This window comes from Fringilla coelebs, assembly GCF_963513975.1.
Source record: "Fringilla coelebs genome assembly, chromosome: Z".
Taxonomy (NCBI): Eukaryota; Metazoa; Chordata; class Aves; order Passeriformes; family Fringillidae; genus Fringilla; species Fringilla coelebs.
This window is the reverse complement of record NC_140031.1, coordinates 23,083,667-23,227,845: the sequence shown is the minus strand read 5'-3', so window position 1 is coordinate 23,227,845 and position 144,179 is coordinate 23,083,667. Positions and strand designations below refer to the sequence as shown.

Sequence of the window (144,179 nt, the reverse complement as noted above, 5' to 3'; positions counted from 1 at the left end):
TCAAAATTAAGACTTTTGTTTTGATATTATTGCAGTTTTTTGTGAGACTCAAAATACATCTCAAAAGTTACCAATGTAACAAACAATCACATTATTATAAATATTAAACATCATAAAAACTGCAACACATACAATTTGCTTTTATAATATTTTCCAGACAGTACACATGTTTAAAAATTTAACTATTCACATATTTAAACAGCTATCTGTCTTGTGCTGAAATAAACCAATATGTAGGTGGTGAATCTTCCAGCTGAGCTGCACGAAAACATTAGTACACAGAAAAATAAGTGAAAGGGAGCCAAAACATCTCCCCTCCACAAGCAGAAGCTCATTTAAGCATATGAAAAAACAAAGTCATTAGGGAAACTAGTTTATCTTCTGTTTCTGAAAGGATATAATAAATAACAGACAAAACTACAGTGTGGGCCATGTTCAGGAAATCTGTGAGGTCTCTTGGACCACACACTCCCTCCAGAAAGTCACACATATTAGTCATGAAGCAACTCACCCACCCAGGGTAATGCTCAGATCACTTACATATGGCTGGAAGAGGAGAGAGAGACATTCACCAAATGGTTACCAGCACCAAGAAATACCATCAGTGCTCGACTCAATGCCAGCTATCCCACTGGCATTTGAGGATGCAGAAATAGCTACAGGCTCTTCACAGGCTTGAACTCTCCAATAATCCAATGCAAACAGGAAAAACAAAGTCTTCTGTTGACTACTTCATTTTCTTTTTAAAACTTCAAGATGCAAAAGGCCTCAGAACTACAAAGGTCTCTGAGCCACAGTCAGCAACCACAAAAGTGAGTATGGATGAAATTGTGCCAACCTACAAAGCAAAGGAAACCTACCTGCAAAGGAAAAGGAAAACCAACTACTTCCTGATCATGTTAAATTACAGAAGAAGAAATATGAAATTTTTCATTCAACAGCTGCTTCTCCTTCAGCTGGCTGACAGGTTAGGTATGTCAGCCCTTTCCAAAAAACAAATGCACCCTATCTTCAAAATAAGATAGGTCACATAGAAGACATTCAAAAACTTGGCTCTCAACAGATCCATAATCCAGGTGGCAGGACCAACAACTGAATCATTGATTCCACGGTGAAGGCATGTGAACTTCAAAGAAAAAAGGCAGGGAAAAAAAAACAGAAAAAGAAATCAAGCTTCCGCAGCCTAGACAGTTTCATGCTAACTCTAGCCATATATGGTTTTCTGCTTTAAATCTTTACCTCAGTCAAATGAAAACACACACACACACAAATAAAAAGAACTAAAATAAATTATACATGTAGAAATTAAGATTCAAAGCTTAAAATCAGCCTCTACCCACTAAGGACAATGCTGAGCGGCAATGTTCATTCCCCTCTTGGTTCATAGACAAAGACTATACTACATTATTAAACCATTTAAGGCATGCACATGTTAAAACAACAGAAAAACACAATTCGAACTAGTTAAATCCAGCGCTGTGAGGACATGTAACTCATCCAGGATCAACTAATTAATTTAGTTGTATGCAAAACAAGAACAGTGGCATACAGCAGAGACACTATCAAGTTGCTATTTGTAAGCAGCAAACAGAAGAGGCTGGTGGACCTATTTATTGCTCCTTAAGCAGGACACCAGCTTCACCACAAGACCAGCACAATGACTATCTCCATCATCAGGTAATGAGATAAATGCAAATTAAGAGATGCACTCTTCACTTCTCTCAAGCAAAATCAAGATGCCTGTGGCTATCCAAAGACAGAATGCTCCCTGTCCTGAGCAAGGAAGCTCAAAAAGAGGGGCCCCTTGCACTGTCACTTGGACCTTCTGCCTTCTCCTCTCTTTATGACTCCTGTGCCCCATGTACAGGACTCTTCAAGACATCTCTGTATATTAAGCCCTATTAAATGCTTATTTTTTCCTATTTAATGGAATGTGGTTTTTGTTATTCTTACCAATTACAGTTCCTTAAGAATAAACAAATGTTTGACCATACCTGCTTCCTCTTTAAATAAGAAGATACATAGTGATGTTCCAAACTTCTGAGGCTATGCAGAAAACCACAGGAAACAAACTTAAAAACAAGCCTCTGCTTTCTAAAAAAGAAACTTTGTATTTCTGAGAATTTGACTGAGGAAGGACACATAATGGCCTAAGTCAGCCCACAAAAACTAAGTAGCAGACAATTGTGTTTCCCCCCAAACTGCAAACCACTTCCCCATACACTAGGGCAGTAAGTGCTTATTCCTCAGCTATCAGACCAACTTCCTCCTATGAGTTGTAACAGCTGAAGTCTTTGGAGAGAATGCGGAGTATATTTCACTTTTGCAAAGATGGCTACACATAAACTGCTCTCTTCAGCTGATAAATAATGCCTCAGGCCAGACAGATACAAGTCTGATGTACTATTACAACTAGATTTGAATTAACTAGAGCTGCTAAATAGCATTTCACATTATCAGATAGAGAAGGACACAACAGAGCAATGATCATTTTTTGTTCAGTCCTTCTGGTAAAGGAAGGCACATTGTAAAGAGAGAGATCTGTTTTTGTTTAGATATTATTGGTTTGTTTGACTCAAATAAGAACTTTTCATCCTCACTGGAAGAAAAAAAAAATTACTCAGTCAATATCTGAGGTCAATGAACAATTCATCATGATAGCTACCTAGATACAATGTAATTTTTTGTTCTTCTTTTTTCCAGCATAACTGGAGAGCAAAAGGCTAAATGGATAAAAACCATTACAAAGATTTTTTTGTTTGTTTGTTTACTGTTTTCACAGATCACATTTACAGTGTGAGCCTCTCCGATACATTCCCTGAATCCCTGGCAAAGAACCTTGCACTATTCTTCAGCTAAAAGACAGTTAGATATCTAAACAGTAGCATCATGTTACCTGGCACACTTTTAAGTATAATCAGTTAAAGACGTAAGTATAATCAGTTAAAGCTGAATCTCTCTCTGTCCATACAGGAGAGGTGTTTTAGTCCAACAGAAGAACTGCAAAACTTTACTGCCTAAACAGAATAGTTTCTTTTATCAGTTCCAAAATACCCAGCTGTGACGCTGTTGACTGTGACTAACTGAATTTGGCATAGTTTTAATAATCCTTCAGAGAAGAGGATTCTATTTGCTATAGGCAAACACATCATCAGTTCAAATATTTGCAAGTATCAAATGATGATATTTGAACAAAAGAATCCTTCTAGGGTTTCCTACAGTCTATTCTTAAAGTAGTCAGAAAAGAACTTTCTTGTACTAACATTAATTGATGTTCACTCGGTGTGTAGAGATCAAAGTAGTTACTATATACAAATTTCCCAACAATAACAGAAGAGCACTCACAGTTATTTACAACAAACTTCAACTACAAAAACCAAAATGTTGCTTTTCCCTTCCCACCTCCAAAGCCACACACTTCAAATAAAGCCCACTCTGGTATGTGAAGTAAAGTGTATGCAGTAAAAGCATGATCAATTTACTCCAACAGCAGATGGAGTTACAGACTACAGAGGCTCAGGGAGGTACTTCCTAATACCTGCATGATCCTTGCCTCTTCAACTTAGACTCCATTCCAGTAGCACAGGATAAATCTAGAAAATCAACCACCAGTAACACAGAACAGCCTAATACCCGGCATAAAACACCCTCACTTCCACTATGATCACTGAACAGGCTTTCCACCTCCTGGCAAAATTGCTTTTCCTCATGCCCCAAACCACTGAGAGGAGGAACATAAAATTGTTTATTTGATATTACAAGAATAAAGGAAATGTATATGAGGTAAAACAGGAAGCAGCCTACAGACAGTGTCTGGAGGGAAAACACTATTAATGTAACCCCCACACTCACTTTAGAAAACCCAGCCAAAATGTGTTAAACATATTAATACATGACAGAAAAGTAAAGAAGACGTGCATATGGCTGTGTCTTCATTGATGCCAGATTACCATTTGGTACATTACCATTTTGTATGACCACTACATACACTTGCAATACAAATTTATGCCCAAGCAAGCACAGGCACAAGCACATTTCTGTCAAGCTTGCCCGAGTGCAGGATGCTGTATTCAAGCAGACTTCACATCAGCTGAAAAAGTACAAACAATATCTGTTTAGGTATTGTCAGAGTCACAGAGAGATGAGCAACATCTGACAGAGCAGAAAACCTACTAGTGTAAGGTTAACATTTAAACTGGGGATGAAAATTTATATTTACATGAGACATTTGCTTCGTGTGGTTATGGGTTTTGATTAGCTTACAAGTGCCTTAAAGATGTAGCATTGAATCAACAATCTAAATCAAGCCAATAAATCAGTGTCTGTAGGATAAAGAGCAACAAAGCATCCTCCTCCCTTGATACTCCTCTGTCCTCATCAGAGACCTAAAGGCTTTCAGTCTTTTCTCTAACTCTGCAAGGAATCTCATGTAGCGTGTGTTCATGTAAGCGGTTAAAATGTATCTACAGTAGAAGGGAGATGGGCAAGAACCCAAAAAACTTTCATATTAAATACAATTTCACACACACGTAGGAGAAAATAATTCAGAAAAGCCAAGTTAAGATTACAGACATAGCTGCTTAGATTGCCTAAATGAGACAATATGTATTATCTCATCTGGCAGTTTAGCATGACTGAAATGAAACATAATTTGCAGTTGACGCCAACTGGCAGGAGACAAATGTTCATGGTAATCTTTGTGTTTTATTAAGAAAGTTCTTCTGTCTTAAATTACACGGAAAATGGATTGGAGGCTTTTGCTCTAAAAAGTACAAGGGTTGCAGATGCTACTCTGAGCTGTTAACTCATAGAAAAATGTGTCTTGAGTTTTTACAATTTAAAAGGACAAATCTAAAATCATGCCAGGTCAAATCGTCTACCCAGTACCTCTGTCTCCAAGCACAGCCAAAAGCAGATGTCTGGGGAAGAGCATGAGAATAGTGTAATCGTTTAGTCATACTTTCCCCAAATACGCTTGTCTCCAATAATTTGCAGCTCAGGGACTTCCAAAGCCAGAGGTCATGCTTATGTATTTAATAATCCCTTACAGACTCTTTTTTCCATTAGTTTTGTCCAGTTTCACTTCAAGCTGGTATAAATTTTCAGTATCCACAACATCCTGTGGAGTTACACAACTTAATATATGTGCATGACAAAATTCCTCTTTTTGCTATTCCAAACTCAACACCTGCTAGTTTCATTTTCATGCTCATTAGTTCTTGTACTGGGAGAGAAAATGAACAACTTATCCCTAAGCCCCTCACCATGCCATTAATGTTTTTATAAAAGTATCATCACATCCCAGTTGTCTCTTCTCACCAATTTAACTGCTGAAGAGAGTCACAGTGCTGAAAAAAAGATCCTCATCACGTCAGTAAGTAAGAAGAGGATCCCATTCTGTTTCATTCTACATCATTAGAGCCAGAAGACAAATATATTTTTAACTGGACAAACAAAATAGATGTGAAGTAATGAAAGGTAACCCAAAGAAAAGCAACAAAAATAACTGGTATACAAAACTCAGCACCTGTGAGGTGAAAAAAGCAGGCTATTATAGTTAAAAAACCACAACACAAAATAATTACTTGCTTTGTCCTAGACAAATGTAGAATGAGCAACTGTAGTATTAAATTACTACCGGAAAGGAATTAATTGGATAACACACAAAGAAAATTTTAACTTGTCATGATGATGTAAGGGAGACCACTGAGTTCCTTAGAACAAGTCACAGATGACAGATACAGATGATCCTAATCTGAGGCAGAAGAATGGGGTAGATGATGCCATAAGGTCTCTTCTAGTCCTATCTTTGTACGATCTTCTTGGGATGTCAAGGGGAATCTCTTCCTCTCAATGATTTAACAACAACAAAATAAAAAAGCAGGGGGGTGGAAGGTTAAAGGGAGCTACAGGGTTGGCTACTCTGGTAAAGAAGAAGTTACAAATAAATTATTTATTGTTCACAAATAAATTATTTATTGAGACCCTTTCCTTGCCCAACTCCAAGGAGCCTGTGGAAAGAATGAGGGACCAACAGCCAAGAGCTGGAGACGTTTTGCTAAAAATGGGGACTTTTATTCTCTGACCTTGCCTGGACATTCTTTAAATCTGGTTGGGAAGCACAGGCATACTATGCAGAGTACAGTGCACAAGAGTACGTGAGACACCCCCAATGCACTCTTAAGGATTGTTTACCTACTGTGCAATGCATGCAGTGAACAACAGAAAAACAAGGTAAACTGTTGATACAGGCTAGTCAAAGACCAAAAAATTAAACTATTCCTAAAGCTCTGTTTTAGACAGGACTTTCACTCTTTAACGTTAACGTATACCACTCTCGCAGTAACCAAGCTCAAGGAAGGCTGGATATTTCCATACTCCAAATTCAGCTGCGATAAAAGGCAAGCTCTAATTCAAGCTGCCAGGGCTGTCATGGAATGTGGTCTGGGCCACTTAGATGTAAAGATTGGTTGAAGGTAATTGCACTGATTTTATGCAGTCATGATCATGACTAATGATTGAATAAACATGTATACGCAACACAAACCTCATCCACATTCCTGCAAACTGGATACCTCTGTTAAATGATCTACCATCTCAGCAGCACAATCAGCTGGGCAGTCTGCAGAATATCTTATATGCCAGCTGTCATGTACTATGTCTATTAGTACCTTTAAAAGCCCCAAAACAGAAAAATGAGACAACTGTTAACTCCTTAAAGGGAAACCATACCAGATAAAAAGCCGGAGAAAAATCAATGCACAGACACAGAGAGTGAGAGAGTGATGAGATGTAAGAATGCATGAAACTTTTACTATTGTGCCATATTCTTCCCATGACTTATGTTGAACTTAAAATGATTTTCTAAGAGCACAGAAACATACCCACAAATATGACTGAATACAAAATTAAAATATATGCTACTATTTCCAACATGCAAAATAGAAGAATACATTACAATATTAAAACTAGAACTTACATTTAAAATTTTCTTGTAAACTTTAATTTACTCAGACCTGCCTGTGCAGAATGACATTCAGGTTTTATTAGGTGGCTATTCTGAAATAGAGTTACAATTGCCAAAATTTTCATGATGACCATGAATACCTACTGCCTTATTTTCTGAAAAAAGTTTCATAGAAGGCTGTAAGAACTAGAGTATTTGCACAAGATATTCTCCAGTACTTTTATTTCAAGCATATTTATATTTCAAGCATATTTCAGTATGTATTATTCAGCAGTACCAAACAGTTGTGCAGAAAGATGCTGCCATTCTTTGCACAAAGGAACTCTGTCAAGGTACTCTGTACAAATATTGCTTTAGTATTTATGACTGTCACTTACAGAGTGCAGTATCCCTCATGAGGACAGGAAAGAGAATCAGAAAAGGGAAAATTATAGAACTCATGACACTTTAATAGGTATAGCAAAAGCCATGCACTTAAGCAAAGCAAAATAGGGGATTGAACTAATGCTTCACATGGGCAGGCCAGTGCTCATCAATCACCAGTAGAGCTCCATCACAGGTAAAAGTGACTTGGGAAGACAAACGTCATCACTGCAATCCCTGTCTTCTTCCCCTAGCTTTATCCCTGAGCATAATGCTGGTTTCACACCATAGGACTTGGAGGGAAACTTCCCTGGAGCCAGCTGTGGTCAGGTATCACGGCTGCATCTCCTTCCAACTTCTTGTTCACCCCAGTCTATTTGCTATCAGAGCACGAGAAGCTGAAAAGTCCTTGACTTGGTGTGACTACAGCTCAGCAACAACAAAAACATCACTGTGCTATCAACATCAGCCTCATGCTAAACCAAAAACATAGGACTGTATCTGCTATTACGAAGGAAAATAACTAAGCTGAAACCTGAACATGAGTAAACTCCTAATATCTGATAGAATATGTACTCTTATCTGAAGCACCTTCTCTTCTGCAGGTACTTTAACAGCAGGAACAGTAACTATATGTAGAACACTGTATATACATATATGACTTATTAAACTTTAAATAAAAAACCTCACCTCTTTATATGAAAGTATTTTTGACACAGCCTTCCCTCCACACACTTACTGCTTGCAGATGATGTATCAAAGTAATAAATACATGCTAAGAGACAAAACAAGAGTACATAACCATTAAAGACAAATGTATCTACCAACACATAATACTGGTGTATAATCACCACCACACACTTCAGTGATGAGGTCAGGTTTAGACAAATGAAAGTTCAATGAAAAGTCTGAAAAAATTGTTTACAATGACCCCAGACAAAAGCCTTGCAAGCTGCAATTCACTGACCTATGTAAACTGATTTGGCTTTCAGATAATCTCCCAGTGAATACTATTGCAAAATCTATAAACACAGATGGCACCAACTGGCACCCTATCTGCAATCTCAGCAGAAGATCAAATAAATACAGAGACTGAATTTATCTTCCCACATCACAGGTAATTCTTTCCAAACAGGTTTAAGGGATTATCACTGAAAGCTGAACCAAGAAAGTTCTGTCACGGCTAACCAAAGTCTCAACCACCCTGAGAAGTCACTTTAATAAAGTAATGCAACATTCAATTCAGACCAGGCTCTGGTTATAATTGCTACAATCACGATATTGACCATTTCTATTAGCAGTAAACTCACAGGATTTTCTCCCAAAGTTTTTCCTTACAGAAAAACTTACTCGGGATCAAAAGGAATGAAAAGGCTGACAAGCTACAGTCAAACTTTAAGGTAAAGTATCAGTTGTACTATTAAGGCATAGTATATTATTTTATCTACAAAACTTACTGCTATTGATCTGGAACAGAATGACTGCATTGATACTTATTGCTGAATTTTAGAAATTATGTACTATAAAGGCATACTATATAACGTATGCAATGCCAGGCATCAGTAAGCATGAAGATCACTTAGTCAACTCTAAAGCTACTACTGTGTGTATAATTAAAATCCAAAACATATTTATTAGTAAGATGTAAGATACCACACAGAACACGAGTCCAAAAATACTTCACCATCTTTAATATGATATTAAGTATTAAGACAAAGAAGTCTGAAATACAGCAGTGGCACCAATGACAAAGAAGACTGTACAGCTGCTTCAGCAATATTGCTTCATTGATTGTTTCTCAGCACTAGAAGCTTTTAAAGTTTTAAAAATCAGCTAAAATAAGCCTTCCTTGCATGTCTGGGTTCATTATAGTACTCTCAGCGGCTGCAACACAAAATTATGCTTTCTTCAAGACATTTTTTGCTCTTTTTATAGTATTTCATTCTCATGGTTCATAATTTAGTTCCTGTGTTTTCACCATGGGCTTCAGAAAAACCCTTAAAGAAACCCCAACCAAGAACACCCAAACCAAAATATATAAGAAATATTTTAAGGAACAAATTGCTATAGCATTCCTCTCTTGCATCAATGTCTCAAATATTCTGGATTCTCCTCTGAAGAAGCCACATCTAACTTAACTATAGAGCTCCAAGCTGAAAAAGAGAGTATGATTATGAGAACCAGAAGACAACGAGAACTGGAGAAATTAATCTTTAGCAAAAGACCATGCTTTTTTTTGTTTTTTTTTTTGTTTGATTTTTGAAAATTACATTAGTGAATCAGATACTGGAACCTATAGATTATGTGAACAGCACAACAGTCCCTAAATATCTTTTGCTGTGATTTATTTATACTCAGTTATGGATACATACTGTAAGTGTTCAACCACTACATATATTACCACAGTTCAGAATTTCAAATACATTCCAAATTCATTCAATAGAACGGGTGCATTTGCAGTCAGCTGTTTGCCGTGGAGAAAATTTATAATTTAATTAATTTTCCACTGTGCATTTAGCTTTCTTTGGAATTGCCTACCACAAAAATGTCTTTTAGGAAAATACTTCTAGGAAAATTGATTACTCTCTGATTAACTGATGTTGAAATACTTATTCATGGGTTAATGTCTCACCTGCTAGAGTTGTAAAGAGAAACAAAGGCAAATTAGAAAGAAATTAAGACCTCAGATCTGCATTTTTTTTCCACAATGCATCACCTTCTGTCAGCAGCAAAAGCACCTTTTACTCACAAGACAGTAAAACAGTACTCGTTTAGACATCTTTCACAGTACCTGGCCACATCTCCTGAGCAATTTTAAAAGGCAAGGAATAACAATACTATTTTTTTAAACTGGGCTTTACAAATGCCTTACATTCAGCTTTATTCCAATTCATCCATATGCAGGACAGTGATTTTGGAAGAATGTATCCTGTTAGGTCCACTTTCCCAGGGCAAATTTTAGGCACTACAGCTCAGGAGAATCCTGTAAATTTTCAAGAAAGCTAAAAAGCCAGAAGGGAAAGCTGAAGAGCCAGAAGGGAAAAGTCTTTGGTATTATTTTAACAGACTTGTCAGCTACAATCGCATCAGCAATTGTCTTTGCATCAAAGAAGGGCTCTGAGAATCAGTAACATCTTCCAGCAACTTGCCACCTCTTTCCTTGTTCCTAAATGAGTTCAAAATGCTGACACCCCAGAATTATTTAACTCTTGAGAGGGAAGGGAAGCACTGAAAACGCAGAAGAAAGCAGGACAAAGGAAGACACATAAAGCCCTTATTCACAGGGAAGGAATGAGGACATAAAACAGTTTCTCTCATTGCCACCAACAGTTAGAAGCTGAGCATTGCTCTCCTCTCCACAAGCTGGATGGTGTGAAGGGTCAGCCAACAAGAGGAGCTCTGTGTGTCTGTGCCTGGGCATGAACACATGAACATACATGTGTAGGAGGTGAGGACAGTTAGGGACAGTGAGGCAGCCATCCTCACCCTCCCATTTCAAGCTTTAACAAACAGCTCTGAGGCAAACAGCAGCTTCACCAGGAACTACTTCCATGTGGAGAGGTTCTTTCCTTTTCGTCTTGTAACAAGCTAGGTTTAAGATGCTGAGGGTAAAATTCCTAGAAACTGTTTTCTTGCTTGATTTTTTTTTCCTTCTGATTTGCAGAAATCTTACATTAGCCAGCAGCTGCCATCCTGTGTTCAACACGTCCCCTGCGTTGCAACCACCACTTCTCTTTTAGTGGGGAGCCCTCCAATGGGTACTCAATGTCTAACAGAGTAGAATCTTCTGGAAACACAAATTTTGATGAATAATAATTCTGTTCTCCAACAAACTCAGGAAAAAAATGAATCTCCCTTTTCATGTAATTATTATTGAAACAGCAATGTCTACACCATATGCAAAATAAAACACCAGGTTTCTTTCTTGGTTGCCAACTAAACAGTCACCTGCAGCACAGTCAGATTCTGCTGATGCAACAACACATAGCAGTTAATAAGTCATTGTCCTACAGAACACCACAAGCAATCTTCACAGCTACAAGCTGGAACACGAAAAAGGATCATGGCAATTATTGGCTTCCTTTCAGTCTTTGCCAGCCATACTTCTGATCCTAACTTACCAGCCCAGCACAACCACGACTGTCTTAGAAGATGTGGAGGAACGATGCTTTGATTAAATAAGTAATAAAAATAACTGTAACATTCTTACACAGCAATGCTGTGTCCATTCCCAGGGATTTACAGTCGTAAAAGAAAATGACACACTACTACTACTTGCCTGACGTGTGGGTACATCATCATGCAAACATTTCCCAGAATGCTTAATGAAAACAGACGATTAACTAAAAAAAAGATAAAGTGGGCAATTTCCTCCATGCTGATTAAACCCACTGCATGACTCAGAGGGAGAAATCCTGTGAAGAAAGCAGTGATGTGATTAAAGCTGGAGTGGCTGCAACTAGCATATGGAATGAAAAACTGAGCAACAGTCCCATGAAACCGTGTCTGAGATAAAACCCTCTCACTAACAACTATCTTAACAGTCTGCCTATACACTGAACTAACAATGCACGAACATGGATAGAATATTCAAGAAGATCCCAGAGATTAATTTGGCTTATATTTTTGTAGTATGATTCAGAAAAATAAAAAGTAATGTCACTGACATTTCCCAGTTAGCCACTCTTTGTGCACAGCATAAATTTTCAGTCTCTATGAATTACTATATGGAGCATAAGGTTTCTGTGACCAAAGCAAACCCATTGAAATCAACAGGGTATGAGCTTGAGCAGAACCCACTGCAGGATTGGGACCAAGGAGACATCTTCATTAAGGGATCAATAATGGTGCCTAAAAATGTTTCCCTAAGAAAGCCAAACCTTGTTATTAACATATATAATATTTTCTTCTGGATGAGATCAGCTGGAGCTCTGTAATTGTGCTCATTTATTCCTACTAATACATCTCTCATTAGGAATCGCACATTTGCAGCGATTCATCTGCTTAGTTCTGGCTTGGTGTAAACTTACTATGATGGTGCAACGCTGCTGCTCTGCCACCAGGTACTGGCAGTGTGTGCACTTGTCTGGACACGGCACTGCCAGCCCATGCTGTTTTACTTGATGTTGCTCCAGCGCACCCACAACTTCTGAATTATGGGATCCAATCTCACCGGTGTGTTACTGAGTGCCTTTGGAGTGAAACCCAAACTACCAAAAAAAGTGCACCGGTAACCTGTGTCACCTACTTCCTGCCTTTCCCTGAAGAGCCCTAAAAACTAGAATACACACACACACATCCGTCCCTCAAAAACTGGTCCCAGAAACACAACGGGTATGAAGAACTCGTCAGCGATGTGAAGGCACCCAGGTGAGCTTTGAACCGTCGCTCCCAGAGGCACCTCACGGAAAGTCAAGACGCTCCCGTGCCCCAGGGGAGAGGCTGCAGGTGCCCGGGCAAGGGGCGGTCAGGGGCGGCCCGCCTCCCGCTATCCTGCTGCCAGTCCCGCACGAAGCCGACCGGGGCCCCCCGACGGGCGGTGCCCCCCCGGCCCCGCCCCGCTCCTTACGGCGCGGAGGGAGCGCGGCCGCCCCGCGGTGCCGGACGTGTGCGCGGAGCGCGGCCAGGCGCCGCGGAGCCCCTCCCGCTGGCCGGAGAGAGCCGCGTCCCGCCGGGAGCGGCTGCTCGGCAGGACCGCCGCGCGGGAGGGAGGGGAGTGGGGAAGGAGGGAGCGAGGGAAGGAGGCAGCCTGGCGGCCGCGGGCGCCGCGCCGGGTCGCGCCCTGGGTCCCCGCCGCGCTCCCTGCGGGGAAGGCGCCCGGGTGCCGTCCCGCTCCGCCGCTAGCCCGGTGGTCGCCGAGCGGCTCTGGCCGGCGCCTCAGCCCCGTCCCTGCCGCCACCTCCGCACTGTGCCCCGTCCCGCCGCGGCTGTTCCCCGGCCTGTCCCTAAGGCTACAGCCCTGGCCCAGGAGAAGCAGCAGCCCGGCCGCCGCTCGTACAATGAATGGAAGAGCAGCCAGCGGTCCCGGTCCTCCCTCCCGTCCTCCCAACCCCGCACAACTTCAGCGGTGCCGCTGCCTCACCGCTGCCGGGCAGAGACGAGTCCTCCGCGCTGGGGCTCCGCTCTCGCCGCCGCCTCCGGCCCGCGCCCCGCCGGGCTCACCCTCCTCCGCTCCCGCCGCGACCATGCACCGAGGGAGGAGGAACGGGATCCCGGCGAGGGCCGACCCGGCCGCCCCCAGCCGGAGGGAGGGAGCCGCGGCGAGGGGCGGGGAGGGACGGGACGCGGGCGCCCTGCCCTGCCCAGGACCGGCCCCCTCAGACTGACGTCCCCCGCTCCCACACCGCCGGCCGCGGGGAAGCGCCCAGAGCGGGGCCGGGCGGGAGCTGGGCCGGGGCGTGGAGGCACCGCGGCCATGGGCGGGCTGGCGTGCCCCGGTCGCTATCACAGCCGGGGAGCGGAGCTCTGGAAATAGCCCAGATAACCGCTGGGTTTGAATAACCAAGGGTCCAAGGGTTCTCTATCTGCCCTGTCCGACACACAGGCTGAGAACGGACCGGGCAGCACGACTGGCAGTGTCAGGCCCGGTATTGCCTATTGCACATCGCATCACTGTCTGCCCCACCGGACCTAGCCATAGCGGATGCACTGATTGGAAAGCAGGAGTGGTAAACAGCAATTCCTCCTATCCAAAAATTCCTCTTGGTATAGACCTTCAGAAATACAATTTATATTGCAAGAGAATCTCTAAAAAGTCTACAATGCTTCTGTTTTCAAACTTCACCCCCCCCCCCGAACAAATAATTACCCACTGATATTCCTTTAAAATCATATTTAACACTCTTCCAGTTCCAAAGCAACACTCTGATGATCCAGGCTTTTTCCAGAACTTTGTAATTTTTAAAGGATCTTGAGATCTAATTCCAAGCATATACGTGTCTACAAGCAGTGACACTCATTTAAAGCATCTGCAGAGAAAATTAAGGTTTAGGCTTGGACATGTCTCTGCATGCCTCTGCTATCCCACACTGTTGCACCCTTGTGTAATATGCTGCTCGTTGTAAGTGGATGACAGGTGTCTAACTTCATACAGCTCATCTCAGTGTCAGCCTCACTTGCTGGATTGGAACTGGCTGTTGCAACAGATAAAACCAGCTGCTAAGATGGTCAATAATATAAATCACTTTGGGTATCTCAGAGACATAAATGAAGTGCTACACCAGTGCAAAACTTGATTTGCTGCAGCTAAAGCTCTCCTTCTGGGAAAAAGTAAGGAGGTCTCTTTTCAGTGCTATTGAAACAGTATCTTTCACAAACACTGCATTTACTTGAAGCTATGGCTTTTGACCAAATTATCCTTTTACGGCCATGATACAGAGCAATCAGTGCAGGCTGATCCTGTTGACTGCTTGGGACTCCAAAGTCTTCAATTCTGCAAGAGCACATTCCATCTGATTGGACTCAGTTGCTGGATCTGTGCTTTTTTAATTAGTGTCTGCTGCTCAGAAAACCAAAAGCCAGGAAATGTTCTCCCAGGTACATAGGTTGAGGAAGAAAAACCAAATACAAAACTCTAAGAATTATGTTCCTATGGCAAAACCAAGAAAAACATATGCAACTCTCTACACTTAATGAAAACAGAGCATACACTTTCCTATCTGATTATTGTCCAAACTTCTGTCCTTAGACTACTTTTCCTCTTTCTGGACAAGTAATCAAATGAAACATTCTAAAAAAAGTTTTATTAGAGACATTTTTGAATGTTCCCATTAGAGAGTCTGAAAATTCATTTTCTACAAAATAAGGGTGTCTTTGTAAAGCTGAACTTTCTGTGACCTTTGAGAGCAGCTACTTTAACATACAATAGGAGACAACTCAATAGGTCTGTCCAAAAATAAACATCTCTTTAAAGAATATTTTAACCCTAGAGACTTCACACAAGTAGTGTACTGACAACATTATTCAATAACACAAAGTTAACGTATTAGTCATATTTGTTTTCAGAAAGCTATGAGGCCTTTTGCATTCCAGTTTTGGAGTGCACTTTGAGCTAATACCCACAATACATAGGTCTGCTACTTTTGGATCAGTTTTTTCTGAAATATATACATGCTCCCTGCTGTTTCAAAAAGACAGAACCATGATACTACAACAACAATGCGAAACTAAAAAGCATAAAGTCTGTATTGCAAATACACACATAGCAAACATCAAAAAATGCTAACTTTTTAAAAGATATATCTATTAACTCTTAAAAAGAGAAAGTTAAATGCTAATTGATTTAATAAAGCTTAGCTAGAATGAAGGGAAAGAATTATTAAAGCATTCCTACTATCTTCATATATGAAGTCAGCTTTTAAACACAGACACCCACACATGTCCAAATCACAGTTAAGTCTCACAGCAATTAACAGACTGGATATAAAGAGTGATGTTGCGATGGTTGCTACAGTAGTGGATCCAGTGGCAGCAACAGCTTTTTCTTCCTCCTCCATTAATTGTTTAAAAACTGTTTGCTATTTAAAAATACACAATAGGGACAATTACACACTGCTGCTATCAGTAAATATTAAGGCGCAGGCTTAACCACTGGACAAAGTAATTAATAATGGGAAAGATGACACCTGATAATAAGCAAATGATAACACATGGAACACTGTTAAAGTGTTTAAGAAACTTGCTACTGACTTACATCACTGCAGGTAACACAAATGGCAACCATGTCTTAGAACATCTGGTCTAACAGATAGTCTGACCCCATTGGATCGTGTCTGGTCCACAGCACATATTGTTACTTTTTAGTATACTACCTGGGTGCTAAAAAGAAGTGTGGCAAGCTCAGTGCATCAGGTCGTGGGGCTGAACAAGTCTGTGACTTAGAAAAACAGCCACGAGCAGGCAGTTTTCACAAGGAGGTAGGAAGCAGCACAGTGAAATCCCCTGATGTAGTCTGAAGGCCAAGGATTGTGACCCTGGCAGATCTAAGCATAGCATAAAATTCTCTTAATTTGAATACGTCTTTATTTGGAATTGGTGTGAGGAACTTGGTATTTCCTTCTATCTAAGTAGTGGGATTTTAATGCTAACTGATTACTCTATTGTCTTTGATGTGCAGCTCTAAACATTTTGATTTAGCTTATCTTAAGCCCAACTGCACAAACAAATAACTCATCACCAGAACTTAGCGCATAGGACTTATCCAAACAGGAAACAGAGACGTCAAACAAGCACACTTTGGATTAAGTAATATATGAGATGAAAAAGATGATATAATGTTTTTTACTCTTGCTCACAGATCTTTCCAAGTATTAACTTCATAAGCATTAGTTTGTTTAGTCAGTTTTCCTCCCTAAATATTGGTTTACTCATAACCCCAGATACTAATAAGCGATCTCATTTTGCTTGATCGATTTAAAATCTCCATGGACTGTTAGAATGAAGGATTATTTTACCCTGAAATTTCCTGAAGTTCACCTGAACAAATACAGCCTTGGATGTGTCCCAGAAAACACTCTCTGAAGGTTGTAAGAATAGAATATAGACAGGGCAGACAAAACAGGATAGCAGAAAGTACAACCAAAGAGACTACGACATCCAAATAACTAGCAAATAACATACAGGTTGGAAAGAAGAACAGACACTATTTGGCTCAAAGTTATGTTCTCACTTAGCCTGTGAAATAGTCACTGGAAACTATTAAAATATTGGATTAGATACAAAAATTTCTATACAGAGCCTACAAAAAGCTAAGAATGAACAAAGTGAGTATAATGTGTGCATACTGGAATTAGTAGTTAGGCTAAAGAGCAAATGAATCTCAACTTTTTAAGCTTCACATATATTCATACTAGATTTGTTCCCTCATTGCACTTACTCTTCTGTTACTCTTTGTTGTTTATATTTTGGTCTTATTTTTTAAGTGGCTGTTGTTCCAAAATCTTCTCACTGTGGAGGAATGGAATAAATTTTAATATTCTGTTCAAATGAATGATCTGACTACAGAAACACACAGGGAAGATTTTTTTTGGAGTAAAATAATGTTAAAGAAAATGCTGCATTTGGAACTTGTACCATGAACTCCAAGGAAAATAGAAAAAGAGGAGTTAATAGGCAGAAGATGGGAAATATATAAAAGGGAGGATTCAGCTCTGGAAGAGTGAGGAAATTGAGTTGAGACATGGGTGTTATTTTATTGTGGGTTTTTTGTTCTTCTACACAAAAGAAAAGTAAGATATAAAACATCAGCTGAAATAAATCTTCAAGAGAATGTGCCTTTCTCAAGTAACACTAGTTTTTTTTTTGCAGCTTCAGAAATTTCAGTTTTTGCAAGCACTTAGCTTGCAAAAACTAACTAAAACATTTAATTTTTCAGTAGTTCATTGCTATAGTGTCAACCAGTATATGGTGTTACAGAAAAGAATCCTCTCTACTGTATAGCTGTACTCTACTGTATAGCTGTATAGTGACAGTAGGGATCAGAAAAAAAAAAAAAGACATTTGAAAAATGGGAAAACCCGTCTGTTCATACTGGAGACTTCAGGAGCAAACAAGAAAAGAGAAGAGGCTGCAGTTAAGCTAAAAAGGCCATTCAAAATGATCACTTTAGGTTGTAGATAATGAAAAAGGTGCAAGAGCATCCACAGTGGATAACAGCAATACTATATTGAATGTATAGATTTCAGAGGAAAAGAATTTTTTAGCTCAGATCAAAAAAAAAAAAGTTAATGTGAGAACTGTAGTCATAGATAAAGAAAAATTACTACCTCGAAGTTGCTATGTACAGAATCAATGAGCAGTATTTAGACTCACTGGCATGTGATGACCTAGGGAAAGATCAGTGCTGAGAAGCAGAAAACATGGAGATGTCTGCAGAGAGAAAGGAAATAGGAAAAAGGTTTGGAAGGAAAGACTGGAACCAGTCTTAAATCATACTGAATCTGAACTTATTACTTCATTCCAATATATCCAGAGACATATCTTGTGATTTTCTTCTCTACAGGAGAAAGAAGTTGAGGGTGACTCAGGAAAGCTAGTCTAGTAACCTATTTAGATATGAAGAATAAGTGAAAGGGATGAAGGACAGGGCTGTTTAAGCCTCCGTGGGAAAGCGATGAAGAAAACACTCTTCCAGACATACAGACCAATGCAAGGCAGCAGCAGGCATTCATCAAAATAAAAACAAATTGAAAAAATAAGGCCAGTTAAAACAGTGTCTCACAGTCTGAGACCTTTAAAAAGAAAGAAACATGAGAAGAGACAAAGGCCTGTGGTGGGTGTCTGAGATATCTGTTGACCCTGGCTGAGTATTCTGGGGTCTCACATTCCATCTCTGCACCAAGCTTGGTGTTTTGGGGACATTAATTGTTAAACTAATTTGAGAGTCTGCCAATATGGCACAATAGAAGAATCTACCACTGTATTTTAAGAAGGCTTTAATTGAAGGCAGACACTCAGACTCTCTGAAGGGATCCAGATTTATCACTTTGCCTAATCTCTATTTTTGAAACACATATTATTGTAACTAGTATGTAAAAAAAATCTTTCTAGCCAAATAAATGCTGCCTGACACAACAGTGGTAACAGCTGTTTTATCTCCTTCCCCATAATTTGGCACTGCAGGATGGAGAATATTTTAAAGTGCACTTTGATGCAGTAATTAATGGGAATTTAAATTATCAGTATCCTTTCAACTGAAAAAACCAAGACATCCATTAGGTATAAATAATTAAAGAGGTTGGGTTTTAAATAAGATAGTCAATTATTGAAATTCCCACATTAATAACCAGCTATGCTAATCTGTTTCTCTTCTAATGTCCTCAGGAATGCTGAAAGAAATCGTACACATTCAAATGACCGAGAAGGATACTATGCCTAAAACATCTGAAATTACTCTATCAACTCATATATCCAGTTAAAAAAAAGCAACTCTGATGTCTTCTTCAACTACTAGCTTATTCATCCACAAATGAGGCATTTTCTAGGACTTTTTCCAAAATATCCTACAGTTCTACTGGATATGTTAAAAATTATAAAAGGAAATAGGCTAGTGCTATTTCTAGGAATTATATATCTCAAAAGTTCATTCATCAGTGCAAACATCATTAGAGATAAATCTCAAAGATTGTAACATCGCCAAGTTTTTCAAAGCAATTTAACACTTGAAAAAATTGCTTAAGAACTGGGAAGATTCACCCAAACTATCCAAAGAAATTCATATTCATATGTTTCTCCATATTCCCAGTTCTATAGTAACTGCTTGAAACGTTTTTCAGAATTAAAATTGGCATTTCTAGGAATTTTGACTTAAGAATAATTCAGACATGATTACGCTTAAGTTTCCTAGGCACCACAGCATGTCAGTGAGAACCAGAGCAGCACAAATGAGAGCAGTTACAGACACCCACTACTCCTGCTGGCAGTATGTGCTGGTTTTGAGCTAATTTCTACACATTCCCCACATTCAAGGATAGGAAGTGGATTCCTAACATATTTTATGGTTATCTGGATGCTCAGGATTTTACACACTGATCACGGCATTGCCAAGATCCAAAAGAAGGAACAAACAATGATGCAGATTGGTTTTTTTGTTGGATTCCCCTTTGTTTTGGTCTGGTTTGGTTTTTGTTGGATTCCCCTTTGCTTTGTTTATCCTGTAGACTATCGCATTTCCACACCTTACACTCTGGTAAAACTGTCCTTACAGAAGATATAATTATGCCCTCCAGCCCAGGAGTGTGAATTAGTAGTTTATCCTCGTCATCTTGTCAGCTATCTGTAATATCTGTAATCTTTTAGGATGTTTTTGAAATCCCTCTTTTGTCTCATGTGGCTCTAGTTTCACTGTTTTCCTTTCCTGCTCCTATCACAAATGTATTGAAGCTCTTCCTACTTCTAATACTGATATTATGAAATGATCACATCCATCTCCAAAATAGCTTAAATGAGATTTCCAGGCAGTGTAAAAGAAGGATAGAATTCTCAGGGTAAACCATGCTGTCTTGAATCACACTTTCAACCTTGATCATTGTTTCTCCCTGAGAAGCCTTTACTTTCTGTTTTCAGGCTTATTGATTGTAAAGCAAAATTGGAAATGCAGTGTAGGACTTTTGCCAGCACTATATATTTTGGTTTATCCAGAACTCTGAAAATAAATTTAAAACAAAAACAAAATACAAAAGGAATTGTATGTTTAAATTCAAGCTTCCTGAGAAGTAACTCTTTTACCATCTGCCTGGACCTTGCCACAAGCTATTCCAATACACTCACACTCAAAATTAATATGGCCCCTAACCTTTGGAGGGCATATTGTACAGCAATATCTTTCATTAGCATAATGTATTTAATTTTTTTCCAGAAGGTAGTTAGCATATCATATATAATTTAAAAAGAAAAAATAATAGCATTAAGCCAATTTTAGCTATAGAATACCTGAAATACCCATCAAATATGAATTTTAAATTATAATCTAACAAGTCATACATACTCACTCCAAAAAAAACCTCCGACATTATTAACACATCCCGTGGGACTACATCATGTTTATGTGGATGGCCTCACAAAAGCACTAATCTGACATGTGACAGATTAAAGAGATTCAGATTCCTAAGAAGCCTGGGGCCACACAACTTCATGTCTCTTCCAGAGAACAAAAGATATGCACATACATGCTGACAATAATTTGGGGATGATCATTTAATGTGGAGGATCACATACAGCCTACATAACCTGGGGAAACCCAAATCTTGCTAAAAGAAAATATTTGTGAATTGGAAAAATGGTTTTTAAGGTTGAAGCATGTATTTTTGATATGGCCTGCATACTAACTGACACCATTAGGCTTTTCTTTGTCAATCACTAATAACAATTATGTACTAACAATTACAATGTAGCAATTTCCTTGTAACTGGGCAAACTACGGCATATTATAAGGTTAACTTCCTCAGCACAAGGCCATGTGTTCTGAATTTCAGCAGAAAAAAAATGGAACATGTACAAAGGGGTTTAACCACAATTCTTAAAAAACTCCAACAGTTTTGAAATCAGATTTCATTGTTCATTGCGGCACATAACACTTAATTAAAGTGACCCTTAATATTAGATGCTTTCAAAGAATATATACACTGAATAAATGATGAAGAAGGAGGAACTACTCTCTTAAAACTAGCAAACAAACTTGCTGATTTTACCCTACTTTGAAGAAAACATATAACCTCAGAACTTTTTCAGAACTCAAAAAGGAATCTATTAAGAAAACCCAAATTTGTGTCAGCACACTAAAAATTGCTCCAGTATCTGAAGCTCTTAGTGACACTGTAATGAAATCTTTTTTTGGATAAGACTGTTTAGCCAAACAAACGCAATAAATGCTTTCTTTTTACATAACCCACTGAACTGTCTTCAGAAAGATCATAGTTCTGCATGAAGCTTCTTTGAAAACATTGTGCCTTTTCATTATAAAATGGATTTCTGTAAAGTAATACTCTGACTTTGTATTTCAGCTTAATAACAGCTTATATGAATAATTAAGCCACAAAAAGTTCATCTAGTGCTTTGGCTTTAAACTCCATGTAATTGAGCTCACAAGGTTGCATCAGTAAAGACTTGTGTTCACCAGAACACTGGCTAAAAGAAAACCTTAAAAATAAATTTAATTTTAACTGCTTTCAGCAGTGAAAACCCTGCTGAAGGATTTATGGTATTCTCCTGTAGGAAGAATTTTCTTTCTCCAATTATTCACTGAAACTTGAATCAATCACTTTGTTTGATATGGTATCTCTATATCAACTTTTAAAAAAATGTGAAAATCATGCTCAATATAAATACAGGAGACTTATTTAGGACCTTTTGCTAAAAAGGCTTTTGCTAGAGGTTGAGGATTCTGGACAACAGGCTGCTGAATTTCTTTAGGGATCCAGCCCTTTGCTAAAACACATATTTCTCACTAGTCTTAGCTTTCCTTTAAATTAAAGACCATAATTTTCGTAACAACTCCTTTCACCTTATTGCTCATTTACCCTTTAGGTGCATATCTGCATGTTACCATGAGAGATTTGCTGGGATCTCTAACTCAGGATTCTACTGGTCACATCATAAAAACTCTGAATTTGAAACACTATCTTCAAATAGGCTGATGGGCCTCATGGAAAATTACACCTATTTTTCACAGCTCTTAAAATCCTCTACACTGCAAACACTCCTAAAGTCATCTACACTGCAAATCCACATCTCGCTATAGGGTGTGTAAATTTCTCCTCTATGCCATTGGTTTGTGTACGTTCAGTGATAACCCTGTCTGGCCTTGTGTCTCTGCAAAATAATCAAATAATCTTATTCTCTGCTAATGGTCAGTTCTGACTGCAGCATAAAACTTGTTTCCACAGTATCTATCCTTGTTAAAGAGAGATACCTTGGATCACACACTTAGAAACACAACAACAGCCTTTTATTTCTCAAAGATTCTCTCACACCTAATCATCTTTAACTATGTTGTGTGTAAGTAGGAAAATTTAAATTGCATTTTTATGTTTTTGTCTCTGAAATAATTAAATTATCTGTTTAAGAAGTGATGAATGATCTATATTAAAACACAAATGAAAATAATTAGCTGGAGATAACATTATGAAACATTACAGCGATTAGTCCTAGGAATTCATGCTTTCCATATTTAAACAGATAAGATGGAATCAAAACAATAGCTTGGAAACAAACAATACTGATATTGCAAGGACATTGCAATTATTGAGAATAAGCAGGAAAAAGAAGTAAGAGCTGAGAATTAAAATACCTCAACTGATTAAAAGTAAACATTGTTAATTATGATAATTATAGGGCTACTTAAGAGAAAAGGAAAGAGAAAGGAAGAAATTAATTATGGAGAAAAAATAAGGCACATATTGACCAAGAGTATTACATAGCTATTAGTGCATGCCTTTCTTGCAATTGTAAAATATCCATAAAGAGGTAGTGAATAAAGAAAATTCCAATCTCCAAAGCTGAAATAATAGGAATTGCTATTTCAGTGTATAAGATCTTACTGAGCTATTGCCTACACCTTAAAACTTGGTATCATATCCAAATTCAATAATTATACTGTATGTCAACAGTAGTTCACAAAATAGTTCTAAATAGACAAAATATACATGGTGGCCCCCATGCAAAAAGAAGGCAAATAAGGCTCTCTAACTATCCCACAAAAACCTTTAAAAGATGGGGGTTTGCTAGTTGAATACTTTTTAACAAAATTACAAATTTCAACTAAGAAAGATCTCTCTTAAGATTCTTTTTTCCTAGCCTTTTCTTATGCGGTATTCAGGGGACAGTTGCACAAGAAATTGGCGGGTACATTTGCGAAGTCACTGAATGACAAGTAAGCACAGGTCATATTTTAACATCAAAATTAATTCAGCTGATGATCTTTCCTGGGAGTCACATTTCATTACGAATTGTTGCAATAATTGGAGCACTTGGAGAAAATCCTAAAGGAGAAAATTGTAAAGTATAATTTAGTAAACTAAGGAGAATTACACCTCTTTCTTTTGACGAAGTGATCCATCAGGTTGTGTCGGGGAATTCTCAGTATGTCCAGGACACAGTGCACAGTCATTTCTAGTGCTGCAGGAAGACAGTCAAGGCACAAGGTCATTAAGAAATGGTTCCATTAAGCAGTTTCTGACCAACTTCTGACATTGAAAATTAGGATTGAAGTCACTGTTAATATGCAGAGTATATATTCTGGGCTTGAAACAGCAAACAAAAAAACCCCAGCCTTGTATGGCAGGGTGCCCATGGTTTCCAAGTCACGTAACAGCAGCAAAATTAATTAAACCCAAAGTTGAGGGCATATCAGGAGCTTTTATGTGCATCCTCTACTTACCGTGTGTATGCCAGTCTTCTGGATTCACACTTTTGGAACAGTCACTGTTTCTAACAAGTTGAGATTCTTGTGGTTTTGGCTATCTGATTTCAATCAAAACGTGACTCAGAGCCAAATCTTCGTATTTTTTAAAGTGTTTGTAGGCCAAGTGGTCTTCAGGAAGCACAGACAGAGTACATGCAGTGAAAACAAATAAGGAGCACCTTTTTATTTCTCATCTGTCATATTAATTAAAGAATGATAGTGGCCCTGATCCTCTATTAGTCCTATTTAAACATAGTAAGTGAATCACTCTCTCTTTAAAAAATAACCAAAGAGGAAACACTGTTTCATTCTTCATAGTCTGGTCTTAAAAAATAAAATCAGTGCATAAATTTTTTGCAAGTCATGGGTCTATTAGATAATTTAAATGACAGGTATCTTACTTTTCTTATGTAAATACAAAGGAAGAAGAAAAGTGGACTAACTCACAAGAATAAAAATCAGGTGGTTTTACCACTATACTTGGGGAAACCATATTTATTAGCAGAGAAGTGGACGGTCTGTACCAGAATTTGAACAACTTGAGGCACAGATCCAGATTCAGAAAAACTGAATAAATATAAGGAGGCTACACATTTAGGCAGGTAGTGAATCACCTGAAATGTCCTTAGCCCCAGAAATTATTTTTCAGTGGAATTATTGTGCATTTAGAACCTGTAAAAGAAAAACAAACGTAATAAAGCGTTCAGGTAAAATAACTTGCAAATAACTGATTACATAAATCCAAGACCTGGGTTAACATGGTTGTACAGTAAGTTGTACTACATTCAGCATCTCTATATTGCTTTATTTTTCTCATAATGTTCAAACTAATAAACTTCAACTATAACATTAAAATTCAGTGTCACTGATCATAATTCATCATGCTAGCAACTTTAACCGTGTAATCAGGATTTTCTGTTGTTTTTTCCCCTGATTACACTCTCTCTTTGTTTAAATACAGCAGGCATGTCTCTAACATCTTCCAGAACTGCACTAAGAAACTCCATACCAGAGACAGCAAAGAATGCATAAAAGAATGACCCTTAGCCTCATAAGTCAATGGAGAAAGTTGGTATCACCCTCAGCAACAGCACACTCTCTCAACTCATCTGAAGTTGCCAATATCATCACATTTACGTTAAGATGCAATTATGGCTGAAAGATTCCCACAGTCCTGCCAGATTCCTCCAGGATATTAGCACTTGTCTGATTGCAGTACACAACAAAGACATTGTTAAATAATCAGTGCATCAATCAGGAGGAATTTGGAGACTTTGAAGTCTAAAAAAACTAAAACACCAGTGTGGAAAAGAGAAGCTACAACAGTTAGGTGCAGTTGTATTTGTCAGGTTTAATTAAATGACACACTCTTGGATAAGAGTTGTATTCTTAATTTGTTAGCAACATATGTAGAAATAAATTTCTTTTTAAAAGAAATATATTATCATATATTATTGATATTTGAAAGTACTTCAGCTTTATGTGATCTTTTCCCGCAAGGAAGAACTAGCAAAATAGAATGGAACATTAATCACCATTAACCAAGAGTCTCAGGTTTCTAATTAAGGGAGTGCAGAGCCTGAGACTGCACTTCCTCAACACTGTTGCCAGTGTTCCTTCCTCCCAGCAGCTAATTTCAAAAGGGTGTGCAGAAAGTTTGAGGTGTTGGATCTATGAAGAACAGGGTGTAGTAAATGTAGTAAATGCATTCTCTTCTAAATCATTCTCTGCTTTGCAGGCAATGCATAAACTTCAGATGTACACAATTCACTGAACGTGACAATGAAAAATACCCATATCATATCCTAGGAGCACAAAATCATTGTGCTGGAATTTACTGTTGCAACCTCCTTACAGTAAACATATGGAAATGTACAGGCTCTTATTTTTCTAATTTACATTTATAGTTTCTGTCACTGTTTGGGTACAGATCCAAGCTAAAAGTCATATACCAGAAGTGTCAGCTATAGGTAGGTACTCAAAGTGTAGAATTCACCAAAACCTTGCTATTATTTACCCAGAAATTTGTACTAGCTGCAGGAGTGGACTCCTCAGAATTTCTTCTGAAAGTCCAGAAAATATCATAGTTTTAAAAAATGTTCCAAAAATACTTATCTTTGTAAAAGGATCTTTAACAGGCACAGAAGTGACTAAGGAGGTTCAGTATATGTAGATAAAGTGCAGCACATATATTGAAAGCACAGAGAAGAGCAAACAGAGATTTCCTAACTGCTGTCCTTACTGCATTTGTTCCTGCTACAAACAAGTCTTACGGAAGTTTACATAGTTCCAACTGAGATTGCAGTTTGTATCATGCTTGAAAATAATCTGATTTTTCCAAATAGCACTGAGGTCTTCCAATGAAGTCAGAGGGCATGCTGACACCAGTATGAACTTGAACAAATCCTTAATGAGAACAAGCAGCCAAAGCAACTAGATAATTTTCCTAGTCCAGAGACTTTGCAATTACTATTGTAAAAGTACGTATCCATTACAGAAAGATAAATAAACAGAGATGATAGCAGCAAGTAAAACTGCGTGTCAAGACATTTGTTCTCTCAAGTGTCTTACAACCATATTCTACAACTGATACAGTCATGGTCATTGGATGAGCAGGCTTATGTGCCATTAGGACAGAAGTGTGCTTGAAAAGACATACCGTCCTTACAGAAAAATTGTGTTTTAAAATTGTACAGCTGCCCTTAACCATAACTGTACCATCGGCAGAGAAATAACGAGCCTGTCGGAAAGAAATTACAGACTGACTAGAATTGAGTTACTCACTCTGAGCATGAAAAGATCCAATTGTTACCACTGCATACATATGCAGAAGCATGTCACCACCACATGCTTGCTGGAGACTAGATATTAAAAAATAGAAAAAGGGACTAATATCTTTCTAATCACTGCATTCTTATTGGTATAAACTAGCATAGCTCTGTTGGGTACAGTCAAGCTCTATCAGCTTCCCAATATGAAGATTTTGGCTCTTCTACGACTTTTTATTCCTCATGAGTTTGGAACAATAGGGCTGAAATCAGGGAAATGCAAAAACATGAATTCTCAGTGAAACGTGCATAACTAGACAATGTGATGAGAGCAGGAACTGACAAGAGAAAGACCAGGTCATGAAGTTTTCAGTTTGTACATGCCAACAAATCATTAAATGTGCGTGAGGATTTACAAATGCTACATGATCTGAAAATCTGTTCTGCCTTTAAGTTTTTGGTTTACTGCCTTTGAGAGGAGAGGAATGAAGAGTGTCAGATTACAAAGTGGAATTCCTACTGCTGACCAGAAAACATTGGATTTCCTTGTTCGAACCCTAAGGGACAGAACAGTAGCCACTGTTATGGCTTTTTGGAAGTCAATTCCTAAGCAGTAATGTAAACTTAAATATGGGCCCATTTCAAAAACACAGAAATCTCCCAGATTTACTGGGCTCTGTCTCTGTGGGCTTTACTATGGGTCTACCAAAAGCAAATTCTGTCTTAAACATATTTCTTTATGGGGTTTATAGCTGTAATTTATTCTTTCTTTAAAAGTTTTCATTCCAGGTTTTTGAGCATAAGGATGAGAAAATGGAGATCATAACTTTTTCAATGCAGTAAATTTTATTAATGACAGCTCCTAAGGTCTGTCCTGCAGGTCTGTTTAGAGACTGAAGTTCAACGAGTAAATGTATGTTTGCTAACTTTCTTTGGAGTCATATCTAGATAACATTTTTTTTAAGGATAAACACACAGTGAAAGAAACCAAAACAACATTAAGCAAGAATAGAATGTTTGCAATATGCATATATTTAAAAAAACTAGTTATTAGCTGAGAGAGTAACTCAGTTGAATTAGAGTTATTAGCTGAGAGAGTAACTTTTTCCTCTTCCAGAAGTGATATAGAGTAATGGTTGCCATCTATCATATTTTCAGATTAATGTTCAAAATAAGCTGTGATTCCACTACAAATATAACTCAATCAGTGAGCAATAATCAAAGAGTTGTCCCTGAACTAAAACAATAATTCCAGTTTATATGATAAACAGGAGCATTTAATTCTGCTCTACAGCTTGACTGGACCAGTTCATAAAACAAACTGGGCCATGACTGCACTCAGGCTGAGTGACCAACGCCCCAAACAAAGCTTTTCCAAGCAGAGCCCAATCCGTATTTCTCACAATACCCTGTCCTCTCCACCTTTTCACATGGGCAACTAAGACACATGGATGTAACTTAATCACTAATTAATTCTGAATCTTCTGATGGCAGCTCTGGGGCAAAGACTTTACATGAGCACTGTATTCCCTTGAAGCTATGGCCTTGAGTGGGATTATTTCCCTTTGATAATACAGAGAGATCTATGCAGTAATCAGGTCCTAAGACAGGAGTAGAAGAAAATGGTGCTACAGGAGCACTGCAGTTGTGTGTGCATTTGGGGCTGACAGTTATGGACCTAAGCAATGCCAGATCTCTGATATATCTAGAATTTTGATGATAATCAGTGTATTATAGTCACTTATTACCTGGTTAATATTTAGGATAAACCAAGAGTTCCTAAATCCTTTCTTGTATTCTCATGCATCAGCAGTACATTTATGACAAGCACAATGAAAATAAACTATAGATAAAACCAACATTTGCATTTAGAAAGAGGCCATTACTTTATTTGAACATGTCATCAAATAAATCTCATTAAATAATATTAAGTAAAAGGATGGATAGTGGCTGTTGTTAAAAAGTCTGCTTTTGCTTGCACCTTATGATGCTTACACTGCTATAGGTTCTGAAATGAATTCTTGTTAAAAAGTGTTGTGATAGCAGGGTCTGAGCATTCCCACTGCTTCTGAAAAAAACAGATACTAAGTAATTTAATATTGGTATTTAGAACCACAGACTCAAAATATAAAATTTAGAAATACAATAAACTTAGGCAACGTAGGAGCTTGCTTTGTTTGGATTTGGGGTTTGGATTAGGTCGACACATTTAATGCATATTTTGTCACAAGTTAAATCTGAAATGCATAATCCACTGCATAATACAAAAATCCTTAATGATATTTGTGGGTTAATAATTATACTTGCCTCTTAACATCACACTCAGTCTTTAATGCCAGGAAGATGGATTCTTCCAATTGCATTTAATGCTATAAATAGAATAAACATTTGCATAGAAACTCTTATTTTTGTAAGAGAATTCTCTCCATTTTAGAGTATTGGAACAATAATTTTTAAAAATTCCTTTAAAAGTTTCTTTTCATATGCCATGGCCTTTTCTTTATCCAAAAGAAAATACAGAAAAAGCTGAATTCTAAGAAGGTCTTAATGTAAAGCAATGTACATTAGGTTCTTGGGTACTATGGGCAGAAATAATTACCAAAAAATCCTGTTGTTAAAAAGAAATTATAACTCAAAGGAATTTCAAACATCTTATACCTGCTGCCTCTAAGAGACAATCTCTCAATCATTCACATTCCTAAATGTTTCTTCACAGTGGGCTACTTTCTAGGGCAAACATAAACAGATATGCAATTGTTCTACTCTATTCCCTCCTACATTTTTCAAAATCCAGCTGGGATATTTTCATAAGTCTCTTTTGATATTATAAATATTTTTTACTCAAAGGCTATGCCATTTCAGCTGTTCTGGATTTTTTTTTTTTTAATGCTGAATTTATGGCAAAAGAAAACTGTCAGTAAATTCCTATCCAGGCTTCTCCACTATTTAGTTTTGGAGCTTTAGTTAGTAGCAGAGTGATGGTAATGTATATGTTGCTCTTATCCAATTGTTTAATATACCATGACCATGCTCTCTTCATTATAGAGTAAAGTCAAAACAGAACTGAAAAGGCAAGAGAATGACTTTGTTTCTACAACATGTCACTGCTGGGGCTGTGGGGTATGACTAGACCAGACTAATAGCCACTTTGGGATTATTTCAGACAGTGCTTTTTCCATCAAGTATGACTTGTAAAACAACATATTTGAAAACAAAGCAAAAAGGACAAGAATTAAAGTGAAAATTCAGTACATCTATAGAGGCCACCTACAGGGCAGCAGTGCTTTCATGGCTCTTGTGCTGGCAGTTGCAATGTTCACAGCCTTTCAAAAAAGGCTCCTCTTACCACATACACAAGGGAAAAGGGGAAAAAATTATGATCCTCCAGGAATTGACTATTTTCCTGGATAACTGCACACGGATGAGCAACATCAAGAAAACAATTTGGAATCACAGAATTGCCCAGACTATAATCTATAGCTAAAAAAACTCCAAACTATTTTTTAACTGTAAGTTAAATACTGTTAAGCTGGAACTGAGAGTATGTTTGCTAGAAGTCCACACTCTGACTCAATGCTCTCAGCATTCATCTTTTCATCGGCCAGACAGACTCATTAAAGCTTTTTCCCAGAGAAGCAGGATAAATGTGAAGGGTAAACTTAAGGGCTCAGATGTCCTTGAATAAGCCATTTCAGAGTTTTCTATCCAATAAAAATCAATGACTCCTAGTTCATGAGTGTGCTTGGACAATGTACACAATCAAGAAAGACTTCAACATCCCTGGTTAATAGGGCCATCGAGTGATGTCTCTGGCAGATTTGCAGGTCCCATGAAATTATTTGGGCAGGCTACAGATGTCCTGATCAAAGTTTTCCATTCATTACCATGGGCTCTCTGCCCAAAATTTCTCAATAAGCATTGCTGAACACCAAACACAGCTTACTTTGTTTGTACGTGTATTCACTGTGTTCTGACTCCTTGTTTGCTTGAAGAAATAGCAAGAATGCATAGCTGAAAAGAAAGACAGGGCTTTTTTATTTTTATCACTGTCCTGAATGTCAAAATCTGGCAGCCCAGAACTGTGGCTTTGGTGCAGTACCTTGTTGTGGCTTTTGAAGATTTGTCCAAATAAACACTGCATTCCTTAGATCCAAATCTAGCTATTCGGACTATACTTTTTTTTCTAACTATAGTCCTGCAGACAAAATATAACTGCCTTTATTGCTATTGAGTTTAGCCAGGATTAGGGGATCGACATCCGGTAACTGCTTCGGTGATGGCAGCTGGTAGTCACTTTGAAACTTGGCAGCAGATACATCACCAACCTTTCCAGTATCTCTGCACCCCACCCCGCAAAAACAACACTCTCAGGAGGGAACACTAACAGAAGAAGAAGTACTGCATCATCCTCCTTGCCTCTGCTAACCACGGTATGCAATTATCACAAGGGCCATCACTGATCCCGTCCATGATTGGATGTCTGACTGACTCTGACTGCTCTGTCCAAAAAAAGTTTTTACTGTTCCTTGCAGCAGTTCTGCCCAATCTAGATGAGCTCATACGTGAATTACAATGCACTGGAAGGAGATGGGAGAGCACTGGACTCAGAAGCAGCAGCTTGGGACCCCAGGGAGTTCTTTACACCATATGTTCAACCAGGATCTTCCCACATAATAACCCAGCTTGAAACAAAATTGAGTCTACTGCCTGCAGCTGACAAAGACAGTAAGCTGAAAGAGTTAAAACATTCAGCTGGAAACCCGCTGGCAAAAATATTGCTTAACCTCCTCAAACTTAGAATTGGCAGGGTTTTTTTTCGCCTTCTCTTACCAAAAGCACTACTTCCCCATTACAAACCTCAGCTTATTTATAGTTGAGAGACATGAAACCTATGGGTCTACTTGGGGTGGGGCTGCAAAGGGACTGCCAAGGGCTGGCTGGAGAAATGGTCCTCCGACCCCTCCATCATGCTAAGGTTAATGCTATGAGAGAGACACAGCCTTGGGGTCTAGCTGGAGCAGGGTCTGTGGTGGGCTGCCAAAGGAGCAGGTAGGCAGGAAATTCTCCCTTAATAACTGCTGCATCTTGGAAATGGTTTGGTGTTCCTACATTTAGGACAGCCCTAACCTATGGTTAGATTCTGGACCCCCTGCTAGTGCTTGACATTATATGTTTTTCATTTGTCAAGTAATCATTCGTTTTGACTTAAAGTGGTTTGTGATGCAGTTGCCTCTTTGTCATTTGGGTGTCTCTGGCCCCAGGGTAACAAGCATGGCTACACATATGGACTGCATGTCCTTGTGTGCCAAACTCCAGCACACGTGGATAGGGAGCCCTATCAGTGGCTCTATCACCATCAGCCCTTCCATCCAGACCTGTCTGCAATAGTGTGGCACAAGTTTAACAGTATTCTCTGTGTAACTTCATGCTCATTTACTGCTTCTTAAGGAAAGCATGGAACAGTTTTGGGTATATTGCTAGTCATCTTTCTACCATTAAACCACTCTGTCAGAAAGTACGATGAGAGGCCAACAAGGACTGGTAGTGGAGTCTCAAATCCACATAGACCTCAAGTGTTTAAACTCTGGGTTCTTCAGTTCAGAGATTCCAAAGAGGATTAAACTCAGATCTTTATCCAAGACCCATTTATCAACCTTAGGAAAGCTGGGCAAATTATTTTCAGGTTGAATATATGGCCTTTGACTCAAGGAAAGATCCAGATCTTCTGTTTTGTTTATAAGATCATCCACTCCTTGACTGTGTACATCTTTTTTACAAGTAAGCAATGCAAAATGAGTAGCCGGTGTCAGCATTCTCCCTAAACTTGGTTACTTTTCTGAAGCTTAAATCATTTCTAAAGCATAGACTTTCGAATTCATAATGCTCAGATGTTTGCTAGATTAAGAATGAATCTTAAATTGGAAAGGGATGAATTGAAGTTTTATTTAGAGTTCAAAATACTTGCATTTTTGAATGTTACTCAAGTAACCACAAAACATATAAAGAATTCTCTATTTTCCAATTCGAAACAACTTAACAGTATACAACTCTTTGCAGATGCCAATCTAAATGTGTCAGCCAGATGTTTTTTTTCTGTAACACAGTTCAATTCAAATGTTTTATGAAGGACCACCCATGGAAAATAATTAGACAATTTAAAAAAATAAAAATTAGGTCTACTGTAGCTGAGAAAACAACGAATCTTTGCATTTTAAACCATAACGAGAGGAAACAGAGGGTGAATCGAATACCTGTGTGAGACAATGATATGTCACAGTCGCTTCCTAGTAAATGAAATATAGAAATTAGAAAATCAGCAAGACATTAAAATGCAGACTGCAGGACACAGAGAAAAAAAACACATAAAAGCTCTGCTTATCTTTGAAATTAAAATTACAAATTTTTAAATCTTTTCCAACTTCAGCCAAGAAGCTGAAATTGATGTGAGTCAAGGACATTAATTATTGAGCTTTTACAATTTAGGTGATTGGTTTTTTTCTTTTCCATGAAACTAGCTATCAGCATAAAAAACCCAGTTGAAAGTATCACTAACAGGAGTTTCCACTTCTGTGGGTAAGAGAACATCTTTCTTTATGTAATACAAGTGCTGAATGCTGAAGGTCAGATAGGAATGTTGACCAGAAATTTCCCCCATCCCCAAGTCCAGTCCCTTGTTATTGTCGCAACCACATCTTGTAACGCCTACTGTAAATTAAAATGTTATATGTGATATTGACTGAGAACAGTTAGCTTTCTAATCTTACATGTCTGCATTTGTACATAGGACACTAAATAAATATGCTCTATGAAAAAAGAGTGAGGATAACATAAATACTTTGGATCTACTTTTTCTTACTTACATGGGAATGGCTGTCAACGTCGCCATTTGCATTTCATTGCACAAATAAACTGTACCAAAATATTCTGGATGAATAAGAATTAATGGAACTTCTGTTCTTTGGATGATTTATCTCAAAAAAACGTTTGTCATCATGTATCGTGATGACTCATACAAAAATAGTAAATCTAAAGGTCACAAAAGGTAATTTAACACCTCTCTTTCAGAATCTCATACTTGAAACCACATTACTAACTGTATGCTACAATTAGAATACAGAACTTACAGTTGCACTAAACAGGTAAGTTATAAACTAACATAAATCATTGTATCAGTATAAAATAAACTGACTGCGACAGTTAGAAAAGGGAACTGTAATAAAAGTTTTTTGGAGCTACTGAAGGAAGATGCAAGCTTTGTCAATGTGATGCAATAGCTTATAAAAAGGTTTGGTGCTTACATTTTCCCTCCCTTGATGTGGTCAGCAAATAACAGAGCCTAAGCCTCAGTTATCATAAAGGATCTTCAAAAGCTCAAAAGTGAAAGGCTGCTGTACTCTGAAGCCAAGATTGTCATGGTCCGATTTGATCTCTCTAATTTACAGGACAACATGGTCTGTAAATTATTTTATGAACTCATTAGGAAAGGAAAGAAACACACACATCAAACAAAGGCTCAATCTCCTTCAGACAAATGAGACTAACATGGGAATTCACTAATTAATTCCTTAATACATGAGGTTTTTAACTCACAAGTTGTCTAAGTCATAACTTACAAGATATAAGCAAAATACTCCCAGAGCTGCTGATGAGAATGCTCATCCTTTCTCCTGTGCCACAGCGCAGGCCTCCCATGTATCCCATCAGGAAGCATGAAAACCTCAGCAGATTGGCTGATGCTGGATATGCTTCAGAGGCATTTTTGGGCAAGCTGTCATGTTTACGACTTCCAGCTTTGAAGTTTGGTCTAGATGATTCCCATAAGTTAGTGGATTCTGAAGGAACTGACAATCAGTAGGAAGGATTATGTCTGTAGCAGGCAAGTAATGTCTTCGTAATGACCTGAGCCCCTCCTGTAGGCTTCCTGCTCTCTCTTGGATCTCACAGTGCTGGTCCCAACATCATCAGGCCTTTGTATGAGCTGTGTGTTAGCCAAAACCTGAGCAGGAACCAAGTGAACAGCCACGTGACAGAAAGAAAAGCCTAAACGCCTTTCATGAAATGGAAGGAGATATGATCAGGTACCAGTTTGGAGACTGCTTCCACAGAACGTATAATGGTTTTAATTTAACATTTTAAATATATTAGTTCATATGAAAGTTGCTAACTGTAGTATAGTAGGAGCTTCTGCCAAAGTAGGTAAGTTTTACCAATGAAAATATAAATTACCTGGAGGCAGGTAAACAATCAGATGATTCTCCCAGTGTCTAGATAAGCTGTGGAAATGCATGTCTGCGTTAATACCAACAGCTCAGAAAGTATTTGTAAGGCTGGGCACTATGCCCAAGGGCCCCAGTGGAAAGGTTGGTGCAACCTAATGGAAGAGAAACTAGTCTTTGAGGCACTGAGTGATTGTTTAGAACAATCTGAGGAACAATCTGAAGAGTTTGCCCAGTCATATCCTGCTGCAACCATTTGCTTTCAGCCACTGATGGATGAATGGAGAAGGAAATTGAAAGTTGGTCTGAAACAGAATTCCATAGGAATATATCCAATTAAACCACAGAGAAAATATATTGCCTATTATTTGAGAATTACTTTTTCTGAATCTACATTTCTTTTTTTCTTGTCTTCAAGGCTGAAGATAGTGAATGAAACAGAATAGGAAAAAATTCTGATATAAAGGAGCAGAAGTGACTAAGGAGTGAGAGAAACATAAAGCTCTTTGGGAGAAAGAGCTGAAGAGATTTCTGGAGAGAGATTCACTTCCACTCATAGAAAAAACATCAAAGATAGAAAAGATAAGCATTCAAGATTAGATTTAAGACAGTGTAGTAGGGAATCAGCTGGATTAGAAAGCATATGCATTTTCAGTATTCTTGCTTCATCTTTTTTTCAAACTTTATCTTTTATTTTTTTTAATGCACAGATTTTGTCAAGCCTTTCTCTTTGTTAATCTGTTTGCTAACAATTAGCATACGTCTCCCAAGAGAAAACTGGGAAGTTCTGCAAAATTTTAGTGCAATTTATGAGTTGGTTCTGGAGCCAGGAAAAGGCAATTAGATTCCTGCTTTCTGGAGATGATGACGGATTGAGCTCTGCATCCTGAGAACTTAGCCAAGGACACTGAGAAAACAGTACCAGAACTCAGGGTCTGAGACACTAATAGAGAGCTGGCAGGTTATCTTGCATCAATTTGATGACTAACTGAAAAATGTTGCTTGGCTTGGTTTTTTCATGGCTCAGAGCCCACTTCAGGATGAAAACAGACTCCACTGTGGTAATAAAGACAGGGTACTTACCAGGCAGATAATGAAAGTAAGGTTTTGTTCATCACAGAATCGTTGAGCAATTCTTGGAGAAAGGGGCCTTTGGAGGTCACTGGTTGCTCCTCACCACTTCTACTAAACCAGGTCAACTTCAAATTTGATCCAGCTTCAGGGATAGAATTGTTCAGAATCTTCTCCAACCAAAGACTGACGATGCCCAAGATTAGGGTTGCCACAATCCCCATGTTTAATTAAACTCAGAGTGTGATTTTTTTTCCTTTCCTTATATTGCATTGGAACTCCACACGTTCCCCGTGTGCTTTTCATCTTTGTGCATCTCTGAGAAGAGTTCTGCTTCCTGTTCTCTATGCTCTCCCATTAGGTAGCTGAAGATGGCAACTTCCCTTCTTCTCACCACCATAAACTAACCCATTTCTTTATCCTTCCCTATGATCATATTCATAGTTCTCCACTGAACTAACTCCAACTGGCCATTACTTTCCCTGAATAGGGAAGCCCAGAATGTGACGCTATGATCTAGCATTGATAGAAGATAATTAAGATGTCCCCTAGCTGCTGGCTACCTTCTCACTTACATGGAACAACAATGGGTTGGTTTTCTTCACCTAGAGAGAAAATGGCAACTCTTGTCCTAATTATTGTCTAGAAGGATGCCTAGATGTCTTCCCATGAAAATGCTTTCCATCTGGTCATGGCCGTACTCCTGAATGCAGCTGTTCCAACCCAACTGGAGGACTCTGCAATTGTTGAAATCCATGAAATCTTTAGTCACCCATTTTTTCAGCCTGTCAAGATCCTTCTACCTGACAGCTCTGCACTCCAGCTCATCATCACTCTCTACTCTGGTTTGATACATTAACAGTGAACAAGAAATAGAGATTTTGTTGTATTTATGAGGTTTTCTTTTTTTTATTCTTCCCTTTTCTGGATGGAAGTACACGTTAAAGGCAAAAAAAATTATGCCAATACAGATTTATAATAGCTTTCAATAGAATTTGTATTCTGGAAAACATGAAACCAGAATTCAGTATACTTCACAAACTGATTAATTTTGCTGCCATGATTCCTTACAAGGAATTCCTTTCAATTTCTTTCAAGGAAGGAGGCAATGTTTATCTTCTGCACTAGAAGTATATTCCAGACAAAGAACATTAAAAAAAAAACCAAAAAACCTACTAACATTTCACATATAGTTGTTGGGAATGAGGGAGTGGGAAAAGACTGAAATAAGATTCCCGACGATCAAGAATAAGAAATACTGAATATTTAAAAGAAAAAGCTCACAGCTCATTAAACCAGACTCTGCTACAGAGGTTTTTTGCAGAGTGCAAAGCTGTGTGCACTATGCCCAAGGACCCCAAACCCCAGTGGCTGCTGGATCACAGGCAGGATCCTCATCAGGGTAGAACACAGGCACTGAACGTTTGTGATAATACTGAAGGCGTGAGAGCAGTTTTTCCACTACATGAGGGTGTTTTTCAGACACATCATTTTTCTCTTCAGGGTCATGAACAATATCAAACAGCCAGAGTCTCTTTACTGGTGGATCAGACGACTGAATCTGTGACTCATTGTACAAAGACGGTGGAGGGAACCAATGACTGCAGCCTACAGGAACAGCAACAGACCAAGGGTCAGTTCTGAGATACAGAGCAGCAGTCTGGAGACACAGTTTTGCTATAACTGATGAATTCTTGACAAGCCCCTGCGCAGCAACTGATGCTGCAGACCTCAACTGTAGCCCTGCACCAGAACCTCTCAAGTGCAGGGCTACCTAAATACAAGTCTCATTTATGCAAAAAACCACTGAGATTCAAAATTCCATGTAGCTTTATTTCATATCAATTAATTAATTTTATACCCCCTCTTCTTGGATTCTACGATCCTTATGGATCCCTTCCAACTTGAGATATTCTGTAACAGTTTTTTCCCAGCATTTCAGTAAGTTGCAGACAAAATATTTGGAAAATGAAAAAAATACATAGTTTGGATTTTAGAAGTGCTCATTTTAGATCTTTGCAAGTGGTCAAAAACCTAAGAAGTTAGCAGAATTACTAAAAAAAATTAAAACATTTGAAACCAAATTAAACTGTCTTTGTGGTGGGTGGGAGATAGGATACACTGTACAAAAAGGAGTTATTTTGTTACCTGGATATCCAGTCAGTAACTTCCATTTTCCATGTCTTATTGCTGCGTGTATGGATATATTGAAAATTGTATCATCCCACGGAGAAGCATTGCTCTGTAGTAAAGATGTCCTCTTATCAATGCCAAGACCTTAATTAAACAACAAACTGAGTTAGGTACATTGCATATTCATGAGGTAATTTTTAGAACTCGGATGGAAGACAAAGCAGTATCACCCATTTATTTTTCCCTACTGGATAGAGAAGTTGTTGTATACATATGCAAAGATCTGTGCTATGACTCAATGGATGTATTTAACTCTACCAGTGGAATGGTAAGTAAAATGTCACAGCTGAGTCCAGATAACTGGATTAATTTTGTACACAGATATTCTATGTGTATCTCATTTACCTGTATTAAGAATGCTCATAATTGGAATTGCTAAATTTGGTCATACAAGTGCCTGTATCTTTTTACAGGTAGGAATATAGGCTTGAAAGCTCTCCTGAAGTCAATGCTACTGCTGTTAATTCTCTTAGGTCATTTCAGGAAACAAGTGCCAGGTTCTGACCACAACAGAGAGCTGTCCCTTTGGGCTGAGCTGGCTTTGTTCACAAAAATCCACATTTGGTCAGCAAGCTTCTTCTTTGGCATATCTTCATACTGTCTGTGGAGGAGCTGTGTATGATGTGGCCCCATATTCTGATACTATTGAAAACTGAAATGTCAATATGCACGCATTTCCTCTCAAAAGGAAACCTGAAGCTCCTTATAGGAGGGAGCTCAGGAAAAATAATTAAGATGCATTGACCAGGGATGATTAGGAGACCCCTTTGCTATTGAAACCAACAGGGAAGAAGCAAGTCAGACGGACAGCCAAGGAGCATCCTAACCAACTTCCATGTCAGCCTTCATAAATAAAATAGGCATTCAAGACATAACATCTAGAAGGTTTATATTAACTGTATCAGCTGATAACAGTTCACTAATGACTACCAGAAGGCAACTTTAATCAGACTAGAAGACACATTAGGAGATGGAGAGAAATCAATGTTGGTTTTGTAGCTTCTTTCCAAAGAGATGGTTTTCAATCAGTTTAGGGAATCTGAAGGACTCAGCTGACAGATTTTTGGATGAGAATCCATGAGATGTACAATGATCATGTAAGAGCCAATAGGAAGCAGAACGAGGTATTTCTAAAAAGAGTAAATTCTGCAGAACACAGTGGGGCAAATACACATCTAATGGAAAGAAGAACAGAAATTTGGGAAAGGAAATGCTACACACAATTTCTCCATTTTTTATGAAGGACTTGCAGAGTTTCTATTTTCTTACTGGACTTTACACTTTATTTTCTTTAATAAACAGATTTGTGCATACCCAAGTTCCCCCTCTACATCAGACTTCTATAATGTTCCCAGATTATAAGGATTTAGGATAAGGAGTAAGTATATAAAAGGGGCTACTTTTTGGAGTATGCATACACAGACTGGGGAGGACTCAGCTCATCTTACATCAAGAAGCACTAAAGCTGATCTAAAAAAGAAAATAAACCTCAAACCCCTATGAAAACAAGGAAAACTTCATAAGTAACCCCAGCAGAATATCTTCTGGAAGATAAATCCTCACACAGCCATGTGATGTCCATAGAAAATATTAAACAGTTTAAAGATTAATTCTGCTTACTTTTCAACATCACTGTGTTATGTGTTTTTCTGTCATTTGCTTTGCTACTCCTCCTTGACTACTCCTCTTTGCAATTTACCTTCTTAAGCATAATAAAAGACATTCGCAGGTCAAAAAAGAGAATCATGCTTTTTAAAGCTTACATCTCAAAACTACAATTCCAAGGTCTAAAGAGAAAATTATGTGAACCTGCATTTCTGATTTTAAAGTTTAGCATGAAGAATATGGTTCTGCTTGCTGAGCTACACACAGCATATGTGGAACTACAACATTACACAAGATAAACTATTTAAAACACTTCAAATAAATGGTATGAAAGATTGCATTTTTAGATATACTTTGCAAATTATCCTTAGAATGCCATATATGAGACTCAAAATAAGATTGAAGGAGATAAAATAGTTTTTAAACACTCTGATTTGGTCCAGGTAACAAAACCATGCTTGTGAATTAAAAAAAATGCTTTTACCAAAGAATGAAGTTGAAGTTATTTGGTGAAATACTGTCTTTCAGCAAAATTTCTTAAAGAAAAATGGATAAATTCCCTGATGTTGAGCTGTTACTAACAGAACTCTGTCAGTACTGTTATTCACCCACTGCAAGCACTTGCTTTGTGCCAAAGAAATATACTGTTTATTATTCAGGGAAGTGCACTGCTTTCCAGACAGTACAAGTCAACTTTCATCAGACACATTGGTCATAGAACAGAGACTGATGCTTGTTCAAATGCTCTCTACAAGGATTCTGACAGGACTGTCAGTTTATTACATTACATAACCACCAGATACAGAAGTATTATAAATTTTGCTTCATATGAATTCTTTTCTTCCTATTCTATGACTTGCAGCTTAAACTCAGATATTCTTCCTGCTGCATTTACCCATCTTTCTCCTTCTCTCCTTTTACAGGGATCCCTTATCTGATTTTGCAGACTGAAAAAGTCATATTGGTTTTGTTTCCTTTTCAAGACAAAATGATCACTCCCATAGCATCTAAGCTATGGGAGTGATCATTTTTTGTACATTTGTTCTATATTGTGGGGGAGTTTTTATTTCTTTTTTTTCATTATAGCTGACAGTAACAACAGCCATGTGGACTATTCAGCAGTCAAAGGAAAGATGCCTTTTATTAAGCTCTGTAATCAAGTCAGTCTTCATACTCTCCTTACAGATTTACATATTGAAAAATGTGATGCTTTTGCTTGTATAGAGGCTAAACATTTTACTTTTTTAGCCTTGGATTAGTGTATCAGTGGCTAATGAAATAAGCCTTTGTTCTTACCTTGAAAGAAAGTCCCACAGCCTTTCCCATTAATTTTATTATTGTCAAACAGAAGCCAGTGTTTCCTGAAGCTCAATTTTGGAGCCTCACCAGTAGCTTTATTTCTTTTTTAAGTAGTCTCTCGGGAAATGATAAAACTTGTATTAGTTAAGAAAGCAGTGACCTTTCATTCAGATATTTATTTTCAAATATTTAATGCTAAAATGAATTTTTCTAATAATTTAGAGTTTTGGTTGAATGTCTAGGCACCAATTAATATTCAAATAGCTCTATAGAAAAAAATATATATCTCTATAGAAAAAAGCCAGGTCTCTCAGCTGACATAGCCCTTGGCAGATGACTTTGGAGTTTATAGCACAGTTCCAGAAATCCTTTGTATTGACAGTCTTAAAAATGGTTTCAGGATCAGATTTTTAAAGGAGTTGGCCAACTCTCACTACCCACAAAAGTAAATACTTTAGAATTCTGGCCCTTTGCCCCTTACAGAAATTTCAGCTTAGTTCTTTTACTTTGGTTATCATACATTTTTTCTATACACACTATATTTCAAATTAGGGTGCAAAATCCTATGTAATTTTCAATAGCTAATCTGCAACATGTTCAGAAAGCATCAGTGAAAATGTGGGCTACATTTGCAAAAATAATTGCCATTTTTGAATATCCCATAGCATTCTCTTCAGGCAGAATGTTGGAAAATTTACTACTGGATAAGTACATAAGTAAGATCCTGACTGTTGGCCAGAGAATATCCAGGACTTTTTAGGAAAAGTGAACAATCTTTCAGCGCACTAAGTCTTGCTAATGCACAAATATAAGAACAACAAAAGGGGAAGTAATGAATATGGTGGGGAAAAGCCAACACTCCACATACACAACAGCATGTGCCCAGAACTAGCTACTGCTATTTAGGGAAATGTTTGCAATGCTTTAATGAACAAGCATGCTCCAGAGGCTGTCCAGAAAAGCAATCCCAATACTAAAACTGGCAACAAACAGGACACTATGCCACCACTGAGATCCTTCTTGTGCCTCACATGGTGTACTGTGCAGTTTTGATTCCCATGTTATGAAACAGACACAGAAAAGCCATGCAAGATACAAAACCCTGAGACAAGGAAGACTAAAGCTATGGAACAACTTCCATGTGAAGAATGACTAAATAAATAGGACTCTCTATCCTCAAAAATGGACAACTGACAAGAGAAAGGACAGAGGTCTAAGAAATAGCGTGGCCAGGGGAACCTGAGTAAGGAAAAACAAGTCTTTCCCAATAAGTGCATTGAATAAATTAAGATGTCATGTATTGAAAATAAATGATAGTATATATTCCCTTATTACAAACCAAACTCAGGTGTGGAATTCCTTCGCATGGAATGGTGTGGGTGCCAAAAGTTAATGCAGGTTGACTAACAAAAGGATTCATAAAGTGGAAAAAAAATCCCTCAAGAATTATTATATCCAAAATCACAGCCTAAAGATTAAGAGCAGGCTGTGGGGGCCACACAAGAGAGGTGTATTTATGTGCTTGCCCTCGTGCTACACAACCGCTACTCTCAGAACAATAAACTGGACAGATTTTTGGTGTGGTCTTACACAAGATGTGTTACCAAATTGCTTTCAGTTCAGGAGATGCAAATAAAAAATTAACAAAAGAAAGTGCTATATCAAAGTACATTTATACAACTTTTATTATATTAATCCCTGTATGCACTGAACTGAAAGAAACAAAAACTGAGAATCATAGCACCATAGCATATCTCAGGTAGTAAAGGATTCATGTGGATCATAGACTCCAACTCTCTTCTCCTCACAGGACTACCCCAAACTAAACCATATCACCAAGAGAGTTGTGCAGATGCTCCATGAGCTCTGACAGGCATGGAGCTGTGACACTCCCTGGGGAGCCTGTTCCAGTGAAGAGCCTTTCTGTAATGCCCAGTGTGAGCTTCTCCTGATGCAGTTTCATTCCATCTGCTCGTGCCCTGTCAGCAGTCACAGAGAGGGGATCAGCTCCAGCCCCTCGGCTTTCCCCCTTGAGGAAGTTGTAGGCTGCCCTGAGGTCACCCCTCAGCCTTCTCCCAGCTGAACAAACCAAGTGACCTCAGCCACTCATCCCAAGTCTTGCCCTTGAAGTCTTCCACCACATTGGTTGCCCTCCTCCCTATGTATACATGATTCAGATTCAGGTTTAACTACGATTTCACAAATCCACGAACACCATAAGTAATTTCTAGCACATCCTCTAGTTTACTTAGTGCTATTCTTTAAAGGAACTGTAGAATAAAGGAATGGTAATATTAATTTCTACTAGCCATGACTTCAATGCACAGATCAGTGTGTGCAGACAGGTCAGTTATTTCCTTAGGGCTGTTTTTTCACTTGAACCAGAACATAAATCAAGAGGACAGTAATTGAAATAATGGATTCTCATTGAAATCAGAATCTGACATCTACATTATTTCCTGCTTTATTCATACCATTTTAAACTTTAGAAAAGCCCCCACAACTTACAGAAATGTTACAAGATTACAGGTTTTGCCATGCTGAAGTGTGTCCCAAAACATAGTTACTAACAGAAGATTCAACATAAAACAGAAAAGATTAACCAAAACTTCTTACTTGACCCAGCAATCTGTTCATTCACTTCACTTCCCAAGCATAGGGAAGATCATAAAAAATGCTGCAATGTGCTTAGCCCTGTTTTATTCCTCTGCACCTTTCATAAAAGCTCTCTGACCTCATTCAGTATCCCATGTGTACTCCTGATTTAAAACATCATTTATTTTAGGAGGGTAGGTCTTCCAGAAAAAAATCTGTCTTCCTACATATTTTTGCATACACTTACAGCAGCCTTCTGCTTAATCCATTAGTTCATCTATCCAACTGGCCAATGATTTCTGGAGGTGGAAAATAGGAAGCAAAATTTTTTCACATTTCTACCCTTCTGATCAATGTACTCTTGAGAATCAATCATCTGTTTCTTGGCTCATACAATCCTAGTTACCTACCAGAAACTTATCTAAAATTAAAAAATACTAATTTATCTGACTACCATAAAAACCACAAAAATGTCTGAAAATCCATTTATTTTCTCTACAATTCAAAACCTTTTAAATTCTTCTTCTTCTACTGCTGCAAACCAAAACAGCTTCATGATCCTTTCATGCCTGCAATGCTACATGGTAATAGAAGAAAAGAAGGGTTGATCCAGTTATACTGCATTTTACAGCTTTAGATGCCTATCAGAAGCTCTCATCTTCCTGTGTGGAAACTATAAATCCACTTTGTTTATCTATTTAAGTCTTACGATGTTTTCAACAGTTCCACTGATAATCTCTAAAATATTTAATATTCAATCAAGAGCAAATAATAGGCAAAAGGTTTCCTAATGCAACCAAAAATAGCACAGACAACAGCAAAAATCCACTGCCACACTTGGTAGGAAGGCTGGAAAATTCAGATCTGTAATCTTCTTTGCAAATATTTCCTATGATTCACTTCAATCCTTTGCTTTTTACTTTGCAAAGCAAATAGTCCAAGTACAATGTAACTGTTATTTGTAAAATGGTTAAGGATAGTCCACACCCACATTGAGCAAATTCACAAGTTAAAAGAAAATAAAAGGTACAATCTGACCTGCTTTTTAAAGAAAGGCTTGCTCTTTAAGTTAATCTAAAAGACAAATTTTTGGAAACATTTTATTAAATATAATTAGTTTCATAAGAGTATACTCATTTAAACATTGATATCTCATTTTTAACTGTCAGCAGGAAGAAGATAGATTAAATAAAGTGTAAATCTTCAGCTGTGATTTAAAAGAAGGACTATACATGTTTTATATCAATATTCATGGTATTTTGCAGATCTAATAAAAATAGATCAATTACTCTTCTCATTCCTCTAGCTTTCCTTCTTTCATCCACTGAGACCAGCTCAAGCATTCATCCACTGAGACCAGCTCAAGAAACTTAAAAGTATGGCAACATAAATAGACAGTACATCTAAAAATAAAACATACTCCCTTCAGTGTATGATTAAGATGATGAAAATGACTGACGTGGAGAACAAGTTTTCTTGGCTGGTATGAGATCAAAGAGTACACAGTTCTCTCTAACGTGCCACTTAGCAAGGTCCTGACCACAAAACTTTAAGTGCCCAAAATGCTTGAAGCATGCTGTATTTCTGTACACTGTGGTCTACAACACAAGCATGTGGGGAAGCAATGTTGGGTACTGAGGAACAATTTTGGAGAAAGACAAAGGAACGTTAATTTATTATTTATTTGTGAGCCAGAGCCCTGACCAAAGAGTAATCTGAACAGCTAAGCGAATATCAGAGCAGCCATGCCTACAATTTTCCAATATCCTACACAGTAACAAAAACATTCTTTTATAAGCAGCTCCATATAATTAGTGTCCTTTAAGGAAAGCAGAAGCAAATGAAGCTTCCACTGTTATTACCATTATTTCTTTATCTGCAAAAGAAGGATGTTAGAAGTTATCTACCTTTCTCAGTGTACTTCCCAAAGGAAAAATGAAAAATATCAGCATTCTCTGTAGTTAAACTTTTATTTCTGATAACATGATGTAGCAGCAGTATGACAAGGAAAATATAACCACAAAAAGCTCCAAGCTTAATTGCAACCTGCTTGACAGAAAAGACTGAAAAATCTGTATTAAGAAAAGGCACCAAATCCAGTGTGAATTAAGATTTTAGTTGGCTCACACTCTTTGCACTCTAAATAAAAAACATATCTGAACAAATACTAAACAGGTGCTACTGCTTTGCAGGTGTAAAGCACATTAAAGAGCATTCAGCTCCAGTACGAATATCACCATCATTTCCTGTGAAACAAGTGTATGGACATATTACACTGGATGTCTCAAACCTTGCAGTTTGTAGGGTATACTGCACAAAGAGATTCCCTAGATATTTTCTTATTACTAAAATTTTTCTCTGTACTTCTCAAGACATGTATTTCAGTATAAATTTTGTCTGGCTGTGCAACATCCCTTAGAACATTTTTGCTTACTCCACTCTAGTACTTAAATAAGAGATAACAGGATACATATAGAGCAAGTTTACTTCTCATACCACATGACCATGTAGGTCAAGAAACTAAACAACAACAGAAGAAAAGAGAAAGATTCTCACGTGGATAGAAAAGCACATAAAAAAATAAAGAAACAAAACTAGTTTCAATTTCACACTGGAGAGGGACCAATGGTCCTAAAGGAATTTGTGCTGGGACCTGTACCATTGAACATATTCCAAATGACCTGGAAAAGCGAATGAACAGTGAGACAACAGTTTGTGAAGGATAATAAGTTATCTGAAGCTGGCTGAGAAGGATGACAGAAGGCCTGTATGAGGCTGGGTAGTAGGCATCATTATAGTCAGTGATATTTAATAAAGACGCAAGTAAAATTATGCACGTGTGAAAAAATAATCTGAAATTCACTTAAACGTACAAAATGATGGCCTTTGTGACCCTCATAACCAAGAGCGAAACCCTGGAATCACAACAGATCGAGCTCACGCTTTTTTAGAATATGTCAGCTTTGTACAAAAAGAGAACTGAGTGAAAGGAATTATTAGAAAAGGACTTGTTAACAAAGCAAAAAGCCCCCTGCAACTGGAAAACTGTAGCTTTGCTCTTCCCATCTCAAAAACAAGACTGAGAAAGTCCAGAAACCAGTTGCAAGGTTAGCTGGTATGCAGTCCCTTGTAAATAAAACACATCTGCTAGATGCGCATACTACTTAATTAAATTTGCATTTTCTATGGAACACCAAGGACCAGGTTGTTTCTGCTCCCTCCCATCCTGTGTAACATCGGCCAAATGCAATCATATAATCAAAACTTTATTGTTTTAAATGACAGGGGATATATCATTTAAATATGCAGGCCAAATACTTTGAGCACTTTAAACTTACTACACAGTAAGTAGTAAGTTACTCATTAAGTATTCTGAGTGAAATCCCATGATCTACGTAGTTTTTAGGTTTTTCAGGATAACTTCAGCCTCTACCTGGCCTAACTAGATATCACCTACAATGCAGAGCAGCACTACTGCACTTCATTCCGTGCAGCCACAGAGAAGAAAACTCAAATATGCTGAAACTCTGAGTGACACATAAATTCTTTACTTAGGAAATTCATTGTCTGCTATGGCTAGAAATGGCCATGTTTCAATGGGACGACGCTATGTTTTCTGAACAAAATGGATTGGTGTTTTATTTTTTGAACCACACCAGAGATGTTTCACAGATAATCTCCATGTTATTCTATCACTTCTTAAAATCTTTTAATCACATCTCAGGTATCAGAACAGCTAGGACAACTCTCTGAGCTGCCAGTCCCTTGACATCCTTTACCCAGGTTATAAAGGTGACAAAAGAGATTGCATTTTATCAGTAAGCACAATTGTCACTCAGACAGCAATGCAACCAAGTCCTGCTTGTATTCAGACACTCTTGGGGGGATCACTGCAAGCGCTGATGTTTTCAGACTTATCTCTGCTAGCAGAGGCTGAAGGAACACACACAGAGCTACAGGTGTGACAAGAAGCTCCCATCACGGGTTTCTGTCACACACAGTCCCAGAGCAAGACTGCACCACACAGCAGACAAGAAGAAACTACTGAACTACAGAAACTAGTGCTTGCTGTGAGGCAGCTTTAGGGAATGAAGTAGCACTTATGCATATGTTAAAAAAAAGATATGGTAAATAATTTAAAATAATTCAATCTTGTGCATACTGGCTATTGACTCTCTGAAGATTCTCACTCAACAGACAGGCTTTCAAAAGGTAAGGCTTTCACCTGGCAATGGTAAGTCTCAAGGCAAGAAATTGGATGTTCAAATTCTGCTGAGAGTATACTCTAAGACATTAAAAAAAGTTTCCTTGTTTTGTAAAAATGTTTTTATTAGAGAGAAGTGAACAACTCCATATATGTTGCAGAGTAGAATTCTGCTTAATAGTTGAACCAAACCATGCAGACTATTTCCACTAGGACTTAAAACCAACAAGCAGTAACGAGTATTATTTCCATAGCAAGGTAATGTATATGCCTCTCTGCCTCTTGTGATCTGATTAGTAGGCTATAAAAACCACAGAGGAGATCCCCAGACAGAAGTCTGGGACTGGCAAACCAAAACCCACTTACATATGAAACCCAAACAGAAAGAGACTATTTTCTAGTATTTTCATTATCATCTTTAAAATCAAAATACTATTTAATAATCCAGTAAATTCCTATTGTATCCACCATCTCGTATGTATTGCCAGAAAAATGGTAATTGAATAATTCTCCTACTGCTTCCATTAAAATAAAAGCTTCTGTTCTTAGCTAAGTTATCTGATGCTACTATCAATATTTAAAATTTTTATTTTCATGTTGCCCAGTAAAGAGAAAAAAGAAAACCCAAGCAGTTAAAAATATCACACATGATTACTTTCCTAACAATAGACAATGCAAAACCCTTATAATCATCTTGCCCCATTTCTGTGCTACAATAGCAGAAGTGTAGGTAAAAAAAAAAATAATCAAGAACTTCCTTAAATATTATCAAATTCCAGATAAAAATTACCCTCATGACAGCAGTCTTCAGCCTCCTAGAAATCTCACCAGCGCATACACTCAAATCCTGTGTGATTGGCAGGCTTCCCGTGCTTCACTAATGCTCAACTGTGGAACAGCGGGAAGTCAGTCAGAGCTTCAAAAAATCTACCCTGAAACAAATGGGAACTTTTCCATTAATTCCACTGGGCTCTGGTTCAGACTGGTTAAGCATCAGCAGTAACAAACAAGGAATTTACACCCTACCAACTCCTCTTAATCAAATAAATGAAGCTAAATTCCCCTTTATCCATACAGTTCAGTAGACACAAAGTGTTTTCCACAAAACAGTCATATGAAAGGCTTTTTGTCCTAAATTTTTTTTGTTGTAAATTTGCATTTACAACAATCACTTCTGGCAACAACACATAAGCTTTAATCAACTACTCAAATAAAAGTGATTTTGAAATCAAAACAGAAGTGCCAATACATGATTTACCAATTCTTCAAAGAAAGAGTTTAAGAAAATAAGAACACACAATGCCATAAATTATAGCAAAAACTGAGCATTACGGATGAGCAGATGAAAATGAATTCCAGAGTCATTTTCCCTGCTCCAAAACCCATGTCACCATGCTCTGAAGTTCTAGAAAATGAAAACAGTGTTTACTTAAACACATTTCCCTGAAGCAGTGAAACAGCAGAATGAAGGCAGACTCCAGGTAACAGGTAACCAAACAATTGGTCCTTTAACATGGAGCCACATACAGGAACACAAAGTCAAGAAATGAACTATAACTTCACTGCAGTAAAACTAAGGAAGCCACCCAGTAACTCTTCTTTGTGGTTAGCACTGCTTTCCACAACCACATCTTCTGAACTTTCCTCCAACAGCATTTTTCCAACTGCCCAATAGTTTCCTCCCTGAGGAAATTCCCAGGCCACACCAAAAGCACTAACCAACTGAGTTATTCTCTTTGTTACAAACAGTTTTGAACAGTGACCTCCCATCTTCCAGGAGAGATTTCTCCACAGCTCTGTGGAAGTCTGTACTTACATTTCACATCATGTGATAAATACAAACATTATTAATGACAACACAGAAAATAATGACAGCATGTCCAGATGGGTTTGGGTTACTTTGATTTCCATTAACACCAAATTTGTACATAAAACTTTCAATTTATATAAGAAAGTAAGGAAAGTTAGTGGGTACACAATTTGTAATAGATTCTCAACATTCTGCTATCCTGTAAGTCTTACTTCAATAATATACACGTTCTTGAAGCATTCAAGCAGCAAAATATTCTGTAGGCACAGTATGGCTTTCATTTGCAAGTGATCTGGCCTACAGTTTGATTTGTAGACAGTCTACAAATACATTAAATCCCAGGTCACTACATTACACCATAAAAACCCGAATGGTACATCAAAAAAAAAAAAAAAAAAAAAAAATCCAGATTTCCTTTGGTACTTCCCAGTTTTTAAGTACCTGGATCTGGAGAAAACAGAAAAGGTTCCAGGAAAGTTTTATGAGGGAACATAAGAACAGAGAAATAGCTTTCAGAATACACCATTTCTAGTGAAGGCCACTTCAGCAATTAAAAAATGGTACCATCTACATCGTTCATCTGCACACAGAATAAAAGTAGTCTGGATCTACAGACTGTGTCAGTGGATTTTCATTCTGTTTTAATTTCTTTGCTTTATGTTTTTGATTAAGCACCAACATGCTTTACATGAACACAAGACTTTTTTTTTTCCCTTCTAAATTTCAGGAAATAATATATTGAACATGATTGAAGTTTTTTATTATATACCCTAGACCACAGTGGTTACAATATCTAGAGAAGTGCAAGTACTACATTTTTCATTTCCACTTATGAATATTAAATCAAGTCTCTTACATACCCTGAAAATCTGGACTGTCTCTAATGTAGTAATATAATTTATTACTAAATTCCCTAAAATCCTAAACCACCCAGATGAATCAACTTCTCACCTGCAAGATAAGATTATATTTTCAAAGAAAATTTTATTGAGAAGTAAAAAAGCTAAAGGACAAAGGTTACAGTTAATATTTTTACAGTTGGAAGATAAACTTGGACTTCATATATCTTTCATTTATAAACATAAGGTTTTTTAAAATGCTAAATTTGTTTGTTAACAGCATGAAAACACACGGCTGCTCTCCAAAAATTTATAACTCTCCATTTATAACTTTCTCTCCCCTATACTACAGAAGCAGAAAAAGTCCTCATTACAAGTAGAAAAGAATTCCCCAAGCAAAATTCTTCCTTGACCATAACAGAAAACTTTGCACTGTGTTTCACGTGGATGAACTATAAATTTGTTGGTGCTATACTGCAAGTTTAGTTTTAGCATTTTATAAAAGGGAAACTTCATCACAAGAATTTCCTTTTGCTAGACTTGATTCTGTGGAGAGGCCTGTCAGTTAGTTTTCATCAAGAAATGCACAAGACAAAGCAAACTCCAGAAGGATTCTTAAGAATTTCTCCCTATTGCTTTGGCAAAGAGCATACTGTTATCTTAGCATGAATACAATTCATATTCCTTCAGCAACTGATTCAGCTTGGCTGAATTTGGCTCCCCTCCAGCAGACAGCTCAGTCAACTGAAGTATAATCAGCTCTGGTTGAAAATGCCAGTCTCATTATGACCCGTTTGATACTCTGCAAATTATCCTAAGGCCTTTATTGATAACTGCTGAACTTCAGCAAATCTCAATCAATGAACTCAAAAATGAAATTAGAGTGACTTTTCACAAAAATGCAGCAATTGTTTTTAATTTCATGATTATAATGGATAACGTTACAAGTGTATAGACTGTTCTTTCTTAGGATATATTCTTTCATAAGATATATGATTTGAACCAACTTCATTGTATTGTCTCTGAATTAACTCTTACCTACACAAGTAAAATCTTGGGAAGAGATGGAGAAATGGGAAGAGATGGAGAAATGGGCAGGAAAAAAATGTTATGGATATTTATCTTAACATTCAATAAAGCCAAAATTTAGAACTTACTGAATTTAGAACTTACTGTATTTTCAAAAAATACATATAATTTAGATTCTTCATAATCATAGCGGAAAAGTTAAATATCAAAGCCCCAGCAGGTAATTTAGACTGTTTTAAAGAAAGTATATATAAGAGGATCTTGTTTGGGAACAGAATGTTTTTGATTAGACACAGCTTGTTGTACATTAACAAACCTTTAATCATTATATTCATTAGTGCTTCTTAGACTTTTGCCTTCTGACGAAGCTTCCAAGACAAAAAATCTCATGGAAATCAAAGCTTGAAATTACAAGGTAGCTTTGAATAGCACTGTTAAATTAAGTAACATTTTCCCTCTTCACTATAAAACACAAACACTATCAACATGAGAGTGGAACAAGTTCTTCACAACTATTTCTAGGCCTGCTGCAGTTAGGTGGTTTAGGTGATTGTCTCTACTACAGAAAATTCTCCTCACCAGAAAGAACATCTTGCACATATTTTGAAAAGGCTTGAAGTCACATGAGGCACCTTTTTCCATCTACACCTCTACGTCTTCACCCAGATAAAATCAATTCATTTTTGCTTTTTTGCTCATTCTTCTAAAGCCAACAATTTTTCCTTCATGTTAGTAGTGAATAAAATACTTATTCTACAGTGTTGCCTGAAAGATAGCTCATAGAAAGTGATTTTTCTATTTCAATTATAGAAATAGAACTTTTATACTGGCTTATCCCTTTTATAAGGTGCATTTCTGAAGCTACACAAGTGTTTGTAGCTCTGATGCCTTAATTAAAGTGAAAATTCATGAAAATGTGCCAGAAGGAAGAACAATCTTGGTACAGCCACTTTGAAGTGCAGATGGCTCTGTGAGCTTACAAGACCTTTGTATATATGTTCTTTGTACTGATTCCTCTTTTTTTGAACCATGATGTGTAGAGCAATTATTTCAGCTCAACAAGGAAACTCTGGAAATGTCAAGGGCTCTTCCAGCCTACACTGTGACAATGAATTAACAAAGAAATAAAGGGCTTTGCCACTTCATCGAGGAAAGACATTTTGTGACCTTTCACTGCTTTATGGAAATAATGAGTTTTCTACAAAACTCTGAGTCTTTCCCTTCTTTTTATAAAATAAAAACATTTGAGGAATAGCCTTGACCTTAACCTTGGGAGAACGAACAGAATACTGATCTTAAAAAGAGGATGAGCCCTGAGACATTGTAACTTCCTGACATCATGTTGACAAGGTGTAGATCTGTGCTGCACACAAACTTAAACAGTGAAGCTCACCTATCTTAATTCACTTAGTTAAACGCTATGAAGATCTAAATCTAGTATTATTACTTCTAATGTCAGTTTTATCATAGCAACATTTGATTCCAAAGGAAAGATTTATACTAGAATATCATATTCAGTCTCTTACCTTTCAAAATACATATTCTACTTAATTTCAACAAGAGTAGACATGTGAAGCATTCACCTTCTCTTTTAGAACATATTATTTCTTTTAAAAAATAGCACACCACACAAACAATTGAGTTAAAACCAGAATCATCAAGGGCAGCAAAATATCCCAGTGCACATCACCTAGGTGAAACACTTATTCAGTTACTACATTCTTAGACAACCACAGAATAAAAAATTGAAGTTATTCTAAATAAGAACAGACTTCATATTACAGCCTACAATGTCAAACATCACAAAAAGAGAGACAGTAAAATGAAATGCTAAACTTCCATTTCCTAAGGGAAAATAAGGGAAAAAAAAATCAAAATCTTACTTTTTCTAGGAAACAAATTTTTACTGATTGTACAGAACTTACAAATTATTGAAGATATGTCCTGTCGTGATGGCCTTATATGTGAAACACCCAAACCCCATCTGCATCGCTGTAAGGATGCTGTGTTGAAGGTAAAGAGAGCTGAACAGCAAATCTAACAACCTGTGCTCTGTTAAAATTTTTTAGGTTTATGGCTCAGAGATATTTAATTTGAAAAATATAATCTACCATTTATGTCAAGACTTGCATAAAACCATAAAATGCTAGTATTATGTTCAAATAATTATAGAATACAATGAAGCATAAAAAAGCAGCATAGAGGGATTTCTGGATTCCTGTCCTGATACTTGCACTACACACCTAATCAAGTAACATTTCTAAATTCTAAAAGGTATTATCTACATCCCAGAGGAAACATGGGGATTAGTATTTATGATGCTCACCAAACATGCAATCCTCTAGTACTAAATACTGCAGGGATGGAGAGTTCATGCTGAGATGCAGATGGGCGAAGAGCCAAGGCAATGCAGAACCACAGCCCAAACCTCCTGACAGCAAGAGCTACACCCCAGAAACTCACATAGCTGAGAGTTAAAAGAAAAACACCACTTATCTCTGATGTGAATGGCAGCAGAAGTAGCTGGAACAGCAGCCTCCCATTAAGGAGTGGAGCTGAGCTCTGCCCAAAATTGCCAGGTCAGCACAACACACACTGCATGAAGTGGCTGAGCGATCCAGGGTCCTTTGTTGGCAACTCCTGCCTCACAAACTTCCAGGGGGTCATTGCAATTTATGATTTTCTTCAAATGGGAAGATGACAGAGTCCAGATGGTCAGCATGCACATGTATAATTTTGCAGAAAAATGGTAATTTGGACAAGCAAAGAACATATCTGTGATTTTGTCCATTCTTGACCATTCTCCCAGCTGTCACTATAGAAGCTCAGTCAGCTAACTATACAGGTCAATTTTCTGCAGAGTTTTGACTCAAAAGTAGATTCTGGATCTTGAGCCTGTCACAGACATGGAGTGTATTTATCCCATTCAACATCCACCCAGCACACTCATTCATGCATCTTCTGCTGCTACTGATTAACTCCATTATGACAATTTTTTCCCCACTTTCTTTTTTTTCCCTTTTTGTTAAATAATTCTAAACAAGCTAGATCATCAGTAATAGAACTGGAGAAGAAGTAATTTCTATCCTACAAACTCTCAGGAATAATCTTTTACCTAGGCAAAAAAAGTAATAAATGGGACATAGAGGACCCTGGAGTGTCTACTCTTTAATTAAGATGAATAATTTTGGTATATGTATGGATATAATATATAATGCTACAGGCATTATAATGCAATTTTAATGTCCACAAATGACATATCAGTCCCAGAAGAGAAAAGATTTCTCTGTTGTAATATATTATATGTTCATTCTGCATATAGCAGATCTAGCCCTTTATAGGCAATCATTTATTTTGGCAATTAATAGTGCAATAAATGAGGTAATGCCTTCTTTCAAATGTCAAGGAGAGCAATGTAAAAACAGATTAATTTTGCTCTGGGCAAATAAAGGTTTGGAGGAAAATCACAAAATGTTTTTACAAGTTCTCTGTCTTGGATGTCTCCCTCTGAATAGATATGTCTTCTAAATAAATTGACTACAATTAGTAATCCACACTGTTATTATGCCTTTGAAGTTTTAGTTTATGGTAAAGTCTGGAATTTTAAATGAAGGTAAAAGTTTTTTGAGCCTAATCCAGTGCCACCCAAAACATATTTATTTTGAATACATCTTTCTAATTTAAATAAATCAGAGTTCTTTTTGAAGAGAAAGTGATGCTACACATGTAGTCTACAAGATTTTGTGAAAGTCACCAAATTTATGAATAAATTTAGCAAGTCAAATTAAAGCTAATACAGTGTGTACTGACATATTCTGATTAACAACTCTGAATTAAAGGGTACATTTCCTTTCAGCATGTCATTTAGTTTTGACTCTCAAAATAAAATTGCCTTCTGTGGGATATAAAGTTTCAATGCTGCTTCAAGACAGGCCATCTAGCAATGACTGTGGTCAGAAAAAAGTTTGGTTTAGCAGTTAGGGGAATTGAGACTTAAAACCAGTTGGGTTTTAATTTAGCTGAATCACCAAAACTTGATGAAATGCCATAAGGCTGTTTAAAAGACAGGAGATCTTTCACAATGGAGGGCCTGATGTCATCCGCACGGCTGCCAAACCATCAACAACTTGGCTATCTTTTTATTTTTAAGGAAAAATTCACAAAAATGGGACAAAACAATTTTGTTTCTTTTCTCTTCAAATGCATGTAAATCCGTTTTTTTTACTGATGCAATTATAAAGTTACTTTATACATTTTATTTGTGCTTTCTTAACCTATACATTACAGAGAAAATTATACTCTCAATATAATTTCAGGTTTCTGTTTTTAATTTTCTTATTTTACTACTGAATCCTTAAAGGTAACAGAAAATGTGGATGTTCTAAACCCAAATCTGAAAGACAGTAGATTTTTCACAGCAAATTTACATAACTGTAAACTCTCTAATAAACCACAAGCCTACACTGAGATCAAGCAATTGAGACGTATGTTCATCGCTTCTGAAAACAACCAGGAAGACAAAAGCAATGGCTTTTAGCAGGGAGGGAGAGGAGCAATCACCTCTGAGGTGTGTGGGTCCAGCTCCATCTGCAGAGCTCACCAGACTGGTTTAGCACAGCAAGGCTCAGCCAGAAGATGTGGTTTCCCCTCTTCCCCATGGGGTTCTTGTTCCAGAAGCAGCCAGACAGTACTAGGAGGGCTGCCTCCCCCTCTGCCTCCCCTCTTCCAGCCACACACCCTCCTTGCCCCCGCCCTGAGTTGCCACTGGCATCCATCCGCCCCTCCAATGCGCAGATTCAACCCACAGGACAGAGGAAAACCAGGCTAACGAGTTGGATCAGTTCACAGAGGTATCCAAGAAGTGCCAAAATGAATGTGAAATAAGCACCAAGAGAGCATGTGGCTGGGAAAGGGGAGGGAAGAAGGTAAAGCTCACCCCCAGCAGAAACCTGTTGGATCACTTAATCATGTATCGTGAAACAGAAACCTCAGGGTTTAATATCAGAGGCAAAGGAATCAGTCTCACACGTCCCTCTAAACTCCTTCTAGTCCCAGTCTTTGTGCCAAAATGAGCGTTTGGCTATCCAGCATAAATCCAGAGGGGGGGAAAAACAATTATTAAAATTTGAACCAGTATCTGACCTGGTTCATAGCCCAGCTCTGTGAGCAGTTTTGGTGATGCATGAGAAAGGGGAGCAGTGGTGAGGCACTGTGGGAGGCAGAATATCCTCTGTGGCAGCAGCAGCAGCCTACTCCATGAAACTACTGCCTCTGCCTGAGGTTCCCAGCATGGTCAGAAGTGATCTTAGCAAGTGAGTCCTGTGACCAGACCCTCCATCTGCTACCAACCACACACTGATCCCCTGCTCTCCATCACACAGCTACAGGGCAGGTTGATTCAGCTCACTGATGTGGTAGAAACCTTTCCTCCTCTTTTGACTGGCTACCCAAAACAATCTGAAAGCTCATCTAGCAGAAAAATAATCTTGCTACCATGTGATTTCTATGTCTAACACAAGTGAAGGAAGAAGGATAGAGGGAAGGGAGAGGACAGGCAGGCCACCTTGGCAATAGCTCACCACCAGACTAGCTTTGCAACCCCCAAAGACCTCAACCCACCCCTCTCTTCATCCTAGTTTTGGAGATCCCACCCTAGTTTTTCATTCTACTGTATGCTCTTACACGAGTATAATAGTTGCAGGTCTGCACTACAAACCAGATCAGTTTGTTAAGAGAAAAACTTGCTTTTAACTCCAACCATTCCACTGGGCTGCCACAAGTCAGAGAGAGGCTACAGGCAAGGTCTGTGGCCTGGGAGAGGAATGCCTTTTTTAGCACTAAAGATGAAAAAAAATGAAGTTTAAAACTGTCCATGTGTGTCAGACCACAGGAAAGGTTTATATTTGCATGAAGAAAGTCTGCCTTCTGAGAAAGATGATCTACTTGAAGTAGTCAGTGAAATAAGACCTAAGTATTTTTTTGTAAAATGGAACTGCAGGCAAACTATTTTACAGTGTTTTTCCTCTTGTGCTCCTTACTATTAACAATAGGAGATGTGCAGTACTTGATACAAGACTACTGCAGAGCTACAGTGTTTGCCACTGGGCATCAGGTCCTGAAAAAAGGTAAGCAGATGCTGATCAGCAGATTCCTCAGATCTGCTGGAGTAATCCTGGCTGATGTTCAGAGATCAGAAACCAGCGCTCAGCCTGAGAAACTGAAAAGTTATACGCTGTTACCCCACAAATGGTAAATAAACACAGCCCAAGGTCAGTGCTAACAGACCACAGCAGCAGAGAGGCTGCTAGCTCTGCAATCAAGACACCATGTCTTACTACTTCAACTTAACACTCTGTTAGAATACTTGGCTGTAGCAGTTGACTTGTCACTAAACTAATTAACGTCTTTTGCACAAATTCTTCCCTGAAGGAGTGCTTATTTTGGTGTAAAAAATCTGAACAGAACAAACCTCAATTTTCCTGTTTCAGTTAAAAAACCCTATTAATTACATAAAGCATCACATCCTTCATGCTTTTATATATATATATATATATATATATATATATATATATATATATAAATATAAAAATTATAAATAAAATCAGTTTTTCTGAGAGAGATGAAGATAAATGCATCTATTAAATAAACATACATTATGGTGAAAGAATGTATACATTACAGACAAAACCACTCAAGAGTTCAGGAACACTGAACCTGCCCTGAGTGCAGGTAAAATAGTAACTTAATGCTCTACATGTGCCCAACTACAAAAGTACTGTCTTCTCGCCTGATTAACCACAACCTGAAAACTCCTTTTTTAGTTACATTTAACAGAATCTTGATATTTAATTGCTTATTTGCTGTTTTACAGTACTCTGCAAACTCAAAAGATTTGGCTAATCTTCCAGTAATTATTTCACTTCCTAATTCAAATTTTTATAAAAAAGAAAGTTTTTATAAAAAAGAAAGTACTTCAGCTGACATCAGACGATTCAGGTGATGTGATTTTTCAAAGCAGGCTAGGACAAGGGCAAAATATGCATAAAGAGGGTAAAAGGTTATACAGGAGTTTAGAAAGAACCCAGCAAAACCTGCAAGCGTGTTTTAGCACCATGGGTAAAAGAGTACTCAAACGTCAAAACAGTCAGGACACAATAAACAGTCAAGGACAGAGCAAGACTCCAGAGTGACACAGTTAATCATCTTGGTGACAACAAGAGTGCATGAAGAATTTAAGATGCTTTAAAAAAAAGGAAACCAGCAAAACATGAAGAGAACACGCTGAAAATCTGAAAGTGCTTGTATATTCCAAGTTTTGTGTCTCACTAATCTATCCATAATAGAGACACTAGCATAATTTTTCTAGATAATAATTCTAAACTTATTATTCAGTTTCAATTAAAAAAAACAGACAGTAGGTAAAAATCAGCTGACTTACATACATATCCAATTACTCCTAATAACTGAGGCTGCTAAATATAAATTTTAATCCTTATATGATGAAGCATAATTTCACTAGGAAACACAAAGTAATTTGCTGAAAGAATAGGCCTTTGCTGAGAAGAGACAGGGAAACTCTATATGGTGCATAAGAACGTGTTGGTGAAGAGTTCAGTTTTTGTTTTTAATTACTGCAGTTTTGAAAGGCACATAAAAACATTGTAAATTTACAGGCATGCATATAACTTCCTCTGTTTGTGATTCCTAAAAACCGCAAGACCTGCACCCAGTACAGCTTCTGACTCCCAGTGCCACTTCTTGCCCACATTTCAAGCAATGCACACAACTAAAGACAGGATACGTGTAGCAAACACTGAACGATCATCAGAGCACAGCATCATGGAAGCAGTTTGGAGCCGCATTTGCTAAGAGCTCAGGTTCCTGAAAACCTCCATTGCTCGTCCCCCTTCTGCTTACTCCAGGAATTTGTCTATTCAAACAACTCAATCACAGGCCATTCCCACAAGTAAAATACAGTCTCTGAATTAGGCCTGAGAATACTTCATCAGGGCATAACACTGTACAGGAATGCTATGACTGACTAAGCAAATTTTGAAGGGAAATTGGAGTAGCTACACCTTTATTCAAGCAGTATGTGGGAACTATCTGCAGGCAGTGCTGCCCAGTCAGCATTAGATAGGCACAATGTTGTTCCTTCTCAGAAAAGAGTCACAGCACCAGATGTGCACTGCGAAAGGCCATCTTACCATCTTACCCATTTCCATCCAGTCATTGCAGCACAACGTGCATTTCTCTTGCAGGCAACAGATCACTGTCTCCATTTCTTTTTCTCTGCCTGGATTTACTTCTTTATATAATGAAGTACAGAAATGCTATAAAAACACTGGAAGGGACCTGTTCCAATGTTCTGTATGAAAAAAATGTTCTGCCTGAAAAGCTTGTAGTCCTTAGCAAACTAGTAATGTTGAATCATAAAACAGATGGTGCTTAAAAAGAGCTATAGAATTAGCAAAGTTCAGCTCCAATTCATGTGATTGTGGCATTAAGGATCCAACCCACATGATTATGGAACAAAAGCAATCACACAGCTTGGAACTTCTCAGCTCCTCACAAACTCAAGCTTTCCATTTGCAAGGTCATATTACACACTTGTATCAAGATGTATTAGGGCGAGCAGTTCATTTGGAAAACCCTGTAGAGAGGGTTTGGAAAGGATTGTTGGCAGTGTGCCTCCCTGTGCACCTCAGGCACACAGCTGCTCCTCAACATTTCCATGTTCCAAAGTTCTTTATTCATTACTCAGCAGTGTTTCAGAGCTCTCAGAAACAGGAAGCCCATGTTGATCGCTTTGAAGAACTTACACCATCCACGGGATGATGTTTCTGTATTTTAAGGCTATTACTCAAAAGAAAAAGGCATCCTACTGCATTTTGTTTCGCCTGGAAGAAAACACTTCTGGAAGACAAGAAGTGTTCAGAAGGTAAACTGTATGTTTAATAAATCTTCAGCATACTCACATGGGAAATCATCCACAAACATGGGGTCTATGTTATGCAGCAGTTCCACTCTGGGAGAAGGTCTTCCTTCACTAAAAGAGATTTCAAAATGAAATGTTAAATTCCTCCTACAGCTCAATAGGATTCTGCATCCTTTATTTTAAGGCTTTTTTTCTTCTTAATAGAGAGTGAGCTCATAACTTTAAATTGATTACTATCAAGTTTAATCTGAATACTCCTTCCCGGTTGAGCAGCAACAACCTTTGCCTCTACAAGTTTTCCCTAACTTCCATGGTGTGTTTATTTAGATTTTTCATAAGTTTACTGAGTACAGAATTGGCCCTACCTAAGCAGGGTTTTACAACAACCAGTTTTAAGAGCCAGCATAAGCTGGCATAGCACTTGCTATGCTCTCTGTTTATCTGAACAAGTGCGGGAAGCCTTATGGCTGGGTGCCTCAAAAAGCACCACAAGCATTGCTATCCCACAAAAAAACCACCTTTGATTTCTAATTGAGGTCACAAGGATTATTTAGATACTTAGAATCTTGTTGTGTTAAAAAAGAAAATAATCCTTCTTTTTCTGGCCATTCAGTACATAAAGATGATGGGAAATAAGCCTCTGAACTTACCCATAAATTTTCTTAGCTAAGTAAATCCCAGACCCAAAAAATTGAGGAAATGAAATTTATTCCCTATAAAGGGCAACATGAGTAGGAAGACATAATTGGAAAGAAACATGTCTACACAAAGACACGATAATAATTTATTATTTGACAATGAACCGAAATACATCCTTTCAGAAATTTCCAGATAATTTAAATTGATTTTTCTTTCATTAAGGAGCTTAACTTAAGACACAAAAAAATTCAACCAGAGCCCCTAAGCTTCTTGACATTATGAATAAAAACTCAGGTAATATAAAACTCATCAGAGACATAAAAAATTATAGTTATTTTAATATATAGAATATATAATTCAACAGTATTTACCTGTAATTTAAAATTTGCAGTGACAAACAAAATAATATTTTTCTGTTACATTTCTAAAAACATTTCTGGGTGATACATATTGAGTGAGTACAGAGCTATAGAGAAGAACTACAATATTAAATGCGTTCAAGTAATATAGCATTGTAATTAATAAAGAGAAATTACATTAATTAAGCTACAGTTTGTAATTTAATGTATAGAAACTGCCACAAAAATGTTTTCTCCCAAAATGTGGGTGAAAGGCAAACTCTCTATCCCCCCCCACAGTATGTATAGTTGTCACACTCTTAATTTAAGAATGCTTGGCCTTATTTAAAGAAATTTTATCTTAGATTTAATAAACTCTATGTGCTTCATAGACAGCTGTGTTCAAGTGTGCCTTTCACCATCTGTTCATAGGTAACAGTAACAAGAACCAGTTAGCAAAAGTTAAACTAGGTTCAAATTTATAGCCTGTGATTGACTCTGCAATAACTGAAAAAACTGGGAAGGTTTTATTTCAGTTTCTGAGCTCTATCTACATTTTCCAGAATATATTAAAAGAAAGAAACCACCAGAGTTACGCTAGGTAATTCAGCACAATTAAGTAACTTACTCCTTTTTGCTTCTCATCTTTATAGATTCAATATTCATAGAGTGCTGCTCAGCATTCACACAGAGCTGAACGACCAGCAGGGCAGGGAGGGGATTCTGCCCCTCTGCCCTGCTGAGACCCCACTGCAGTGCTGCATCAGCTCTGGGGTCCCAGCACAGCAAGGACATGGACCTGCTGGAGGGAGTACAGAGGAGGCTACAGAGACGATCAGAGGGATGGAACACCTTCCTTTTGGGACAGGCTGAAAGTTGAGTTTGTAAAGCCTGGAGAAGAGAAGGGCTCTGGGCAGCCCTCATAGCAGGCTTTCAGTACTTAATGGGGGCCTACAAGAAAGACGGGGCAGACATTTTTGTAGAGCCCATTGTGGCAGGACAAGCAGTGATGGTTTTGCACTGAGGGACAGCTGATTTAGATTGGATACAAGAAAGAAATTTTTTATGATGAGGGAGGGCGGTGAAACAATGGTACAGGTTGCCCAGAGAAGTAGTAGATGATCCATCTCTGGAAACATTCAAGGTCAGGTGAACACGGCTTAGGGCAACCCTACCCCTGATCTAGTTGAAGATATCCCTGTCTAAGGCATGAGGGCTGGCCTAAATGACCTTTCAACCAGCTTATTCTATGATTCCATATGAGTCTATGATAATACCAAGCATATTCACAGTGTTCAAACAGACTGAAGGTAACTTCTTTATAAATTTTAACATGGACAGTGGATATTATATACTAAACATAGCTATTTAAATTACAGCCGATAGAATACAAAAAATAAATACTATACTTGTATTAATGTAAGTTTTTCATGCAGCATTGAATCCGTTTTTGTTCTGAGATAGAATATTGTTCTTAGCACCTTGGATGTGACTTGTATGTAATAATGAGATTTACTCCCTGAAGCTTACGACATCACTGCATTAAGCTCTGTGGAGCTATTACATGGTACAGCACTGCTTTTCAGTTTGAGTGCTACTCCAGTAACTCTTGTTGTACAGAGCATGGATAATCACAACCAGTATATATCACAAAACAATACCCACAGAATTTGGCATTGCATGTTGAAAAAAACACCTGCCTCACAGCAAAAAACACCAGGAAAACAGAAACAACATTCTGGGGACAACAGATAGGAAATTCATGCAGAGATCTGTTTCCCTGGAAGGGCCTTAACTCTGCCCTCCTTTCCATTTACAAAACTCCACAGAGACACTGACGCAACTACAGATTCACCTTGGCAGATGTTCTGCAAGGGTATTTTGCATCAGGAATATAGTCTAGCCAGGAGAGCTACAATAACAAAGCAATAATATTCTCTAGGGAATACTGCCTTTGTATTTTAGTAACTGCCTGGGTAACCGTATCTTACAACGCCCTAATTTAAGAATATTTATTTTTAGACTTCAATATCCGAATACGTCATTCCTCCCCCTAAACATAAGTAACTTTTTATATTGTCTGGTTGTTATTCTACCCTGTCAGATGGTAGAATAATTAGGATATGTCCTTATTATTTAATTAAACAGCTAAAAACCGCTGTTTTTCAAAACAGTCCTCTACGTAAGAACAGCTTAATGAAAGCATGTGGCCTAACTTCAGTGATGGTATGAGAATCAGCTAGTTCATTCTTCTGATTTGCAAAGTTCTTAAAACATACCGAAAGCCCTACTATTCCTCAGTGAGCACAAACAGAGAGCTACATGCAATCTTTCACTTTTGTTGTTGTTAAACAGCCAGAAGGTGTCCTTGGCAAGGAATCCAAGGTTTTTCAGGGTGTGTTTGTCTTGCACAAAAACATTCTCAATGTCACTAAGCAAAATCTGAATCTTTATAATGTTGTCATATTTCTCTGGGTCTTATTTCTAATGTTTTCCTAAAATGATTATATTTCAGATCTGTGGGAAATAAACATACCCTCAGCTTCACACTGCTCTTTCTTCTGCATTAATTTATATCACAACAATTATTTTTTTTTTAAACAGGTTCTTGATTTCTAAAATAAATGTACCCATTCAGTACAGAAGAAGTCAAGCTGATCTTACTTCATTTATTCCACCCAATCAGTTACGATATTTCAACATTATAAAAGCATAAAAATGAAACTTGCCCTATAAAATATAAGCAAGACTTTAAACTCTCTGCTTAATAATAAGCTTTGACAAAATAATAGTTACTCGTACTGTATTTTATCCTGAACCTCTCAGTGCCTATCATACTGCTTCATGTGGTCTACAATTCCATTTTTCTGTTAATGCAAAATAAAATACTTTCTCTGAGCATGGACACAATAGATATTCAGTGCTGAAAATCAAGATGTATGAAAAAAATGTATCAACCAAAGAAAAACTACTTTGCCAAGTGTCTTTATTTCAATAGAGTAGTAAGCATCTGGAGAACAAATGTTTCTTAAAAACACAACTGCCTTTTGTGATACTTGCTTGGAAATCTACAGTACGATTTAGACTCCTTGACTGGTTGCATTTTAGTATTGTTCTTGCTATCTCAACTGCTATTTTTGTAAAATCTATCAGCAATATTATCACTGTATTTTCAGAAATGATTTGTAATACGTACATGGTTTTAGACCTATATTGCAGCCTTACCCATGATAATCTAAGGCAAGAGAAAAGGGAAATATACTATGATCTATTATTTATTTATAAACCTTTATAAAATGTTGATACCTGAGACTGGAAAGATCTGATAGCTATCTAAAAATGGGTTGACACAATGATACCATGCTAAGTCACTTGCAAAAAGAAGTGAAAGACATCAAAGTGGAAGTTACATTTAATTTCAAAGGTACTTGGAGAAAAATAAAAATTATATAGAACTGGTTTAATTGCATGCTGCAACAAAATTTTGCAGAGAAAAATAGTCCAAGATAGGTATGGATGGACAAAGAGTGGTAAAATCTGCATGTAGAGACATGATGAACACAAGAGCAGGGGAAGGGCTCTTGTAATGACCCATGTTAATGACAAGCCAGACTAGCATGTCAGCACGGCCCCAGCACATCAAGACCAGTTCCACTGGACAGGGACATCTGGAAGCAAAGCAGTGATGGCACTGAGGGACTCACAGAGGTAGTGCAGGACACAGATGCAGCATCAAAAGACACAAACAGGCATAACTAGAACTTATGCACAGTTACCAACCTACAAAGAGCACAGAAGAATCTTGAAGGACTTCACACCCAGCATCTCTGGATCTTTGCACCACAGCAACAGATGCTGGGCCCGTGTGTTCACAAACATCATGGTGTGGGGATGCCAGGTGGGTGGCTTGAAATCCTCTGCCCCTGTGTCTGCCTGGGCAGACTTCCTAGACACACACACCTCTTGGTGAGTAAGACTGTCTGGCTGTGAGAGTGTGAGCAAAACCTGCTCTGTTTCGGTTTCTATTTCAAATAAAATCACATTCCTCTTTTATTAAGTCTTTCATTGATATAGTGCTGAAACAATAAAGGGTCAGCAGATGGATTTGGAAAGAGAAGACAAGCCTTTGAGTTAAAATCCCTGTCAAAGAGCTTTTATATGCCATGCAAAGTTTTACCTAAGAGTTCAAACAGTGGGAATGCAAACACTATACTTCCTCAGTTTCATGCACTGAAGGCCAGAAAGGTAACCAAAAGGTAACCAAAGGTAACCAAAAAGAATGCAAAAGAAGGTATTTTTGTCTACAAGAGGTGTGCTCCTGAACATCATCTTTTCCTGCTATTTCCTCCCAACTGTTATTGGTCTTCTGGTTCTTCAGGCCAGTATTAAGCAGACAAGGTATAAAAGGAACACTTGGCTCTCATGTGACTCTCGGCACTTCTTTGCCCTACAAGTACTTAACACTAATTCGTGTCATGATAGTGTGATTCCTAATTTGGACTACCAGTCATTTAAAGTCATGACAGAAAGTTCATCTTGGCCTAGAATTTCAGCATTTATACTCAGCTTTTAAAAATTTATGTTGAATTTCTGTGTATTGAATTAATATTTCTATAGACTATTACATTTATACAGCTATTTTTAGTACTGTAAGATTTGTTACAAATTATTGCATTATATTATTATATTTTAGAATTACATGAACATCATATTAAGAACCCATTTTTTAAATACTGATCATTAATAGACAGATACCAGTGAAATAGATTAAATATTTTTTGACTTCTGAAAATACTTGCACCATCCCATTATTCTTTTGAATATCTAAATCAAGGTTCCAAATTTATGATAACTTTTCTTTTGATTATCCACATATGAACCAGGAGGCTCAGGATTAAAGTGTCCTCCCCCCAAAAAAATCACAAGAAGCTTATGCATTTATTCATATCAGACTGAACTGAAAAAAAAAAAATAGATGCACCACAGTGAATAATTTTCCTTTTTCAAATGAGTTAGAATCTTAGCTGTGGTCTTCACATGCCCTCTGAAAAGCGAGAAGCTGTGAGACAAGCAGAGAAGAAGGAAAACACTTATTTCTTATTTCTCTTGCTGTGCCTGTGTTGTGCTGAAGTAGAATGCAATATGGAGACTGTTTACCCACAGTGAGGATGCTTTGTTCCCTTGGCCTGTCAGGGCCAATGGGTGTGTGTGTGTGGGACTGTCACAGGACAGTCCCGAGAGAGTCGGGGATGAGCGCAGCTCTGTGCAGTTGTGAGCAGGAGTGAGTGCAGGGCAGATTCAGTTTAGATGACAGGTACATAGTACAGTATAATAAAGTAATTCATTAGCTTCTGATGATGGAGTCAGATGCATCATTCTCTCTCCCCTTCGTCGGAGTCACCTTTGATTTACAATACTTAGCAAGTTATAATTTCACTCACTGTGAGCCATTTGGTCCCAGAAAAACAACATATTTGAACTTTTCGTCAGACATCACCAAAAGGGCACTGTGCCTTCATTGCTTGCTATCCAATATTCAAGTGACCTTTTGAATTATGGTCATGAAATTTAACATACTCATTTATCCTGATTACATGGGAAAATCATGTGAAATTTGACATTTTGGCTGCAAGGCCAACCAAGGAATAGCCTAACAGCTAGAAAACCTGACTTGTTACCTGTCCAGAGAGAGGCCCTCTCTTTGACATACCTGAAAACACTGGTAGTCACCTGTTCCCTGGCAGTGCCAGTAAAGATTGCATTCAGTCCATTTACAGAGAGAGAAATGCAAATGTCAGCAGTGTGCTGGAACAGTTGTACCTGCCCTTCCCAACAACTCTCCTGATGAACTCACCTGATCTGAGAAGATTAATCCATTGCAAAAATACATGATTGAAACTGAACCTGAAGTAAGCAGGAATTCTAATGGTAGCTGGAAGAAAAGTCTATGGTTTAGGTGTACCCTGGAACTTGCTGATCCTGCATTTCCCCACAGGAACACTGACAAGTAAAACATTTTACTTTTTCTGGCTGGATGGGAGTCTCCATTCCTTCCTGGCAATTAATGATCCTTGGCCTCAATTATACATATCGTTGTCTTCTTCCACTTGGAAGAGAGCCACCCAGTACACCTGGGCACAAGGCCACGAGCTTCCTGTAAACTCCAGCTACTGCAGAAAACCTTAGCTCTTCAGAAACACAGGCAACACTAAGAACGAAATCAAGATTACCAGCTTCAAACTGGTAACGTTACAGGTATAGACAAACCAACTCTGAACTCAAGATACAGGGTTTAGTTCTGAGGGGGTGCAGGGGGTTGGGTTTGGTTTTGCTTTTTATTTTTCACTCCATACAGATTGATCGATGGATGGGTACATGGGTTCAAACCTGCCTACCCTTACTCTCAATTTCTCATCTCAGTCCCTAACCCAGACAGCACTCTTGCTCATGCTTGTTTAGGAATTGCTTTTAACTCTTGCAATTCACAGTCTAGGATACTAAGACACACAAAAAAAGAAGGGAACAAAAGGTGATAACATACATAATATGGTATACCCTATCTGCTATAAAAGCAGAACAAAGGCTACCAAAAGAAACAGAACACTAATGCCCAACTGAATAGCATGTAGGAAATGGAATTGTTAGTCCTTTTATTCTGCTTTAGCAGTATTGAACTTTCCATCCTAAATTATTCTTATGTGAATTAAAACTATATTCAAAGACCTACTAAAATAAATATACCTTCTATGAAGACAGACAACAGGATTTAGCCCTATCAATGAATACATTACATGCAGCACAGAAAACGAAGAAACAAAGCAATTTAAACCAACACAATTTTTGCAAAACTGAAAGCTGGTCACAGACCTTTCAAATTCTGCAGAAACTTGGGTTTTAAGGACTTTGTAATCCTTTTTAGTGGAATAAAAGAACATTGAAATAACTCAGCTGGAGCTATGCTGCCTCTTTTTCCAGTCATTTAAGCATGTCTGCACTGTGCTGTTGAGTATTTTAGCTTGCTTGAATCAGTCACAACATCATGACCTTCAGGAACCAGGTCAGGTGTGCTTTTGTACTTGATCTCAAAGGCTGGACAGCATGACACAGATCTGTGCAAATGGTTACACTGTGAGCCAGCCTGACTGAGCTCAAGTCCTGCACTGAGCTAACAAAGCATCAAAGCTGGATCCATGTTCAGTGAGTTTAATGTCTGCCAGATTTCCCATATGTCCAATTCCAGATGCACACTGCAGAGGCACCTAACTGAGCTCTGTAGATAGCAGAGTTTTGTCTATAAAATTTACTCACTTGTACTCTATGCTGTGCAAAATCAGTTAACCTACTTCAATATCACAGAATGTTCTTGAAGAAGTACACCATGCTTGTGAGCTATTGTGTTCATACTGAAATATTCAAAATACCAAGTTAAAGTTGTATGAAGGCTTTGCATCTGCAACCAAAATTAATCAGCAACCTGGATAATTCTCTCAAAGACAGCAAAACTGACTGCATTTATACCTTCCCTTTCTTACAGGACAGGAACAGGTAGCATTTCCCTCCCCATTCCAGTTCTGTTTCCTGGGCTGATTAAATTCTTCTCATACCAGAATGATGATTTGGTGATTTGACATGAAAGTTACCTGATAGTGCTCCAAACATCAAAGCCATCCAAAGGTTTAGTGCCATTAGTACGTCCTCCAGCAAGGTGCACCAGCGTTGGCAGCCAGTCAGAGATGTGGATGAGCTCATGACTTTCTACACCTTTTTGTTTCAGCAAAGGACTCGCAACAAAGCCTACACCTCTCACTCCTCCTTCCCAGAGGGTCCATTTTCTCCCTCTCAGCGGCCAGTTATTCCCCCCTGCTAAAGTTTGTCCACCGTTATCTGAAAAACAAATAAACAAAAAGAATTCTTGGTAAGAAAGAAACAGAACAATCCTCACTACACCACCTTTTCACCCATTTGAAAAAATATTTTCACAGTACAGGTGCGTCATGTGAGTATTTGCATACTGCTGTTAGGTGTCCATATAAAGTGAAACATTCAGGGCCAAGCAGCAAACATGTTACATTTTATTACCTACAAATTACATCAATGAAAAGCTATCTCTGGGCAGAAATTATCCCAGACTAGAAGACAGTAACTTAGAAAGACTGTGCTAAGAATGACTTCTTACCATGACTCAAAACACCATTAGGTATCCAAAGCTTTCAGAACAAAAGACTCCAAAAATTTAGTTTCAACTAATTTAAAGACCACAAGAAGAGTTGCTATCAATGCCATCATTAGCACTCAGTATAATATGCTTAAAATGGAAGAAGTATAATATGCTTAAAATGGAAACCTGTTATTCCAGATTCAGGACAACAGTCGCACACCTAGTTTAAAAACAGGGTTTTTTCCACATTTTTAGGCAGCCACACATAAGGTTAGACAAAACAGGATTTCCTTCTCCTCAGGCAGAATGATAAAGCCCTAATAAAATGAATTTAAACCAACATAACTGAAGCGATTCAGAAATTGAATTTATTGTTTGGTGAGAATAACATATAAGATGGTTAGAGAATAAGCTGAATCACCACAACTACAGAAAAATCTTTGCAAATTAGAGATGGCTCATGGTGTGCTGTTAACTCTCTCTGACCAAGCTTCCACATTTAGGTTAAAACTCAGATCCTCGAAGTTAACAGGAATGATACTTTGAATTTACTTCAGTACTGTTATACAGTTGTTCTTGTTTAAACCTACTGTAATGTTTCCAGAAGCGTCATTGCTGGCAATTCTGTTAAGTATACCTGTCCTCTATTTTAATGAGGTTAAAATTATTTCAAATAGTAGTTGCTGAACTGACATTCAGTGCAATTTGACAGGTTTGTATTGTATTCTCTAATTAAAAAACATGAATTTGAGGGAAGAAACAAGAAGTTTCCCAGTCCCTTACAGAAGAATTTCACTGTAACTAGAATAAAATTATCTTTCTGGTTGACAAGAGTTCAAGAAGCATTTGGACATACTCTTGGGCACATGGTGTGATCCTGGGGGATGGTCCTGTGCAGGGCCAGGAGTCGGACTGAATGGTCCCTTTAAACTCAGCTTATTCCGTGATTCTGTTTTTAATTTGGGATCAATGTAAATCCCCACATCTTTCTACTGCACTTTTGTTCTACAAAGGAATAAACCACGGATATCCGTGAAAACTTTGAAAAGCAGAAGCCTAAGCTAAATGAAGCACTTGGCAAAAAAAAAAATTATTTGAAAAGAGTTAAATGTCCTGTGACCCAACTAGCTTCCAGTTGGGCATCCATGTTCCTGCATTTTGGATTTAAAAGAAATTAATGAAGACTGCTACCACTATTCCTTACACAACAATGTTGAGCTCTGAGATCTGAGAACTTAAAGCAGTTGCTGGTTACAACAAAAATGACAAAAAAACCTATGTCAAACCACGACAATCAGTTTCAACAATTCCTTCTTCTCATAATGTAAACAGGAATTCCTGTCAGAGATACTCATGGGACAGAGTTTTCAGTAGCTTTTAACCTTTAGTGGCCTTGGAATAAAAGGCATCTTATCCGCACTGTATCTGAGCACAGTTTGGACATACAGAGGAATCAGAACTTAAATATTTCACATACCTCCTTTGTATTACAGACTGCTCACTGTCTGTGTCTGTTCAATAGCAGTACAGGAGGGTTTTTCTAATTTCTGATTATCAGCAACAAAGTAGCAAGGAAATTACAGAAGTAGGTGGCATTTCTGAAGAATAGTGAGAAAGAAGTTTGCACTTCTCAGGTTACAGTCAAATCTTTACGTTACTTTCTTTTTCCTTGTTTTCTGTAAAAACATTCACATTCTGCCAGTTTCTCCACTGATTAACTTCCCTGATAAAAGCAGTCTATCTAACATACATCCTGAAAAAACTTGTGTCTTTTATTAATAGTATATCAAGCTTAAAAGAAAAGGGAGAAAATTTGTGTTTTGATAGTTGATCTGATATGCAAATTAAAAAACAATGAACATATGAAACAAGGCTCATCCCCCTCAACTGACTGCTCAATCTCACTTTGCTAAAACATTACTTTTTCCTTCCTTGGGAACCTATGTTCAAGTGCTCCTTCCTGCGTAATTTCTTGACTGAGTTATCAAGAAAGTGTTGAAGGAGGGAAAAGGATGGTTTCTGTTTTGACTATTAAGGTCTGTTTTCTTTCTAGGTAGGCAGAATGCAAATGATGTGTCACTAGCAGCTTGCATGTAAGCAACACCTTTCACACAGTCTGAAATGTTATCGAGGGCTTCAAATACCTACAATTTGTTAAAGAGGAGTTGGTTACATAACAATGAAAGACCCTGATGGGACCTGCATTAATAAAATATTAAGCTAACTACTAAATAATACAGGGAGAGGGAATAAACAAGAAGCCACTGATTGCATGGAGTACAGACCTGACACAAAGTCCACTCAGGACTGTAAGTGCTGTTCTGGTCCTGGTTTGACCTCCAGGAGTACGTCTGGACAGCAAGAGACAAGATGGGCACCAGCTGTGTGTGTGTGTGCTGTGGATGTATATATTGATGCTAAAAGCTTGCAAGGGTTCAGAAATCCAGTGAAGAAGTTACAGTCGAAAAAAGTATATAGTTCCTATATGAAAACACATCACCTCAGTCGCAGGAGTTTCTTCAGCCACAAATGCTGAAGATTTGCAAGTTTTCACTAAAGTTTCCTAGACATGTGCCAAAAAGAATTGCCGTAGTGAGGGGGTGCCTGGCTAGGCAGATTCATCTGTGGAAGGATAGTCACTTTCATTTTCTCCCAAATAAGTTATTACTTACTAACTCTTTATGCTATTTTACCCAAGTATCTCAAACATGGAACTAATTCCATGCTTAAGTGGAAACTCACAATAGTTTTAAACACACACTTAAAATCCACCTAGGTGTGAGCAAATGAAATCATTGCTCCTTCATGTTCTACACTGGCTTCAATATCCAATTCTAAATCCATTTCAAAACAATATTTTCTGAACTATTTATCACACACTTTTGTAACTTTTTCTCTCCAGGACTTATCCTATCAGAAGACAGTCTCCAGAGCAGAGTTTTTGGAATCAAGCTACCTACACCTTGTGGACCAAATTTATAAGATTGCTCCGAATTAAAGTTTTAGCCTTGCTACTTCAGCTGAAAACACAAGCCTCCCCTGGGCATGATATTTCATTATTTATTTGCTGGAGACAAACATCAAATATGGTTTTCATTAAAAATTCTGAAATAGTGTGGAAAAGGTAGTGAGTGTATGTTTCTTATCTGTAAGAATAATTTTGGCAATTACATCTACATAATTTAGACTACAGCAGTACCCACAACACACTAGGGGAACTAAAAAAATCAAACTAACCAGCTCTTGTCCCTGAAGAAAGGATGAAAGAGGAGCGAATAAGGCTGTATCTAGAATTTAGGCCACTTGGCATAAGTATTATCTAGCCAATTTATGCAGCTTTGTTTTCTTTCTTTAACAGAAAAATCACACATTTTTAAAGAGCTTTATTCCTTGCTTGGCTTGCTTTGAGAGATGTTCAGCTACCATTGTCTCTCCCAACATTAATCACTCATGTATTATTTTAATGAGGGGGGTACCTAGATGCTTTATTTCCATTCTCACTGAATTTTCTTCTACAAGTTGAAATTTGTGGCAACAAATGAGAATATGGGGAAAAGCCAGTCTCACTAATACAAAAATGGGCTGAAACAGAATTTTTAGCAGGCAACACTACCAACAATGAAAAAATGCATAGCACACATATGCTGGGTAAATGACAAAACAAGAGAATAAAGGAGAGCAATGGAAGCATCCTGGCTACTTTAAAAGGTAGTTTCCATCAAAGCTGAATCAACACCAGCTTCAATGGAACAAGTAAAAACAACAAAAATATATCACAAAGTACCTCCAATCCCAGAACAAATTAGGTGAAAATAGGACATATTTTCAACACAGAAAAACAGAGAATATAACCTATTCTTAAAATGCAGGTGATTGCCTTTCAAACTACTGTGGTTCTCCTATCAAAAATAAAGAGAAAGAAGGGTTACTTTAAAAAATACACTTAATAAAATTCTTTCAACATAAGAAAAGCAGATGCAAAGTAAAGCTTGTGTGTCTTAAATATACAATACAACTTAAAAAATGGAGGCAAATATTCTTCTCACAAACATCTGCTTTTGTAATTAATATTCATTGCCATACACATGAGAAAGAGTTTAATTTGCTAAATCCGTAATTTCTAAACTGTAAGAGATGTTTTGCAGGAGTTTTTAAGAGAATCAATAAACAAAACTATACAGCGAGGCCCTTCTGTTTCTCTCAAATACTTCTCTGAAGAGTTGCCAGCTGCCAAACATTTTGACTAGCGCAGTGTATATATACAGTGATGTGGGATGTGTGTAACTAGCAAGCAGTTTAATAACTAAGATTTCTTTAGAGAAGGGATGGACAATAAAAAACATCAATTCTGAGAGCAACAATTAACAAAGCATGGACTCGCGTCTTTGGATAGAGTTGCTTTCTTACAAAATTACCCTGGAACTGAAGCAACAGTCTGCTTTGCACTCTAAAGATACCATTGGAAATAGATGCTCACAACTATGGGGGAAGCTTTATATGGGATTTGTGCCTACCTAGACAGTAGAAAGCAAAAAAAAGAGTAAAAGGGTTTGTTTAAGAACAAACTCAGACAAATGCCCTTACCAGGATCATAAGCATCTCTTGCCTGCATGCTTTCATTGCCAAGAAAAATTAAGAGCAGTTACTGAACTCAGGGGCCATATTAATAGCATTAATAGATTTGTTTAAGCACCAGAGATCGCTTCTCTGAGAAATTCAGTTTAGACTCATCAATGGGCTTAAATGTTATTTTTAGGAAAAGAAACTAAATGGAAACAAGTACTGCAACACTGTGTAAGGCCAGCTCTCTAATAAAGTAAGCTTAATCTCCCCAGGTTGTTCACATAAAAAAAAAAAATCCATTCTTGTCTATGCAGTGGAATGAAAAACTTATTTTAAAAAGCTATAAAGAGACCTTTATGTTTTATTTTTTGGATAGTGGGCAAAAAAGAGTTTCCAAAGACCACCTACATACAGGTGTATGTACATACATACCACCTACATACAGGCAACACCCTGCCTTCTCCACCATGTGGACATGGGGACCAAGTGACTTCCTCCTGCAACTTCTACTGCCTGCACATGCTACCTCAGCAGCTTTTGATCACACTCCTGCCTCACATTAATGGCTTAGAATAGAGGTACTATTTTCTCTGCAAATAGGCCAGAAATTAGTCTTCATGTAGAGATATTCCTTGCTGGTTTTTTGTCAAGTCTTAGATAGGGCTTAAGCGTGCAGATTAAAAGTGAAAAATAGTACATTAAAATTTTTGCCCTTTTTTTCCCCAAAAGAAACAGCGTGTCATCTTGCACAGCTACCTATTTTGTTCAAACAGACCAGGCCTTGTTTCAATTACGCTACAGAAAAGCGAATTTTATTTTTCTTCCTAACAGAGCATATGTTTTTTGTCTCCCTTGTGACCACTCAAGTTGCTGCATTCTTCTTTCAACCACAACTGAGCTACACCCCACAGTCCCGCTGATATGCCTGGCAAATTGTTCTAGACAAGCTCTTCCGAGAGGGTTTCCTGGAATTCCTCCAGGACTGTATTTGGTGCTGTTATTAAGCAGTTTTCACTCCAGCACTTCTCTTCAGTTTGCATTTTCTTAGTTCAAATAATAAAGAGCTACCTATAAGTCCCCTTACAAAGGAAAAAAAAAATCACTCTTGCTGACTACTTGAGTCAGACAGTAGGAATACTTCACAAACACACTCATAATTTACATAAACTGCCTTCAACTTATTCTGCCCCTTCCATTCTGCTGAGATGATATAAGTGTGTTTAAGTTTGTGATACATGTTATACAAGTGTAATTACAGTATCAGAACTGTAATTTTAAGTATATGTCCAAGTAATCTTAATTCTCAAGGTAAGTTTGACAACATTTTTTGGCATTTGTAGGAGTAATAAGGAAAAGAAGGAGTAAGAAGGAGTAATACGGAAAATCTTTATGACAATAATTTTAGAAAATACAATAGTAATTATTTAATTCCTACCAGAAGAATAACAATCTTAAGGAAAAAAGTTCTCTTCCAGCACAATCCAATATGACAAGTATTTCCAAACTGTTTTTCTCTGTATACCTCACTGCACAACAAATTCTGCATAAATAAATTCTAGCAGTAAGTTACAGAAGACCAAAAGTGCTCGATATCACACAGACACAAACAAAATTAAATATGTTAAATGTTTTATGTTACTGAGGTTTGCAAATTTAAATACTTCTTGGATACTTATATTCATTTTTTAAAATAGCTATCTGAAACTTTAATACATCTGTATGTATATAACTCCTATACCCACTGAACAAGAAATAACCGATCAACATTTAGTATTTGACTGATTAGGAATCAATAAAAAAAAAGGTGAGAGAAATCAGGTGCAATGAAGTGCTATATGCCAAGAAAATCTTTTACTGTAAAAAGACTTTACTATCCTACTCAGAACACTGCCCAAATAAATAATTTTAAATAATAAATCTGCAAAGGCAATGAAAGAAAAAACTTTAAATATCTAGGATTACATAAACACAATTAGGTATTGTGAATCAATTCCGTATTTGTTTATCATGTACTCATGATAACTTTAACCAACCATTAGAATCTTTAAAGGTCTAGTATAACATCTCTGGTTCGTGGCTACCAACACCCAGGTGAAAACCCATTTAAAAACAATTACAAAACACTTGCCAAATAATCCTTATGTACCTACAGTACTTCTCAAATCCAATATTGGCATGCCCCAGCTTTTTTTTCTGTTTTCCACCTGTACTTTAGCTCCTAGCCTTTTTTTTAACTGATTCATTTCTCTAAAGCTGCAATAGAACTCCCATGCTCTTTGATTTCTCCTCAAGGGCCCCTGCAGTAAGCTGATCTAGCACACATCTGTCTGATATGCAAACTGTGCCAAGCTCTGTTTGAAAGCCTTGTCTAAAGCCACACAATATTTCTGAAGTGAGTTCAGACCAGAAGAAAAAAACAACTTCAATTTCTTTTATAATTCAGGGTACTTCAACATGTTATCAAATTAAAGTATCTCCAAAATTAGGAGAAAAAACTTTTTAAGCTTCTGCTACTCCTGAAACTAAAGGCTCCTACCATCCTAAAGCCATCAAACTATATGTAACTTAACATAAAATATGTACATTAAAAGTTTGAAGGGGAAACATGGTCAATAATGACTCCCATTCCAGTTTCTTGCTTCTGATTAATATATTAAAGGTTTTGTGAAGATAACAGCGAAACTAATGTAGTTTCTCTTTGCTAAATGGAAAAGAATCTCTCCTATATGCTCCCTCATTGCATTTAAAAATAAATAACTGTTGTAACTCAGAAGGATGTTCAGCTTCCAAGTACATCCCCCATCCCTCCCTACCAAACAGAAGAGATATGTCCATATGGTAAACAGACAATAAAAAGAGGAAGACAGGATAAGGCTGACATATGACCAAAAGTATGCTGGGAAGCACTGAATTTCACACATTGTATTTTATAAGAACAGAGACTGTCCAACAGCTGGCAGCACCTAGGTGTTTTTATTCAGTAAAAGCATTCAAAGGTTTATTCTGCATACGTTTGGGTTTCTTCCTCTACTTCTGGAAGCAGCATGACTCTCTTAGAACAAGCCTAGTGCTATTATCAAAATAATATTATGGATCTAATTAGGAGGCATATTTATAGCAGCTTTTGGAAGAAAAAAAAGCAGAAAGTAGGGATGCTTTTACTGTGCTTACAGATACTCTTTATAAGGAGCAACTAGTGAAAACCACACCTTCAGAGGTATGGAAAGATCTGACCTCAGACCTGCTACATTTGTACTTTAGGCTGCAAGTTGTAAGGCAAGAGAAGAGGATGCTATCCCAAATGTGAAGACAGAAGCTGGTGGAAAACTAGTTTCACATTTATTGCTGATCAGAGCCATATACAAAAGAGGTCACTGACTACACATGAAGCAGAGGCACTGAGGTGCACTTGGCCCACAAGGAGACCAATAACCTTAGGGGAGCATTATTTCACTTTTCTCAAATGTCATTTGAGGGGGAGAGAAGAAATTACTATTTTGACCATACAAGCTTTTTGTTTTCTTTTAAAAAGAAAAAAGAAAAACAAAAAAAGAAAAACAACCCCAAAACCCACTTCCAGGGATATGAAGCTGCCAAAACTTAGAATTGAAATGCAAACAGCAGAGACCTAATCTAATATACAGGCATTAAAGCCCCAGGGTTCTTCCCAGAACCCATATTTTCCATCCTAATATCCTGCACCCCCTCTTTCTTGGAGTTTATTTGAGAGGAAGCTGCTCTGATTGCCTTCTGTCACTCCTCTGGCACACAATAAACAGAGCTACCTGGAGTTAATTTAAGCAGTTTAGCACATCAGGATACAGCTGGGAAAGGTTTTGGGAGAAAGGCTGGGGAGAAAGAACAGGGCTACACACAGTCCAACCCAGCCTGTAGACAGGAAGGTGGTGCAGATGGGCACCTTCCAACACCAGCACCTGCAGACAGGGAAAACTGCCCCATGATGAAACTCTCCAATCAGCCCAGGAACAGCAGAAACCTCGGTGCAAGGAATTTAGAAATCCACTCCTAAAAGCAGGAGTGGGAGGGCCACTCCTTCATGTAAGGAGTATTACAGCTGATCCTTGGCCATCCAGTAGTAACCCAATCCCTCCTCTGTGTCTACCACTTTTATATTTCACCCTCTATAAGCCAGATGTCTTTTTTTCTTCTTAAGTTTAGACACATGCATTGATTTTACACTGTGCAAAGGATGACTTGATTCCGGCCATTGGACAGATTTACATCTGTTTTTTACATCACTTTTGTTTGAGTTCTTAATCTCTTGGGGCCCTAGCTATACCCAGAATATACTGACTGAGTTCATTACCAGAAAGAAACACATACCTGCTGTCAAAATAATATAAAAATGAAACAAAAGTCTTTAGTTATTGCTTACCACAGGGGACATTTCTAAAAAGTGCAGCATGCACCTTAGGAAGAAGTATGTGTCCATACACTAATTCTCACACTGAGCACATAAACCACAAAAACTGAAACTCTTTACTCCAAAGAGTGAAGAAAATAACATTCTTTATAACACTAGTTTAACAGAGGGGATGAGAAAGGCTAATTGTTTTGTGATCAGTTGTAACTGTTTTGCTTGCTGTAGGCTGTGTCATTCTGAGATCATGATGAAAAGAAATAGGTAATTTTATTGAACAAGGTGGAAATGCAACCATTTTCTCATCTCGCATAGGCACATCCAGCATTGTCTAAGGCTCTCCCAACAGCACCCTCAGCTTTTGCTAAATGCAACCAAGATTGCAGGGGAGGAAAGGGTTATTTTATAAGTTAATATGGTGATAGAGAAACACAAGTAATGGAAGTTTACATAAATAATATCTGTTCCCTCTAATGACCGAAGCAGGGTTTTTAACCAGTTTCCATATATCCATTCCTCGGCAATGGATTATGTTTTCCAGGCAGGAAAATGGCAAGCAAGCTATTTGCTGAATAAGTGATTGAGACTACATTTTGCTTGTTATTCCTTTCTTTAAGATCTTTGCTTGGTTACAAGTAACAATGGCTGAATAATATACTGATGAATCTAAAAAAGGGATGTTAAGCTGGACAAAACTGAACCTATATTCTCCAAAAACCAGAAAAAACCTAGCAATTACAGTTGTGCCTTATATCGTTCCTCTCTTTCATTCTGCCACATCGATGCTGCATTCAAGTGAGTGACAAGAAGGAACACTTAAATTCAAAATTTTTAACTTATTAATGATTATTTTATTCCTGCTTTGTTATTTTTTCCCCAGCTACATGCCAAAACATGCCCTCTTTAATTACTCCCATGTTTGAATCTCTGCAATCTGCCTGCGCCATGCTAGTTCAGTAAGGTCACCAGCAATTTCCTCTTGGCAAGGTCCAACCTTTCTCCTATATCATCATCCTTGAACTTTCTGCCACTTTAGATCATATTTCCTGAATCCCGAAGTTGTGAAATCTCTTGGCAACATCTAGCTGTACAGACCACATTCAATCCTCAAATATACACTATAACGCTCAGACATTTTTAAGGGGAGTTGTTCATATGCACAATAGAAATGACTGTAGACTTCAACAGAATAGTCAAATACCATATTTTGCTCTTTGTGGACGTTATAGTTTTAATGGTTTTGTGCCTAATGATCATTCCCCAGAACATTTACCCTGGAAACTCTATCCTTTACAGGGTAATTTTTTCCTCTTCCCATTGCCTAAAGTAGGAAAGAAGCAGAAAAATCCAAAATGCACTAACAGATTCCTCTGCTCAAAGACAGTATTTCATTATACACAAAGCTTTAGGCCTGGATGGCCCAAACTACAGTACACCCATACTTCAGAATCAGGCAAATTGTGTCATTTTCAGAAGATATCTTGCCTTCTTTTCTGTGCAAATTTCTTATCTAATGCAGTGATATTAAAGGCATAATGCTTTGTGATTCAACCTATGCTTGCCAAATTAATTTCTTCACTATTGCTTGACATCCCTGATGCCACCAGCAGTCAGAATTTATCATCTCATTCATATCACTGATCACACCACCCACATGATCCTTCCTCAGCCTGCTTACTCCAACCCTGCCTTAAGAAGTATTAAGTCATAGGTAGGTCACTGCAAATGAGGGGTAGCTAGAGGTGATGGTGGCATCTCAAGGGGTGAGCTCCCCTAATCTCCACATTTACAGCTGTAGTTTTATCTTCCTCAAAAAAGACTTCTGCCCTCATAAGTAACCACTACCTGACTCATATATTAGTCAGTCCATATATTCCCTCTACTCCCACTTTAGCAGGGGAGTTTTACCAAATCCTACTTCAGATTTCTCTCGGGATTACAGAATACGTGACCCATTAAATTAGGCAAGGTCTTCAGGTCCATGTTTTCCCAATCTCTTCATTTGCCTTAGGCTGCAGGAAGGCTCTGACTGAACTAATTTAAAGAATAGAGGTAATTAAAACCTCTCAGATCACACAAAGGGTAAACAATCTACAAAAAAGGCTGATATGATTGTAAGTATGCTTACTCTTCACACAGTTATATCAAAATTATCTAGATTAATAAATTGAAACCACTGTAGCTATTTAAAATGTTCAAGCTACCCAAGGTCACTTGGAGATAATCACAGGAAGCCACGTGCAGGCCCTGAGCAGCTGAGAGACCTCAGGGGCAATTGCCTGTGAAAGGAGGTACCTGTGGGCAGAAAAAGCCCCTAACCTTAGCACCATACATCAGCATCACTGTCTACACAGCTATTCTTCCACCTGAGGCATGCATTTTTCCTTTTAATTTTTTTTTGTTGGTTTTTCCTTTTTTGTTGTTGTTGTTGGGATTTTTTGCCCTTGTATTTTTCTGGCACCTTTGACTTTCTAATGAACTGTAACAGATGGTCAGCAATAGTTTCTCTCTCCTAGTCAATGCAAAGCATTTGTGGCCAGTAAAATCTAACTATTAAATTGTTTTAAACAAAGGCTTTGCTTTTTCAATCCTGTGAAATCACTGGAACACAGCTTGATGGCAGCAGAATGTGTGATACATTCAAGCAGGCAGATGCCAATTAAAATCCTCTGCAATCAGAACTGCAATTATGTACAAAGTTACAGAGAAAAGTAATGGAACGTACCTTTTGTTTTTCAACCCCCATGAGCAACAGAAGAATAGTGTTGAAAAAATTTGGACTTAACCAAAGAAACATGCAGGGGATGTCTTTCTTTATATCCACGTGTTACAAATGCTTATTTGATTGTAAAATGTGTTACAATGCTTCTGTGCAAACAGAAAGTCGACCTGAAGCACACTTAAAGAGATACAACTATTAAAATTCTCATTAGGTTCTGCAAGCCAGATGTCAGCATATGCCATCTCATTGTTGATTTGATAAAGTATATTCTTCCAAGTCATCAGAAGCAGTACAATGCTTCAATACATGCAGTCCTCTGCAGTGATCAGTAACAATTTTTTGCATAGCCTAAACATGGAGATCATCTACAATACAAGAATTCAGTAATGAAAAACCTGCACTACATTTGCTCCATTATTTGGTTTTATGGGTTGTCGGTTAAAGCCATTTACACTGCTGCAGACTTCTGATTCTTCCCAACCAGTTCAAGCTACTCTGGAATCCTAATACAGAATTCAGGGTAAGCTCACTTTAATGTACACAAAGCTCTAGTTGTATTTTAACTTGAGAAAACACAATTGGAGGTCAAACGTTAGAGCAAGCACAGGCAGCATTCCACACAGCAGCAGTGCTCAAAGTGCAGATAAAAGAGAGGGTGTTTCTTCCTGCTTAAAGAGAAGTGTAAAGATAGATGCTGTATTGTAAGAGACACATACTCCAGTCATAGGAGGCATGTCTAGAAACAGAGATTTCAAAGGGTTACATAAAGAGGTTTAAAGAAAGCAGAGGAATGATTAAGACCAAGCTGTAAGGAACTGAAAAAAACAAACAAGGAACCTTCCAAAAGGAGAGGAAATCGGGTTAATAGTTTCAGTGTTAGGACGAAGAGAGGAAAAAAACCTGTAGTGAACACTGCAGTAAGAGCTCTACAAGCCATTTTCACATCAGACCTTTACATAATCTGATACACTTACCTGTGGCCAAATCTTAGCATCCACTGCCTAATAACTAGCATGCTCATGGATTTCAGTGTTTCTTCTGGTATTTTTAACTCAACAATCTGTAAAACATATGGTTTCCTTCGCATTCAGCACATCTATATTCTGACCATCTAAATAAATTCTGCTGGTTTTACTCTGCCATTAATTAGGGCAGAGAGTGAAAATCTTGCTCTTTTAATGGACACTAAACTAATATTGCCCACCAATATTGATCTACTATATATTTAATGTATAAGAATAACATGAAACAATGGAAAGTGAAAGAAAGAACAGTTGTGCAGAGCTTTTATTTGGAAGTTCTTACATTCTTCTGTAGAGTTTAGCCTAGCAGCATACTTTAGTTCTGGAATATTCATAAATATACAAAACAGATGTACTAACCAACCATATAGTTTATATGGACACATATGAAAAAAAAAGAAAAAGCAGGGAAGGAAAACAGATCCAAAACATCTCAGCAGGGATTCAAATAATCTTTTTCAGATACTACTCATTCAACTAAGGCCATCTTACAACACCTGCAACTTCTTCCAAATTCTTAACCCAGACCAGACAACATTGCATGCTTCTTTCCCAAGTGAATCAATCATTGATTTTCCCTGTGTTTCTATAGGGCTGTCAATGACTGACAAAGTAAATCCCTTGGAGAAGCAATATTTCTAAATAAATACTAAAGCTCTGTGTCAGATGATTCTGGGTTGTTTCAAACAGTATTTACGAGTTACAAAGGAAACCTAAAAATGTATGCATATAAAATATCAAACTCTGCTTTAGTACTATTAAGCAATTATTGAAAAAATACTGAAATAAAAAATTGTAAAAAACCTAAGAAATTACATTTTGATAATTTTGAATGGCCTTCTATAATATAATGTACTGGTAGAGTTCTCAGTCCTGAGAGACATGGGCCAGGTAAAGAGTGAAGACAGGATCCTGAATTTTAGGGAAGCAAACTTCCAGCTCTGCAAGCTAGTCAACAGGATGTCCCCTGAGCAAATGCCCTTGAGGACAAGGGAACAGAACAGAACTGAGAGATCTTACTTTAAGGACATAGAGGGCAAAAGCTCCTGAACTCCAGGCATAAGAAATCAGGGAAGGAAGGCCATGGCAAAGTCAGCCTACTGGTAAAACTAAGTGGCAAGAAGAAAATATATAGGCAGACCATTTCACAATGTGAAAGTGCAAACAGGTATTCTGGGAAGAGCATAGGGATGCAGTCCAAGGCATGTATCAAGGTATGGCTGGAGCTGAGCATCCCTTGGTAAGGGACACAAAAGTAACAAGGGCTTTACAGCCAGGATAGAAAGGTCAGGGGAATGGAGTTCTCCCACAACAGAGGTGACTGACAAACTGGGAAGAAAGAATGAGGAAAAGACTGAGGTATTCAACAACTTTTTGCCTCAGTCTTCTTCTTCTGACAGTCTCTTTTTTTCACACCTCTTGAGCGGATGGACCACAAGAAAGGGAGTAACTGTAAGAGAAGATCAGATTCATGACCACCTGAGGAATTTATATAAATCTACAGGACCTGAAAAAATGCATCCCAGAGTCCTGAAACTGATAATGTTGCCAATCTGCTCTCCATGATATTTAAAAAGTCATGGCAGTCAGGGCAAGTCCCAGGTGACTGGAAAAGTGAAACTCAGCACCTATCTTTAAGAAGGGTACAAAGGATGACCCTGGGAACTACTGACCTGTCAGCCTCACCTCTCTGCCTGGGAAGACAATGGAACAGATCCTCCTAGAGTCAGTGCTAAGACACATGGAGGACAGGCAGGTGACTAGGGACAGCCTGCATGGCTGCAGGAAGGGCAAGTCCCATCTGATCAGCACAAAAGCCTTCTAAAACAAAGTGACTGCATCAGTGGACAAGAGAAAGGTTACAGATGCTCTTTTTCTGGACTTCTGTAAATAAAGCCTTTGACACAGTCCCCCAAAACCTCATTCTCTCCAAACTGGAGGGACGGATTTGATGGATGGGCTGCTCACAGCTTAACAAATTCGCTGTATGGTCACATGCCATCCACAATCAGTCAATCCCTCAATGTCTGGATGCAGATCAGTGATGAGTCGTGTCCCTCAGGGTCTGTATGGGGACCAGCACTGATTAAAATCTTCACCAATGACACAGTGGGACCAAGTGCACCCTTGGCAAATTTGCAGACAACACCCAGCTGAGTGGTGCAGCTGACATGCCTGAGAGACAGGATCTCATCCAAAAGGACCTGGACAAACTCTGGGAGAGAGCCCACAGGAATCTTACAAGGTTCAACAAGACCAAGTGCAAGGTGCTGCACCTGGCTCAGAGCAGCCCTGGTACCAGCACAGGCTGGGGATGCACAGATCACAGCAGCCCTGCCCAGAAGGGCTTGGGGGTGCTGCTGGCTGAGAGGCTGGACATGCCCCAGCCATGGGCACTCACAGCCCAGAGAGCCACACGTGTCCTGGGCTGCATCTAAACCAGTAATCATTTCCTACATTTTATGTATCTCATGCTCCTTTGAAGGGCTGGGGCTTTAGGAGCAATCATGTTCTTAAACTTAATCAGAACCACATGGAGGTCAGTGTGATGGCCCATCCAAGCAGAACTGGGAAGTATATTAAAAGCTAACTATGAAAATTATTTCACATGTAACCTACAGAGTTTAAAAAGCCATTTTAACAATGTTAGTGTCTTGGTATTGTTGAAAACAGAGCATGTAAATGAAATGACTCGGGCTACCTTCAATATTTCTACAAATCAGATTTCTGAAGTTTGCAACTAAAAAGAAACAAAAAGTGTAACATGCAAACAAACTCAGACAAGTGAAAAAGACAGAAAGTAGGACAAAACCCCTATTTCTATAGCTTTCCTCCTGTTGCCTATTTCTGATGGGGAGACTACAGGAGAGCCAAACATTTGTAGTTTCTTTTGCATTAAGTGCTGACATCCCTATTCTATAATGTAAATCTGGACTTTGTATTATTTCGTTTTAAACACTATTAAAATTACAGAGGCAGTAATAGTTCACATTAGTAAAGAGCAAAGAATGGCAACCACAAGCAAGAGTGATTCCACAATTTAAACCCTCACAGGTATTTAGCACACATGATACCACCACATATAATTTAATGTGTACTATGTTATTTAAAAATGAAGTAATGTATATAAGCAGGAGACAAGTCTATTAGTCTACTAATAAGTAATGCTTAATAGTCATACACAATTTTGAATGAAAACCACAATCAGTTGCCAGTATCAACAAAACAAGCAGGCAGCTAGCTTTTTGTGTGAATTTTGTATACATGAAAGGGAAATAAATAGCACTTACTAGTGCCAGACACAATATGAGCAAACATTAGACACAGAATCAATGTACAGCTCTGTATATGCGTCTCCCTTTTGACCTCCAACATTCTTGCTGAAAGTCTAGGTCACAGAACAGGACTTCAGAGCCCTTTGTCTGTGTGATTTAAGCTCATGGTTGTGAGTCACAGTTAAACAGAGAGCCCTGTCAATAATACTGGTAAAGGATCACATTTAGGGAAAATTTCTCTCCTCTGATCTTCACAGCATAAATAATGCTTACTCTGTACAAGTTCTAAGTGCAGAACTCCCATTGAGGTTTCATTAAAAAAAAAAGTACAGAATACACAACAGATCTACACTGTGGATAGGAGATTCGCAGCATGAATAACTTGGAGAATAACTTTGCCCTTAATTTGAACTCATGTTCTTCCCTTGTTCCCCACATGGCATTTGAAAGACCCATGTGTAGCTGCATTTTCCAGTCATGCTGCAAATATGAATGGAGAACAATCGCACTCCCTCTGATGACTTATATGAAACACGTATTTCCAACAAAATCAACCAAAATCATTTGGTAAGACCAGATGATGAAGAAACATCTGTTGTGTACTTCAGTCTGATGTTGTTTACTTACAGTGGGAAGAATAACCTTGAACATTCAATTTTCAATGGCAGAAATGCCACTGTTTCTTCAGAGTACTGATACATTATTGTACTTCCAGTGCTTGATACAGATTTATTTGTGTATGTGTGGATGGAAGCACTACTGAAAGCTGTTCAATTAGAGGGACAATAAAAAACTACACCTTCTAATATAGAATTCTGTTAATGTAATTCTTATTGTACTTTAAATACAACTATAGGGGTTCTATTTCCCAGAGAACCACTTAGTGAACAACTTAGCTGAGCATTTACAGAGTCAGTTTATCAAGCTGTGCTCGTAAAAATCAACTTCTATGGTTTTTTGCAACTCACCAAAACTGCCTCCTTATTCTCCTGACTTTTCCAAAACTGGGAGAAAAAGAAAAAATTGATCCCACAGGAAAAGAAAGTGATGTACACAAGCTTCCACTACTTAGAGATTTAGCCTTACAAAAGGACAATCTTTTCCATCCCTTTTTTTTTTTTTTTTGCTTCTTAGTACAGTTTTCATGATAGCAGCAATCCTACCACAGACAGCTTCAGTCAAATACTTTCATTGTGAGCACTCTCAGTAATTAAACAGGTCTCAGTAGCTACAGACCCTGCTGTGTCAAGATCAACACCAGCAGGCACCATCACTAGACATGACAGAAACAGAGAAGGAAATTTTAACCCAAAACCAACAGGAATAACCTAACAAACTGTTCATACATCTACAGTGAGCAAGTCAGACAAGACACTGTCAGGAAAACTGTGGATTTGTCCTATTGACAGAAGAAAAGAAAGAAAAATTCTGTCACAAAGAATAAAGGCTTCTCAAAAACTATTATGGAGAACAAAACTAGTATAGTTTAGTTTAATAGTAATCATTTAAGGCAACCTTTTGGGAGCTGTGGGAAATTATTAAACATTATTGTTAACACACAAGATGAGCTGGTTTCAGCATTCATCTCATTCTGAGGAAAAATTACTAGCATAGATATTAACATGCTTAAGTCAAAGCTTTATACAAAACTGGCCCATTTGCAAAATTCTGGGCAAAATGCACTTCCAAGTACATTTACAAATGAACTTCACTACAAGCACTAGCATCTGCTAAAAACAGGAAAAAAAATTCAAGATTCAACTTATGATGGAGATTTTAACCATGAAGACAAAAAAAGAAGCTAATATCTCTGGTATGAGGTTACTCTCTGTTCAGGAGCCTGGCTTTGGAGTGCTACGTTTTGCATGGAAAATTCTATGAGGATGGGGAGGGATTAATGCTAGATGGAACGGAAGATAAACAAACATTTCCTACAAAACATTCTGGGTTTTCATAGGATTTTAAAAGGGGAGGAGGGCATCAATATATTCTCTATCAACATCTTTCAGTACTGATTTTAAATCCATTCCCACCATATTTCCACCTTTGATAACATATTCTCAAAAAATGTAGTCTCATTATAATAATCTGCATAATGCGACAGAGATTGTGTTTTTTAATTTCTAAATTATCACTTATACTTTAACATGAAAAAAGCCTGAAAAGAAAAACAGAAGGCAGAACTGGAGTACAAATCACCAACCACACGCACCTTTCACTGTCACTGACATGTAACAATTCTAACTGATGCAAATACAGGGAACTGTCAGAACATTTGCCTGTATAAAAATAAGACTAAATAAACAAGAAACAAAACAAAAAAAAAAGGGAATAGATTAACTCAAATAACTAGTGTGATTGAGGGTGCTTGCAGCTAAGGCACCTGAGCTTTCTTCTACTTAGGAAGCAGCAGATGTTCAGGCAATAGATGCCCAGGCATCTTCCTCACTGAAAACACACTAAACCTCTCAGAAACCTCTGAAAGGCCAATTAAAACAAATCTTCAGGTCTGCAATAAAAAAATCCAGGAGCACAAGCTTCAAAATTAGCACCTCAGACATCACAGACAGAGAATAACTGTTCTAGTCAGTTGGCTTGGCCAATCTGCAATTAGAAGGCTCTCTGAAACCTCTTATAAGCAAAAGTGAAGGAGCAGGAGTTCATTTCTGAATAGAGATAAAGAAGATAAAAAAACTCCCTTAAGGAATCAGTGAAAGTCAGATTTGTAGTCTCAAAGAAGGCACTGGAAAAAGAAAATACCAGTATTTCATTAGCCAAAAGCCACAATATGTGGGCTGGAATGAAAGGGGAAAAAAAAGGAAAGAAAATAAAAAAGGGTAATATGAAATTTTGTGGGGAAAAAAAAACCTGAGGGCTATGATAGAGACTGTATAAACATCAGTAAGTATGTCCAAAACAATCTGTGCTCTTATTAATCATAATTCTACAATGATAAAAAGACCATCTTTTGGAGTGAAAACAGTTATCACTGTCACATGCTCCATTATGGAAAGGATTTATGTGGTTTCCTCTTAGCAATGTAAACCAGGGCTTGAAAAGTTCCACGTATTTTGCTTTTCAAAGCCCTCTAATGGCAACTACCGGGCATTACAGTGCTAATCCACATTTAAAAACGGCAAGAAATACTGGAAGAAAGGAGTGTTGCTCTACAGTGTCTCAGTATAACAAGGAGCTGAAAGTTAAATAAAGCAAAGGATAGTAGCTTTAATCCAGAACTGAAATTATGGGTCGTATTCCTTTGCTTTAATGTCAGCAAGTTCACCCCAAAATTTCTCATAATACCTTGCAGAAAATATAATCAATTGTATTCACAGCATATCCCCACTTCTTACCTCAAATCACAGTTCTGTATTTCAAGCAAAATTTGGACTCAAAGCCCATGTTAATAGTTCTGAGCCAAATTTGTACCATTTTAATGCTTTTTATGACCTTTATTTTAATTCAAGCCTCTCTTCAGGGACAGTAGTTAGAGTCTCCTATGACTGCTAAAAGGAAAAATATGCCCTATCTCTCATTCTTTTTGATTTCAAGTGAACAAAAGGCCAAGGGTACCCAACACCGCTGCATTCATTTTCATCTGTTTTGTTTAAACACGCAATTGCTTTATTTTCATCAATGATCTCGTTAGTACAGTTACTTGCATCTTCAGTGTAAAAAATGCTCCGTAAAAGCAAATTTTACTTCATATCAAACCAGTCAGGACTTTTCAAGCTGTCACTTGATACACAAATATACCACCACATACCATTGAACCTACTCACCTTTCTCTTATTCACTTGTAGAAACAGCCTGTCTATCTGTTCAAAAAGACCTCAAAAAGAGAATTGATTTACAGGACATATTGATGGAGTCAGACTTTACTAATGACCAAACATAATGAAGTTACATTTTTTATCCTAGTATCTCCATCAGGCCACTTTAAAGAGGAACTGAAGTTCTCCTACACAGTTCACAAGACTCTTCCAAAATGTGCAGTATTTCCATCTGTCAACTGGCATGTTTTCAAGGCAATCCCTCTTGAGCCATAAAAAATAGGAAGAAACATGAAACAATATAATAATAATTAAAAAACCCTACCACAAAATCAAATATTACATCATATTCTATGTTTTTTTAAAATATGTACCCACTAAAAAGAAATCTACAGCTTGAGGTCAACACTTCACAGAGAAGTAGTCAGAAGACTATGTTTATTGCAATGCTACTTACGATAATCCAAAATACAAAATGACCACCTGTAAATTATTCTTTGGGTAGGACTTTTAAAGCTTGGAGAGACACAAACATGGAAGTGTGAATTTTAGCCTCAACTAAAAAGGAAATAGTAATGAATCTGGTGAAATGGACCATAAAAGTAAGGCCTTCTTTTTCGTCTACAGGCTTTCAACAGCACCTTTATCAAATGACACAGCTAACAAAATATAGAGTGCTTTTCTCTTAGAATGGTCTGGCTTTGAAAGGACATTTAAAAGCCATCTAGTCCAACCCCCCTACAATGAGCAGACTTCTTCAATAAGATCAGCTTATTCAGTGCCCCATCCAACCTAGTTGTTCCAGGGACAGGACATCCACAATCTGTCTGTGCAACCTGCTCCAGTGTTTCACCAACCTCATAATGAAAAATATCTTCCTTATCGCTAGTCCAAATCTGTTCTACTTCAGTTTAAAACCATCACCCTTTGTCCTATCACAACATATCTTGTTCAAAACTCTGCTCCTCATATTTTTTGTAAGCCTACTTTAAGTACCTAAGGCCAGCAGTAAGGTGCCTTCAGAGCCTTCTCTTCTCCTGGCTGAACAACCCCAACTCTCTCTCCCAATAGCTAAAGTGCTCCAGCTCTCTGATAGTACAGGGCAGGGCCACAGAAACTGACTCCAGCAGGTCCATGTCCTTGCTGTGCTGGGACCCCAGAGCTGATGCAGCACTGCAGTGGGGTCTCAGCAGGGCAGAGGGGCAGAATCCCCTCCCTGCCCTGCTGCCCACCGTGCTCTGGGTGCAGCCCAGGACACGTGTGGCTCTCTGGGCTGTGAGTGCCCATGGCTGGGGCATGTCCAGCCTCTCAGCCAGCAGCACCCCCAAATTCCTCTGAGCAAGTATGATGATTCTGTGTCTTTAACACTGCTCATTAAACTTATGGATAAACTTTATCATTCCCTAGATTCTCCCTTGCAGTCTTCACTGAAATCCTTAAATCAAGTTTTAATCCCACAAAAGGGGAACAACTTTCGTGGAGAGAGTTCTTGATCATAAAGAAAAGTGTGTGTCCCCTGTGGTGTCCCACTAAGTTAAAAAAGGGTCTCCCAATGCCAGAACAGCACTTGGGGCAGGAAGAGGCACTTCTCCAAGCAGACATGTCCTTAAGACCTGAAGGTAAATCATACTATAATCAGAGGCTCATATTATAGCTACCAGTGCACAGCAGGACACCCAGTTCCAAAGGATCTGGAAGCTGCACAGGGAGATCTGACACAGCATAGCTCTCTGCAAGAGATGCTCAACTGCAGACCCTGGCATGTTTCTTTCCAACAATGTTCTAATGTCCATTCTGAAATACACCACCTGCAAAAATACTAAACAAAATATAGAAAAACCAAATAATTTAACATGATTTTTTCCCATTTTTGGTCTTTTAAAAATGTTATATGGTTATAACACTTAGTTTTTGAAACTGGGTCCTTATTGCATGCAATGTTTTATGCCTGTAAAGAATAAGTGCATGAAGTAAAGAGAACACGGAAAAGACCCAAATCACTGGCCCCTGCCCCTGATTTAAGTCCAATTTCTATGCATTTTGATCATATTAAATTTAACTCTTGGAAGTTTAAACTGTCAATTAACTCAAAATAAGTCCCATTAGATAGGGTAGGCACTTGATTCTCCTGATTGTTTGACTGTTGTTGAAATATAACTGCAACTGATTGCAAAATAATCACTGTTAAACAGGGTACATTGTGTCTCAATTCAGAAAAACAAATGCTTCATAAATGAAAAAAACAAATTTGCCTTTTTAATTCACTCATACCTTGTAATTCTAGCTCAGATGTATTTAGTTTCATTCCACAATGTACTGAATAAACAATACTCAAATAACGCTACCAAGCCCCAGCCTCAGCAAAGACTAGATTTTTTTCCATATGGAATAAATACTGGTATAGTTTTCCATGTGCCTTTGCTTACTTTCAGTTCTAAATATAAAAACATGGCAAACATAAATAGGCATAGACAAGTTATCAAATCTTGCTAGAGCCAAAACCTGGACCCAAATATAACATCATAAGGCAAACAGGTTTGGACTCAAATTCCAAGATTCTGAGGGCTATAGGAAGCAGCTGCTAAACTCAAAAACATAAGTGCACTTTCATCAAACTTTGGTTGACTCTTTTTTTGTTTTGCTTGTCTGTTTGTTTCAGTTGTTTTTGTTGTATTTGAAGTGTCCACAGAAAATTAATTTGCCATTTTGACAGCCCTAATATGTAAAGTGTGTATAAAAGAACAAATGTATGCATTGAAAGGCTACTTCCCATTTCCAACCAAACAAGAGTAAGTATGTTCCTGAAACCCAGCCAAGCAGCTGCATTTCAAAAAAGTTCTGTTTCATTCTTAATTTGGAAACAAATGAGACTGCTTTGCAATGTATTATTTACATTACTCTAATAATCTAGAAACCAGATCATGTGCCTGTACATATAAAAACTTAGATTGTAATTTGGCTGACTAGACTGCTAATCATATTTTCAGCTGTTTTATTAACAGACCTTTGTTTCATGGGACTAAGATGCCAGTGAAATACTTCAAAAACACCAAAAACGACACGACATCTTAAAGTGAGTGAAAGAAACAGTTTTGGCTTCAAACTGCTTGCTGTCTGGCTGTTTGTCCTTCATGAAACACATGGCAATTCATAGACAGGACAGACTGCTTCAGAAGGAATAAATTTGTAGACAGGATTCAATTCTGACAGATCCTCAGCAACTGCAGCGTCAAGTAGGATTCTTCAAACTCCACTGCACTCCTCAGATTTTACAAATGCGTTCTTACACCAACAGGAGCATCTCCCATGTGCACAGACACTACCACAGAGTTGTTTTTGTCAAGCTTGAGAAAGCCCTTAGAGAAGGGAGAGAAACTGCTGTTTCACGTAAACTCCTGCTCAACTTTCATCGCTCTTATGTCATTAGAAGATACAGAGGAATGACAGAGGAGCCGCAGTCAGCTTGTTAGCAAAGTTATTACTAAAAGAACACCTGAAGGAACTTACCAGTAGAGAAAATAAAAACTGTGTTGTCCCAAAGACCATATGTTTTCAGAGCATCAGTAAGATTTCCTACCGCTTCATCCATAAGAGTCACCATTCCTGCATAATGGCGCCGCTTCACATCTTTTATGGAAGAGTATGGTTTCACATATTTTTCAGGGACCTCAAGAGGTTCATGCACAGACTGAAAGGCAAGATAGAGAAAGAGGGGCTGGGGTGCAAGGGATAGAATGGAAATTAGTTAAACATAAAGTACTAAGTGCAAAAGTAACAGCAGCAAAAGCAGACCTCTTTTATCAACAGTGCAGGTAGTGTCTTTTGATTTCTTCTACAACTTCTACATCTTCTATTCCCTGCACATAAACTAAGAAAGCTTTGAAAAATTACTTTTGAAAAGCTGTGGGAAAACATCAGGTCTATTTTTTCTTCATAACATAATTGTTAACAATTTCTTTCTATTAAACTTCTCACCTTAAGCTTCCTTTCTCTGTTGAGAAGTGCAAACTACTTGCTCCACCATTTCTAAAAAAGTATCAATTGTATTAAAATAGAAGAAGTGGAGAAGGGTAGCAGGCCAGGACCATGCAGACAAAGCCAATTTTGGTAGCAGGTGAGTTTTACCACTGCTAGTTCTCACATTTAGCTTGATGGACCCATTGAATAGCCCTGAACTGCAGCTCAAACACAGCTCTCTCTATTAATATTTCATCAATGTTTTTGAAACATTCTTTAATGCTAAAGTTATCAGAGTAACAGCTGTTGCCTGTACCTTCTCAGTTTTGTGATTGGCTATAAGATCTATAGCTCTTTCTGTGAATAAATTTGTGGAGTACACATTTTTAAATCCAGTTGCAACTTCTTCTCCATCTCGAAAGTCCAGAGCACAGCGCGTCACATTCTTTGCTCTGATGAGGACACAGCGATCATGAGTATAATAATCCTCACTGCCCAGGAGATAGCCTACAACAGGAAAAGATGTCAAATGAGCAGGCCAACATCGTGTCACATAAACACATATGTCAGGAGGAGAAAAAAAGTCAAACACAAATGTCAAAACATTAGTGGTTTTGAGCTAAAACACAAATTCAGCCCTGGACCACCTACTGTGAGACCCCAGACACATCTAAGTAGCTCCACATTTAATACCTCATAGGCTTTTCATTGCTAATGCCAGCATTAATGCCAAAAGAAATTAAACATTTTGAAAACAGTTTAATGACCTCTCATTTGTACTTGGATGTCCATGAGCACTAAACTAATGCACTTACAGCCAAGGCAGTGATCTAGCCATGAACTAGTCTGATTCTTGTGTATGATTTCTATGTTTGTATTTTGATGTAAGGCCTCTACCTCTATTGGAAAGTTTTCAATTTTTAAATCCATTTATTCAAAAACACCCAAGTATGAATCATCTTTTATGTCTGTTGTAATGCAGTTTCTGATCCACTGCTGACACCAGCTGGTGAAGAAGAGACACTATCATTTAAAGATATCCAAAAGAAATTAAGTAAAAATCCTGCATGTATGGATTTGCTCCTACCTAGGGGTAGCCAGTTAGGCATAGAGAGCCCTTGTGTTTTAGCAGGTACAAATAAAACTTTTCAAAATCACTTGAATCTCAAAAATTACATTTGAAATTAGATTTTAGATTTCTCCCCCAGTATCCTGAAAAAAACACAGTCCTGTGTTCTGCAAAAAAAAGAACTTGAGACAAAAATCCAAAACAGAAGAAATTTACTTGAATTTTTTTTTCAGCAGCTGCAGCTAGTAATTTCTGCAAAACAAATGTACAGAAAAAATAAAGTTATCTTAAATTAAATATAAATGTCTACTCCATTTTTAGGAGAATAAAATGGTTAATTTTTCAAAAGATTCAAAAGTAGTGATTTTATAGGCAGATTGCTTACATCAATGTACTCAGAGGCACATGTCACATTTTTTCCATTTTGAATGCCCTCTGGGCAAGACTGCATCAAGTGTGCCACAGAATCAAACACCCCTACTCATAATGGATGCCTACTGGAATCACAGGAACATTGTAGGATAATAAACCACTAACTATATCCTCTGAAAAATCACATCACACTGAGTAGCCAAAAACCATACCCAGAGCCAGCCTGTCCTCAGGCTCCTGCATTAAAAGCCTGCTCAGTCCCAGGGTGAGATTTCACAAGGAACAGCAGCCTATCTACACCCATGCCATCACAGAGATCCCAAGCTCCTGTGAAGGGATGGGAGAAAGCACAAATGCTCAAACAATGAGAGCCATGATATTCCAATCCACATATATTAGCTTAATTCAGTTGTGAAACCACAGCCCTCAGCAACCTGAAGAGTGAAAAGAAGTAAACTATCTAAGGGAACAGTTTTTCCCACCTCATGTTCGGATGATCATAATTTATAAAAGGCACACACATAGCACAGTCAACTCTTCATTGAAACGGCAGGTTAGACAAGAGCAACGCAGGCTTCCATGTTGAAATGAACTATTTTGAAATTCACCATTCAAGTGTCTCAAAAACAACCGAGTGGAGATGGACCTCTTTGAGCTCAGTGCTGTGCAGAATGACATGTGCATCCGACAGCCCAAACCACATAACACCCAAGACACTTGTGCAAAACTAATAAATGTGGAATTGACACTGGGACAGGAGCCGAAACCACACTCAGAACAACAAACAATGCATAGCTACAAGCTGCTCTGCAAGTAGTGCCCTCACACTTAGACAACCTACTGTTTAGTCTGAGAGCTTCACTTCCTAACTTCTGAGTTTTTGGATATTTCTTTACAGAAGCTTTCACACCATCTCACCATCAGCTCTAGAAAACCAAAGTTACACAAATTGGCTGTAATCCCCCTTCCCTATTCCCCTGTGCTGCTGTACGTAGGAGATAGAGAATTTGGAGTGAAAAGTTAATTCTGGGAAGGAGGGAGGAGTGAGGGAAAATGGTAAGAGAGAAACATTTTATTTGGAGCCACACAGTAATTCTGATACTTTCTTCAGTAAAGCTTGAGCATACATTTAAGGCATTATCATTTTTTAAGGAGTGATACTTTGGAAATATGCATAGCCAAGTATGGCTTTACTTATAAATCAACAGTAAATCTGCTGCTATTACAAGAATGGGGCAGTTTCTCATCTTTTTCAACACTGCATTTATTGCCCATATTAAATCAAACCATTACCAAAGTAAGTGTCAAATCCTCTGCGGGTTGGAAGGCATTCTTTTCTGTACATTCCCAAATGCCACTTCCCCACCATGTGAGTAACATATCCTGCCTCTTGAAGTAGCTCTGGGAGGAGTTTCTCATCCAGTGGCAGACAGCTGGGCTGGCACGGCCAAATTATCTGGTGTTGTAAACCTGTGTGGATCTAGCAGAGAAAAGAAGTGTGAGAGATCCCTTACAATGCAGCCCACAGGTTAATTCATAAGCAGGTGAAAACAGAAGCACAGCAGCATTGGGGATTAGCATTATTTTTAGGGGCTCTTTGTTGTCTTAGATAGCACAAGTTCTAACATCATTATAGTGCAAGGATTTCGTACCACCAGAGCTTCATACCTGCTCAGTGTTTCTCACAGGCAGCTCCTCCATGCACTGCCTGTCCCTGGTCCTTGCAGCAGCCATCTGACCCCTCTTACTCCAAATCCCACCAAGCCACTCTTTCATACCACTTGTTCTTATGGGCTACAGGTGTGGCCTGTTAAAATCAGGCCTGCTTCTAATCTTTAATAATTGGTCCAACTGCAACTCATTGGGGGATAAGATTGCCTTCCATACCACCTTCATTTACCCATACTGTATCTCCCTACAGTTCTTCATTTTACCACTGTAGCACTGCAGATGATGAGGAAGCTGCAGGTGAAGGGCAGAGGTTGCATGGAGGAAAACAAGAAAACAGCACTGCAAGAGTTATCTTCCCAGGCATAAATCAAGCACAATTAAAAAAAATCCAAAACAAACCAACCCAAAACAATCACACACAAAGGCTTTTATGCTTTTAGCTAGAAATCTAACAGGTAAGAATTATCATTATGGTCTGTTTGAAGGCTAGGGACATCTCAAGATGGAATGAGATTTTAAATGTGATTGAAATGGGCAAAAATGCACATGGCAGGTGAATCTATCAAGCTTTTGCCTGCATCAGAGAACAGTCCCTGGAGGAAAGGTCTATAAAAGAAAACTATTTTTCTATTAGTCTTCTAAATGGACATTATATATACATACTTGTATATTTATTTGCATGCTTGAAATTAGTACAAGCACTATAGAAATAGTTGGATATGGGGATGACACAAGCTTCACACTGACTAGATCTGATATTCAATAGTCCTGCTAAAGTTTCCAGTCTTACTAAGTGGTGAATTTTGTATTAGTTTACAAAACCATCACTGAGAACAATACTATGTAGTAGTATGTCACGCTTGATATAAGGGACCTCCTCAGTTACTGATACTATAAGCTGACTTTTGTCAACTTCTTGGTCTTCTCCACAATCAAAAAGGCACTTCTCTAAACCTAGGCCTGCCAATATATGTATACAAGTATATATGTTTGTTTATATATTAAATATCCCTAGTTATCTGTGTGTGTCAAAGCACAAAGTCTCCAAGATTCCCTGGAGCAGATGACACCAGATTTTATGACTTCACTAAGCACACCAGTGTAGCAAGCTGCATTATTAACTTTCAAAGCATTGCTTTGAAATTTAGCAACTCTCTGAACGGACTTTTAAAACAAATAAGCCATGATCTTAGGCAAGTGCGTAAGGCCCTTTTCTAAAGGGTGTACTACTTCCTCATCTTCTTTGAACAAGGAGGTTCCAAAAATTAAATTTTAGTATAGATTTTCTATTATACATAAAAAACGTTAAAATATTTTAAAATGCTTTATTACAGAAAGCATTAACAAATCAAATGCACAAACTAGCAAAGCATTGTAATTTCTTGCACTGTATCTGGAAAATGAGAAAAAAGGAGGAGGAGGCAATAATAATAAAAAATATCTATAGCTATCTTAGACTAATACCACTGCTTTTCTTTCAGACGGACTGCAAGGTGACTACCAAAATTTCAGTTCCACATTTAGGTTACTTTGTCAAGTTTCTGAGCAACTGTTAATCATATCCATGGGTAAAACAATTTTTAAAAGATCCCATATATTTGCTGCATAATTACTGCTGCACAGAACGCCTCCTCTATTAAAAAAAAAATAAAATAAAAAAAAAAACCAAAAAAAAACAAACACAAAAAAACCCCAGAAAACAAAGAAAAGAAAATTACTTCAATTTTCTAAGATTATTTTACTCAATTGCAACATGGTCAACACAAAGATTATTAAACTATCAAGCCAGATATCTGGGATGAATTTAAATCCAGACTGAACTAAAAGTATTTTCAAAGTCCACTTTTAAGATGTGATGCAGCAGTGGCCCCTTTTTTAGAAAGCACATTCAGATTATGAACTGTATTTTAAAACTGTTCACTACGAAAAAAATATTTTAGGTTATTTAATAGAACAACCTCAAAGGTTGATAATGTAAATTGCTTTTTCCTATTCATCATTATTCATTCTTCAACTTTTCAGGAACCAGACAAATGCTGCTTGGAAAGAGTGTCACCTAGAACAACATTCCGGCAAGGAAAGACAGCATCCACTAATACAAGATGACATTTATTTTCTTTCACTCAGAGCAGTTTATTTGGCAATCACTATGGTTAACCTGGATGTGCAGGACTTCTTGAGACAGAGGGGAAGTTCCTGAAACACACTTAACCCTTTGAAAGTTTCTCCCTTCTGTCTATGCTGTGTGTCCATACTTTCTTTCCCACCCCCCACTCCCCATGTTTCTGCCAAAACTGCAAAAAGGGTGGGAAAGGATAGAATGATACCAGTTTTATAAAGCCCAAATCTTATATCTGTACAATTGGGGAAAAAAAAAAAAAGAAAAAACAAAGTGGGAAAATCAGGATAATCACAATGAACTATTTAGACACCCAGACTAATGCCCACTCTGTGCGCACTCCATCGAGGAGCACAGAACATCTTCACCTCCTGCACCAGGTGGAGGTGAACGTATAGTTTGCGACGCATTTGGGCGCTGCACTGGAAATATGTAGCAAAAACTGAACAAGTAATGCTCATCTGCTTCTGTCTGCGTCTCGACCGGGTTGTCCAGCGGAAAAATATCCAAGAGTCAGGCGACTAGGGCAAGGATATTTTCCAGGACAGCCTGCCGTGCCTGTTACTCCAACCGAAGCACAGAGAACACCTCGGCTTTTCGGGAAGAGTGCAATTTGCACTGATTCCATGTCTAGTTTACTCCCGCGCTCGCAAGGCGAAGTTTGCAGCTCCGGAGCAGCTGTTTCCGCAGCGCAGCGGCACGGAGACCCAGCCAGCCCCAGCTGCGGCACGGAGGCTGCCAGAAGCGGGCAGGGAGCGGCCAAGGCATGCCCCGGGGCAGCGCGGCAGGGGTGGGAGCGCCCGCCCTACCTGGTAGCGGCCCGACAGGAGCTGGCTGCGGGACGGCGTGCACAGCGGCTGCGTGTAGTAGCGCTCCAGCCGCACGCCGCCCGCCCCCAGCGCGTCCAGCCGCGGCGTGCGGATGGCAGAGCCGTGCCAGCCCACGTCGCCCCAGCCCAGGTCGTCGGCCAGCACCAGCACGAGGTGCGGGGCGGGCGGGCGCGCCGCCGCCGGCCGCGGCAGACACAGGGGCAGGCACAGGGGCAGCAGCCGGCTGAAGCACAGGCTCAGCAGCCGGCTGAAGCACGGGCTCAGCCCGCCCGCCCGCCGCGCCATCCCCGACAGCCGGAACTGGGCCGCGGGCAGCGCGCCGGGCCGGGGCTCCGCCCGCCGGGAGAGCGGCGCGGCCCACGGGGCGGGGCCGGGAGCGCGGGCAGGGCCCTGCCGTCTCTGTGGGCTGCGGGCCTCCAGGATAGGCGTCGTGCGGCTTCACGCCGATGGGTTTTGGTGTTAGCTTAAAAAAGAAATTGTAAAGGTTTTGCCGATGTAGGCAAGGTGTGCAACCCGCTGATGCTGGCGGTCCCTTCTAATTTTGTCTTACTTCAACTCCTATATTAAAAACCCGGTTCAAACTTCGGAGCCTTTCCCAGGGGAAGCAGTGAACCATGTGCAGGCTTGTGTCTCAAGTCATCTTTGGTTTTAGTGAAGTCAGTACAACATTATGAGGACAGGACAGAGTGCATTCTCGTAAAATTATCTGGGCTGTTACTTTTGCCTTCATAGCAGCTCATCCGTCTTTCATACTGCCTACCGAGCTTATTCTGTGTGCAAGCACAGTAAGGCAGCTGCCACACACACACGGCTTTGCTGCTGGGCAATGTGCAGGACAGGGAAAAACAAGCTGCAGCCATCCCTGAAGATGCAGCTGAGGTGAGCGAGGCGGTGATTATTCCTGTTGGAGAAACTCTCCTGTCAGCACCAGCTGCTAGTGCACACACCCACCCACACACACACGCACTCACACCAGAGAGAACCGTGTGTCTTCCCTCTCCCTTCAACCCCCAGCCCCCCGCAAAATCATAGGCAGCCCGTGCTTTTTTCTCTCCATTTTGTCCACTCAGATGAGAAGCCTAGATCGAGGTCTGGCTGTAAAATGGTGCTTGTGACTGTTACACTGTAGGAAGGAAGTGAAGTAACGCAGAAGCAGAAATAGCAGCAATGTCAACGGGGCTGTTTCTTCAAACCATGTAATTGTCTAAAGCAATATTGCAATCTACCTTAGTTATAAGCTTGATGTAAAATTTAAGAGAGTGAAAGGACAGAAATAGCTGTCAGCTCTGATCAATTCAACCGTATATTTCCCATATTCCATTTAGCTGGAATGGTTAATATGTGTATTCCCAATATAGCCATTTGGTAACAGGCAAAAGAACAGTCCACATTAAAATTTGTTTTTCTTGGTTGGAAAGCCAAATATTGAGTATACTGGATTCCTGGCTATTTCCTGACAAGTCTCTCTAGGAAGAAAGTTCCTGCTTGTTTTAATGAAGTCTAGTGGATAAGCCTATGAAGCTACAAAGTTAGGGTTTTTTAAAATCCCACAGGTTTCCCTGATGGTTTGAAAACAACAGCTATGATGAGTGATGTCAGCTTTTTTTCTGCACTGAGAATGTCCTACAATCTACAGCCATTACTGGAATGAGAAGCAACAGTACTGTCCTAAAGTCAGTTTTCTCCAAAGTATATTCTGGATTACTGACAAACTGGTGTATGACTATGAGTAGTATTTTCTTTCTTGAAATGTGATTCATGCTGTTCAAAAGCTGCAAGGTTCCGTTTTCTCTTGTTTCTAGTTCAGATCCCATGACCAGTCTCAAATGTCTCACTGAACTGTTCCTTTTTCTGACTTCTTCCATGTCGATATTACAGGTAAAGTTTCATTCAAGTGTTAGTACATTCCCACAGAAACCCTTTTTGTTCTCTCAAAATAAGTACTTTGAAAATCTGCACAGTGCTGGTGAAACCAGAAATTTTGAAACAAAGTTCATAATTTCTATTCACCTTTCATATTTTCAAAGTTATCATGGTGTTCAAATGTAGCTGAATTCATACTTCCTTGCAGAGAAGCATCAAGAGTTATGTACTGGTTATCCTATTCCACTAGAACTAGGTAACCTTGTTGCCTGACCACAGTTAGTGGTGATTACATTGAACAGTCTTAAATAGATACTGCAGATACTGCACAGTCAGTCTGAATGTTGCTGCCTGCCATATTTTCTAGGATTTTTGAGTTTTTATTTATTTTATTACTAGCTGAGGGAACTGGAACCCCAGTCAGAAAAAATCTATTTCTCTCAGACAGTGTTCTTTTGAATCAAAAGAATAAATCCAGGAAATGTTTACTCTCTCACGTTTCAGTTTATCTTTTCTGAATTTGGGTTTGAATAATTTGGATATTGCTTTGGGATTGGTGATTAATGAAGTCAGTAGTGTGACACACAAGGTTACAGTATCAGTGTGGATTTATTATGCCGTAAAAAGCATGACCTGGACTCTTTTTGCAGTAGCACATGGAAACTTGGAACAAAAATTCAAATGGTAATAGTAACATCTACTCTGGTGCACAAAAACTCAGGAGATGGAAAAGTATAGGAAAATGGGAAACAAATCTATCTGAGAAAACTGCTTTTTACCTATATTGATTTGAGTATTTCAGAAAATTTCCTAGATGACCATCATTTTTTCATCTCATTGCAGACGTGTCTCCTCTGTTCACTGATGAGGTTGAGAAAGACTCAAAAGAAGTCCCTACCAATTTTTCTACACTGGTATTTCTGTTCGATTGGTTATAAGCCCTCTTAAAACTCAATACTTAAACATTCTTGCTCCTATTCACTTCCTCTTGCTGTGTCTTGGCACAAGTTTAGGCAACACCATATCTCAATCTGTAACGAAAAGAAGTGACAGGACACTACAATAGCTGCTGAACACTTCCCCCACCGCAGTTCTTCAGGTTTATGTACTTTTTTAAAAATAACTTTAAAGGATTGACTTATGTATGTGAACCTGTATGTTGGCATGATTTGTAAAGCATTGTCCTGATACTTTCATTTATCCATGCTGTGCAGAATGCTATGTTGAGCTGTTCTGATGAATATTCAGTAAGCTGACTTGGGTATCAGAGCAGTAAGAAGAAGCCAGGTCAACTAGGAAGCACTTTCAAACATTGCTATCACAGCAACAGCACCTCTAATTCTCAGCAATCCTTGCTTAAAAATACTTCTGATGTCTCTGCTCCTGAATTCATTGTTAAAGAGTAAGGCATTCTTAAGAAGTAACAGAGAGCAACAAGATATTTAATTTGTCTTGCATGTGGTCAGTGACAATGAATCGGAAGTTATTTTAGTCTTGTAAATTGGCTGCAAGGAAGAAACTATATTGCCTTGACCCAGAAACATTGTTAGCTTATCTAAATCTTGAAGTTAAATGAAACTTAGAACCATGGAGTATGCTAAATTGGAAAGGACTCACAAGGCTCATTAAGTCCAGCTCCTGGCCTTGCACAGGACAACCCCAAGCATCACCCTTTGTGCCTGAAAGCATTGTCCAAACACTCCTTGAATTCTGACAAATTTAGTGCCATGACCATCTCTCTGCGGAACATGCTTCAGTGCCTAAAGCCTCTGTGCGTGAAGAGGCTTTTCATAACACCCAAGATAAACCTCCCCAAATGGGCTTCAGGCCGTTCTCTCAGGTTTTGTCACCGGTCTCTACAGAGAGGAGATCAGTGTCTGTCCCTCACAATGAAGTTGTGACTTCAGCCACTCCTCTCATACACCTTCTACTAATTGGCCAAGGCTTGATCTTGGTGTGACTTGGGTCACAAGAGCTGTCAGCGAGAAACCGCCATAGAAATCAGTGTCTGGGCTTGTATAATACTACACTGTAAAATGAGAGAAGTCTGTGTCAGCCACACATAGAAATTAGGGGTTGGGAGGTTACAGCTGGAAATGCAGTACAAGCTGCTGGAGGGTACAGGTTCTGCGTTCACTTGACTGTAGGAATTGTATCTGCTATTCATCATTCTTCACCCAAGCTGCAGAAAGCCTTCGCCTTCTGCAGTCAGATTGATCCAGCTGATGTATTAATCTTTCTTCTGAGTCAGAAAAGGAGTTACAAACCTGATTCTGTCAGGCTGGGATATGGAAGCATTGTTGGAACACTTTTGGCATAGCAAAGCTAATTAGGAAAGTATAGATTAATCTGTCTCAGAGTAACTGTTCCACTACACTCCAGGATATGATGTCTAGTGAATTTGCATAATCTTGGGAAATACTAAAATTTAAAACAATGTTTCTAAGCATTGTTCTTTTTCTCCACAGTATAAATAAAACCATATAACATCAGCTTGTACTTCAGATTTCTTAAATGCTCACAGAGTCACAGTGGTTAAGTGCCTCATTACAAATAATGTTATCTTTAGAAAAAGTAACGTTTTGATGGTTCATCAAAATAGAACTGAATCACTTATGATTCATAGCAGAATAGCACAGAATAATTTCTGAGTGGATTTTTTCATTCAAGATAGTATGACATGCAAAACTGGCAGAGCTCATATAATTAATTTTGACCTGCCTTATAAAAGATATTCAAAACAGCAAAATGTAATGTCAGCTTACTTTATGAAGAGTGACTGTTCATTACTCAAATTGTGTTTCTCCTGGTATATACTATTTATACATTTGCTTCTTTGCTGAAGATTTAGAGGCACCAACTCTCTTGAAGAAAGTGCATTTTGGACATGATTCATACATACTTTGAAAACATTTATCTATAGCCTAAAGGACAGCATTACTAAGTTGGAAATTTTAACATTGTTATTCAAAAGAATTATTGAGAATATTATTGATTCTGAGTGTTTTATTAATTTAGTGTGTTCCCATCATACCCACTGTCCCAATGCTGCTCACTTGGTTAATTGAATATTTAACACTCAATAAAGCTCCTTTGCTGTGAATTTAATTATATTTTTTCATTGCTAATATTTCTATGTAACAATATATTGCTCATCTATATTTGTTTCAATCTATAATTAACAGTAAGAAAAACCTGACCACCTTTGGTGCCTGTTTACTGGTTCCGATTTAATACAGTAAATCTGTAACTTTTGTTCAGAAATTGAGCAATAATATACTGTTTGTTGTAGCATATTACATGTAATATGACAAATGATTTATGTTAAATTGTGAAGAATGGGCTTCCTATAACTATTTCATTGAGAAGAACTAGATTTTGGTCTTCTATGAGAATTTCTGCCAGGCTGGCACACAGAGAAAAAATGCCCAGAGTTCAGTTTACCTTTAGTAATGCCTTTATTATTTTAATGGTTAATGGGATGTCTTTCAATTCCTTATGAAGCATTCTGTGTAGAACTAGTGACATGATTTTATGGGAAGCTTGCTATTCATGTGTAAAGAAGACTGGATAAGCTACTTTACCTCAAGGGCAGGCATAGGAGGAAGTGTGAGTGTGAGGGAGGAATTTGCTATTGGACAGAATCAAGAGCACTTTTCTCATATGGATTAACGCAGATCTGCCAGCCAATGTGGGAGCAAGCTGAATCAATGATGTGCTCATTCCTGCCATCTTCTGCTCTCAAGTGCTACTGAGAAGCAGAACACACGGCAGCTCATCAGCTCTGCTCAGTTCTCTAATGTGAACAGCGCATACAGGGAATTAGGAAATAATGCCGTTGAATTTCTCACTCATGTATGGCAATGAAGATCTTGAGTTTAGTAATTAGAAAATATGAGTAGTTTAATTCTCTTAATTTTATGGATATTAATGGCACTATTTCCTACTGCACAATTTGCTGCATCCTCATCTGTGTTTATATTTTGGGACTTTCACCCTTTCTCTGAAGGCGCGTTCTTGTTGGTTCAGTCAGCACTAGTGGCTCCTGTATAATGGTTGCTGGATAATTTTTACCTAAAAGTTCAACTTCCAATTTCTGTCCAACTTTGCTAAGTTCCATAGGAACGTATGCGAAAGCTAGACTCTGCTGAGCTCCATAGCTGAAACATCCAGATGTGGTATTGCCAATAACCTGAAAAAAAACCAAAATCAGTTGTATTTATTTTCAAGATGCAGTGGATTTTCTGGGAAAAAACAAAAACAAAAGAACAACAACAACAATGAAAAAAACCCCAACCAAACAAAACAAACAAACAAACAAAAAAAAAAAAAGCCAAACCAAAACCAACCAAACAAAAAACCACCAAACCCCAGCCAACAACCCAAAAAACTAGACATCTTACATTTTGGTTTATACACTTCAGACATCATGCACGTTTCAAGTGTGTCATGCAGTTGATAATATTTTCAACAGAAAGTTAACACCACCTGAAACTGGGAAGTTTTTGCTTCTTAAAAAAATACCCTGTTCTCATTATGTTCAATTAAGTTTTCACTGGAACATATACAATACACATGCATATGTTTATTATCCAGTGAGTATTTCAACACAATATGTGCTGAAGTGTGGAGCCCCAAACTTTGCTGTTTAATTTCTTTTGAGTAGCAAAAGTGTTTTCTTAGAAGAGCAGTGAACTTGCAGAAGAAGAGAATGGATGACAATACATTAGTCTGTTCCAGCCCTAGTTTCAGCGACTTGACAGCATTTCACATCTTCTCTGTAGGTATTTAGTCTTTACTTCTTGCTTCAAGATTAGTGTGTTTAACATAGCTTCAAATGTTCTGTGCCAGTAAAATAGAAATAATGCATTCACACTTGAAACACAAAGATTCAGTTTATGAAGAATTAAGACTGATTTTTTGCAACATGAACTATAGTCCTTGCCTTGCCATTGTGCCACACGCTTTCATTTCCCTCTGGATCAACATTATCTGTTTCCAGTGTGAGATATACCAGTCGTCGTTTGAGCCCCTTTTCTTTAATCTGCTTCAGTGCTTGTTTTCCTGTGAAGTCTGCTGCCTGAAAAAATATAAGATAATGATGATATATGTTTATTTGGGTTCTCCAGTATATTTATATATATAAATATTTAAATGTAGCTTAATGTGTTTGCCCATCACATGAGTATTTTGTATGAAAAATAGATGAAATCAAATCTTTAGCAGACAGAAAATCTTGTATCTTGGCATTTTTATATTGGTATATTATATTATATACATACATACTGGTACATTATATTTATTATATTTGTTTTGTTATGTTATTATTTTATATATGTTATACATTTACTCTGTATATTCCTTTTCCTATATCTCAGCTTTTAATATTCATAATTCCAATGTAGTGGAAACACATACATAGTGAACTGTGGTAAAGACTACTTGCCCAGTCAAGGCTGTAAGCCAGAAGACTGTACATTATTTCAGTATCTATGAGAAGAAGTGAATTCCAATACCCAAATCGTAAAGTCTGGGCCTTGCTCTGTCAACGTGCTTCCTTTTGAAGCCATCACCAATTTATGACAGTAACCTGTCAGTATTCCACTTTGATGTCTCTGCCAGGCTGCACAGCTGGAAGTTTACTGCAGATCCTTGTTTTAAGGTAGGTACATTTTGTTCCCATATCTAGCATTTTATGGCTAACACAGCATGTTTTGTAAAGAATACTGCAATTGTCTGGAATTCCCTTTTTCAGCCTGCTTAGAAAGGTACAAGCAGATTCCCCTATTTCCAGAAGAAGAATGCACAAATGAGTGACTAGTATGGGTGTAGTCATTGGCGAGTTTCAGAACCTTCAAGGGTATATAGGACAGTATTTGACCACATTAAGCTGATTCTATCACAGCAACATTTAGGTAGGAAGGAGCCTCTAAGCTCATTGAGTGCAATCTTTCACCAATCACTGCCTTGTTAACTACAGCATAGCATGAAGTGTCATGTCCAGTGGTTTCTTCTTCACCATCTCCACGGATGGTGACTCTGCCACAGGCCTTTCCAATGATTAACAACCCTTTCCATGAAGGAATTCTTCACAATGTCCATTTTTTTTCTCCAATGGCATAGATCAGACAGAACAAAAGAATTGTATTCAAATTAAATTGCCAAATACACACAAGCCTCCCCATGGGTAGAAATATAACAGCAGTTACAAAGTCCTCTAGCTTTTGAGCCTTTGCTTCACTAGCAGTTGATCTTAGGTCTGAAGAAGGAATTATATTAATTTGATGAGTGTTTAAGGGAAATGAAATACTGTTGAAGCCTTCAAAAATACTATTTCTGGTAATGTTCTTTAATTTCAGTAGAGAATTATTATTGCACTGTCAGAATTACAAGCAACATGTATGTGGAATAGATATTATACAGTTAGTTCACGTGTTCTTGTATTTCTTGAGGTCCATATAAATCCATGTGTAGGCTCAGAAGAAATTATTTAAGTGATGAAGAGTTTTTGCACTATGAAAGGCTAGAATCTATAAGCAAAAATAAAGCTTATGAACCAGTTAGGGAGCAGTTAGTCTGAAAATCAAGGTGATTCAACTGGGGATAAAGCAGACACTGCACATAAAGATCAGAGCTGACACCCTTTGGAGGAAAAAAGCATGAAATACAGCTCAGACCAGAAAAAAGACTGTGAGGATTCATTTTGGAATATAATGTCAAGATGCAACTGCAAAATAAAAACCAAAGATTTAACACCAGAGAATAACAAGCTATTGGTAGCTCCCTCTCACTTTTCTGCTACACGGTGGGTGCAACTGTAGGAAACACCTACAGCTAGAAATCCAAATAAGACTGTGTACCATAGCATGGCTCACAGACTAAAATGCTTTGCATGACAAAGAGAAATACCAAGAAGTAAATATTCTACAGGGATACTTAGCACTGAATCAATTTCTTCCTTTTCATGCTAGTGTAATATCAGGTATTTAGGCACATGGAATGTAACTGTGGAACTAAACGCAAGTATTCAAATGCAAGGTTATATGCCCTAGGTATGGAAACCACTAGAACAAGCAGCTAGCAGGCTTTAGAATCTACCTAAGCGTGGATCATTTTATGCCTATTGCTTGCAGATACAAAATTAAATCCTTTCCCAATTCATTTTAACTGGGCCAAGCTTTTGACCACCTGGAATAAACCACTACATAGCTATTATGCTAACTGAAGATGCACAGGGAGGATTTAATGTAAAGGTCTTGTTCTTTGCTATTTTCTGTTCATTGAAGGTTAAGAACATTCGAGCCTTTTTAGAATGATAGCTTGGAAAAATAACCAGGATGTAACCTAGAATTCAAACTCTACAAAATACACGCCTCTCATATATATACACATACACCCTACAAAAATGTGTGTATCTACATGTATAAATACATAAACAGATGCATACATACTTGAGCACTATATGAACATGCATAAAAATGTATGTGTGAAAATACATGTGTATATAATACACAACTGCCAGTCTATATGCACCTTTAAATATTTAAATCATCTTCTTAAATTCCAACTATATGAATTCAACTAATTTAGTTTACTTCTTTTACAGTTCTTGGGTACCCATGGCAATTTCACACTAATGTATTTGCACCATTCTTCATTTTTGTTTTTTAAGTGTATGTGCATAGGATTGTTCATTCCAGCCAAAACAGAATTTGGAAGCTGATGCATTCAACCTCAGTCTGGCTATTTTTGGTAAAAAATGCTTCCTCTTTCTAGGAGAAAAATAGTCTGTTTTCATACTGCTAGTATTTGCCTTATCTTGTCATACAAAATATAATGAAAAAAAAATCAAATATAAAGCAGTATAATCCAATAAATGAATATAAATTCCCCCAAAACCAACAAAACAGAAGAAAAATAAACAAATGAAAACACTGAACAATTCCAGCCTTGAAAAAATATTAAATTTAAAGCTGCTCTTTGCTGTAAAGAGTTAAAAAAAAATTATGTGACATGTAGTACAAAATCTTTGTGCTAATTGAAGTAAAGACAGTCCTTAAAAGCTAAGCTTAAAATAGAGAAGACTTTCAAAGTAATCTTTGGCATGAATTCCCAAAGCATTAAGCTTTGGCAGATGTAATGGTTTTAACATAAAATAAAAACACTTCTTAGACACCAAAGATAAAGACAATATCTACTCTAGTTTCATTTAATTTGAGTGCAGTTCACCAGATAAAAAGATGGACTGTTCCTTTTTACTTGTGTGTTAGATAAGTTTAGATAAAATTAAAATGAAAAATCATATCACAAAGACAAATCAGCCAAATTTTTAAAATAGCACGTAGCTAAAGGGATACCACTGATTAGTTAATCTATTAACATACTGTATATATGTAGTTGCCTTATCCTCCTTATCAGGCTTTTACTTTGTGTTAGTTGCCATGTGCTTGGTAGCACAAGATAAACCCACTGTCTTTTAGAAAGAGTCTACAAGACAATAACCAAGGTGATTTTTTTATGCATAGTGAGATACCTTGAGGAGTTTAATTTACTGTGTTTCAAATGTACTTGGCTTTCAATGGCACCCCAATCCTAATTTGAATCCTCTGTAAAAAGCTCTTCTAGTTTAAGGGAAGCAAAGGAATAGAAATTATCTATAAGTCTTTCAAAAACGTTTTTTTCCATGTTTCTCAGTCTGTGCAGTTTATCAGAATTAAGTTGAAGTGTCTAAAAAGAAATATGCCGTACCTGTTCAACAGTTACCTGCAGCAAAGATATACAACTCTCTGAACAAGGAACTGCTGTAATTTATTCAGAATACCATTTAGGACTGTGGGCATAGAGCCAAATTATGAACACAAAGTGACCCAACAGAGTAAGGCAGCACCAACAGCTGCTGTCATCTACTATAACCACAACATTACAACACTCTGGAGACAGCCTCTATACAGTATTATGAAATTTTTCATAGCTAGATGCTCTTTAATTACTCAGGGTAACGCTCCAAATGATATCTGCCTCACCAGCCTGATAAAGGAAGACAATTTTTCTTCTCAGAGAGCAAATATTTGACAAGTTTATTTTTCTGTAGCAAATCAAAGCTACAACTTACACCACATAAAATTTTTTTAAGGGAGGTAGCCACTCTGTATGTGTGGCACATGCACCAATGTTTCTGTTATTCAATCCGCTTAAGCTCTTCTTGCATGCAGTCAGCTCTAGCAAGTTGATATGATAGAAACAACTGATGAATTACTGAATTATTTTGGCTAAAATCCCTATCTAAGTGGGTTCTTATTCCTTTACATGGCCAAACAAACACACAGGGAGACACCTAGATATGCATTTTATACATATTACAAAATCTTTGCAGATTCTTTCTAACATGTTTCCTAACCTGTATAAATTTATGAAATAAGTCCTCTGTTTTCTGACCCTCTGGACACCAAATGATGTAATGATAGAATACAGTTCTACTTACTCCTGAACTTCAATTTGAATGGGGACAGGATTTAGGTGGAAAAGTACACTCAACAGGTTATACACATAATAAATGGAGATTGAAAGGCGGGAGAAGAAGTACCATGCCCTATCTCAAATGTCCTATCCATCACTCCATTTTTTTCCTGTCCCCAGTCTCCTTAGCCCCTCTTCAGTAAAGCCTCTGCTCTTTTTTCTTCCTCCCCTTCCCTTTCTTGTGTGGAGTAAAGCTGGCATGGAACACAATCTTCTTCCAGGTTATGGAGTGAAGTCAGTGACCACTATTGTAGTCATTCCTCTCAGAACAAAAGGGATGCAAGCTGGAAAAGTGAAGCAAGGGCAGACAATGGCAATCAGGTGGAGCTGCAGGAATTCTTGGAGCTCAGGCTGTTCCGCACCAAGACCATGGGAACACAAGTTGGACAGAAACCACTGAGGGAAGTTTTGGTAAGTGGCCAGGTCAGAAACAAATTACTAGAAAGAGGAGGGAATAAACTGTAAATCTAAGCCTGCTATCAAAGGAATAAAAGGGTGGAGGCACATCCTTAGAACAGCTCATCCTTGTTTCCTGAGAGATAACATCGTACATATTGTTATGCTGGAGGATAGGTCAGAACTCCAGGACTGGATCTTGTCATTCACTTACCTATATGAAGCTGTAGGGTGTGACAAAACTTCTTTTCATAATGCATACCAAAGCAATTAAATACTCATGTGTCTAACAAATATAATAGTAAAAACGACCAGATGTCTAAGTGAGAAGAAGAAGTAGCATTTGTAGCCTGAGAGATGTGCTTTGACAATAACATTCAGGCAGCCATTGAGCAGGGATGGAGGAAATTAAATGCAATTAGTGATAAGCAGACAAGGAAAACAGCAAGAATCAAAGGAGAAGGTTGTAGGTTGGTAATACGAAGGGGAGGGGGGGGGGGGGGGGGAGGGAAAAAAAAAAAACCCTGGTAGAATTGACATAAGAAAAAATAAACGATTCTGGATATAGAAAGATCTGGAAAGAAGTTTGGAATTAAGAACCAAAAACCTGCCCCAGTAAACAAAGAGGCCAAGAAACGCTGCCTCTGAAAATAGCAGTTTCTCCTATTGGAAACAGACAAAATATGAGTTAGGCACTTGGATCCTGACTTATAAGAGCAGAGGGTTTCCTTCATCTACTGAACTCCCTTCCCAAGCCATGGTGCTGTTCCCAAGTCTCTGTTTCTGCAGCGAGCGTGGCCAGGAGATGGCAGTCTTGGATACAGCAACACAAGCACAAACCCACCAACATCCAACTGCGGACTTGGAACTCAGAAAAATCCTTCTGAAAGAATTAATTTCCGTGAGCTGGTATGAAGGTTTTTCACTCGAACATCAAGTTTCATAAGGATTTCTGGTCCATTACAGTCAGGAGAAAAATAAGGCTATTTTAAGCCTTCAGAGGTGATATCTTTGAGTACTCAAAAATCTGAGCAAGTACAAATGTATGGAACAGTATTCTTGGATGTGGACCTAAAAAAATTGCAGACTTTCTTCCTTAAAGATATTCTGTGTATTTCCTGGCACAGTGAATAACATTAGGACTCTACTGAATATTTTGTATCAGAGTGCTTATTAGTGAGATGAGGCTATCTAACAACTATCTAACTTGCTTAATGTAATTGAACAACCAAAAGAAAGACAATAGGTATTAAAAACAACCCAAGCCATTCCTAACCTGGACAGAATTTTGTTGCAAAATTGTGAAAGCATTTTATACTCTAAATTATAAATGGATCCTGTTAGTGTCCCTCCACTTTAATTAAATTGCAGCCCATCCTGCTCATCTGTGCAAAGAAGCAACTAACACTAACATTAGCAGACTCTAGAGCAAACCACCTAGAACAAAGCCTCAGAGTTACTAACAAAATGAAAGTTGCCACAGAAACCCTGTGGAAATGGGTTTACTTATTGCCATGTTATAATTTAATACCCTGTGAGGTATTAAAGAAAGTCAGCTTAAGCTTTGAAGAGTTTTTCCTATTATTCATGACAAAAAGTCTGTCTGTACATGAAGATGATGCATGCTAAACTTTCTAAACATAGAGATCATAATGAATTTATGAAGACTTTACATCTCTTCATATATATTCCCCAGATATATGAATGTTCTTTTGTAGAAATTAAAATTCTTTTTGATCATATTACCTTCACTGGCATCTGGCTCTTCATTCATTTTAATCTGTTTAGAAACTGTCTTTGTTTTCCATGACATACCATTCAAGATTCGCTTATGCTGAAGTCTTTTCACAACAGTTTTGTGAGTATTTCAGCTGCTTGTTGCACAGTAAGAAGCACTCTAGTATTTAACTGAACAGTGCCTTTTGGTTCTAATTTACACAGAAATCAGCATTTTCCCCAGCTGGGGGCGCTTGCTTAAAGGAGTAATCTTTGTGAGGAGCTGAACAGGCCAAAATGTCAAAAAGAGGTATTTAAGTATGCTTGTAATTTTTATCTCATTTACCCTTTTTTGAGGGGAATGTTTCTGCAACAATAGAAACAGGTAACAAAAGAGTGTTTGGCTTGTGTTGACTCACAGCTGCCTGTAAAGAATGGTGAGATCTCTGCTATGCCAAAGGTGCAACAAAACCAGAGGCATGGAACTGAGACTCAAACTGCCAAATAGCAGAGTAAATAATCTCACACTGCATTTCATGCTACAGTGTTCAGAGTGCTTCCAATAGCTGAATTAGCTCAGGTACCTCTGAAGTGTCAACATATAGTCACAACTGCCCTCATTTAAGTCAATAAAAAAACATTGATTATTTCCTTTTTTGCATTAGTTCAGCAAAACTGGCAGATGTTTCAGGCTGACACGCTGCATTTCTGTAGGACATTCATTCATGCCCATTTGTCTACAATGTGAGTACCTGCTCTGGGGAACTCCTCCAACCCTGCATTTCCACCATGCAAAGTGTGCAGAGCAACTAAAGAACCAAGTGCTTCTTGCACTTCAATGCCTTCCTATGTTCTGCATGGGCATCTTGGCAAGCTGTTTCCAACAGCTTTCCTTGCTTATGGCCGCTTTCCTACTTAAACTAAAGGAAAGGGAAAAAAAAAAAAAGGAAACAAACAGATGTATCAAAAGAAGTGGAAAGAAAAACAAGTAATAGTAACATTTTTTTATTGCCTTCCCTGCAATTCTACTAATCTCTCCTCAAAATGGAAAGGCCTTGATTTTTTGTAAATGCAACTTAATCCTAACCTATACAATTCTGTATTTCCCTTGCGTGTGTCGGTTCCTCAGATTAAGGCAAAATTATACTACCCAATGGAGAGAGCTGTAACTCCACTACATGTAGGAACTGCCATTTACATCCTTGGGAGCACCCTGCCTCAATCCTGCATAGGTTGAGGAACTTTTCCTTCTATAGAAGGTTCAAAAGTGAGAGGAAAAACACCTCCCTGGGCTTGTTCTGTTACGTTCCGTGAAATTGTCTCATAAATATAAAAGCATCCTTTTATGTTTAACATTGTTCTGTAATTCTTTCCTGTGCAAAGTTTAAGATTTGTTTTTTATTTAGAGATGTAACCTAAAGTTTGGGATTCTTCTTATCAGTTCTACAGTGCCTCCATATAACAGGGCAAAAATATAAAGGGCCATTTATTATCTATTTATTACAACTTCAGGTACAAAGGGAGCATAAATAATAACAGCTTCTTGCTATAACATATGGCATCATTGTCAAGATTAAATGTTTTGCAAACATTTTTTCTTCTTGAAAGTAGACAAATATATATACTTTATATTATATACTGTATTTATATTTATATACTGCAAATTTATATACTTTAATTTACAAATAATTAATTGAAGCAAAAGATTAGGTCAGAAATAGCCAGTCATTTAGGACACTTCACTTGCAATCTCTAGGACCAGATTTTTCATGTTAGAAACTTCAGATCCATTGTGCAGGCAACTACGGTTTGAGTTGATGGAGTAACTGATAGCAGCAGATTGCTTAGATCTGCACAGGACATGATTTCACCAGATTTTGTGAAAAGGTCCTCTATTTGACAGAGTTTGCACACTTGGTTTTTGATTCATTTGGACCAGGAAAGAGAATTACAAGCTTTTTTTTGTGTCTATTAGACTAAAACAGAATTTGAATTGCTAAAATATTAATACAAAAAAAGTGAGGTTGCTAATTAGAGGAGATTGGATGACATATTTTCTTTTTTACTGCACAGTTAAATTCAACTAGCTTCATTCTTTTACCTTCAAATCAGGTGAAAACAACTTATGAGCAGAGGATCTCTTCAGAAATTCCATGAGCAACTAGTTATTCTTTTAACCACTGTACTAATTTAACTTATATTTAACTTATTGTTGTCAGTTGTCCCTAGCAGTTCTAAGTAATATACTTTTTTTCAGTAATTGTTGTAGCAGAATGGTAGCCAGGGAAAAAAAATCTAGAGATAGCTGCTTCAAGAAGAATGAAAAGGTAGAATATTATCACAATATGAACAGGTTTGTTCAACTTCTGTGTGTGTATGTATATATATGTGTGTGTGTGTGTGTGTTTGTACACATACTATATAGTTACAAAAGTACATTACTAAAATTTCTCTCTGAAAATAAATCACAAAGAGTTATTTTTCATGTAGACAACATTTAGCATTTGCAAATTTCTGATCTAATGTATAATTTTGATAGCAAGGAACATGGGGAAGATTTTTTTTTTATTTACTAAATCTGTTTTATTTTCCAGCTAATGGCATTTTTCATGTTCAAACACTTAAGGAATAATCTTGGATGTAATAGAACAATTTGAAAATAATAAGACATACCTTGTTTAGCTTTACAAAATACTCCAGTCCAGCTTCCAAGGGATTAGTGTCACAGTTCATCTGTTGAAAGATATAAATTCACCATCCATACATTACAGACCATCACAGCTTTTGGGTTCTATACATCCTTCTATTTACTCCTGTGCCAAAGTCTTCCACACTGTGCATGCACAGCTTCTGTCTGAATACACTGCAAGCTTCCAACATGGGATTCAGGCAAGGTATCAATTAACATACCCAATATGACATATAGATGTGTAAGCCAGCCATCTGAGTTTCCATATGCAAAGTAAACACTTTTCAGTAAGAAACAGGATTTTCCACCAAAGCAGAATGGAACTTCAGAAAACTGAGTAACTGAGGTATGCACACCGTTTGCAACAAGCAGAGTGGCTTAGCCAGAGAAAGAAATAAAACACAGAACCGATTTCAGTCACCACCTTCCCATTAGGTATAGCAGGAATAATTTCTTAGGAAGCACTTGAAGAAAGAATGAAAATAACTAGCACAGGGCAAAGAGCTAGCACAAACCAAAAAGACCCCTAAATTCCCACAATTTCAACCTCTTGAGTTCTTTCATTTCCAAAGGAAAAATGTAAGGTGTAACAAAATTATACTGATTTACACCAAATTCTCAAGGCCCTTTGAGTAGTTCTTTATTATGAGGGAGCAAATTCTGCAGGAATAAGGTAATGGGAAACAAATAAGTTCCAAATACATTATGAAGCAAAAAAAAAAAAAAAAAAAAAAAAAAAAAAAGCCTCTCATGACATAATTGTTAGAGAAATAAAACATTTTGAGTACCTGTCAGCCAAACCTTTGATTTTAAAACACTAGAGCTCAGCAAAACCCTCATAATTTTGTTATGCACAAGAGAAAAACCATCCATGAATCAAAATAAATGTTTCTTTGCCAGCAGTGCAATGGAGTATACCAGTTGTTTTTATTTAGAAAATCACCAGAAAGAAAGCAACTTTTCCTGCTTGAGGAAAATTTTCTTTTCATGCTAAATGGAGAAAATTGTACAAATAACAGCTGGGCTAACTATGACTAATAACTGCATGGTCATAACAAAATAAAAAATAAAATTTAAAAACCCCACCAACATAACACCTCTCACCCCACAAAAAAAACCCAAAAAGTCCCCCAAAAAACCAAACCAACAACAAAAAACAAACAAACAAACAAACAAAAAAAACCCCAAAAAACCCCCAAAAACCAAAACCTCAAGACAAACACCAAACAAACCCAAACCTCCAGAAAGAATAATAAAGAAGTTATATTTCCTGACCTCTGCTCCCCAGGCTCGGAAACCCTTTTCCAGCCTCAGAGCATTTAGAGCATATGTTCCAAAGTCATCAATCCCCTCTTTTTGGCCAGCTTCCATAATTGCACTGTAAAGAGGTACAGAATCTTCTTTTCTATGGTAGAGCTCCCAGCCCAATTCACCTGTTACACAAAGATTAATATTTTAATCAGCTCAGTTAAATGATCCTAATAAATACACTCCTGTCCTTGGTCAAAAGTAAGGGTCAATGCAGTTAGTGTTAATTCACACTCTAGGGTCAGTTCTATCATACAGCAAGTCTAATTCCCAGCAAGAAGTACCAGGATTTGTGCCCTACATCTTAAGCAGTGGTACTATTATTCAAATTTGACCTGTTAACTGAAAACTGTGGGTAAAAAACCGATCAAAATAACTGATAAAGAAAGGTCATGTAGCAAAGTCACAAGGATAAATTAAGGATATTATGAACAGATGATGACTTGGCAAATGAACAGCAAATGTAACTGAGTGTAAATAAGAATGAGTGTAGTTAGCATATTTAGCACAGCAGAAAGAGAATATGAATTGCAAGGACTTCAGTTGCTTCAGAATGATCTCAATTCAGTCTATTACACTCAAAATTGATGTAAAAATGAAAAAAAAAAGTAACTGGGAAAGCCAAATACTAAGCACTACAGCATTACATTTTCAAGGCACATTACAAACACTAGTATACGGTAATCCAAAACCAATTCTTGACGTTGGTTTTGCAGCAAATACCAAAGAGGTTATCAGAACTGGCCTTTTGTTCTGCAAAATAAATATTTACATTATAGGGTATTTCTAGAGAAAAAGGACTTGGAAAACTCAGCACAGACCCTGACCATATCACATTTAAAATTCAATGTACCATGATGCCTCCCACACTTGCGTATAAGATGCAGCAAACCTAGCTCTCATGAATACATGAGAAGACTTAGTTTTCAACATCATTTTAGTGACATGTATTATTTTATTCATTGTCTCTTTCCTTAAGTATATGCTTTTTCCATTGCTTACCTGTGTAAGATATCCTAATGGCAGTAACAGCAATATTGGAAAGTTTCAGATGTCTACACTGGAGAAATTTAAATGAAGCATCACTTAGGTCTTCATTTGTCAACTTCTGGAGGACCTGTCGTGCATATGGACCTGCTACACTAAGTACTCCCATCTCATCTGTCATGTTTTCTATTTCTGCCTTGTATCCACCTCTTGTTATTTTGTCTTCTATCCATCTGCATATAAAAAATAACACTGATGTTACACTTCCTATGAAAAAACTTGAATTTTATAAGATTTTACTAGGCGTTATTTTTTGTTAGTCTTCATTTCCCCAACAGCTCCCAGTCCCCAATCTCAAAACCAACCAAACTATGTGCTACATTAGATAGATAAATCCATCGTTGATGTTAAACAGAGTTTTCTGGTGAGACACTGATACAGGAACACAGGGATCTGAGATACTGCCAGGAAAGAACAGCATTTAAATGGGTAGAACAGTATTTTAAGATAAGAGAAAGAAGTGGTCTCCTACAATGACAACAGATTTGGGCTTGGATCCAGAATGTGTTAATAAAATGTTAACATACAGGAAGAGTAGGGAATAAACACTATGAACATAAGAAATCTCTAAATAAATTCTGTGACAACAGAAATGTACAAGCAGGTTTGTTGCTTCCTGAATAGAGCATTCAAAGTATTGGCAGGAAATTCAGTTAGGATTTAATAAAAAACAACAGCTGCAAATTATCTTTCAGGAAGCTCAGACAATAAATTAAATGGGTAAATTTAAAAATCTTATGGAGTACTATATTTTTAAGCAGTGTGGTAAGATCTGAGGCCTAGGTACCAAACAGGACTGCAGAAAATCTGTAGATTTAAATACATTAGATCTGGCTCTGCCAAATTTGGTTTTTGAATTTGCCAGTGCTCCTACCCATTCCTGTGGGGCTGTTATGAAACAGTACATTATTCTTTGCCTGTCAGGGTAGTGAATTTCAATCTATAATGTGTTGATTCCTTTTGATTAACTGACTTGCCAGCAACCTCCAGTAAGAAGAGCACAAGAAATGTCGATTCCAATGCTTTTCTATAAGAAGTAATTTAGTGAAGTAATCCTGCAACTACTTTTTTCTTTTCTTTTCTTTTCTTTTCTTTTCTTTTCTTTTCTTTTCTTTTCTTTTCTTTTCTTTTCTTTTCTTTTCTTTTCTTTTCTTTTCTTTTCTTTTCTTTTCTTTTCTTTTCTTTTCTTTTCTTTTCTTTTCTTTTCTTTTCTTTTCTTTTCTTTTCTTTTCTTTTCTTTTCTTTTTTCTTCCTCTCCTCTCCTCTCCTCTCCTCTCCTCTCCTCTCCTCTCCTCTCCTCTCCTCTCCTCTCCTCTCCTCTCCTCTCCTCTCCTCTCCTCTCCTCTCCTCTCCTCTCCTCTCCTCTCCTCTCCTCTCCTCTCCTCTCCTCTCCTCTCCTCTCCTCTCCTCTCCTCTCCTCTCCTCTCCTCTCCTCTCCTCTCCTCTCCTCTCCTCTCCTCTCCTCTCCTCTCCTCTCCTCTCCTCTCCTCTCCTCTCCTCTCCTCTCCTCTCCTCCTTTTCACCTTGTGAAAAGAGCCCAAAGCAGAAGACACCACCCCAGCACCAAGAATGCCTATCTGTCTGGGCCAGGTCAGTGCCTCTGGGGTCATCCCTGTTAAGAGCCAATTTTCTTTTTTGCGTAAGAGAACACACTAGAAAGGAACAGCCATGCTGTGTTACATCATGCAATGCCAAAGACAAACAGGTTCAACAACAAAACAAGAACTACCTCCAATAAAGTATATTACATAACTGTTAGCAAGTTCTCCATCCTTTGACATCAGCAATAATCCAATACCCAGCTGCTTATACTTCAGAATTCAAGTCAACCAAGTTTCTAAGAAACTAAAATCAGTAAATAATTAGAATTCTCGTGAACTTTGTTAAAAATTTGATGAGTCATAACTGAAAATTTGGAACTTAGTAAAAATTTTTCTGTACTAATGTGACTGTGCACTAACAGCACTATGTACTTACTGCATAAAAAAAATGCACTAACCTCAGATCATGGAGTTCTGACCCTGACCCAGTTACAAGCATGAATTCTCCAGGATACAGTTGAGAGACAGTTAGCTCAGCATAAACTTTTCCTCTTGGTGTTAACATATGGCTTATATTTGTGGAACCCACCTACAGAGTAAAACTTGTGATTATTAAGAATGCAAAACAAAACCTTTGAATTCTTAAACATCACTAAAGATATGGTTACTTGTCTTCATTTGAAAAAACAATTTTTTAATGTTTGCTCTGCTGTGCCTTAATAAGAATGGAGAGATATACAACTGGCCAATCTCAAGATTTAGAGCAGAAACTTCACTTTTTCCTTTATAGAAAAAATGGAAATTTTTAAAATAAGTTAAATCAAGACCTTTATAAATATTTTCTAATTATGCATTACACAAGGCATTCTTAAGCTACATTTGTTTTCATCTAAATAAAAAATTCTCCATGTAATTAACATGAATATTCTTTTTCAATCCTGTGACTAAGGTTTTAAATCCCAAGAGAATAACATATGCTTTTCCCCTTACTATAAAGAGAGAAATACTGAGCTGGCTTATGCTTTTGTGGCCCTGATTTATGAATGCTTTTCTATTTTTTGTAGTTGCTGACTATGAATCTATATGTCTGCACTTTTGAATCAGATTCCATATAGAAACTCAATCCCTAGAGACAGAATTTCAAGCAACAGTTACTTAGCAGTGACCATAAAACACATACATGTTCATACATATATCATCCTTAGAAACAGAAATGTGAATGTTCCATAGCTGTTATGCTGGCCTGGTTCCAGAGGCAGAATTTAATCCCTCTGCTTTAATCATTTTGCTTTCACCAAAACTTGTCAATAACCCAGTCAGCAGCCAGATTCCACACAATAAGCCAAGCAAAGAAAAATGTTTTTCAGATATTAAGATTATTTTTCAGGCCTTATTACATCAATTAATTCTGCCATAGTTATAGTTAAGTTATAGTTATTGGCATATTACAGGCATACAGTTGAATTTTCAGGACCTGATGCTTGTCACTCTCAATCCAATTGCAATACAAATATATCTCTGGTAACTCCACTGAATTATTTTATGATGGAGACAAGCATGAATGGGGCTAAAAATAACAACAGCTGTGAATGCTGGATTTTGAAGTGGACTCATAACTGTACCTTCTGCTTTGCCACCTAACTTTCCCTTAGCATTGCTGATTAAACTCCGTAAAAAGCACTTGGTTTATTCCCATAATTTCCTGTTTAATCTTGATTTCCCTTTACCATATATTCACATATTCAGCAAGTATTATCCATGCCCAGTGATGACACAGTTACTCTGCCTCTGCCCCAAACTAGACCAAAGTCAAACATTCAATTCAAATTATCACAAAGTTAATACAGTAAAAAAACATGACTAGATGGAAATTCAAGTTCTTTTTTCTCCTAGGATATCAATCTTGTGCCTTCCCACTGAGTTGACTTTAACCTCTCAGAAGAGCTTATCTATCTTCAAAACTATAGTCTCAGCATACTTGCTGTTTCCCTGTGTTTTCTCCCTTTGGTGTCAAGCAACAAAAACTGACAGCTACTGCAAATACTTAATGAAATTCTGTGCTGAAATGACCAACCCAAGTCATCCTGCAATTGCAGCGTCAATTCAGAAAGGAGCAATCTGCTGGCTGGAAGTGTATCTCTAAAGTTAAAGACAGTACATGAGAGTGTTTGACAAAGTAGGAAAAAAAAAGGACTCAGGACCAAAACCTGAAGGCCAAAAATAAGAAATCTGGAGTAGTCACAGTATGCCATTTTTGAGCCCAGGATCGTACTCTGAGGATCTATGAACAGCCACACTCGAGAAGAAATGGTACATGTGAGGTGAAGTGGAATCTCCTGAGTATTTGAAACCCTGCCTGCACCAGGCAGCCAGGTGTGAAGCAGAGTCAGTATGAGTAGAGGAAAACAATGGGTTTTATTTGGAAAATAAAAACAAAGCTTCTCCCTTGGGAACTCATTCAACTGTGGTCAGGCAAGAGCCCCTTCCACTGTTCTGCTCTGCTGCTCAAGCTACCACCTTAAAGCACAATTTTAGGCAGGCAGCTGCCAAGCTATTCTACTGTAAAAAAATTCCAGGTAGGATTCACTTCCATTTTTTAGAAAAAGATTTGAAACACAGGAGGCTGTCTGAGGACATAAGGAAATCTTTTTTTACTATAAAGTGGCTAAGCATAGGAGCTAATTGCCCAGTTAACTCAAAAGCCATCTGAACATACTCCTAGGCAATGAGCTCCAGGTGATGCTGGTCCAACAGGAGGTGGGACAAGATGACATCCAGAGGTCCCTTCCAACCTCATCCATTCTGATTCAATGATCTCTGCCAAAAGGTACTTCTGCGTGGGGCTAGTGTAGTATAAACTCCATTTGTGTGCTTTTACATCTGACACAGAAACTTCTCCAAAGGATCTGTGTATTTGGTATCCAAGAAATCTTATTCTATCATTATAGTTCATTTTCCATATCTGAAACAGACCTTGTCTAAATTATACATTACAACAGTTACCACTGTTCCATTTACCTTTGGAACAACATTTGCAAATAGATGATCAAGCAGCTTAACAGAATCTGTGCCTTTTACTTTAAACTTGCCAAATGGTGACAGGTCAATCACACCAACTTTTTCCATAACCTGCTTGTACTCACGACCCACAGGGTCAAACCAATTTGTGCGCCGAAAACTGGGTCTGAAACAGAGCATTTAGACACATAAAACACAATTTAGAAATTTTGTGCTCTTTGCAGCAAAACGTAGTCTTCAGTTTTTTCAGTTTAATAATCATCCAAAAAAGATAGACTTTCTGAGCTGTAGGTAGCTTACCCAATATTTTCCTTAGTCTAACCCAGCTTAATAATTAAAATCCTTTGACAACACAGAAAGATATGGGTTGATATTATATCAACCACTTTGTATAATAAACTGTGAACTGTTCAAATGTTAGAATAAGTAGTGGTCTGTCATGAGTAAATTTACAACATACTTTGTTGATGAATCATTTATTTAAGTTTGAGGTGTCAAAGGTGTTTATTTCTGAACAGCAAAGTGTGTCTCTTTATTTCTTTATGAGCCTCATTTAGATTAGACTCCAATATCCCACAGAAAATATTTATTTGCTGGAGACTTCCTGATGCAGGCAGGTAACTAGGTAAGCAGGAATAGAGAAGGGGGAAAAAAAAGCAAAGAAGATTTGGCTTCTCCTCTCCAGACACTTACACAGAGAGGAATGAGATTTCTCATGAAAATATTATACTGTGCTGCTGATCAAATACCAAGAGATGGAGAAAAACACACATTGATAATGAACAAGTTGTTTTCCAAGCTCTTCCATGAGCTAGGTTGCTTTCTGATATCTCAAACCTAGAACAGATACAAGATACCTTGATGTGTTTTGAAATATCTTCATTATTGGAATAAAATGTACTCTAAACTATAGAAAAAGCAAAAATGGAATATCCATCTAATAGCTGTTACTGAAATAAATGATAAATGTCTGCTTCTCATTAAATTTAAATTGATTGCCTCTTGCTATCATGACAATTTTTAGGGGAAGAAAAAAAAATTAATATTTTCTTTACTTGTATCCAGTCTCATCTCCAGGTTTGTAGAACCAATGAGGTTGCTCCCATCCTGCATGGAATCCCATTGAACATTTTGACTTTAGCAAATCATACAGCCCACTGGTTCTCTCTGTTGGTCTCCCAGCAAATCTTTCTTCTTTAGGGTAACCAACTAGAGGGAGGGAAAAAACCAACAAACCAAAAATCACCAAAAACTACAGCATGCTAAGATCATGATCCAAGATAGAAAATACATCTATAAGCTGAGAAATCTAGATACAGGCTTTGCTGGAATCCATCTTCAGGACATAAACGTATTTTAAAAAATATCTCCTTACCAATGTTATTAAAGCCATAAGATTCTCTTGCTTTGGCTGCTGTGTATTCCGTAGTGGTCCACTTTCCATAGCGGTTTGGATCTACTTCTATCAGGTCAAATGGAGGCTCCCCCTCAAGGATCCAGTCACTGAGGTACTTCCCCATGCCACCAGCATGTATAATACCATACCTTAAAAACAGGAAAAAAAGTCCTGCAGCACCAAGTATTTCACATTTTGCTTTTTAAAATCAGCACTAACACAGACTTCTAACACAACCCCCAAAGTATTTTGAATTTTTCCCTCTTTTTTAAAAAATTTGTTTTGTTTTGTTCTCTTTTCAGAAATTAAATTGTATATTAATGGATAATTCTACAGCTCCACTATCAGCAGCAGAATATCATTGGCAATGTACAGCAGCTGCAATTTAATGACAAATAATCATTAACATCAAATGATTTAATTTTTTTTAACACCACCACATCTTCAAAAAAATTGCCAAAATATCCTTCCATCTAGAATATGTAAAAATTAATTCTTAGTTGTTTGTGAAATTCTCCCACGAGCAGAACAGAAAAATCCTTGACTAAACAGTAAGTCTGTCCCAAATCAAGTTTAGATTAACATGCAGCAAACCATAGACACTCATGCAGAATAATGAAGCTAAAACCAACTTAAATTGCTAGTCATCAACTTTGCAATCTGAATTCTATATTTTCAGTTAAAATAGGCAAGGACTTCACCAAAAAGAAAAAAAAGAAGTAATAATTTCATCTAATGCATATGCACAAGAAGAATGAATGCATAATAGCAATGATATGAATTTGATATAGTATCGTATCCATTATTTACTTATTTATTTAAATAAAATAGAAACATCAAAAAACTGAGTACATTAAATAATTTTTCCATCTGCAGTTAGTACAGTGCAGTTCAGCACAAATCTTCAGACTCAGCAGAAACTTCTATCACTGCAGTGGATGCAGTGCTTGTAAACTGCCACTACAGAAAAGTTAGCTGTTGCTGGTGCTAATTCAATTCAGCAACTCTTCATTATTCATGGGTACAAGCGTTGGTACCATGATGCCCTCAAGTACAGCTCCAGATGAAATCTTGGGCAGTTGAAGTCTGTCTGTGCCACTCAGGGCAGCCAAAAGCAAAGGAGAGCAGGGAAGAGATTGTGAGTGGTGACACAGCAAACACAAGGAAGACCTTCAGCTTCAGCCAAGGACTGCTGAGCTGATGGCAGGGTAAGCCCAGGAGCAGGACAGTGCAGACAAGGTACAGGAACATGTGCAGCCCTGCAAAGGGACCGAGAGAGCTCCGCATTTTGCCGTTTTGCAGCACTGACTGCGCACCCCGTTGATTTCGGTGCTCTTAGTTGGGCCTACATTATCAGAGATTTTACATTACATAGGGTGCCCAAATCCCTCTTTATCTCAGATAAGAGGGAGCAGATTGTGTAAATGCAACAACCACAATTCTGCTGCACAAGAATGAAATATGTATTTCAGGGACAGGATATTACAAGTAGCTATGAAGAGTGACACAGTGTAGGAATCTCAGCCTTCTTATGAGTCAGACAAAATTTCCTTCAGGAACATGAACTATTTTTCTCCAGTTTTTCATCTCTCCTTCCAATCCCTGACAGATTAACTCCCCATTGTATCATCAGATTCTTGTGTCTTACTTATGAGGTGCTGTGTCTCACCGACGTTCAAGTCATTCCCTTCCTATTCCTAGGAAATCTGAGTCTCTGCACGCTGTGACAGCTTTTCTAGTGTTTTTGTCCCAGGTTATGGAATGGTTTCACTGCTTTGAATTAAGTTTTTCTGAATAAAATCCTTAAACTACTCTCGTTAATGTTTTCAAAACTTTAAGTAACTAAAAATGGGAAGCATTGAGCAACCTTAATAATAAATAGTGCTACAAGCTCTGCTAACTATACTTAACTTCTTTGCATGTTAAAACGCCTAGCAAGCTGCTAATTTTAGATAATAAAAATCCTCTAATCTAAAAGCACTAAGTCCTCTGTCACAATGTCCCTGCTAGTTGACTGCAAGATAAGGATTTGCTAATGCACACAAAAAATTACAACACTGGTAGAATCACTGCAGTGACCCAGAAGCATAGAACAGAGAGTCAAAAGTCCCTGAAAAGCAGACAAAGTAATCCAATGACAGCCACATAACTGCAACCTGTGTCTAAACATTATGAGATTAATCAAACTCCTGAAATAAATAGTTTTAAAAAAATCAAACACATAACACTAATCTTCAGTTTTTTACATATGGAATTTGATTCTGCTCCCATTGTGACCAAGAAAGAAAAACATGCTCCAAAGTCTGGCCACAGAGTAATGAACTTAAACAGTCGTTTTGGTGAACAAGGTCTAGGCAAACCGCTTTTGTAACTATAAGTTCTGCAAATGTTACTGAAAGATAACATTATTTTTTTAAAAATCCAAGCAGCAAAGGTGAATACCTTTCACAATGAATCATTGCAAAATTACCAAGCTCTTTTATTTTGAGAGCCTCAGAAAGCACACTAGTGATACTGCCTTATCTTACGATCGGAGGGTTTGTTTGGTTTGGAATGAAAGAAACCTGGAAAAAGCTGAGCTGGATTTTGAACAGCAAATTAGGCAATTGGAAAAGCAATGTAAACAGAATGTGTTCAATAACATCTGCTTGGAATTGTATTTGGTTCATTCTATCCATCTTGAATCAATGGTCAAACTAAGACGACTAAAGAGACGTTGGTGCTTTAACACTTGCTCCAGTGCAGCCATAATAAATAAGAAGTAAATCACATTCAAGAAAATACCATAATGGGTGGGAGAATGACACCAGTAAACCATGTATATCTATTGTTGCACTGCCCTCTTTATTTGATTTCCTCCAATACCCAGCAATGTAATTTTTCAGCTCCACTTTCAACAGTCAGAAACACTGGATTTGTATCCCTGGAGCAGTCAGTCACACACTATACTGGAATGCCTTTATTTAATACACCTTCAGTTCTTCCCACAGAACTGTATACTGCACATTCATTTTTGTCCAACTTCAGTGAAACCTGTTTTACATACAACAAACAACTGTAAAATACTGTGTAATTCAAAGCAAGAAATATAATTAACTGGAAAGTATACTTTTAAACCCAGTATTTTTGTGACTTTAAATTGCTGCATAGACAGTACAAAGTACTACCATTTTTTATTGCTTCATAAAATGTCACAGGTATTGGCCTCCAGATTAAAAGGATGAAACCAAAAATTACTGAGTGTAATGAAATAAGAGAGAAAGATGATCTTACATTATACAGGTTGTAGTTATTAAGATTATTTACAATTACATTTTAACACAAAATATGTGCAAAAACAACTCCCAAGCCCATGAAAATGCACAAAGCTTGAGCTGACTACTATTTTAACAATATGACAGACAAAAATTGTCACAAAGAACTTACTCACCCGAAACCAATAGCTACCCAGTAATTTCTGACACCCTGATGTGGTCCCACCATAGGAAGAATGTCTGGGGAATAGGTGATAGGACCTGCAATTGTGTTTACGATGTCTGCTTTTTTCAAAACGGGGACCATTTCCATGGCAGCCTCGATATGCTCCATTATTCTGTCTAAATCAGACTCAAAAAGTTCTTTTCCAAATCCTGCACAAGTAATTGACTCTTATTATATATGCTTATTTACACAGAGAGCACATACATTTTCAATACAGCTATAGTATCTATACATAAATATAGTTATCTCTACAATACAGCTATTTAGATCAATACAGCTATCTATCTATATATAAAAGTTTTATGAGAATAATCAGTGCATATGTTCAAGCCTTTGCCATCTACATAGGAAAAACAGAATGCATAAAAAACTAGTTACCTGCAGGACCAAGTTTATTTGTCACTGCAATTATACTATCCTTTATACATATTTGTTTAACCCTAAGGTCATGCAAATTCAACAATGAAGTAGAAAGGAAGTGAAGACACACAGAAACTTTCTTCTACATTAATAAGACCCACTTATTTTTCTCAATATGCCAATAATTTGAGGAGGGGAAAAAAGATACTTCCTGCATCTGCTTATGATTTCCATGAAATCATACAAATTTCTGGGTATGTGTCACCCCTCAGTCTGGACTCCAAGCACAGCTGAACACCATTATCTAGAGGCACTTGATGCTACTGGAGACAGTAAGTTCCAGAAGCTGTCACAGGGCTATCCAAAACTGAAATGTGTTACCCACCCTTCCTTAGGAAATACTGTGTTTTTTAAAACAGCAGTACTAATGACTTCGTATAACTTTCTGTCTGGAAGTGAATGGAAAGCTGGAGCCTAGATATAACACAACAATTTATAATGGTTTTTAGTAAGCAGCTGCATGACATAGGACATTTTTGTATTGTATACATATCTACAGCTCTCTTGCACTTACATCAAGCATAGCATTTTGTCTAAGACATTCCTTTACTGTTCCTATTTGACAATCACATTATCTCTGGGTTATCAGTAAATATCCAGGGCCCCTGTCAGCATGCTGGAGAGAACTGTAACTCAGAAACATTTCTATTCAGGCCAAATAGGCTATATAGCACAGATTTTGACTGCCTCTAACTAAAACACATAAGCACCTCCTCAGGAAGTAGGGTAGGACTACATTGTAGTAGGCTTTTCTTACATTACGTTTGTATTTCTGTTATCTTTTACTGTTAGAGTTATAACTATTCTCTGAAAAAAGTTTTTGCATTGCAATCATGCACTGCAAATATTTTGTATTTTCTGTCACATAAGGCAGCATGACAGCCTAGGATTTATGCACATTAAAATATGTGCTAGTGCTTATTATGTTTAAAGATTTAACATTCTTAATCACCTGGTGGGACTCCATTTGTTACCCATGACTCCTGGAGCTTCATTTTCTCCTCACTTTCGTATGGACCAAATAAAAGACCATCCCTTTCTTGCCTTAGATAATATGATCCTTCTAAGTCACGAATCACAGGCAATTCTGTTTTAAGAGCCTTCACTTCAGGGATGGTTGATGTTACAACATACTGATGATGAACAGGTATTAGAGGGTGCTGCAGGCCAATCATCTTGCCTACGTCACGGGCCCAGAAGCCTAGAAAAGAAAAAAAACAAAACCAAAATAGAAATATTCAAACATTAATTTCAGTGAATGGAAAATGACAGTAAAATATTTGCACTACACATTGTGCTTTTATGTGTGACAGTTTTTTCCCCATTCTTCTAATTTTCACTTTATTTTTCATATTATCTAGCCTATTTTTTCCTTCCATAAATCCATGTCCTTTTTTCCTAATTATACTATTATATATTATTATAGTATGCACATATCAAATTATAAATTAGACTTCTAAAAGTTCAGAAGAGAATTTAATTAACAGTTCCAGAAACCCCATGGCTTATTTCAGTAAAGTAGGTCTGCAGTGTACTCCTAGAAAATTAGAGACACCTAAAATCTAGAATAAATTAACTCACATTAGAAGTGTCAACCAAGCCCCTTACTATCAACCAAACAAGCTAGTATGCTTTACCAGCACGCTAGTTAAGTCCTAACATCCCAACAGACTAAGGCAGTACTTTTCAGGCAACTGACCTTCAGGAATTGGAGTTTCTCTCCTCTTTCACATGCATCGTGTGACTCACATTAATTATGTTTCTCACACAGCAATCAATGCATAATGATGATTGTATTGGGGAATAGTCAAGTGTGCTTTCCCACAGACGTCAAATTAGAAGTTCTGATGCAGACTCTGACCAGAAAATGCAAGCAACCATTCCCCTGCCTCTGCAGCTGGCTCAAGATCCTTCATGCATACCGTGAGAGAGAAGACCTAATTCTCTGCCTTAGGATTTGTCAAGGCTAAGTTGTGTAAGGCACACTCACTTAGTGAGGTATCTGTGTCAGAATGAAGTAGTGGAAACCTCCTAACTGCCAAACACTAGCTTGGGCTCTGCATCATGGCTCTCACATCTGCTGTGAGGCTGGAACAGAACAGATTTGGGAACCAGACAGGTACAACTGACTGGAACGGCAGCTGCTCTAAGCTGCTTTGAATATCCCTCAGCCCTACTCTCCTGACTTTTATATCAAGGACCAGAGGTCCAAGAGTGGGAATGAAAGGGGAAAATGCAATGAAATAAGAGTTTTAGGGCAGTTTGGGAGTGAGGGTTGGAGGAAGACAAAATGAAAAACAATGAAGAGGTAGCAGGCCCTTCCAAATAAAAGGCTGTGTGTCATATGGCACCAAGTGAAAGAGGGCAAGTCAGCCTGGTTCCTGTGTAACCAGCTGATTACAGACTGCTTAAGACAAAATATCTCCAGCAAGATTTTCTACCTAACACACTGTCCCTTCTCCTGGGACATACACTTCATGCTGCCCAGCTTTTCTTCCTTTTTCCTGTTTACTTGTCTTAACCAAATTCTCCTACCTCTCTCTTCAATTCCATACTCTCCAAGACCTAGTCAAAATTTCTCAGTGCCCCAAGGACACCAAAAGGCATAAATGAGCTTGAATAGCTTCACCTGGGACACCCACCCATACCCAAGGGCACAGGAGTGCCATTCCAGGTCAGCTCAGGTCCTCCAGAACCTGTCTGAGCTGGTTTGATTGTGAGCCTGTTTACAGCTCTGTCACAACCATGCCTGTGCCTGGCCATGGAACACATTGATCCAGACCCTGATCCGTGCACTACTTCTCAGCCTGACCTCAGCTCAGTCTCAACTCCGCAGCCCTGCCTATCGATTGGCGGGCATCATTTGACCTCGGTTACCGTCACCAGCCCTGTTCCCGACCCCTGGTAACATTCCTGGCTTCGTCACCGTGGGTCTGACTGCGCCCCATCTCCACCAGTCCATCTGGAGCCGCAGTCCTGGGCCAGCCCTGCTCAGCCCCTGTGCCCTGCTGGACAGAGCCCTCGCTGGCTGGGCCAGCCTGGCTTGGCTCCCTGTCCCGTGGGGAGCAGCCGGCTCCTGCTGCTTGCTGACATTAACTGGGAATGCGTCCTCTCCCCGCCGGCAGGGCTCGAAGCCAGGACAATTAGGAAAGTTGAATTGGGCCGTGCTGGCGTTGTGCCATTCCTCCATGCCAGGATGGCTGTCAGTCTCTTATTTAATATTACAAACCAGCCACGGGGCCTGACACCCACAGTTTTTTAAAAATGTGAAGTTTCCAAGGAAAACCTTTTCTGCGGTGATTCACTTAACAATTACTGACAGCCAGCTAAGGCAAAGCAGCAGAGGAAATCCAGCATCACCTTCAAGAGATCTGTTCAGCTAAAATCCCTTGCCCAGTAAATGCTAGGAACTTGCACCTGTTGCAGCTGTTGTATGTAAGGCTTCTGCTTCTAAATGGCATTTGGGGGAGACTCACTGCCAGAACACTTGTTATGTCAGTTAAATTGGTTGAGGGATGATTGTGCCATAATCACATGGAGTGAGTGATCCAAAACATCCTTTAAGGCTAATGAAACATTACTTATGTTCTCCTATACAGAAGACGGTGAAAAAATTGAATAAATCTTGATTTCTAGCACATATGCCAGGGTTTCCTTCGTTACACAGGACAGACACACGCAAATGCAGATTTAAGTGGCAGCTAACAATCATTAGGGAGCTTCTTTTGATTTGAGCATTTCCATGCCACCTACAAATAAAACTATTTTAAGGTAAGGTGAGCTAATGATCCACAGAGGACAGAAAAAGTTAAAGCAGCAGAAAATTAGGTCTTTGAAACAGCTTTGTTTCTTTCTTAATAATAATAAAATTTTTAGCAATTAGATGAGAGTAACATTAGACACAGAGCTAATTTTAAAGTGTTTTTAAGTAAGAGACAAATAGTTTAGGCTTGTTTAAAGTAAAATTTACAGTACTATACTTCTTTAAAAGTCACACTTATGATAAGTACTTTTTTAATTGCTTAAAATAACAAAAGGTGACATTTACTAAAAGAAAAATACTATGGTTTCTTTGTTTAAGGCTTTTGAACAAAAACAAAAATGGCAAAAAAAAAATATATTCTCTGAAACAAAATTCTAATTGGAAGCAGATGTCAAGTCATATCACACATAGTAGAGATAAATGAAGGCATACATTATATCTCTAGGACATTCGTGAAGATTAAATTGTAGACACTGCAAACATCTGATGCTGAAATATTTAGTGGTAGTATTACTTAACATATCTGCTGAAGTATGTCATCTGACCATTTCTTGGTTTTGAAAAAGAAAATCTTCTACCACTATATAAAAATGCTTATATATATATATAGTGTGTACATGTCTGAAAATACAGGCTTATATACACACACCCACACTGTATATAGAGACAAAATTCACTATTTTTGGAGACTTTAATCAAACATTCCATTATAAATAGGCTGCAAATAGCTTCAGCAGGCTCAGTATGGTTGCTTCATGTCAGGGATTATTTATTAGGCATCTGCTTTCCTCTAAAATGGAAATCTCACAAAAGGAACAGCTAAAGATTGGTTGGAACTAGTTTGTTCCAGTTCTGCAGCAGATGTCGGTTGCAGGCTGAGGCAGGGAAAGGGAGAGGGAATGCAAAGAGCCTTCTGATGTATTTTTCTCTGCAACATGGGCCTAAAATTATACAAGTCATGATCTGTAGTGGAATGAGGCAAGGCTAAGAAAAAGAATTAATGTTATCTGAGAAAACATTTATAAGAGATATGTGTTAAACAGTATTGATTTTACATCATTAGCCAGAATGTTAAGCAATATGTGCTTCAAATATTCATTTTGGCTGAACAGTTAACTACACAGGAGAATTAAGTAAATATATTGTTGATTTAAAAGCTTATTAAATAATAAAAAAGACTTATGAAAAGCTCACAAGAGTGCATTCTATTATTTGCAAATAAGCTCCGAAAAGCATTTACCAGAAAACCCTGCCTAATATCAACTCAATATCTTAGCCAAAGAAAGATAACTACATTAAAAAATGTTAAGAAAATTACTACATCTGTGATACTTCATCCATACGATGCAGAGCAAATAGGTGGGAATAATGAGTGTCTGGAAGTTTGTGGCCTAAATAAATCTGATTGCCAAGAGAGCTGCCTTTCCCTTTCATAATCTTAGATCTGTTCCAGACCAATATAGCCACACTGTGTAACAAATGACATAAGGATCCTATTTGTAACAGAGCTTGTGATTTTGTAACTGAAGGCTGTTCCATAGTTCATGTCTGAAACATATGAACTGCCAGTCCAAAGGCAATTAAATATTGACACCTCTCACTTTCCAAATGCTTGACTTTGTGATTTACATAAAATTTTTTATGCCTCTTTAGTAGGCTTCTAAAAAGCATACTAAACTCTTCTAGTCCTCTTTCCCTCCAAAATTCATTATGTGGCACTCATGAGCAAGCTTAGTGCCTCAGAGCCTTGCTATTTCAGGGAGGCATATAGCAATAGCAGGTGATCACCCATGTGTGGAAGGCATATATAAGAAAGTACACTTTTCCATGAGTTTTCCTGTAGGTCTTTACCAAAAGCTTGGAATGATTTGACACAGGACAGGGTTGTCTATATCCCAGAATCCGAAAGAAAGACCGCTAAAGCACATCCCCTGAGAGTCCAGCTGTTTGATCCTACCCTCTCTATATTTCTCTCCCTTTTTTTTTCTGCTGTCTCAAGCTCTGCTTTACTCCAGTCCTTACATTCTTCTTCAGCTATTTTGTCACCATGTGCTAGTCAGTCTCCCTTGTTTGTCAGGTTCTGTGCCAGCAGCCTTCTCTTCCTTCCAATCCACTCCCACCTACCCTTCCCTTTCTATTACATATTACACCAGCCGTTCATGCTTAAACAGGTCAGTTTTCCACTCAGTTGCTCATGCTTAAACAGTTCAGTTTTCCCCATACAACCATTCCTTGAGTATCCTTACTAATAATTTCATCTGAAAAGCTCCTTGCTTCAGTTTCCTTAATGAAACAAATCAGATACCTTCCCACTATCTCTCTGGTGCCACCCCTACTGCTGCCATTCACTCCTGATTTGAGCTTCCTTATTCAGTAAGTCCTTTATCATCTAACTGTTCCACTTGCTGCCAGCGCTCCTAAACACTTCCAGAAATCTTTCCAAGGCATTTTGCTCTCCCAACCTATTCCCCTTCCAGTTCAATTCCTTCATCATTCCAATTGTCACCTATGGTACTTTACCCACCAAGAAGAAGAGTCCCTGTCTCACTTAATTTCTTCATTTTATCTGCCTTGCACTAGAAAAAGGTGCTTTCACATTTTTTTTGTTCCGCTGCAAATACAAAGAAAGGAATTATAAAGGTGTATTCTTCTCTAAGTTCACTAGTCCCATCTGAGTAAGAAAGCCAACTTGGTGTATCACAGCCTCCAACTGAAGACTGATGATTCACTGCAATGGGAGGTATGCAGGACTAATGCCCTAAAAATGCAAATATAATCCAGTTTGAGGCAGAGTCAGCAAAACTTTAATCTATATGGTAAATATTCAACATGTTTTGAAACAACAGAAAACAGAAAATTTTCTACTAGGAAGAAGAGAGCATGCTTCACATAAGACCTTTCACTAATAATATATTTTTCTACACTTGTATAAAGCAGCGTAATAATAAGTGAATAAATTTAGATTGAATACAGGTTTTTAGACTTATTAAGTTGCTTAGGAAAATAAACACAATTCCAAATGACACCCGCCCAAAAGTTCTTTGAAGCAGAAACATCAGTTTGGCCTCTTTAACACAATGAGGAATAACATTAGTATATGTAAATACAAGCTCCCTTGAGTTAGGCAATTTTTATGACATACAAAAAACGCACTGTTAAGCCAAGCACACGTTTAAAATGCGACTCAAAGGACAACAAAAAAATCTTCCATTTCAAGGATATGTGGATAGAGTTAAATCTTGGACAAAGACCATAGTGAAACAGACAAGGTCAAATTCTCAGTCTCTTCGAAGAAACAGTGAAAATATTTCCATTTCCTACGTACATTCCATGGGCCTTCCTTGGTATGTTTCATCAGGTTTTAGAGACATGGGCAGTTCACCTGTTGGGCACTGGAACAGGCTTCCCAGGGAAGCAGTCACAGCACCAGCCTGACAGAGTTCAAGAAGTGTTTGAGCAATGCTCTCAGAAAATGGTGTTGCCCCGCAGAGCAACATCCCAAATCTTAGGGATGTTGCTATGCAGGGCCAGGAGATGGAGTCCATGATCCTTGTGGGTCTTTTCCAACTCAGGACATTCTATGAGTCTGTGACTCCAGACCTGGACTCTCTCCTACACAACTTATTGTAGACCAGTAAAGGCATCTTTTGCTACTAAAATCTAACAGGGCAGTCTGATTACTAACTGCTGGAGACAAATCAGGGCAAATATTTTTAATGCCTATTCAAGGGCAATCAATGTAAGAGCTAAATTTTCACCATACTGTAAAGAAATATGTGCAAACCACAAACAAAGTGAATGTTCAAAACCATATATATTCCTTATACATGTAACCCACGCAATTCAGTACAGGTGCTTTGTGTTAATCTGAAAAGCACTCAAATGCTTATATTAAATCCTACCTGCAGTATTCACAATTCTCTTTGCTTGGATTATTCCAAGTGGAGTTTCAACTTCCCACGTCCCGTCTGATCGGGAGTTCAGATTAGTCACTTGCACAGGATAATTTAATTGAGCACCATATTTTCTGGCTCCTGCAGCCAAGGCCATAGTTAGAGAATAAGGATCAATATGACCATCTCCAGGATTATACAGGCCAGCTAAAACCTAAATGGAGGAAAAATCCCCCAAATGAAAGAAAGAACAATTTATCAAAATTTGGGTTTTTTTAATAAAGCTACTTTCTTACTTGAATATAGCAAACTTCAGGAAGTTAAAGAAATTTTCAAAATATATAATAATTTTACCCAACCTTATAATGGCCTATGACAGTTAAATTCCTCAGATCTCCCATGGAATCAAAGGTTGCAAATCTTTAATATCATAATATTATAGACATGGTAATTATTAGTATGTACTCTAACATACAGTATGCACAAAATTCACAAATTCTGATTTTAGGCTATGATATGTCTTTTTTCCATTGAAAAACAAGAATCTGTTGCACAATTTGTATAAAGAAAGGGGACCACACATGTATATTTCTGATAGACCAATATTTAATTGCACTGCTAGTTATATTTCATAAAACTGGCTTTTTTACCTTATCCATGTTCAATAAGGGAAATAGCTCTTGCACTTTCTCAGGCGTGATTAAATATTGCTCTGTTGGGTGCCAACCAGCACGAGTCATTTGGTATTTGAATTCATCCACTCTAGTAGGGGTTGAAGCAATCCTGATACTGCCAGGCTGATGAAACCCCACAGCCTAAATCAAAGAGAAACAGCAAATTACTGAAAGAACCTTTCCTGATTGCCATATATGTATTTTTTCTGTGCTAAGGAGAGTCGACAGGAATTTTTCCACTAACATCATTAAGAAAAATGCAAGTATGCTATGGGCCCTTAAAGGAAGAGGCCTTGGATATAGACTCCTGGAAAATAATAATTTTTCAAGAAGTTATCAAATTAGCTTCATAACTTAATGCATACTATCTTCAAAACAGTTGAAAGAAGTGTTTATTGAATGCCATGATACATTCATTTTTACTAACAACTAATAAATACTTGGTATATGCACTCACACAGTTTCAAAAATAGAATCAGATACTTTTCAAAAATAAGTATATATGATATATTTTATTTTAAAAGCTGTCATTTGCATGACTTCCTATTGAATGTATTTAACGAAGCACCTGTATAAACACAATGAAAAAACACTCACTGGTTTTGTCTTTTAAATAAATTAAACATCCTTACAGAGCTGGACACTGACTGCTTACTTTTCTTTACCTTTTCTACGTTATCTCACAGGACAATGATAAGGCTGAATAAATCTTTCACTGGAACTTACAATGATAATCTGATGTGGCAGCTTATTTATTTGAGTAGCAGAAAGAAGAAAAAAGCATTTTATGACAAATATGAAAAATATATGTCATATATATTTATGACAAATATTAAAAATATATGAAATTTATAAGACTAGTAAAGTGAGGTTCATTTAATTTCTGCTGCTGTCCAAAATAAGTAAACACAAGTTTAGTAAATGATATCTACGAGGCTGAGAGATGCCAAATGAAAAAGATGACTCCTGTGTTTCTCCACATATCCATTCCTTAAGTCATTAAATAAAAACACTGAAAGAGACACGAAGAATTGCAGCAATCTTCTCAAGTACAGACTGCATCATATCATATGAATTTTTAAGCAGACATATTTAAGGGAGGAATGTATCATAATCAATCTGTTCATTCCAGATTCCTTGCACTATTTTAGCTCCTTTATCAAGTTAAAGTTGCAGACTCTCTGTCGTGTCTTGAGATGTTTTATGCGCACCATTTTCCTAAACTATAGAGGGATCTGGGAAACCATCGACAAAATGTAGTGACTGGGCATGAAGAAGAATGTATTTCAATAAAAAGGCATATACTCCTACTTCACACCGTTTTCAACTACACTTTTTTTGTAAGACTATTGCTGCAATTGGGATTGCTCTGAATTAACACTTCAAAGGTTAAGGGGATTACCTGTCCTGTCTCTTCTTCCAGTTTTTCATAGAGTTTGATGCTGTAAGCATGGATTTTCTTCAGGTTTATTCCAGGATGAAAATAAGTAGTTAAACCAGCCTGAAATAAGAAATAGGAACAATATAGATTAGAAATGCAGTGTTCTTGCCTTCCTTCCAACTGTCATTTAAAAAGGAACTGCCAAGATACTGTAAAGAAAAACAACACATGGATAGAGCCAACTGCTACAAAAATAAAAATAAATCTTTTCTGTACTTAAGCCATTTCTGTTTTCTGCACAGGTGTTTTCCCATCTGTCTTCTCTTACCAAGCCTGCCAACCCATGATACTGTTGCAGTTGTTCTCTCCTATCTGATATCTCAATTTATATACAATATCATAGTGCACCGGATTATTGAAGTGCCCAGATAATCCAGTGGAAAAGAGTGAAAATTAATCATTTGTCAGTATAATATTTTACAGTTCTGTCTATATTCTATTCATAAATTTGACTCTAAGTATTTTTGACAATTTTCATTACAATCTGAGTTGAAGAAGAGATCACAGAAACCTGTAGGAGGGAGATTCATCTAGTAAGGGCCCCTATCAAGCGCAAAGCAGGTATGTTGATTTCAGGAAGTTCCTGGGCTAAATTAAATATTCCTTGTTAATTTCTTATTATCATATTGAACCATCAGCATCACACAGGACACAGCTGAAGACTAGATAGTTGACTAAATGTGATTTTTATCTCATTTGATAAATGTGTGTTCATGTTGTGGACACATGTGTTTAAATTACCTTAGAGTAATCCCCAGGGCTGTTTTACTGCAGAGTTTTTAGGTGAAACTTGTTTGTTTCTCAGAAAATGTATTCTAAGGGCCTTTTTTTCAGTGTGTACAGAATAAAGAAATAAAATAGGCATTGAAATATTTAAATTTCCTTAGCCATGAACAATGCCTAAGAGGAATTAATTTACTTCTACCTGCAAATTTTATTATCTAATTTTGTTTTTACTGTATTCTTTTATTTATGTAAACATTTTCTGGCCTTCTGTTATTCTTTCAAATGTAGTAATGAATCTCCCAGATATAAGGAAATTCCATTTTAGTGGTCACTATTGGTGCAGTCATTTGGAACTAAATGGGTCACAAGTCACTTGCAAGTTAGCTACAAGCCCATATATGTTCAAGAGCATTTAATTGCAGGGATTAAATAAATACTTCATTCTCTTACATTTTCCAGTGAAGAAAAGAAGTTTAAATGCACTTGACACCTTTTGGGTTGAGATAATAAAATGTTTCTGATTTCAAGAGTGCAGCTGGCAAACAACTATAACCCAATTTCACTAAATAAAAATTAAGATAATAAAATCATAAAACAATTTTAATGAAACAAAAAGATTGAATGGGTCCTTAGGAGATTTCTCTTAAATTTAATATTCAAAGCAGGGTCAGCTACAAGATCAGACCACATTTCTCAAGATTTTTTCCAGATTCTTTGAGAATCTTCAAAGACAGTGGCTGCTCTACTTTCCTAGCTACATACAGAACTTTGCATTTGGCCTTGTTAAATTCCATAAAACTGTCCTTTCATCCTTGCAGCCTGCCTAGGTCTCTCAGCATGGCTGCCCTGCCCTTGAGTGCAATTACCACTCCTCACAGTTTGGTGTAAACTTCAAAAGTGGATCCACAGGTACTTCAGCGCCTACTCCAAATCACTGGTAAAGATATTAAACAGGATGGGCCCCAGGACAGATTCCTGAGACATTCCACTCATTTCCAGGGTTTGGGTAGAATATGACCCATTCAGCCCAGCCATCCAAAGAGTCTTTTAACTTTCTAGCTGTCCAGCCATATAGACTGCAACATCTTCAGCTGAATAAATGGATAGTGTGGGAGAGGGTGTCTAGAGCCTTGCTAAAATCTAGTGAGTCACATCCACTGATCTTCCCGTGTCTAAGAATTCATATTCTGTAATAGACAGCAATCAGATTTGATCTGACATGATTTATTCATCACAAATTTATTTTGACTGAATTTGCAAATCACATTTTTTATTCCTTTATGGACCTGGGACTCACCAGATGATTTTCTGGAGAACTGAACTAGGGTTAGGTGACCTTCAGCTCCTCTGCTCAGTCTTTTGTCTTTTTAGGAAAACTCATACACATATGCCCTCTGCCAAATCTCTGGCATCTCCACAAATTTCAGTAGTGTTTCAAATGTGATACATCTGTGGCCTTGTGATGAATCAGCAGCATTATTGGATGCAGCCTGTCTACTCCAACACATAAGCTCGTGCCAAATTACTCCAGTAATCCCTGGTTTGGTCCTCATCCACCCCCTGAAGTTACTCTCCTCTCCTGAGAAACCCTGTCAGAGCAAACTGAGGCAAGAAGGCACTGAGACCTAATTAGTGCAAGTTGTGACTGAATTACTCACCTCATTCACTTATTTTCATTTTTTTTTCAGCCTTTTGCTATTAATGCAGGAGTAGAAGCAGTTCTTGCTGCCTTTCATTTTCCCTACAAATCTTATATATAGTTGAGGTTTGGCTTTCCTAACATCCTCTTCACAGGATCTGATTTTCAGTTTTTTCCTGCTCTATCACCAGTATACTGCATTTTTCTCTGGAACTCAGTCATGAATTTGCTCTTGCCCAGCTGGCTTTCCAACGCATCTACATGTTTTCCTGAATTTCATAGTGAACCATTCTTGTAGCCTGAAGGAGATTTTTCTCTAGGCTTTACTCCATTTTTCTAAGAGACTTTATGATTGTACATAAACATGATCAGGAAAAATAATTTAAAGAATGGCCACTTTGCTATGACAATTGACACAAATATTTGAAAGCACTTTTATCATTGCAATTTGTAAATGTTGAAAAGTTCATATATCAGTTTTGTTCTATTTCAATCAGTTTCAGATTTTATTCTAATGCCATTATTAAATTAACTTTTTGGAGGAAAATGTTATTAACACTGTTAGATGTATTAAACTCTCTCTTGCAAGTGTGACCAAATTGTAACATATTATTTGACTTGTGCTGCGCTTTACCGTCAGCACCAAAATCAATGGCATGTTGCAAGAAAAAGTAAAATACAATATGTAACAACTCATTCTGCCACACCTTTTCATAACTGATAATATAAAACACGTGCACATTTGTTGTGCTGTCTTAATAGTACACATGAAAGTCAAAGTTATCTCAGACCCGAGAAGGGAAAGAAAGTTTTGGCAGCAACACCACGGGAATATTAGCTATCTGAAACAAGATCCTGTGCTCTGGCAGGACCTCCTGGACGGTGAAAGAAGTAAAATGTGGTATAGTGCAGCAACATCTGAACCAGACTTGGAACATTTGTGGCTGTAGGCAATGTGCTATGTGTCATTTCATGTCTCAACAGTACCTGTAATTGTCATCAGTATTTAGTATCTGTATTTAGTGTCATCTGTGTTTAGCGGGGAAAATGCTGATAAATACACAGTATCTGGTATAACAAGGAATTCACTGTCATAGTTTTGATCTTTCTACTCATCTGGAACAGATGTCACCAACTTTTTCATCTTCAGACAAAGTCCTCTAATACTGAGTTCAACAAAAAAAAAAATGAAGACCATGAAAATAGACCATGTAGTTGTCTATTTCAACATGGCCCATAACTAGGTGTTTAGCTGTGTTAATCACATCAAACTCCTTTTAAGAGGTGTCATGAAGCATCTCTGTCAATTTTGGCAGTGCAGGTATTTTCTCTGCTGAACTCCAGCTCCTTACCTTTGAAACTGACCCTCACTCAGGGCTCCAATGTTGCACTCACTAAAAACTGCAAAAGTACTGGAGGAAGGGTTGTTTTACTACTGCTATGAGCAGTAAGTTAGGGTGAGCAAGTGTAACAACAAGAACACAGGAAACATTCAGCAACAACACCATTCATGATTCTGGTTCCTTACAGAACTAGGAGATTTTTATTGTTTTTTACAAACATATTGTTTTGTATGTGCATTGGGAAAATGAAATTCAGTCTGCGCCTCTGTGTATTTTGTAGTTATGATTCAATACACAAGATGCATGATCTGACACTTTACATGGCACTGCTCTGTTAGTCGAACTGTTATATTGTAGAATTACTGAATGTTGTTTCTTCTTACTACATACAGTATGGTTTCTTCTGCTTTGTTTATTGAAAAGCAAGTAAAAAGAAGTATACTACTTATACACTGCAGGCAATGATTTTTTTTTTCATTTCATTTTTTAATACTGTTCTCTCAAAAAACCCAAAAAACCACAAAACATCTGCACTAAGATGAAGCAGCGCAGACTTCAGACTTCCTCCTCTGGAAGAAGCATGAGAGTACAAATAAAATGTAATTAATTAATTTGTCCTCTGAAATGTAAATGATTGCATAAATGCTCTATTGTATTAACAGAATAGATCTAGAGACACCAAACTGTTGGGTTTCTGCTCTTTTGTGTTGCTACACACTGGGATAACAATCTCAGTTAAGAACAGCTGGAAATAAATGGGAAAAGCATCCATTACTGCATTATTGTGGCAAGCTTTATTTAATTTTGTTACATTACCTACTCCAGATATAGATTCAGAAAATATGGAATTACATAAATGCACATTGTGAGCCAGTATGGCCACGTGAATAACATTATGAAAGGAGGTGTTGCTACCCTGACATTAGTACATGTATGTCTTTTTAGTTCTTGTCCTTAGAATGCAGACAAATATGCAGGCTTAAAAAACCCAGAGTGTACATTTGTTACTTTTACTCCTCCAAGATTTTATGTAATGTCAGCAATGACATCACAGGGATGAAAGAAAGAGAGGGAATAAAAAGGTAATGAAACTTCCCCTACCGTTGTATACAGAAAGTACTGTTAATTTGAGACATGAACAAAACATTTCTTACTGCATGCCAGGTAGATCCTGCAGTGAGCTCAGATTTTTCTAGCAGGACAACATCCTTCAAGCCAGCTTTAGCCAAGTGATAGGCTAGACTCACACCAACACAACCACCTCCAATGATCACTGTGTCTGCTCTGTCTTTCCCTAAGGAAGGAGATGAGGCTTCTTTACTAAAAAAAAGAGAAAAAATTACAGACAGTTAGAAAAAGTCAATTACACTTTCCCATTTCTTTTGTTTACAGCTTCAATCATAATACACATCGGTTTCTACTTGGGAGTTTACACACATAGCTTAAGACTTAACCAGTTCACTCATCTCTACTTTTAAAGTAAATATTGTTTGAGGGTCATACAGGTAAACAGTAGTAATAAAAAGAGAAAAAAAAACCCAACAAAACCAGAAAACAACAAAACAACTTTGCTTGCAACTTTAAACATTATTTATCCAATATACCTTTATATGTAGATCCTATTTCTCAAGAAGAAGCTGAGGAATAACATCACAATGTCAAAACCTGGTATTTCCAAAGTACTGTAGTATGTGTAACAAATTGGCTTTAAAAATACTTTCTTAGTAAGGCCCCTTAATAAATTTCTAAAACCAAAGTCAGTAGACTATGTCAGTGTACATGTTCATGAAGAAAAAAGCTTGGTACTTACTTTCATGTTCTATCTATTTTGCCATGTTCACAGATTCACAGAATATTCTGAGTTGCAAGGCACCCACAACGAACATCAAGTCCAACTTCTAAGTGAAAGGCCCATGCAGAGACTGAATTCACAACCCTGGTGTTATTTGCACCATGCTCTAAACAACTGAGCCATTCCCAGAGTTGGCATCTCCTACTTTGATTAAGACAAAACATTATAGAAACAGGTTTTTGTCAATGCCCACACCTGCTGCTCCACATTGTACTTTCACCACTACTTGAGTTCAGCAAAAACCAGAACTGTTGCCCTAAGCAGCCCTATTCTTCTGCAAGTCAAGTGATCCTCCTCTCTACTGCCTCATCCACAGACTGCCAAGCAACAAGCTACATGTGGAAATTGATCACAAATTTTTGAGAAGTAATTTTTTGGATGTGAGGCAAGGTAGCACGTGTTATTACAGCAGCAATACAGACTACCATGAAACAACAGTATCTTTCTCTTCAGTTAATCTATACTCAATTTTATCTCTCCTCGTACACTTTCAACTTCTCTGGCAACAGACTTTCTAATGTATAACTAGTCTTCTATGTCTCCCACTCAGAAATAAAGGCTACCAGTTTTATGTCTTATGAATGGAGATCTCACAACATTTTAAATGCAATTGCCAGCAGAACACACACCACGCTTATACAGTAAGTGGTGGTGAATGAAAAGTAAAATAAGTGGGAGTGCAGGACACCACAGGTGATCTGTATTTGGTGCACCACACACATGCACAGGTTCTTTTTTCTGATTACATATTAATTTTTGCAAGTTAACAGTAAGC

The 144,179-nt window shown here is 37.8% G+C and overlaps 2 protein-coding genes across 2 annotated transcripts; both read right to left on the bottom strand.

Moving 5' to 3' along the window:
- Nucleotides 1–37,217: 37,217 nt before the first annotated feature.
- On the bottom strand, nucleotides 37,218–99,968 carry ARSB (arylsulfatase B; the record flags this gene model as incomplete). Its single annotated transcript, XM_084225317.1, has 8 exons — nucleotides 37,218–37,890; nucleotides 38,431–38,559; nucleotides 60,835–60,905; nucleotides 69,412–69,655; nucleotides 93,173–93,380; nucleotides 93,939–94,129; nucleotides 96,357–96,543; nucleotides 99,663–99,968. The coding sequence occupies 8 exons, from the start codon at nucleotides 99,966–99,968 to the stop codon at nucleotides 37,625–37,627; spliced, it is 1,602 nt and encodes a 533-aa protein (XP_084081443.1). The 3' UTR covers nucleotides 37,218–37,624.
- Nucleotides 99,969–105,417: 5,449 nt separating this feature from the next.
- On the bottom strand, nucleotides 105,418–136,484 carry DMGDH (dimethylglycine dehydrogenase). The gene is made up of 13 exons (XM_084224973.1): nucleotides 136,380–136,484; nucleotides 135,739–135,943; nucleotides 129,026–129,274; nucleotides 127,604–127,802; nucleotides 124,153–124,322; nucleotides 123,833–123,986; nucleotides 122,778–122,943; nucleotides 120,218–120,348; nucleotides 118,174–118,391; nucleotides 117,139–117,296; nucleotides 115,848–115,907; nucleotides 106,492–106,626; nucleotides 105,418–105,738 (listed from the first exon to the last, which is right to left on the bottom strand). The coding sequence occupies exons 1-13, from the start codon at nucleotides 136,467–136,469 to the stop codon at nucleotides 105,523–105,525; spliced, it is 2,151 nt and encodes a 716-aa protein (XP_084081099.1). The 5' UTR covers nucleotides 136,470–136,484; the 3' UTR covers nucleotides 105,418–105,522.
- Between the last annotated feature and the right edge of the window lie 7,695 nt (nucleotides 136,485–144,179).

Coding starts and splice junctions, on each gene's coding strand:
- DMGDH (XM_084224973.1), bottom strand. CDS start 136,469: ATGACTCGTGCTGGTTGGCACCCAACAGAGCAATATTTAATCACGCCT. Junction 135,944..136,379: donor CCTTATTGAACATGGATAAG/GTAAAAAAGCCA, acceptor TCCTCCATTTAG/GTTTTAGCTGGCCTGTATAA. Junction 123,987..124,152: donor TTATGGCTTTAATAACATTG/GTAAGGAGATAT, acceptor CCCTCCCTCTAG/TTGGTTACCCTAAAGAAGAA.